Source organism: Caloenas nicobarica, chromosome 21 (assembly GCF_036013445.1).
Source record: "Caloenas nicobarica isolate bCalNic1 chromosome 21, bCalNic1.hap1, whole genome shotgun sequence".
NCBI lineage: Eukaryota > Metazoa > Chordata > Aves > Columbiformes > Columbidae > Caloenas > Caloenas nicobarica.
The window spans coordinates 3771718-3903145 of record NC_088265.1 but is presented as its reverse complement, the minus strand read 5'-3'; the positions used below and the strand labels follow the sequence as shown (position 1 = coordinate 3903145).

The following is a 131428-nucleotide window of genomic DNA, read 5'->3' as shown; positions in this document are numbered from 1 at the left end:
TTACACAGAGGCACCGCGTGAATGGTCATCTGCACAAGCCTGGCCTTGGCACAAGCTGCAAAACCTGGGCAGGTTTCACTGGCTTCCCCAGCTGAGCCTCAATTCCGCTCCTCCTTTGAAAAGACAACTTCTTTCATGAGGCTTTCCTAGACACAGGCAAAGTCTCGTTCTTAGTGAATGGAAAAGCAGTTTCGTTTGTGGCAGTCGGAAATTAGACCGTAACTGGAGCTGAAATTCGGCTGACGTCTCCCTGCAGCTCTTCTCCAGAAGCAGGTGTCTCAGCACACCGAATCTACCCTCAAATAGCATTTCTTTACAGGAGCTGAAATGGTACTTCCCCCTCCCTACATTTCAGGCTCAAATTGGCGGCCCCGTCTGGAAATCCTCCAGCCAGAATAAGACTAAGGGACACCAAAAAGACAGTAACAACATAGAGACTTCCGAGTCGTTTTCTCTCTTTCTTCTTACCCTGATTTTGGTGCAAAAGTTATTGCTCATGTGACCCCCCCATAAAATCATAAATAAAGTGGATTAGGAGATTACACCATCACGGAGAAAATTCCACCCTCATAATCTCCTGCTGGGCCTGTAATCTGCAAGACTTTCCCATTTTACCTCCTTTCTATTTTAACCCTGAAGTCTTAATACCTGGCGGGAGCCAGTCATCCCCCTGAGCCTCATTGGCCGCGGGGGGATTTGCTGGGTACTTAAATGTCACTCTCCTGTCCAAAGAGGGTTTTGTGCTTTTGAATTTTCCTGGGAAGAGGTGCCTTTTGCATCCATCGCCACCAACACCCAATCGGGACAACCCCCACACAGGGCAGTTTGTTTTTTATTTTTCCTGCAGCGCTGGGGACGTTGGGACTTTAAAGGCAAGAAGCGGAATTTCAAAGCAAGCCCTCGAATTTCAGAAAACACCCATTTTCGGCCGCAAAGCGACCAGGACTTTGCTGTGGAGATGGGGAACATGGACGGGAAAACCGTGGAGGAGCTGAGCACCACCGAGTGCCACCAGTGGTATAAGAAGTTCATGACGGAGTGTCCTTCTGGCCAGCTCACCCTGTACGAGTTCAAACAGTTTTTTGGCTTGAAGAACCTGAGTCCGTCAGCGAACAAATACGTTGAGCAAATGTTTGAGACGTTTGACTTTAACAAGGTAAATATTGTCCTTCCCACTCAGCCTGGGCAGGGATGGGCTGTGCTTTGCTCCCATGGTGTGTGGTGTATTTGGGTGTACGCAAAATAGATGCGGGTCCAAGTATGCGCGTGGTCTGATGCTCTGTGGCCTTGTAAATTGTAAAATCAGTTGTGTAAGGCAAAAAAAAAGTCAAGTAGAACTCCTCACCTGCTGCCCGTTCTGTGAGAAAATAGACTTTTTCCAGAAGTGATATTTCCCTTTTGATTTTAAATTATTAAAATAGTGGGGGGTTTCCTGCTAGTCTGTGACCTCTTTAAAATGAAATGCCCTTTAATCCTGAAATATCAAGCGTTGTGACAGTAAGGAACAAGCCAGCGGTGTGAGAACAAGTGCTGCATTCATGCAGAAACAGCGAGTTCCCGAGCCACGCAGCGTGGCATGAGCTGTGCTTTACAGAACGGAGTGGGTTTGCTTTTCCATTGTTTTAAATTATAAATGGATTACAGTTTCATTGATTTTATTACATGTATGATAAGGAGCTCGGGCCTTTTGTTCCCCGGGGAGAAGCTTTGCACCGCGGGCTGTCGCTGTGCTGGACTTGGGAATGGTTTGAAATTGCGCCTCATGTGAGATGAAGAATGTATTTTATGGCAAACTGAAAGGCTTAGTGGGCTTAATCCCACTGAAAAGAATACAATTCAGGTCCTAAATCCTTTAGGTGTTCTGTTTGTGCCTTTACCTTGCTCACTGCCCCGGGTTTGAATGCACGCCTGAAAAGGGAATTGCTGTGCAGGAAATCCTGCTGGGAATGGGGCTCAGTTGCTATTTATACCTAATCTGGCTCTTGCAGCGGTGGGATAAAGCAGATGATCTCTTCTTGAACCGGCCCCGTGCACGGTGGCTTTGTTCATTGACAAACCCCTGGCTTATTCCCTCCCAAAGACTGTCCGTGGTTTATAGTATGTACCATTCTCCCTTTGACGTGCTTCGCATCTCAATGGTATGTGCCATTGAAAAGCTCCGTGTCGGGCACCACGCATTTTAGCAAGTTTCCTAGAAGCCGTGAACGTCCCGGGGCAGTGTCGGGAAGGTGGGGGCACTGGAGCTCAGCCCAGCACAGCTTTGCATTTGCACCACGGCCCTGGAGAAGCCTCTGCGGCTGGACGGCTCTAACGCTGCGGAGGGAGCCGGGCAAACACCCAGGAGGGAAGCCAGAGATAAAACTGTTTGTGCTTTTGATGTGGCCAAACACGAAGCAGACACACAAATGGCACAGGGGCAGAGCAGCGCCTTCCCCTCCCGAGATGCCAGCAACGTGCTGGGTAATTCCTGAGCTCGGTCCTCTCCTGGAGAGCTGCAGGCGAGAGCCCCTTGCAGCAGAAAAGAGCTGTAGGTGCGTGCAGGCAGGATAACGTTCGATAATCCTTCAGGGCTCAACCGCATAAGCCTGCTCCTCTTTGACCTCTGAATTACCGCTGCTTTGCCTAAAGACATTCCTTTAGCACAGGCTAACTTTTGAGTCTTCGTTAGTCCCCAAGCCAGGCACAGACACTGAGTTTACGTGCTTTTAGTCTCACTTGGCTTCTAACCTTCTGCTTTTAGGACGGCTACATAGATTTTATGGAGTATGTGGCAGCTCTGAGCCTGGTCCTGAAAGGGAAGGTGGATCAGAAGCTGCGATGGTATTTCAAGCTCTACGATGTGGACGGGAACGGCTGCATTGACCGGGGAGAACTGCTGAACATCATCAAAGTGAGTGGGCTCCGCTTTTCCTGCTTGTGTCACAGGTGATGGTTATTAAATACAGGCAGACACAAAGGCTGTAACAGGAAAATTCCCACCCAAGAGACAACTCCCTGGCAAACCAGCAGGCACCGGCCAAACTGGTTCTGTGTCCTCTGCCCGTCCTCCCACCGGGCTGGACCTGTCTGACCCCCGACACGCTGCAACCCCTCGTCTCCTCATCGCCGGTTGTTTAACCACGGCCGCTGAAACCCGGGCTGAGATAAGCACTTGAATTTAATCTAAGGATTTCAGAGGTGAAGGGCTCCTGGCTTATCCCAGCATGCCCACTTAATCTTTTAATGCATTGATTGCCTTTTTAAGTGATTTTAATCTCCGGGACTTTTATTCCTTTCAGAACTGCCTGCAAAAAAGTTTGGCCTGCCGTGTCTGGTCACTGAGCCGCTGGTACTGATGGTTACACAAATATGTATAACGCTCAGTAATTGTCCTTCTTTCTCTCCAGGCTATTCGAGCTATCAACCGGTGCAACGAAACGATGACGGCTGAGGAATTCACAAACATGGTGTTTGACAAAATTGATATAAATGGAGATGGTAAGGAGCTTTCTTATGCAATGCCAAATACGGCTCCCACTTCCCCTTTACCTGCGATTCCAGATGTTGGATGTCCCAAAACACCAGGACACGGGGGAGCTGGCAGAGCAGCTCTCTGTGAAGGTTTCGCTCCCTGTCCCCTCCATGGGCTGCAGCTGGGGACACTGGGGATCTGCACAGGGTTTCGCTGTGATGGGGTTTGGGGCGTACGATACACAGACTCGGGCCCTCGGGAAGGGCTGGTACCCACAGCTCCCAGGGGGCTGCTCCGAGGATGCTGCGGAGGGAGGAGAAAGGCTGCAGGACCTAACCGATCTTTTCTGAACGCGCTCTCGCAGGCGAGCTCTCCCTGGAAGAGTTCATGGAGGGCGTACAAAAGGATGAAGTGCTGCTCGATATCCTCACCCGCAGCCTGGACCTGACACACATCGTCCAGCTGATCCAGAACGACGGGAAGAACCCGCACGAGCCGGAGCAGGAAGCGGAGGCTGCCGAGTAGGCTCCGGGGAGATTTTCCCTTCATCTCTACTTTTTCCCCCCTCGCATTTCTAAAACAAATCGGGTTGTGGTTGTGGGAGCTGGTGAGCTGTCCCAGCGCCAGTGTGACAAGCGATAGACTATCCCACTAGCGCAGGGACCAGGATCCGCTCCGAAAGCATCGCTGCCAGGGCAGAGGGTTCGGGGCAGCCCGGGGCTCACCGGGCTCTGCCTGGCACAACCGCACCGGCCAGCAAACAGAAAAGAGGGGGAGCTGCCCCCCTGGAAGCCGCAGCCACCCCGGGACTGGCCACGGGGCCCTTCGCTGCACGGGGGCTTTGGAATCTGCCCTCCCCAGGAAGGGGGAGCAGCACGGGGCGATGCAGGGAGATAACACACCAAGAAAAGCCTCAAAATTCCTCCCCCCCAGGCTGTGGCCAACACCAGCGTCTGCAGCCTCCGCAGGGGACAAACCCCGGGGCTGCTGGCGCTTGGCCCCAGTGGTGATGGGGGCTCCCCAAAGGACACAGGTACAAAACCTAGAAAACAGACACGAACCTTCTCTTGCCATACATGTTTCCAGAGCACACAATCAGCAGTTTTGGTCATTCATTCATTCATTGGTTCTTATTCAGTTAGCAATCCTTAGTGATAACGTAAGACAAAACCACCTCTGAGCTAGAAAAAGGGGAGCGGTGGATGCAGTGGCTTTTCTTTGTTTAAAAGCTTTAAAAACATAGAAAGGTGCCTTTATTAACAACTATCTGAACTTTAAGGGCATGTTTCTCCTTGAAATATCTGGAAGAGCTGCAATGTCAGCCTGAGAGGGAAAGGTTTTGCATGTTTATAGGAATATTCCTGCACGTCATATCACCTATGCAACAAACTTCAAAGACTCTCCTGCAAGTTACAGTCTGCAACACCCTCGAGCATTCTGTAGTTTTAACTACAATGGCAACGAATCGTCTGCCCGTGGTTCGGAGGGGTGTGATGCTGGAGACGGGCTGGACGCAGCAGCCGCACCCTGAGCATCCGCGACGCCTGCAGATTCCTGAGCAGGTGATGGGAACCGTCACCTCCATGGTACCGTGGGCCCAAGCGCCATCCCCCATGGAACAAAACCCAGTCACCCTTTCCTAGAGAATCCCAGGCACAGCAACTTCATCCGCCGACACTAATTACCGGCGCCACGAGCAGGGGCTGCACCTGGGACCCCGCACACGCACAGGGGAGGCTGCGAGGGCAGTTTTGTCCCCAAGTTGGGGCTGCGCCTCGGCTGCTCCTGGAGAGGAGTTTCCTCATCTGATGGGAGCAAGATTCAGACCTGGAGAGGCAATACAGGACACGGGGAAAGATGTCTTGCTCAGCTGAAAGACTTGTTGTTTAGCACTGGATGCTCGCAATTCATAAGCAACTTTCTGGCCATTTTTGTCCTGGGCATCTTTTTCATTTGACAGTGTTTTACCTGGAAGCTTTTGTACTTCCAATCTTATAGTGAACTAATAAAGATATTTTACAAGTTTATTTCAGGTTGTGCTTTTTCTCTCCTTCAATCAATCATTCTCTTTCCAGCAGGACAGATTATCCGTCTCATGCAAGTGTAGAAACCTTTGTTTTAGCTTCACTAAAATAATTCTTTCGCAAGAACAGCACAAGCATGGGGAGAGGTTGGTGTAGAAAAGGGGCTGCTCCCAGGTTCTCACATCCCATGGGTGCTGCTTGCTCTTCTGAACCTCATCTGTTTATTCAGTATGTAACAATCCTCCTTGCGACAGAATTATTCTAAAAGAAGAGTTCTTCTAAAAGAAGTTATTCTAAAAGGGCTGTCTCAGAACTGCCGGCTGGCCAAAGGCACCTTCCAAACCTCCGCGTCTCTCCCCAAAGGATGTTTTTTTCAGCCTCTAAGAAAGCAAATAAAAAATAATCAAAAACTAATGCAGTGACTCGCTTTGCCCTGACTCATGCATCATTCATTTCAAACCGGGGGCAGCTGCTCCGGTGGCAGCCACGGGCGCATTGCTCACTCTTGTGACAATGTCACTGGTGAGTGAGGCAGCACAGCCCCTGGTGAGGGCAGGAGAGGCTTTTTTCAGGAGCTGCCAGAGGGGCAAAGTTGCATCCCTGTGCGTTAGGGTGCGAGGAGTAAAAGGCAAAGATGCTTCAAAAGGTCCCTTATCCCCAGGGAACACTGTTGCCCCACAGCACAGCTCCACTGTTCCTGTACCATGATCCCAGAACACCATTAAATTACCTTAAATACAGCATCTTTGAGGGTGATATGTTTGAGATACTTCCTAAAGTTCCGAGGTGCACATTCCATGGAAGAGAAGGAGGAAAGAGGTCTTCTCCTGTACTGCCAGAGCTGGGCATGGGCGCTATGAGAAAAACCAGTGAGTATGGGGAGAGCACAAAAAAAATCAGCCATCAGCATCGGGCTGTGTAGGTCCTGGCACAGCCACTCTGATTTTCAACGTGACATTTTCAAGGGGAGCAGCACATGGATCCTTCAGGAATGACCTGGACACAAACCTTTCCTCTGGGTAGCCACCCATAGGTGAACCTCCTATCACACACCATCAGGTGTACAGACAAATAAAGAGCACGGCTAAGCACAGTTAGATGTAATTATTCCCTTTCCTTCTCAGCTTCATTGTTTCTGCTGCTCAACCCTTTCCCTGGGAATGCACCTTCCAGAGGATTTTAGGATGCTATGCCTCCTCAGCTCCTGTTCCCTGGTGCCTCTCCCCATCAGCGACAGCCTCACCTTCAGGTTTCTAACCCGATTATTGCACCTTCAATTCTGCCCAAACATCAGAGCAGATGGTAAGAGCTCAGGAAAAAAAAAAAAAAGAAAAATCACATGGCATTTGCCTTTTCCGAGCCATCCTGTTTCCCCATTTAGACTTAAAAGAAATCCGATCAGTCAAATCCAATCCTAGCTGGGCTGTAAGTCTGGAAAAATGGATTATGCAAATGGATTACATCAACAGCTTGATGTAAATGTTGAATTGAGTTTGGGAGGAGATCAAAGTGTTTATACCTATGGATTTAAAAATAGGACTGAGACTAAAGCACCCTACGATTTCTTGACAAAAGATTACACAAGTGCTAAGAGGAACAATTTTCCAGTGGGTGATGCCAGCACTAAGACAAGCGTTACCTGCCATGGTCCATGCCCAGGCCAGAGGAGTCATCCCGCTGTCAACCCCAGCACTTCCAGCCCTAAACTCTTCAAGGTTCCCGTTTCAGTCCCGGCAGGATCAGACCTGGGACCCTCACCTTGGCACTGCCAGCTCACTTCATTGTAAGCACCTACTTCAGATTCCATTGAGAATTTTTTTTAATGATACGCTATACTTTTCGCTGTCATTACACAGAATTTAAACAGAGAACTCCTCTCCTACTCTGCATCTGCAATAGCATCCCCATCTCTGCCTCATATTCCTCGTGTCCAGGTTAGCTGTTAACACCTCCCTTTAATTCATTACGCCGGTCTCAGGTGCTCACACAGGTCCTCACCTTCATTTTAAGCAAAAAAGAAATACTACGAAGCAGATATCATTTTAATAGATAATTCTTTATTAAATTCATATGTTACAAAACCTCTGCCGCGAGCCGTGGCGGTGCTCGGTGTTAGGATGCCCTCTACCAGCACGGGACGGCTGGTGTGCGGACACCAAACAGCTCCTTCCCTGCCTGACGTGGGGAACAGAATCACAAAATGTAAAGCATTTAAAGCAAACCTGCAGCGTGCAACTACAGTACCTAAACACCCACTTAAACCGGCGCAAGAAGCAGAGTGTGGAATGTTGGTTGAGATGATTAAATGTAAGGATTTAGAGGTTTGTATCCTCCCATTCAAACTTTTATCCACAAGTTGGAATATCAGTAAAGTGAATCTTCTAGGCCCTCAGGTCAGAAGTCAGATTTTTCTTTCAAATCTTTAGCTGATAAACTATTGACCTGAATAAGCTTTAAACAGCTGCCTTACAGCAGCATGAACTGGAAGTCTACTCAGCTCTGATAAGTAACATGCCACGAGCTCCTATTTACAGAGAACTCTCGGAAAGGCTATTTAAAAGTGGAAATGTATACGGATTTGAACTCTAGCACTGACCGTCTTATCCCAAATACTCCCTCACGTTCCTGAATTTAAACATCGGTTAAACTGACAAGACTGCAAACCAGCAAACTAATCAACTAATGACAGATACTACAGTCATAAAGGCCACAAAAAAAAGGGATTGCAAATCTTTCCAGGGATGTGACTTGGCGCACCGATTCCACGGGAAAATTAAAATAAAACAGACAAAACTTCATGTTATTTTCTTGGGGATATTTTTTTCTTGCAAATAACCCAGTAAATCCAATAAAGGTGAACCAAAATATCGGTTCAACTCAAATTATCTTTCCACATACATGTACCTATGTAGGTATATGGGTCAGCCATAAGAATAGCAGAGCTCAGCCTACCACCTGTGCAAATTTTATCTGTAGTCTGTGGCTAATTAAGTCCAGTGTAAAACCACTGTACTACTTCAGTAACTCAGTTGGATTTTTCTGTCGCTTGCTCCATTCTGTGGTCCTGCCAATAAATCCTCTCATTGCAGAGCCACAGCCAGGCAAAACTCTGCTCTTCCCTTATCTTTCCTTCCACAAAACAGAATCACACTTGTGCAAAAATACCCTCGAAATGCGGCTGTTCAGAGGTACCATTTCTACTACTGCTCGGTGTCTGGAAGTATCATTTTTTCCAGCCCCACAGAAACCCAGGGCCCTGAACAGCTACAAGGAACGGCGCCTGGTCCACAGAAAGGGGACGTAAGGAGTTACTGCTCCACCTGCCAGCCCACACATGATATTTTCCTCAAGTCCACACACTGTCTTGGCTACCCCTTACAATCTAATTCTCATTTTTGATAGCGATATGCTGGTGTTCAATAATTTTACATCAGTAGTATAATGTAAATATGCATGCATATTGCTATGCGTAACAGACGTCCCGAACATATAGAATCTGCCAGAGCACCTGTTCTGTTGTCACTTTTGGTTCGATGTGTTTGGGCCTCTGCAGGCGTGAATGATGCAAACACTGGTCTGCACTGGAGATGGTACCACTGCTTCCCAGTCCCGCCCGTCATCGGAATCAAACTCAGCCCAGGATCCACTGCAGGAAGCCACGAAAAGTTCGTTCCTTGGGGTGTAACCAAAAACCAGAGCTGGCAAACACGGTATTGTGTACACAGAAAGACTTATTTCATGGGCCAAAAATAGTCTCTGGGTACCAGCGGTGTGCAGCACATGGGTTTGAGATCGAGATATGGCTTCTGAAACGGCTGAAGTTTTCATCTGGATGCTGAGATTGTATTAAAAAGGAAAGCCACTATCACCTTGGAGTTAGAGAGCCACAGTTGTAGTCAGCATCCCATTTTCAGCTGGATCAAAACTGAATGTTCTCAAAACAAAGCACTCTTCCTCCTCTGCTCAGTGATCCATCCCCCAGGGTTTACATCCATTTGCAACATCTTCATCACCCACTTGTCTTTTCTGGCCCCATCAATGAACTCGTCAAGTGACAACTGCCCTGTGTATGAGAGGAGGAGGACACAAGATGGGGAGACAAAACATGACAGATAAGACAAGAAGAAGAAGGCAGGAAGTAAAAGCCATCTATGTTTCAGAAAATATAGCAATAAAACAACAGCTATACTTTTCCCCCTTCGTGTAGTTTAGCTGAAAGACAAACCACCACACCATAACCCAACGCATTCACACCTGCCCCATCCCATCAGCTAACAGGAAATGTTCGTTAGCTGGCACTGCTCTGCCAAATCTCATCCTGGAAGCTCCAGTTTGGCTGCAGCCGCTGTCTTTACTCGGGCTATTTGTGCTGGGACTGGGACCTGCACTGTGGCTACCAGCGGCTTTCAGAAGATGAGATTTTGTAGCATCAAAAACTAGACGGAATAGTGACCCCTCTGTTTTGCATTAAAATAACAATGAAGATTACTTCATCCTGCTGCACCAAGTTATTCTCGTTAAGAGAAGCTGCCAAATTCACATAACCAATTGACATGAGATAAATGCTTTCTGACCACCTGCAAAACGAGGGGGTATTTTTCAAGTTTTAGATCCTTCTGCGTGACAAGAGAGAGATAGAAGATTAAGCGATACATTGTTTAGAAGCAGAGTGCTTAGTTTATATTTAACTAATAATTAATAGATGTATTGTAAGTAAGAAACTAAACAATTATACCCAACATCTTCGATTATTTCTTTGTATAGATGCATTGCATGTAAAAATTTTCAAAAATTGTAATGCATATGTAATAATTATGTGAATATAAGCAATGCAAGAGCATCCAGTCCTTGGAGCACTTATGGAGGATGATCCCCAGTGTTCTCCAGCACTGAAAAAAATAGAAGAATGCCGCTTAACAGTATAATTGACTCTGCTGTTAAGTGTATTTCTTCGCTTCACTCGATTCTACCAAACAGACCAGAACCAAACCCAATGTGTCTAATATGAATAACATCATAGTCCTAAGTGATTTCTTAATAGACATAATTACAGCCGGCCTGCCCAGCACAGATAACTTCTCATCGCACACAAATGCAATCTGAGCCATCGATCACTTACCATCCCCATTCTCATCCACTAACTGAAATATCCTGTCCACAACCTCCTCCGGCGTCAGCAGCGGGGTCCTCTCCTCCACCTCCGACCGACACACCTTCTTCAGCTTGTAGATAGACTGAAAAGAAGTTCACACATTAGGAGAAGGGCTGGAAAACAAAAAGCAGTGAACTCTTATCTTCCCAAGAGGGTTAAAGGTCTTTTACAAAGGCTGTGGTTTTAACCTTTCGAGAAAGATCTGCCACTCAGCAGCCTCAGACCTTTAATGGAACCTCTGACCTCGTGCTCACACACACTGTGAATTACTTCATCTGCTTTTTGAAGCTGCTGTCCTCCTGTTTTCCTCACACATTTTGGTCGGACCTCAGGGTTCCTTTGCAAAGAACAAGTTTCACAGACTGGGAAAGTCATCTGACTTTTGAGTGTGGGGTTTTTTTCTAACATCTGAGACCAGGCACATCTGGATTTACCCAGCCCTCTACCCCAGGGAACCTGTGCCCAGCCTACAAGATCAAGCCTGCATTAGCACATATCTTGACCCATAGCTTCTGTTCCACTTTGTCACTGGAAAGGGGCAGATTTTATCAATTCCTCCCATGACAACCACCTGTTCATTATTAACTGGCTGAAAGGTTTTGTCTGAAGTCTTTCTAGAGAGGGGATTAGCAAGGACCTAACACAGCTCCGGCCAGTTCCTGGCTGACCTCAAAACTATAATTGAACCTGGCCCAGACAAGCTCCCCAGATGCTCCCACACCTGCTGCTGGTGCTGCAGGTAACAAGCTGGTCACACTTTCCAGCCAAAAGGACCTGCTTTCCACAGATGCCATTTCTGGTGTTTTCTTGACATTGCATTTCACCTAGGGTGCTGAAATGTTTGATAACCATTGATTAAGCTCCACAATTACTGCTGTGCATGGGGGAGTTACAGCATCTGTGGTGCAGGTGTGACTCCAGCACCATCACCAAGATACTTATCAGAAGGAAGAATCCAGGTACCCTGTGTCTGACTGTCTGTTCAACCCCACACCTCCTCTCCCACCTTCAACTGAACCTAAGTGCAGAGCAGAAACCCGGAAAGGAATCATTACAAGAGGGATTTCTGTACTGGTTTCTGCCTCCCAGTGTATTCTCACCAGCTACTTGCCAGGAAACTTGGCTCCTGGAAGGGGCATGGGGTGAAACGTTCTTCCAGTGCAATGAATCTTGGTGTGAAAAGGTTGAAAGCAAAGGCAGAGCAGAGATACAGACACCCCAAAGGCTCCAATTCTGGAGGGCAGCAGCAGGGCCAGGCTGGGGGGTTAACTGGTCCCTCAGCCACCCCATCCAGCTCCACCAAACCAGCAAGCACCTCACCCTTTCACCAAGATCAGGCATTTTTCACTTCATCACTGCCCACAGCTGCCTTGGAACGCCATTATCACTAAAAACATATACATCATTACATTGCCAAAGAACTGCGATTGCTTAAAGAAGTGATTAGGCAATGCCTACTTACCTCAACGATTTCCAGCAGCTCAGGTTTATCTATGCAGCCATTCCCATCCTTGTCATAGACTTTGAATGTCCACCTCAGCTTGTGTTCCAGTTTTCCTCGTAAAACAAGATTCAAGGCAGCTACGTATTCCAGAAAATCAATGGTGTTATCCTGTAGAAACAGAAAAGCAGCCAAGTGGCACTTAACTGGGTATAACTGAGAGAAAACTGCTTATGAAACCTAGATAAAAAGCTGCCCTAGAGGATATTGCATGGGATATCTATTTATTTTCCAATACTTGTGCCAGTCCAAGACCATCAGTAAGCACAGCCATACTCCAAGGAGGGACAGTGGGGAGCAAAGCAGTTTTCTTACAGTACAATAAGGGGGGACACCTGCCAGGGCTACAGAAATGAGCAGTTTAAATAGCCTGAGATTACATGAAGAATGGGGAGGCAGATAATTTGGTAAATGTGAACAGAAAAAGCTACTGCTGGACTTCGAAGGCCAGTAAAACATAAAAAGACAATTAAGGATTTGGTTTTATTTTCTTACCACGTTACTAATAATTCTTTTGGATTGTTAGGTCCTGCTCAACTGAATACATACCATGGGCATATTTAAGTAAAAACAAGAACCCAGGCCTAATTTAGTGTTCTTAATGTATGCAACTATCAGCATTCCTTAAAAACAGATTTTCAATCAGTCTTATTATGGAAACTCCTAAAAAGTAGGAATGGGTCTTTGCCTTTGATGCATACCATTTGCTCTGCAACCCTCTCCAAGCAGCTTACATAACAAGATTTGGACCTTGTTTTTTCCAGGAACCCAGGTTTTGCCGGCTTAAAATTCTGCAACAAGTCTGATCTGCCCACACCTTCCAGAGTTTTTTATCCTTTCTCACAAACTGACTTTTGTTACCACCTCAAAGTGATTTTGCTACTGGTTTCAAAGGAAGCTTAAGGGAAACTTGTATATCTGAAAGGTGACATGTTGGTCTCCACTTTTCTTGCACTGATACACAGCAACAAACAACCCCATACTTCGAATATGATCAAGAACTTCAGAAAAAAAATTAAAAATAAATCAAACAGTTTGGCAAGAATTACCCATTTCAAGATGGGAAAGGCAACCATATTACATTTCTTTTGAGTATCTAAAGTATCCCAGGCTAGTATTACGCTGTCTTTTGCACCAGTACATGGGTGTGCATGAACTGCCACTAAACCAGAAAGCCCACTTTTCCCAGGTGTCTGATGACAAATACAGCAAAGGGAATCAAAACCAGAATGCCTGAATTGTTCAGCATTCCTTCACTTTTGAGTGGCTAAAATCAATATTTTGTTACACATCACCTGTTCATACTATGTATACACACTTAATCCAATGTATAGTGAGCCTGAGGACAGCTTTCCTGCATTATAATTCCCTCTCTGGCATAACAGATGGGTTTTTTTCCATGCAGTAACCACGGCTATTTGAGGATCTTTCAACAATACTGTCTCCAAACGTGATTGCCTACATTTCAACCTTTTAATCCATCCTTAGTCCCTTAAGGGGACATTCTGTCCTTAATTGCATACAGATTTAAGAGAAGATAAATCCATACCAGCCCATACAAAGTTGTTCAGCATATTCTTTTTATCCTGCCCTAGCAGGTCCATCGCCCCTGCCTTAGTCTCATGAAGCACAGTAACAAGGGTGGGAACTGCACCAAAACACCTCCAAATGACAGAGGGAAGAAGTGCAAATTATCAGACAAATAATTGTAACAACTCCCCACCACTTACCCCATTCTTATCGAAAGCTCTGAACATGTTTTCAATATACTCTGCTGCTTCGTGGTTATCCTGGACCCCAAAGAACCTCTTGAATTCGTGCATGAAGAGGGTCCCGCTCGGACATTCAACCACAAATTTCTTATACCACTCCTGCAATTCGGCAACATCGATCTCCGTTTGCTCCCCTTCGGCATTGGTGAACTGCTGCCCCATTTTGCTCCGTAAAGCAAGATTGAAGAAGCAACGAAAGGAAAACCCTGCCAAAGCCCTCTGCTTGTATTGTCCTTTTATCACCTTGCTTTTCCTTTGGTCTTTTCCTTCTTGCAGTCTTGTGCCTTTATTTGATGCTGAGAGCGTCTTGCAATTTCACCTTTTTTTGTGTGTGTCTCTCTCTTTCTTCTTCCTCTTATTCTCCTACAGTTTTCACCACCACAGTTTTGTGTGCTTGCTTGGTGATGGTAGAGTTGCTTCTCTGCTTCAGGGAAGCACATATAAAAATAACTAAGATCATTAGGAGATTCCCACCTCTGAGTCACAAAGACCTTCAGATGTTCTGAGCTGTGCCCTATTTAGCAGCAGACTCCAGAGGCTCAGGGTCCTTCTGGATATTAATACCTTCATGTCAAAGAATTTGAGAGCTGAGGTTCCCTCTACAATCCCACTCAATTTACTGTATTTTTTCTAGGAGGGGGGAAAAATGTGAGTAAGCTTCCCTACTACGAGTTTTTCAGTACTGGCATGTACTACCTGCTTGTGGGGGATACTCAAGGCTGCAGTGAAATAGGGCACGTTATGAAACAACAACTACAGAGAGCAAATCCCGACAAAACAAGCACATACAACTAACTCATCTCACATGAAAAAGCCTGCTAATATATAAAGTTAACTGAATAAATACTGTAGGCTTTACACTATATGGAGTAATTGAGAGCACTAGGAAAGGCACATAGATGCCAGCATGCATATTTCTCCCATTTCCAGAATTTTTTTTTGAAACTCAATTAAAAATAACAGGAGCATTTCAAGCACCTATTTTTTAAAGCACTAACCTCCACTTGTTTTCCTTATTCCCTTCTCCCTATTTGTACCTTTACCCATTGAAATACTTGTGCTTACTCTTACTATTGAACATTACTTACTACTTTTATTACAAATACAACACACAGCCCTATCTCTGGTCTGCAGGTGCTCACAGCACCTCCTGTTAAAGATCAAACCCTGCTCCCTACAAACACCCTCCTGCTCTTCCCTTTCCTCCCTGGAGCCATCGGCTTTTACCCACATCATACCAGGTGTTCAGAATCCAACCGTTATCTGTCTCAGCTGGAAAGAAATGACCTGTAGCCATAAATGTGTCTGGGCCAGCCTGACACCCAGATAGGATTCTTATTTTAAGAGGATTGGTGCAGTATCAATAGGAAATAGGAGGCTCCTCATTTTAATAAAGGGAAGTTCTAGAAGAGTTTAAGTGTGTTTTTTTTGTTGTTTTTTTTTTTTTTTCAATTGGTTTAGAAAGAAGAGTTTTTCACATGGAAAAACACTAGTTAAGAGTCAGTCCAAAGTTTGATACTGCAGAACAGTACAGCAATTTCTACTCAACTGTAAGAATAGGGATTGCTCTGAATCTGCTCACAGCTGTAAGTAACCTACTAGTAGTATTGTATTTGTGCATATTTATGATATCTAGATAAAACTGCAGGACTAGAGCATCATTCTGTACTTCTCTATGTAAGGATGTATAGGCAATACATAGATTTACTTAAGAGTCTTAAACAAGAAGAACAGTATAGCAGAAATACAGAAAGGACCAGAGGGGTTACCAGGGAGGTTAAGACTGCTCTCTTTCAACAAAAAGGTGTGTTTTTATCTAACAATGTAAAGGAACCCATTTTGTCTATCTTCATGCCTAGAAAATGCAACAGGATTTGTAAATTCAGTCTTTGTGTTTATAAATGCTTCAGATAATCTTAGGCCAAACTTCAGCACCTGACTCTGGCTCATCAAAAAAAGTTGTACTGGATCTATCCCCCAACGTTTGTCTCTTATCTAGACCTGCTAGAAAGAAGCCTCTGGCAGCTGTGGTCATTGTGATATTTATAAAATAGCTGTGTTGCATTCTCTATTTCCCTGTGCCCTGTTACAAATACCATGTGAAGAAATAGCTTTTTCCCCTCAATGATAATTCTTGAATCATCTTGGCTAATACCTGGTGAGGGCAGGGGTTCTCTCTGGGTCACAAAGCACTTCTAAGACCTCGGGGTGCTGCTGCAGGGACAGGCTGGGGAGGGCTCATTGCAGCTTTTCGGGCGCTACAGTTGGGGAGTTTTGCATGTGATGATGCAAAGCCTTTCACCATTTCGTGCTGCTCTCCTGCACTGAAGCTCCGTGCTGGAATGTGAGCGCTGAGAGCGCGCAACAAGACTCCACATGCCCAGGACACTCTCTTGCCTCGTTGCATAATTTTGTTTTGCCTTATGGGAACTTGGTGATCCGTTCCCAGGAGAGAAAATGGTTCCCCTTTGTTTTGATGACTCCAACCTTTTCCAGCCGGTAACAAAGGACTGCAAGAGACCTGCGTTACAAAGCCGAGCTGGTGCTATTACAGGTATCATGATGTGCAATCGTGATGATAAAAGTACTGATGTTAATTTGGCACTGAAATAAATTAAACCCCATAGCTCCTGGTATGAAAATTCCTCTGCTTATACTCTCATTGTCCAAAGCGTCTTCTCTGCAGCCTGTACCGAATGAGCTGCTGTCTCTCGGCCAGTAGAATGTCGCTTCATGGAGTACAGTTTATCAGCCAAAGGATTTCTTCCTTTGGTTTGGAAAAAAGATGCGGGTAGAGGTAAATATAAGCAGTGAGAACTAAAAAGAGAAGGATTACAGTATTTTCTAGAAACCATTCAAGAGGTTGGTGCTATTTGGCATCCTGAAGGGTTAGGATCAATGCTTTATATTTCGTGTCAGAGTGAACATTTTGGATGATTAGCTGCAAAAAAACCCCATCTGACTATGTGTCCTGCCTGAAGAGCTATCCCTAGATTATCACCTATACAGCTCAAAAGCTGCAGTTTCCCAGCCAAGAGCATGGAAAAAGACGGCTTATTTCCCGTCCGTTCACTAACACAACATGTTTCCACTTGCTTCAGCAGAGGCTGGTAGAAACTCAAGGAGGGAAAAAAAAAAAAAAATCCTGCAGAGGGCTGGGAAGACTCATGTGTTTGGCATCCACGTTACCGCTCGGTGAAGGCAGCAGAGGCTGTAACAAAGGCAGAGGGTGCGGGAGAGGACCAGCTTCAATGAAACTGGAAGAAAGGCTAAATCCTTCACCCACGCTGGAGTAGCCCTTGCCTGGTCGTTTTGCTGCGTTGCTCCATTATTTTAACTACCTCGGACCCCTAACATGGGTTGGGCAAGCTCAAGTGTCCTTGTAGTGGGGCCTCGAAAGAGCAAAGCTCAGTCCAGGGCTGCTCCCAGGGCAAGGAAGGAAAGCAAACCTGAAGAATCCTTAAACGCACCCATCGCCAGGCAGGACGGACACACGGACAGGAGGAATGCAGGGAGGATGAACGGCAGTTTTTGCGCTGGCTCGTTTGAGAAGAGATCAAAGATCCCTCATGCTTGGGCTGGGAGTTCAGCCCAGTGTCTCTGTGCATCCCTTCCCAGTTGCTCACCAAATTGGCCAGACAGTTGCACATTTTTATACGGCAGGAATGACAACATGGTCGACGGTATTATTACAGGAACAACTGTCCCTTGTTTTGCATGTCAAAAAAGGTCAGGTACAACAAACCAAACACATGTAAAATCTACCACTGCAGTGCTATTCCACCAAAAAAAGCCCACTAACCTTTCAGTGTCATCTATCATCTTTTTTTTTAATTGCCAGAAAGTTTTTACTCTGTGCTCACAAACTCCTACTAAATGTTACCTTTGAGTGGCTACGTTTCGGTGATGAATGAAGCCTAAAGTATTTATCATATAAGGCAAACTTTCCAAGAAAAAGATGCGGAATTACCTTTTGTCTGTGTGTAAAGATTTTAAAATTTTGCATAGTTCCAGAGTTTTGGCACAGGACTGAGCTTTGGATATGAGCAAGCCTTTCCAAAATCAGGATTCAGCAGTATCCATCGCGTTAATGATGGGAAGGAGAAGGGAAATTCCCACTATTTTCTTTCTCTGGTTCACTGAAACTGAATAGTAAAGTATTGTGTGATCTCTTGAAACCAAGATTCACCACTGAGTCACGATTCTCCACCTACGAGGAAAAGCAATGAAACGCGAGGCTGGTGGAGATTGGGGTGGAAAACTGCGGCTGGGCCGGAGGGGGATGCGCCAGAGCCAGAGGTAGGTGTGTGAGTGGGGATGGAAGTGGGGAAAAGGATCATTTTTAAGCTTCTTCAGAAAAAAACCCCAAAAACCAAGAAAATTGCCTGCCCGTGGCTTTCCGCTCATCATAGCTGACTTTAAGTTTGGTCTTTATTCCGCACTGAGGATCGCCTGGGCCAAATATGCTTCGAACTGCGAAAACAATCAACCCCCCCAGACCTTTCTATTTTGTTTTCTTTCCTAAATATTCCACGGAAAAAAAACCAAACCAAACCAAAACAAAAAAAATGTGGTCAAACGACGAGGCCGCGGATGCTCCGCTCGCCCCTGAGCCCGGAGCGGGAGGCGGGGGCCGGACACGCGGAGCTCCCGCGGGCGCGGAGCGGCGCCCACCCCCGCGGCCGGGGGCGGAGCGGGCGGCGCGGCTGCGCCCGGCGCACCTGGGCAGGTGAGGGCGGAGCGGCCGCCGAGTCCCCGGCGCGGCCGCGCTCCCCTCGCCCGTTCCCGGCCCGCCCCGCCGCTGCGCCCACGCGTGGGGGGGCCCCGCGGGGCGGCCCAGAGCCCCCCGCGGGAGCGGAGCCGCTTCCCCGCTCGCCGGAACGGGGTGAGTTGTTGCGCGGAGCAAGGCGAGCGGTGGGTGGGGGTGGGGGTGTGTGTGGGGGGAGCCGCGATGCGAACCGCGCCCTGCGTGGAGCCTCGTTCCGTGCGGGGCTCCCGTGGCGTGACCGGGGGGTTCGGTTGGAACTGGAGAACGCGGCGGGGGCAGCGGGGCCGTGGGACCGGCAGGAGCGGCTCGACCAGGGCTGGAAGGGAGGCGGCGGGGCGGGGCGGGGGGTCGCCCGGCTCCGAAGGCGGGCGGGAGGGTAAATCCCCCTGAAAATGTCTATTTATTGCTCCCTTCCCCTCCTGCTCCCGCTGCTTGTGCTGCATTAGCCCTAGGCTACGTCTTTCAAGTTGGCGTAAAGCGAGGCCCAGAGTTAGGGCAAGGGTAATATTTGCCCCGCCGCTCTGTTCACCAACAGCTGTTTTCGGACCACAGCTGTTACCACCCTGAGAACCCAAGTTATCTGTAACAACCCAGCTTAATGGGCTGTCCGGGCACGGATGGGGTTACCAGATTGGGGCGCAAGGAGTGTGAATTGTAAGAGTTAATTGTGCTCAAGGTGCGTCGCTTGCCCTGCGGGTGGCTGCGAGGAAAGTGATGTGTGGAGAGAAAAGTGACGTATAGATCTCTGAAACATGGGAGCTATAGGTTCCTGGTGTAGGGAGGTGATAAAGTGTCGGACACTCAGATGAAAATTCAGCCTTTGTGGGAATGCTAATGTTAAGGTCTGAGCTGCTCGTCTTTGAAAAACACGAATACAAATCCATGAAGTACAGGATAATGTAATTTAAAAAAGTTAACGAGCAAGGAATGAGGTCCGTGGTCCAGCAGCAATGAACCTGGAGGAGATCCCTTCTTTCTTTAGAGGCTTCGTGAACAGGGTGGAGCGGGAGCACGGAATAAATACACTTGGGTGTGCAGGCGGAGAGGGAAAGCATCTGTGCAGCAAGGCCGGGATGGGCTTCAGGTGGTGGTTTCCTGGTGCGCTGTGTGTAGTCACGCCGGCTGGCACCGCGCCGGAGCCCCGAGAGTCACCGCAGTGAACCGGGGCTGTCCCTGACCTTGGTCACTCATCTGCGGCCGTGGGAGAAGTCACTGCAGGGTGTCTACTCGTTCCTGAATTTGCTTGAGTTGTTGGAGTGAATGTCTCCCCTCCAAGGAAAAGTGTGTGACAAAATGATAGTACAGGGAATAATTATATCGCTAACCCGAGATGCATCAGCAGGACAGGGATGCGCTAATTACCCCTCTGCACCAGCCGGTTTGAGTGTGAATAAAGCAAAGTGGGGGATTCCCGAGTACGTGCGCCAAGGAGTCTTGCGTGAGGGCTGAGCCTTGGAAATTCAATTAATAGCGTGAAGACGTTCCCTGACCCCACCTGGCAGCTCTCGGAGCGACGTTACTGGACCCCACTGAAGGCTGCAAGAGGCTGACGCACCGTCTGAGCCGAGCAATGGGATTCAAGTTGGTTTGCTCTTGGTTATTGTGTCAACAAGTCATTGGCGATAAAAGGTCGTAAAGCATTGTAATGTCGCGTATTGACAGACGCTGTCTGGGATCCGAGGGACTATTCAAACCTCGTACAGCGGTGCCAGCTCACCCTCCGTGTGACCAAATAGATTCGGTTTGGGAGAGGCAGGAATTTTCCTCCCTGGTTTGAATTGATTCCTGGTCTCGCAAATGTGCGTGTGCACAGCATATGTTATTAGAAGCAGAGGAGGCTGCTTGTAAAGTATTAGAGGTTGTAGAGACAAGCTTTAGTTAGGATTTTTTTTGTTGGAATGATTTTCTTTTTCTTTGCAAGGGAAATCAATACCAGCTTTTGGCCTCATTTCTAAGTTCAGGATTAACCTGGACTTTGTGTCTTTGCAAACACACTACTGGAGGTTTAATTCTGATAGCATTTTCGTCATGGATAACTAATACAGCAGAGTTTCAGAAGCACAGAAATGACTCTGATGATTGCTATCGGATCCTGTGCAGCTCCTGGGAAGCAGTCTGCTGATGTACCCACGTCCTTGATGAAGTACATTTTCAAACTATCATTTAAAGATGATTTGCAATTGAATCTGAACATTTCCTTTGCTTAACAGATAAAGTTGTGTTCAGATTAATTTTGTGTGAACATTTGCATCTGAAAGGGTATTTGAACAAATAAAACCTGTTCCTAGACTAGTTCTTAGATAGGATTTTATAATCTTCTCCATCTCTGCTACTAGACACATTTTGTAATTCCTGCAGCAGGATTTAGGGCTTATGGCAAAGGTTTTACTTATCCTGTAACTGCTTTATTCATGGGAATATTTGTAATTTCCCACATCTGTTTCAAGATTTACAAATGAATATGGGAAATACACCTTCTAAGCACACATGTAGTTTCGAAGTCCCCTCCCAAAATCTAAAGATACCAAATGTTGCCTCTTCTTGCAGAGGGACAGTCACTAATTTTGTTTGACTTCTGCACAAGAAAAATACTGTTGCTTGGCTGCAAATGTAGTAGCAACACAGGGCCACTTAACCAAACCCAGCTTTGATCACTTAACTACAGCATTGTTTTTTTAAAAAAAAGCCCTAAACGTTAAGTCAACATCACTTGATTTTTAGCACGAGTGCAGGCAGACTTGCAGTTCATGTCCTTCTGGATAAACATCCTGGTTATTACAGGTCAGTGATGTTTGCGAATGATTATACACATTCAGGAAAAAGTCATGAAATGACTTTCAAGAGGAACGTCTGTCTCTAGTAAAATGTTTCCCTCCACTTCAGCCTGATGTTTCCACCTTTACCTCAACTGGGGCAAAAGCCTCTGATCTGGCACACGTTGGTTTTTCTCCTCCTGGATGCAAATCTGACATGACTGAGGAAGAACTAGATGAGATCGGCCCCTTCACTGAGGTGTCCGCAGAGGCTTTTGAAATTCTGCTGCCTCTTCTTGCTGTGGCTTGTTTGTGGCTTTTTCTCCTGCGCAGCATTTACAGCTCAGGTGTGATTGGGGCTCGCCCTCGGTTAACACAAATAACGCGCCGTCTCTGCTTACTGGAATATTTAATAGTGGGTTGTTCTTGTAAAAATCGTGGTACCTGCTTCGTGATGAGTTTGTAACTCCTCCTGGCAGAGGAGTCATTGAGCTGAATCTGAATTAGTGGTTTCAGTGCGCAGTAACGTAGCAGATAATAACAGTAACACGGCATAGGGTCCTTTTGCATTAAATTAATTTTTTTTTAAGCATATGAGTCTGAACTAACCTTTAGCAGCCGGTCCTCTATTACCCCTGTCTTTTGCAGACAATGGCGTTACACCCGCGAAGAGTTCGCTTGAAGCCATGGCTGGTGGCGCAGGTGGACAGCGGGATGTACCCCGGGCTCATCTGGCTCAACCGCGAGGCCAAGCGGTTTCAGATCCCCTGGAAACACGCGACTCGGCACAGCCCGCAGCACGAGGAGGAGAACACCATCTTCAAGGTGAGGGAGGAGGGAGCTCCGCTATAGCACGGCTCTTAAACAGAGACAAAGGGCTGAATTGTTGGCCCAAGAGCTGGATAGGCATCTCGGGAGCTGTTTCCAGGCACATTTTGTCCTGTTTCTTTGACCTCAGAAAAGCTACTTTGTGCACCTGGATGCCAGGCTTGGCACTGCCTGAAATGGTGTTGAGTTCTTTAACCCCTTCCGACCACCAAAGACCTGATAATGTCTGATTGCATGGAAGATTGCTGCTATTTGCTTCATCTGCTCAGTTTAGGATGTGGTAGCTGGCTTATTCTTAGCAGCAAACCATTAAATACTGTTACCTAAATCTTAAGAGGTCCACCACAAACTTCCAATACTTGTTGCTGCCGTCCCTAATATTCTTATCCCACGGGATTAATTATAAGTCCTACGCTCCTTTGAGGAATTTCTGGCTGCTGCCTTAGAGGGATCTTGGACTGATAGTCTGATTTTGGGGTGAGAGAGGGAGAGGAGCAGCTGCGTGTCTGTGGCTGCTCTTCCACTCCATCATAACTGAGTCCGTTCCTCCCACGCAGGGTACGGCTCGCTGGCAAAAATTGCTTTTGATGTTGTACCTGAGACACCCGGAAAAACTCAGTGCACAGTCCTGTACAATTTTTACTTCCGTAACTTGTCTGAAGATGCATGTTCAGAATTACTAATGGATTTTGGAAATCTGGATTTACATCTTTTTTTTTCCTTCCCCTTCTCTTAATGGGAAAAGCTATTAAACCAGGAATTTCCGTTACTGTTATCAGAAGAGCTGTAGTTAACACTTCTGCAAGAGAAGGATTTTACAGCGAATTTGGAAGTTTGATTTCTGATAAAAGCTGCTCAGTTGAAAGGGCTGGACTGATCACAGTGTACTTTGTCCCCAGGCTTGGGCTGTGGAAACAGGAAAGTACCAGGAAGGAGTCGATGAGCCAGACCCTGCAAAGTGGAAAGCCCAGCTCCGATGTGCTCTTAACAAAAGCCGGGAATTTAATTTGATGTACGATGGCACCAAGGAGGTGCCTATGAATCCTATTAAAATTTATGAAGTGTGCGATATCCCGCAGTCCCAGGGATCAATCATTAATCCAGGTGAGGGCTTTGCTGACACAGGGCTGGTTACCGAGCAGGCATTTGTCCAGAGCAAGTTCCTTTCCCTCCGCGGCATTAACTCTCGAGCTGCCTTTGTGCGCAGCAGAAAGCAGCTGCTATGTGTAAGCCCGGTTGTACTTAAACTAAGAGGACTTTGAACCCTAGTGTACCTGTACTAAAATTAGTAAAGCTGTACACAGTTGCATGTTTGCTAAAGAGTCCAATGTTGGCAATAGTTTCTCTGTATCCTTAGCTTTCTAGATGTATACATTAAACTGAAATAGTATGTTGTACAGTTCAGAATTTTCCTTTTTTTTAACTTATATTCAGAAAATACACAAATTTCCAACATTGTGCAAAGCCAACATGAAGATTACATTGTTTTTTCAAGAAATGCATTGCAGTTTCACACTGCTCAGCTGCCCACAAGGATGTGCTTGTTTGCAGGTTCCACTGGCTCGGCTCCCTGGGATGAAAAGGATAATGATCTTGATGATGAAGAGGAGGAAGAATTGAATCAGTCTCAGCATGTCCCTATTCAAGAGACATTTCCATTTCTTAATATCAATGGTTGGTGGCATAGACTAATGTATTAGTGAAGGTATTTGCTTGTAAATTGGTACATGCTTGAAATAAAATCTTGGTTTATCGAAGAATTGTTTCCTCTCTTTAGATTCTCCAATGGCTCCAGCCAGTGCAGAAAACTGCAGCTCTGAAGCTGTGTGGCCAAAGAATGAACCTCTGGATATGGAAATGCCACCAACTGCACTGCAGCATGACTTCTTCAGCAGCCCAGAGCTCTGGATCAGCTCTCTGCCAAGTATGTATATGGATTTGTAGTGCTTCTGTCATTGTACTCTTAAAAGAAAAAAAAAAAAAAAGTGCTTTGACTATTTTTCTGTGGCTGTTTGCTTGTTAGCGTGGAGAAATGTGTAGAGATTAAACATCCCTGTGACTGTAGCGTGGATTGCGTGGTGTGTCTCTGCTGCCAATGCAAAGGTCCAGGAAAAGCCATATTGACAGTTTCTCTCTCAGTGACAGACCTAGAAATCAAGTTTGAATATCGAGGAAAGGAGACTGGACCAACGACGACTGTTAGCAACCCGCAGGGATGCAGACTTTTCTACGGAGAGCTGGGTCCCATGCCAGACCAGGAAGAGCTCTTTGGGCCTATCAGTTTGGAGCAAGTAAAGTTTCCAGGAACGGAGCAAATCACCAACGAAAGGCAGAAGATCTTCACCAGTCGGCTGCTAGATGTTATGGACAGGGGACTGATCCTGGAGGTCAGTGGCCATGCCATCTACGCCGTCCGGCTTTGCCAGTGCAAGGTGTACTGGTCTGGTCCCTGTGCACCTTCCTCCACCACACCAAATTTGATCGAGAGGCAAAAGAAAGTTAAACTCTTCTGCTTGGAGACATTCCTAAGCGGTAGGTAGCTTCTGCTTCTGGAAAATAGCTTTGGATACTGGTCTGGGCACTTCTAGAAAGGGTGGTCTGCACTGAGGATCGGCCTAAATGCATCAGTTAATTTGCTCCTGTGTGGAGCCTGGGTAAGGGCCACCACCTCCCTGACTTCAGTGGATCACGGAGCAGGTTTACATCACAAGAAAGTGAACATGCGCTCATTTAGTGCTCCAAAAGCACTGGTGTGCCTTGCTTTTAAAGAAAGCTCTTCTGGGTGCAAGAAATAAGCTGTAACTGTAAATGTAAGGGACAGCTCTGGCAAAGGACTGTGAAGGTGAAACCTGGGATGATTAATGGGGTGGGATGTGGTGTTTCTAAACAAAAGACAGATAACACCAGAGCATTCTGCTTTCCTTCCTAGAGCTGATTGCCCATCAGAAAGGACAAATTGAGAAACAGCCACCATATGAGATCTACTTCTGTTTTGGAGAAGAATGGCCTGACGGAAAGCCCAGGGAGAGGAAGCTGATCGTGGTTCAGGTAGGAGCTGAGGCTCTGAAGTGCCACACGCTGGCCTTGCTGGGGCCGGTGTGTTGGCTCTGGGTTGATGCCCACGGGTACCAGAGACTTGTTCTTCTCTGTCGTGGTTACTGACACCAGGAAACACCAACAGGGCTGGTGGGTTTTGTCACAGCAAACACAAATGCTACGTGTGCTGAGCTGAATTGGTCTGTGAGTGTGCTTTGGGTTACAGTGGAAACCACCCCCTGCATCCAGGGCAGGGGATTCCTGCAAAACAACAGGAGCGTGCTGTGTGACCGTTAGGCTAAAACCACCGACTTCTTTCTCGAACAGGTCATTCCCGTCGTGGCCCGGATGATCTACGAAATGTTTTCCGGCGACTTCACGCGCTCCTTTGACAGCGGCAGCGTGCGGCTCCAGATCTCGACGCCCGACATCAAGGACAACATCGTGGCTCACCTGAAGCAGCTGTACCGGCTGCTGCAGAACCACCAGGAGGGGTGGCCCATGCCGGCCCCCGCCATGCACATGGCGCAGCCGCTGCCGGCACAGTGACGCTCGCTCCGCCGTGCCCCGTGGCTGACGTTGTACATAGAGAGAAGTCTTTCTTAACGCGTGTGCCTTGCCTAAATCCGAATAAAGTCTGTAAATCTGGTCATCTTTATTCAATTTCAGCAGTCTTTCGTTTTGGAAGTGGTGCAAAGCGGAGGGGATTACAGGAATACCTCTAGCTCCTTCACTGTTTCCTGCTGTTTGCTTAAGCGACTGATATGTATAGCTCAGATTTTCAATTCTGTAATATTTTTTTTAATCTGCTATTGATACATTGTATATAAATACCTCATCATTAGAGGTAAGAAAAAAAAAAATATCTGTGCTTTATTAAAACCGTCTGGAGAATATCACCTTGTCTATGTCTCTCTTTTAACTGGTCTGTAGCTGCAAGCTGGGAGGCTGACACTTCTTCCAGCCTGCTTTTTTGTGTATGCGTACACACACAAAACATACACACGTATTTAAAATAAAGAACTCTTGCACACCCTCAGAAGCTGAAAGCACGCTCTGCGAGCTGGCTTTGTGCTTCTGGCTGAGGGTGACAGCAGCTGCCGCTCCGCCTGGGCCCGGGCCCGCCTGGGAAGGCCGCTCCATCCGGGCCTGGGCCTCGGCCGGGGCGGAGCGGCCTTCCCGGGCGGGGCCGCAGCGCTCCGCCCCGGGCTCCCACCCACGCCAGCGCCGAGGCCGATCCGGAAGCGCTGGGCCCGGCGGTGGTTTCGCTGAGCGCAGCGCGGCCATGGGCCCAGCGGCCGGGCCGGGGGTGGAGGGCCCGGCGGGCAGCGCCGTGTCGGCGCCGGCGCTGGTGGCGGCGGCGCGGGAGGAGCTGGGGGCCGGGCGGCGGTGGCGGTTCCCGGCGGGCCGTGCCCTGCAGCTGGCTGGGGAGGTGCTGGCGGTGGCGGCGGGGCTGAAGCCGGCCCTGCTGTATGACTGCGGCGCGGCGCGCCCCGCCGAGCTGCGGCGGTACCTGGCCCGGCTCAGGGAGGCCGGGCTGGCCCCGGGCCGCCTGCACTTGCTGGGCATGGAGGGCTCGGCCCTGCTGCTGCAGCCGGGGCTGGCCCAGCGGAGGCTGGCGGCCGTGCTGCGCGCCCACCCCGCGCCTTTCGTTGATGTCTCGGCGGGGCGGCAGCGCCCGGCTCTCTGCGGGCCGGCGGAGGCCGAGGCCATCAGGGGCCACCTCGCCGCCCTCCTTGCCCACTTAGGAGCCGCTGAGGCCACCGGCCCCGTGTCCTCCAGCGAGGTTGTCCCCGCAGGCTGGAACCTCTGCACCATTGTCGGGGTGCTGCTGGGCTACCCGGCGTCGTACACCTTCTCCATGGAGGAGGGTGCCGAGAACTGCCTGGCGCTGACACCGCTGAGGGTGTTCACGGTCCAGGCCTCCTGCCCCAGGATAAAGGACGGGCTCAGGGTCCAGATCTACTCCTTCAGCATCCCGGAGAGCCTGTGCGTGGAGCTGAGAGAGGTGCTGGACGCCTGGTGCGATGAGCTGAAGGAGGCCTTTGGTGCACAGAGTGACTTTGTAGATCTCTGCATTTCGAGCGAGGTGGCGTCTCTTCCAGCGGTTGCCTTGTAAAATGAACAAACTCAGACCTTTTCGCCTATTTCTCACTTGCATCAGGGACCAAAGCCAGAGATGTGGTTCCCATGCGTGCAGCCCACTGAGGCTCTCAAGAGGCCCTGGGCACTAAAGGCTGAATTATGACAATCTCAGGCCCCCAACCTTGTAGGCAAGTTGCAAATCAAACGTGTACTTCCCAGAAGACCAGTGTGTGGATGTGCCGACTCACAGCTGCTCTGCAGCCTCCATCCTGACTGCGAAGTATGCCCTGGAATGGTAGGGTATATTTATTTGCTGCGGACAGTTGAGGATTAATAAAAAAATCAAACACCACAGTATCTTGAATTTGTGAAGTTTATCGTAGGCTCCATATCATATTTACTACTCATGATAGGTGGTGTCTTGCACTGCCTTGGAGCTGAGCCTGTGCTTGAACGAGGAACAAGTGCTACCACAAAACCTGCACAGTACAGCTCCAAAAGGGGCTTAAATCCCCTGTCTCTGTTGAATTAATGTTGTGCTGGCAGTGAGAGGGAAGCAGATGTGACTCAGGAGCTAGGAAAATGCTCAGGACAGGCAGTGCACGAGGGGACGGTGCTAAAATGCCTCCCTGAACTGGGCTTCTTTGTCAGGTACCAGTAGAGATGGTCCAGGGTCAAACACCTCCCATTTAGGGAGGCAATAAAGAAAGAAAGAGAATTGTGTAGTCCTCTCAGCCACCGGACAGAGCAACCGTAAACTGGGGCAGAGTAACCAAAGCAGCCAAGAGAAGGGGTGGTGGATCTCCTGGCGTTTATTTGAGCCGTGGGAGTTTGTCTGGTGTGAGACCAGCTCAGTACATGAACCAAACAGATAAGTACGAAACAGCAGAAGGTGTGCTGCGGCGAGGGTACGTCACTGTTGGTGAAGCAGAAGTCAGTTCCTGTGGTGAAGCCAGTCATTGAGAAGGTCCTTCATGGTCTGTAACTCGCGAGGAAGGTGGCTATGGCCATTGCTATCACCACCACCAAGAGAGGGATCCAGTGACCGTGCCGTCTCTGCAAAGAGAAGCAAGTGTTACTAAGAAGACAATGGGGAGAAGAAACTTCTCATCTCATTCCTAGCAAACACGTCATTCATCTTTCTGCGCTGCGCAAATAAATGGGAGAATTTTTCCCAGGCTGGTCCGCAAGCCCTGGGAATCGGGGCAAGGAAACACCTCCCACCTTTGCCTGCTTGCTCTGGAAGTGGTTGAGCTCATCCCGGCACTGGCGCAGCCTGGTCAGGCAGGAGCGATATTCCTCGCTCAGCGCCTCCAGCTCCGAGCGCAGCTCCGTGCACTGCAAGCAGAGCGAGGGGCCGTTAGCAGGAGGGATCCCCTCGCTCCCGTACGCACCCCGGGCGGCCGAGCTCCCGCAGTGGCTGCAGCACTTGGCCCCTGCACGGGCACCGCAGCGACGGGGGATCGTCACTTCTGCTACCTTTACCTCCGTATGTACCTATAGGGGACAGAGCAGATCGCAGCGTTACTGGGAACGTGGCAGCAGAGGCAACATTACCAACCCGTGACCCTCTTGGCTTTGCTGCTCTCTTTCACGTGGCAGAAAGAAGCAATTCTTATTTTTATGGCCGTAGAAGTGTACATGTCAGGAAGAAGACACGGAGTGCAAACTCGTGGCAAGGTTTGCCTCTCGTTCTGGAATTCAATCTGCATTTCACTGACTATGGGAGCAATTGCAGAAGTCCTTTAAACCCCCCAAGGCATGGCACACATGGGGCAGGCACCTTGGTTGTCCCAAAACCCAAGAAGCACCTTTTTTCCTGAGCGGCCACACAGCGTGAGACCCGGGTGCCATCCTGGTGAGCAGAACGTTGGCAGCTGTGGAAGAGGCTGGAAAAGCCATCACTAGGGAGCAGCTGAGCTCTTCTCCTGCGTGGCTCTAAGCTCTGTTACAGTAAGTTATAATTTATTTTTTTATAAATCCTTGCTGTCTGAGTGCTGCTGCAAGCACTGGGGGGCTGTTTGTTGGCAGAGGGCACGGATCGATGGGAAAGAGCCTGTAAGAGGCTGGAAAGCCTTGAGTTTTTTTGCAGCCTGGTTGTAAGGGCATTGCTTTTGTTAGCAGCCCATTCTTGTTATTTGCAAGCTTTTTGTTTTCCTCCTCTCCTTGCTTTGTGCTCAAGGTTTCAGCTCTTAAAGCATGGCTTTGGCTTTTGGGACTGTCTGTGGAACAGAAACAGGCTTGTATGGAACGTACATGTTGCATTGGGGGTTTAGGTGAGGCTGGTGTTGGTAAAAAACTTCAGCAGAGATAATGGTAACAGGAGATACTGAGCTGGGGTTACTGCCAGCAGCTTCGGTGCATTGTGTTGTGCTGGAGCACCAACACCAGCAGCTCAGTCCTCAGCAGAGAACTGGGTCCCAGCTGCAATTCGGTGATTTCCTCACCTCCTTCTCCTTTGCTGTGAGCTGGGATGTCCTTTTCTGCATCTCATCCTTCAGCCTTTCTTCTCCCTCCTCCTCCTCGGGGTGCTCTAACAGAGCGTTTTGTTTTTCCTCGGCAGGAGTGAGAGGTGGGGTCTGCGTGGTGAGAACCTGGTCTAGAAAACAGTCAGGCTTCTGATGAGAAACAGGTCGGGGCTTTCGGTTTGCTTTACATCTTGTTTACTCAGCACAGTTTAAAGATAATATTTGCTACGTGCACAGCAGAGGACACAGGAGCCGAGTTGGTTATCACAGGCCTTTCTCTGCTGTAGCTGCACGTTAATCATCTTTAGAGGAATATTTCTAAGTAGTTCCCCGAAATGGAGGGGAGGGAGAATTAAAAGCTGTAATTGCAATTATAAACTGGAATGTATTTTGTTTGGAAAAAAAAAAAAAATGGCATAGCCACTGAAGTAGCATTTGCAATGAAATCCATTTATTTTTTAAAGTGTTTGCCATCATAAATACACTTATGTTTTAATGTTAATTAGCAATATTTAATAACTTGCTTTGTGCAGCTTTAAAATAATCCTTTATTCTAAATGAAAGTAGACTTCTAGAGCCAGGTCTAAGGTTCCTGTGTCCAGTGAGAGAAGCGCAAGGTGGGAGTTACAGAGTTTGCTGACCTTGCCTTTGCACGGTCACCGCCTGGGTCTTCCCTTCGTCGGTCTGGCTCTGTATCAACTCTGTGAATGCAAAAAGCCGCTGTTATGGTCCACAGTGCGAATGCAGGTCTCTTACTTTGCATGATTTTGTGGTACTTACTGTGCAAATGGCTGATTGTTGCTTCCAGCATTACCTTCTGGTTTTGTTCTTTCTGCAATTTATCTGAAATAACAGTGGAAGAAAATCAAGATTGATGTAAATCTTTGTGTATCGTTATGCAAGGATGGCAACTTTCCCTTTCTCCATGTGTGTGGAGTGGATATTGTTGGCTACACTGAACTTTCTTCTCCAGAGGGATGTGATTTTTGGCTGTTAATTTCCCTTTCAGTTTTGGCAGCTTTTTCTAGTGTGTCTTACATTCTATTAAGTTACGGTTTATTTTAAAGCTGTTCATGTGAGACCTGTTGGGAAAACAGAATTGCTGCCTGTTTACTCTTCCTTAATTGTGTTTTAAAATAACCACGTGAAGTATGTGTGAGTTTTTTTGCCTCTGTCTGAACTGGTACTTCGAGACGCTATTAGCACGTATTTATATGCCGGTGATATCGAACAGTAACAGGCGCTGCTCTGGGTTGCTGTGCTCAGGTCTGACAAGGCTGTAAAAGTCCTCATCAAAGCTGAGGACTAATTGTTTTTTTGGGTTTTTTTTGGTCTCCCATTCCACACTTTCTTCTAGAAAAGTCACTTCTCTGAAGTCCTTTAATCTAGTTGGAAATGAATTCAGGAGCCCTTTGGAAACCAGAAGTTTCCTGGGCGAGCTGTGGTGTGCAGCGCACTCCGAGAGAGCGAGCCCTTTGTGTGCGCCTGGACTTGGCTTTAAGGACCAGTGTTTTAAGAGTGTTCGCCTTATATCCTCCATTCACTTGGAGGACAGACCCTGCCTGCGATACCTTTGATGGTGCTGATGTGCTCAGCCTTCAGGTGGTTGTCGTCCCGCAGGGCGCTGGCTCGCTGCCGCAGCACCGCGTGCTCGCTCTGCAGAACGCCCAGGGCTCGCTCGAGCTGCTCCTTCTGCGCCAACGTTTGCTGAGGGTGAGAAAAAGCCCCGGCATCAGCTCAGCCCTGGCCCCACACCACGAGCACGCGGCATCGCCGACTTTCGGGCGACGAAAGGCATCCCTGAGCTGAGGGCTGGGTGGCACGTGTGGCTGATGTGCTTCACCAAAGGTTTGGCTTTTTTTTATATTGTGATCTCAACCTGGGGGCTGCCCTGCTTGCAAATCAGAAAATGCAAACTCCCGGGGATGCTGGTTCCTGCAGGGAACTAACGTACCTGCAGTTCGCTTTGCAAGACGTGGAAGCTGTTTTGGAGCTCGTTGTGTGCCGTGGTCACCTCGGTCAATTCGGCTTTGAGTGTGGTGTAGTGCTCTTTCCAGAAGGTGAGGTCCTCTCTGGTTGCTGCCAGGCTTCTCTAGGGAAGGGAGGAAAGATCCATGGCTGGGCTGTGACCCACGGCCGACAGTGCCAGGGTGTCCTGAACAACATCCACGGTCATTGGCATCAGCAGGGGCAGCGCTGGCTCCTCCTGCCCCTGGGTTATAGTCACCCGCGTGGGTCTGATGCCATCTGATGGACAGAGGGTTTGCTGGGGAAACCGAGAGCCTCTGCTGCCGGGAGGATTTAGGAAGCTGGTAATCTTTGGGATGCAATTTGTCAATTGTTCTGAAAACACCACATAGCAATTTGGCTTGACCCACAGGATATCTCTTGGGGAAAATCTGTTTTCACATAAGAGCAACTCCAGAAAAAAGTGTCTGCGGAGACCTTGTGCCCTGAATGTGTGTGTGTGCAGAGAAGCGACAGTGGAGGAGAAGGGATTATGCTTAAAACTACTAAACAACAGTATATTTCTGCAGCTGTGTGCAGTTTTTAATAACCTGATGAGCACAGGTTGCCACCAAGCTGCATTGGACTTGGCTCAGTAGCTAAAAAAATGGTAATTTTTGCATATTTCTTACTAATGGTAATCCAGTCATCACCTTTCCTTGAAATGTGGGGGCTCTTTGTTGCAGTAGGACTAGATTAAAGCAAAGCCAGGTGTAAACCTTGTTGCTTACCTGAGAGTTTTGCAGCTGCTGCTCTGTTTGGAGTTTATCTTCCAGCATCTTCTGAAGAGCCTCTTTTGCCTTCTGCTCGTAGGTCTGCTTCTGGTCCTCCATCTCCACCAGGATCTTCTTCACACACTCCTTTGAGTAACTCTTTAAAGGAAGAATGAAAGTGCTTGAAGGGTCTTGGCTGACATATTCCTAATCTTGCTAAACCTGAATATTAGCAAATCCGGAGTGTGTAAATGCTACTGCTAGTTTGCTGTGAAGCATTGCTTCAGCAAAGAGGAAAAATCATTCTTAGATCCATATCTAATCAGATTGCTCTAGAAACTGAGACCCAGCCTTATTACATGGTTGAGTATCTTGTTTTCATGCCTTTCTTCACTTGTGTTTGTTTCTCAGTGAATCAGATGTTACCTGGGTGCAAGCCTGCAGTTGATTTTCAAGTGCCCTTAATTTACACTTCAGTTTATCTTCATTCAGCTGACCCTGGTGGAGAAAAAATAAAACACAATTGAAGTGATGCGTGGAATCATGAACTATACACTATGCCCCCAATGTTTTCTTAGCTTGTGTTTTAATTTACTTTTTCCCTTCATCTTTAATGTTCTGGGTAAATTGGGTCTAAGTGTCTTCAATGCTTAGAGTTCAAATAGGCCTTGGTGATTTCAGAATAAATGGGATATGGAGGAAGTAAAACTTGTATGCATTGAAAAACCCTCCTGGGGCTGTTCTGTGAGATGAGAAGTGAAGAGCAAGCGGGTTTGGAGTGAGTCTGGATGGGTCTGGCAGGAGCAGAGCCCTGATCCTCGCCTAAAGCTCAGGCTGGCGCTAAGGTCTGGTCTTGCTGACTCCCTTAGGAAACAGGTTGGGTCTTGAGTTGCAACATCTGGCAGTTGGGCAGGGGGATAGAGGGCAACGGGGATGATTCATTTTCCTTATTATAATGTCCTCTCAGTGTTAGTCAGGCTGCTTAAGGTTTGCGAAACCAGACTGCATGCAAATTCAGATAAAATTCTAGCAAAGAGTTCACGTAGGCTGTTTTTCCACCACCAACACTGAGAATGCCGGTGTCCCCCATGTTACTGCTGTTTGAAGTCAAGCCTCTGAAAAAGTAACTCCTTGATGTTACAGGAATAACTGTTAGACCCCAGCAAAACCGATTCTCCTGTGTCTTAGCACTGGTTACATTTGCCCAGAAGTTTACAGTTCCAAAGACTAAAATCTTCCCAGTTCAGTTGTTGGTACAAAGAACTAAAGGCTCTATCCTCTTAGAAAGTAGGTGGAGTTCTAAAAAGCATTTTTACATGTGAAATATTCTGCCTCGTTTTCCTCTGCAGTTTGTTTTATTCTGTTATCTGCAAAGGCTCAGGTTGGAGGGCAGTGCTGTTACGGACGTTGTGCTCAGCTGTAAATGACTGTGCAAAGTACAAGGCAATGGAGCACCCGGCCATTCCTACGCTTCAGAGCAGGCAAACTCCTTTCATGGAGATGCAGCTTCAAAATTGGCAAAATAACAAAGAGTAGAGAGATTTCCCTAAATGGAAGGATCTTCTCTGTTGGGGCTGTTAGCAGGACAGAATGGCAGCGATGGGCGAGGATGTGCAGAGGGAGGACCAGAAAAGTTATGTGAACAAATCTCGGTCAAGCCCTCGTCTTCAAGATTATCTATGTGAAAAGGACTACTTAAAAAAAAAAAAAAAAAGCTGATATCCACCACCACCATCATCGTCATCCCCAGGCAGGGAAGGGATTAGGGCGAACATGCTCAAAAAATGCCCACTCTTGCAAATACTCAAATACCAGATTTTAATCCCCTTTAGCCCTCTTCTTCAGAGATCTGAGGTTACCTGAATGGGCAGCTCCAAAACCTCTCTCAAACTCTTCTGCATTTCTCTACCACTGTCATTTAAGTGCTGGATAAGTGTTTTAAACTGGTTTTGGCTGACAGCCGTAGCATTTTGATTGTTCTGTGATTGATGAAGTCTCTACTCCTTCTCTTATTTGTTCTAAATGGCTGGTTTAAAGCAATAATAATCAATGCTGCTTCTGGAAGGCTTTTACTTTGCCCAAATGTGATGTTTGCACTAGAAAAATAAGTCTGTATAGTAGCAGTAATGCACTGGAAATGACAGGAGCTTAATCTCTGCAGAGCTGCAAGGTGTTTCCAAAAGTTAGGCTCAACTTCAGAGGTCAGGAAGGGGAAAAAAATTATTAAAGGATCGATTTTCTTCTTTAAGAGAACAGCTTACAATTAATTAATCTTAATAATTAAATAACTGAGACTTGCTTAGCTTCCTTCATCTGGCAGCGGTTTTGGATCGAGTTTTACAACAGTTGGGGATTTAAGGTGCAGACCTGTGGTAGGAAGGTCTCTCTAACCTGGGAGTAAAATCATGGGGAGGGAAGGAACCAAATGCTTTATCCCTTCGGTTTAATGACACCCCCATCCTCCTGCAGAGTGCCACTTGCTCCATCAAGCCAGAAGCACCCACAGATATGAGCAGCACCTCAAAAAATGACTCTGGCCATTTCAGCGGTTACTGCCCTGTCATCTATGTGTATGCAATAGCATTTCTTTGAAACCCAAAATATTAGAAAGGATTAAAAAGCTGCTGCAACAAGCATTTGGCATCTCACCTGGGCATGGAAACGGGCGACCCAGCCATCAGTTTCCATGACACAGAATTATGGTATAGGACTGTATTTTTTAGAGATATATATATATATATATATATAAAATGTCCATCCTCCCGGAGCAGCCCTTTGCCCTAGCCCACCTCCCCCAAGCACCTGCCTTGTTTGCCCCGTTGGCTCCAGTGCCAGTGGTGAGTTAATTAATAATTAATCTGGATACAAGAGGCAGCAGCAAAGTCTCTCTTCCTCGGCAGAGACAGCGAGAAGCAAAGTGCACCCACCTGTTTCTAATCTGAGGTTTCATGGCTACTTCCTGCAGAGTGGGTCAGGCTGTTTTTTCCTGCTCATATTATATTTGAAAAAGCGAGCGAAGGCGGAAGTTTCTAACCACAGAACATCAAACACAAGTTTTTTTACACCCTCTCGCCCAATCGCTCACTTTTCTGCCCCAAGTAGAAGTTTGAAACCACTTTTTTTTTTTTTAATGGTACGATGAACTGGAAATGAATATTTGATTTAATAATCCTATATAAAACACTTTATATGTCACATAAAATGCATCGCCTTAATTTTACATCCTGCTGCCAATAAAATGGGCTCTGGTTCAGTGCTGCCCGGGGGGTTTTGTTGGAGCTGTGGGGAGATGGCTCGATGCAGGGTCACGATTCGCAGAGCACCCAAGGCTGGGTGGATGTGCTGGAGAATCGTGCATTGGGTCCTCTGAGCTGTTTTTGGGCCCAGAACACGTCCCCAGAGGGAACTGGGGTCCCGGCAGGAGCTCAGACAGAAGCTCTTTGTGCCAGGTGGGGTTTTTTTTAGCCGTTATGTTCCCAGATTAAGCAACAGTCCATCTTTCCCCATCTAACACAGTGTTTGCCAGCACTTGGGTGCAGCAGTTTGGTGCATTTCAAATTTTTATTTTTTGTGGGGAAAAGAAAAAAATCTGTTCAAAATATTTTGAACTTGTTTTGATTAGGAAACAAAACTTGGTGGAAGATGGTTGGTTGGGTTTATTCTATGTATGTTTCCCCACTAACACGCTTCTGCTTGCTTTTTATTTAGGAAAAAGTGGGAAAGGGAAGCATAAAAAAATACCCCAAAACCTTACGGAAGAAAAGGGTTTTATACTTCATGTTGACCTGAAAGCGAAGTACATTTTATAACAATCTTTTGGGGCACAAAAGGGGAAAAACTTAAAGCGAAGCAGCCCCCGAACTTTGTGTTCAACCCTCCCTAAAAAGAAAGGTGACAGCAAGGACAGAGGCAAGTGGCAGATGAACGGGTCTGCGCGGTGTCTTGTCTGCTGGTTGACAGCGTTAAATTTTAAAGCTGTAACATCTCCTGGTTTGTAAAGCATCAAATCCAGAGTTTAGCGCTGAGAAAGAGAGAGACCTGTGGGATGCTCTTGCTTTTTGCATGCAAACCCCGTCCCACGGAGACACAAACCCCTCCCAGCCCCAGCAGGAATCGCCTCGTGCAGCAAGTTGGTACCTGCCAGGATTTTTCTGACGCTTGCAGCAACGTGGAGAAAAGCTCTTGCAAAATCACCATCTTCTGCTTGAGCAGCAGCTCGCGGTGCAGGGCCTCCTGTGGGGAGAAGGGGGACGGGTTGGTGGGGACCACCTAGAAGTGGTGGGGACCCCCTGGAACTGGTGGGGCCCCCCTGGAGCCCTTGGGGACAGCCCATGTGCTATATAGGGTCGTGGCTCCTGGGTTTCAGACAGGTCTTTGGGTTCTGTGCCTTGGCTGTAGGCTTTCTTGGCCACATTAAAATGGAGTATATAACACCTCTTTATGTAATAATAATTATAATTTTTCAAGTGTTGTCATACTGACTGAAGACCTGCTTCCCAGGTGGGTACATAGAATATTTGGTACCTACCTTCAGGTAGTTAGACAGCTGCAGCATTTCCTGAAAGGGAAAGGGCAAATGTTTAAAATGGATGGGGCTGTTTTGGTTTTATAAACATTTTATGAACTGGCTACAAAATCCAAATATTTTGCAATAAAACTGAAGTTAACAGCCTATGCCTGGGTAGTGAGGAGAGCCTGCTGGGGTTCCTTTGTTTTTTTGCCAGGGAAGTGAAAATATTTTCTTACAGCATTGGAGTTCTGGCATCTTTGCCATGTAGTGTATCAAATCAGGGCAGTTACTGAATGAGAACAGTAGATATCCATGGGACAGAAGTGCCTTTCTCTCCTATAGAAACAGCATTATCACATCAAAACTATAAAAACTTAGCACCGGTCAGCGTCCCTCTTAGAAATTGTAGAGACTCTTGACATTCGCAGGACTTCAAGGCTAGTTTTTAATGTTTCTCTTACCTTATTTAAAACTGCTATTCCACAACTGAAATAAAAAGGAAAGCGCATTACTGCGGGTGTCTGCAGCAGCCCCAGCAGAGCTTGGGGATTTTTACGGCAAGAGCTTGTGCCGAGGCGAAACGCGTTTGGATTTGAGCATCGGAAGCCGCTGCCCCGTGGGTATCGGGATTCCCAGCCCGGGGAGGGAGGACGGGACCATCTTACTCTGTCTGCTGGCTTGAATCTTTCACTCCTGCGCTGGCGTTTGTAAGGGTCTGGGTTCCTGTGAAAGCAAAGGGAATGGATGTGAACGATGCCAGAGTCCCAGGGGCTGGGAGGTTCTGTCTGCATGTCCCTCTTGGCTGTCTTGGAGGTGGCATCACTTCTGGGTTCTTCTCTAGGGCAGAGCATCTGCTCAGCAGACCTGGGGCTTGAGCAAGGGGCTGGTTTATCGCTCCACAGGAAAATATTCTTAACAGTTTGCAGCAGAAGCTCAGGCTTGGTGTGGGAGCTTGGCTTAGAGGGGAGCTGCTGGTTCACACCCCAAATCACTTGATGGGGACTTGGAGGTGGGAAGGAAATGCCGCAGATGCTGTTGTGCTGGGAAACCCCAGCATCTCTCACCTACCTTGGGTGTTCACGGAGGCTCCTCGCCTGGGGACGGCTTCTGCCGAAATGCCGAGGGGAACGCTGAGGCTGAGCGGGGAGCGTGCCGGGGGGAACGTGGCGCAGCTCCGGGGGTGCTGGAATGAGAGAGCAGCTCAGGTCAGCATCTTTCCAAACTGGGCTGGGAGGAACGGAGGGGAAGGGGCTGTGGCCAAGTCAGGCTTTGTCCCCACAGTGACTGGGTGAAGAGCATCAAAGAGATGCCAAGAAACCATGGGGAATCCATGAGAATCTGCTGCTTTGGTTGCAGCAGCTCCAGAGCTCTGTGGGGAAGTGGGGGAAACCTGCTGGCTTGGGGACACCTTGTTACCCCTGCAAAAGCAGGCGGGGGAAGGCACCGTGCATGGGCTGGGTACATATAAATGCTTGTTCCAGATTCCTGCTGTCTAGCAGGTGATTAAAGCCAGCGAAACAATGGCAGCGGGAGGCAGGTAGTTGTTCTGCAAAGGGATCTTGTAGGCGTGCATGTCTGTAAATCATCTCGTGTTTGACTGTATCTGCTCACGTAGGTTTGCGAAGCCCCTAGGATGAACTCGCAACGTACGTGGGGAATTGTTATTTTTGCATGAGAGATAAGTTTAGAAGGAAACCTGTTTGGCTCTGGGATTGGAGTGTTTTCATTGCATCTTTCTATAGATGATAGTCAAGGCAGTGACTCCTCTGGATTGCTGTAAGTAACAAGTACCAGGGAGTTTCCTAATTCCTGCACCCTTCCTGCTAACAGTGAAGGTGACGGAGGGAAGCCAGGCGTTTAGAGCTCAGTTTTCAAGGGTAAAAATAATTTGTGTAAGTGCAAAGCTGTAATCTGGCAGCTGGGATGTGGGGTTGTACTTAGAAGAATGGTGGAAAAATCTCTCTCTGGTTCAGGGTTTGGGAGAGGAGCACTCCAGGAGGGAGGCGACAGCATTGGCCCGTGCGGTTCATAAGGAAATGCACTCTTTTTTTTGTTGGTGCGTTCTTGTTTTTTGACCGATGCTGTTGTGGACGGGCTGTGGATGCTTCCGTGGGTCAGAGCAGCGAGCTGCGCTTTGGGGGCTGTGTTACCTGCGGCAGGACGGGCCCTCCGGGCTCCACCTGCAAGGAGGGACCCGTGGGGACGTGTCCTCCAGGCTCCTGTCCCAGCGATGTCCTCCCAGCATCGCTCGCCAGGTTCCTCCTCCTCAGGAACTCCCTGTGCCGGGGGCTCTGCGGGGACCCGTCTGCCCCCCTCCCGCGGTGCCGGCAGGTCGTCACGTTGTTCCGCCGTCGCAGGTTCTCCCGCATCTCGTGCCGCCGTTCGCACTTCTCATCGTAGCTCTCGTGCTGCGGCCGACCCTTCTGGGGCTGGTTGATCATGGTGGGTGCAGCTTTGGGGTCCTCTGTCCTGGTGAAACCACGGGAAAAGACACGATTTGAGCAAAAACTAATTGTTTCTAAGATTAAATAAATGTGAGGTATCGGACACTGATTCTGGAGTCCTCATGTGATGGAAGAGCGAAAACTTTGTCCCTGTCTCCTGTCCCCTTGCCCCATCAGCAGTGAAGGGGTTGGTCATCCCATGCGTGTCCCATGAAGGATGCTCAGAGGGTTCCTGTCCCCCTGGGGTGGATCAGCTTGAGAGTTGCTGTGGCCCTGTCTGGTGTCGGCTTTTCTCATGGTGAATCACGTTAAGGTAGGAAGGAGGGGAAAAAATAAGACTCTTAGTGTCTGAAAATTCAAGTTAAATGTTCTTCGGTGTAAAACAAAACCACCAAAACTTCATTGGTCTCATTCTATCTCAAGCAAGTAGGAAGCTGTTGAGTCTAACGGAAAAAAAAAAAAATGGGAACAAGTAAACCCTATTTACATATATAATACTTCAGTGCTTTTTAGTCTGCATTAAAATCTTGTTTGTAATTCTTTTTATTGTCTTTGTGCTAGCCGTGGTGTACTCAAAGCTCATTCCTAGTGCTGTCTTTTTGCTGTGGGGCCTTATTTGGGGCGTAGAGGGATGCTTTTGGGGTGATCAGCTCTTGCTCTGGGCAGGAAAGGTGCCTCCAAACCTGCAGCCAGGACCCTGCTCCCACCACCAACCCCACGGCGGGGGCTTCGAGACCCCTGAGCTGCGGCAGAAAGATTAGGCAGCGCTCACCTATGTGCTCTTATTAATTTTTATTTGAATATTCTCTTTTTTGAATAGTTTCTGAAGTGTCTCTAAATGCCTCTTTTTCAGCTAGTTTTTTCTTAATTTTAGAAATGGCCCAATTGCACGGTGAATCCGGCCGTCAGATGTGCTGCTCGGTCCCTGCTCATCCAGCAATTCCCGTCAGGACCAGCTCAGCCCTTCTCCCACCTGCGCTGTCACCAGGGACCCAACAGCAGCTCTTGAACAGCCTCAGTTAACAAAAAATGCGCTTTAAAGCAAAGTAAAACTTAAAGAAATACACAGTCCAATAAGAAAATACTCACCCCACGCTGAGCAAACTGTTGAGGCCTTCTTGACAAGCTAATACTCTGTTTCCTCCTGTTACCCCAAATTACCCTCTCTAATTAACAAACATGTCCTTTATCTTTGCTTTCCAAGCTGTTACACTTCTCGCTTCAAGGGAAACGAGAAAAAAAAAAAAAATGCGTCTTGTTGGTTCATGTTACAGCCTCCCAGTGTCAATCACGTAGGCTGAAAGTGGCGTGAAAAACGAGGAAAAAAGGTGCATACCGCTGCTTTTAGTGCAGCAGCCTCCGCTCCCCTCCATCCCTTGCCGGCCCCAGTGCTGTGGGCACTTACCTGCCCCCAGGGGTCCCGTCCTACCCCTTGTTGGCTCTGGGTGAGCGGGGGGTTATCGGGCACGGACACGCTCCAACTGCCATCGTCTTGCCAACCACCTCATTTTGCTGCTCTCGCTCTTTTTCTCGAATGTAAAACAGGAAACGTTGCGGCCGCAGCCGAGCCCCGGTTCCTGTCTCTGCTCACGGCGGGGTGGGGGCTATCTCGGGACCCCAAAGTCTACAGCTTCTCTCTTAGCAGAGCCAGCAATTATCTTTCGGGCCATCTCCCTTTATCGGTCTCCGACACGCGGAGGTCGGGTGCGGGTTCATGGAGCCGCTTGTGACATTTTGTGACCGAGTATCCCTGAGCTGCTGTGGGGTAGAGAAATCCAGACTTGGGGAAGTTCAGTAATGTTATTATTTTAAGGCTTCTTGCAGATTGGAAAGGAAAAAAAGTGTGTATCGGCAGCTGAGGAGAGGTCACCAATGGCAGAAATTTGTTAAGGTCTTTGCAGAAGTGAAAGCTGTGTTAATGCAAATTGTGCAGGGAGGTGAGTTTAACTGATCAGAGCTCTGCCCATGCATGTGGAAAAGGAACACAAGTGGAGATCTTGTAAAGTAATATAGGATTTATTTTTACAAAGACCAGCCTAGAAGGGATACATGGCAAAAAATTTCCCAGTTCAAAGACCCTCTTGCAGGTGGTTTGTGCTGCTTGGCCCAAATCGCCATTCTGGGCTGTGGCTCAGCTCCCTTCCCACCACGCTCGGTGCTGCTGCCTTTGTGGCTCTCGGTGGGGGAACAGTTTCTGGAGGTTGAGCAGGAGCTTCTCTGAAGTGCCTCTTGGTCGCGAAAAAGCCAGTTGCAAGAGTTCGTTACAAAAATAGGACGTTTTCATGTTGTGTGTTATAGGCTTCGTGCATCCTGTCTTGGGCTGCCAGGGTGCATCAGCACAGGGCTCCTCCGGTGGCAAGGAAAAGGGCACCCAAGTAGCCAGATTAACACCCAAATCCCTCGTGCCTGGCCCAAGGTGTCCCGGCACGCTCGCTGCCCCGTGGGCTACGTTCTTCTGATGTTTTCCAATTTATAGTTACTCCTGATGAGGGAGTCGAGGAATTCGGGGGCGAAGTCCCGCAGGAGGAGCATGCTTTCCACCTCCCGGGCCGGGTAATGCAGCTCTCGCCGGCGCAGCGCCCCGCTCTTGATGATCTCCAGGGCACATTCCTCCTTGGGCGCCGGCGTGCCATGAATGGCGTGGGAGACGGCGCGCACCGCGCTCTCTGGAAGGAAAAGGAGCAGCGGTGGATGGAGGGGCTGCCACAGGCACCACCAGCTCAGTCAGCGTATCTGTAGCTTCCTCTAATAAACTGACAAACTCTGGGGATCGGGCCTACTTAGCTTAGAATATTTAAAATAATTTTTTTAAAACAGTTATAGCAACGTTCTTCCCAATCTTTTCCATCCCTTGCATGACCGTAGGATGGAATCCCCACCTCCCCTGGGTTTGCTGCAAGAAGAGCAGAGTCAAAGATCTGGGACCAAACTTTCTGAAGTTTTTAAAAGTTCCTTAAAAAAAGAATTGGGGTCCTGTTTCCACAATTGCACAGGCTGAGCGTCCCGCAGCCTGAGGTGAGTGGTGGGCTTGGCTTGGCTCTGGGAATGCGAGTCGCGGGGCCCCGGCGATGCTGAGCTTACCTGTGTTGATGTAGCCCAGGATGCAGAGTGTGATGGAGACGTTGACCTTGTCTATGATGAATTCATGTCGCAAGGAACTGAAAAACCCATCTAAGGCAAACTTAGTTGCAGCGTAGGGAGCAATAAATGGAGAGCCAACTTTACCTGGAGCAGAGACACAATGTCAGGATTCGTGTGCTGGGCAGACACCAGGTTGCATCCATCCCCTTGCAATTTAGGGTGATGGATTAAGCTGTCATTAATGCTTGAGAGAAATAAACAAATGCAGGCATGTTTAAAATGTAACATATGGCATACAATGGCATGAAGTACCTTCAGTTGTGGGTGATACTGTTCTTGTATTCCTGCATATACATCCATGAATAGCAAATGCATGTGTAATATGTGGCCATGCACATAAAATAATCTGCAGGAGTGTACAATGGACTGCAACACATGGAGGGTGATTAGTCATTGCAAATAGACTAGCAGGACAGGGCAGAGAATATAAATCCTCCAGAGGGCTTGAACTGTGCATCCAGGATATATATTATGTGCTGATCCCGGCTCTCTGCCCTGTGGTCCTTATTCTGCTTTTTGGAGAAGAGCTGCAGCAGGGATCCTTAGCAGGCAGAGGAAGGGACATGGGCAGGGAGAGCCCGGTCCCTTGCGTGCTCACCTGCCATGGATGAAACCACAACGATGCTGCCCTCGCTCTCCTTCAGCATGGGCAGGGCAGACACCGTCATCGCCACGTAGCTCAGAAAGTTGGTCTCTAGGAGCTTTCGGACATGCCCGACGTCCCCGTTGAAGTAGGTGAAGTAGGAGTGACCGATGTGATTGAGGATGAGCATATCAAGACCCCCTGGAAGCAGAGAATGTTTGCTATCAGCAGCCAGCATCTCAAAACAAAGCAGTGGCTGGGAGGGCTCCAAAATGTAGTGGCGTATGTTGGGGAGAGAGGAGGGGCCGCTCCCCACCGCCTACCCCAGGTGTTCTCAGCCTCCTTCACCAGCACCTCGGGGAACGTGGTGTCCTCCATGGAGCCGCTCACGTAGCGGGCGGACGCGGCGCCCAGCTCAAGGCACCGCTCCACGACCTGCGGCGACAGCGAGAAGGGTGTTGGCAACGGACCCCCCTCCGTGGACCCCCCTGTGCATCCCATGAAGGCTGTTGCTGTTTTGGGGCCGATGGGCAGTGCGTCTCCCTGTCCTGCTGGAAACCCTTCTCCCTTCACGGGAGGACACACTTTGCTCTGGCTGCAGAGTTAAACAATGGCACATCTGAGCCAGGTATTTAGTATTTATAAATAGGGGTGTGATTGCTTAGTTTTGATTTTGTTGTATAAGGGATCCAAAAAACAATTCAGACTTTGAGAAAGGGTGAGGGTTGATCAGACCCGGTGTTGCCCTTGGCGGTGGAGATCAGAATTCACAGCTGAAGACTGCAGAGAAAGAAACACTGTGCTCTCAGCACTGAAAACACAATTTGTAGCAGTGGGGGATGCGTGTGCTAAAACGGGGTCATGCTGGGATGGATCCATAGGGTATCTGGCATCCCCACATGCGCGGGCTGAGGTGAATATCTCCATTCTGCCCATATGTGGGGTTCTGGATTGCAAACGTGTTTTGCCAGCCCAGCATCCTCTGCTTGCCCTTTACTTTCTGCAGCTTGGCTTCTGTCCGTGCGGTCAGCAGCAGGTGGGCCTCCATGCGCGCCAGGTGATACGCCATCTGCTCCCCGATGCCGCTGCTGGCGCCTGTCACGATCACCCGTTTCCCCCGGAGCATCTCTGGAGAGGAGGGGACAGAGCTCAGAGCTGGCACAGCCCGCACAGTCCCCTTGTGCACGGGCACGGTGGCTCCCGTCTGCTCCGGTGCAGCATGCACCGTTCATGCAAACCCCGACTAGAGTCTGGTCGTTAATCCCAGTTCAGTGAGGAGCACATGTGAGGCTTGAGCCTGGTCTAGCAGCAGCTTTTGGAAACAGCGAGGGTTGACTAATAAAAGGATTAAATGTTTAAAGCAGAAAACTGCCTGTTTCCTAAATAATTTACCGAGATTGGATGCTTGCTGTGCGTCCCAGCAGACTCAGTGTAATCCCATGAGGTTCCCTTTGTGGCACAGGGTGCTCTGGCCCCTTGCACTGGGGGCTGCCTGTGCTCCCCCCAAGCCCTCAGCCCCCGCATATTTTGAGACCTCAGCCCTCCCATATTTTGCCTTTCAGCTGCTCTTTGAAAGGCCCTTCAAACGGCCCATGCTCTTCCCCGTGGGCACACGCTGCCGCTCCAGCAGCAGCCGCTTCGTTGTGGTTTTAAAGCGTGTTTTTTCCAATGACTTACCTTCATCGAAATTCTCGGGTGCTGAATAAAAATAAAATGCCAGCGCCAGTCCCAGCAAGGGGATGAAAATCTTCAAGAACAGACCCATCCCTCTGCAAAAGTACAGGCAGGAGCGAGACAAATTCCGTGGCTCTGATGTCGGGAGGTGGATGAGTCAGTAGCAAACGGGGCAGGGAGTTATACCAGTTTTGAACTGGTTCTTATCTTGCATAAGTTTGCTGGTATCTATTCGACCTTTTCTTTGTATTTCCTGTGACATAGCAAACATTAACTGAACAGACGGTGTCACTTTGGACTTTAGGCTGTCCCTTTGCACCCTTGTCCTGCCAGGAGTTTCAGGTGTGTTTTTTGAGAGTGTTGAAGGGAAGGAACTGAAAAGCTTCCAGGTCCATAGGGTGGTGAGCGTGTTGTTTGGTGGCTGCCTTTGGGAACAGGACACCTGCGTCCCCTTGGTACAGACCTCCATGGGACAGACAGACATCCTCCTCTCTCCTCCACTCCACATCTAAAACAGCGACAATGCTTCCCTTCCTTGCTGGTGGATTTGTTGGTCAGCAATATTGCTGTGGTGCAGGTTCATATGAATATCTAGAGAGAGCAGTGCCAGCAAAATTCATGTTTTTAAACCATTGTCGGTGCTTCTGGCTTATCCTGCATGATATCACCATTGGTGTAATACTGACAATTTGAGTGGCTCTTATACCTAAAAAATTGCGCTGTTCTCTTGAGGAATCCACTGAAGGCAAAAGGCAGTAAAAGAGCAAAGTGGGTGAATAAAGATCTTCAGCTGTCGCAAGCGTTGCGTGTCGCACTGCTCAGCATCTGCCTGGGCATATGGCGAACGGGTTTGCGAATAGTTTTCTGAAAGAGCAAGTTTAAAAGGGCAAAGCCCACTGCATGTGCACCGGTTTGTGTAGGCAATCTCAGGATGAGAACAGAAATGCCAGTTGGTGATTTCCTTTAGAAAGTGGAGAGCAAACGGATCCTGAGTGCTTCAGTGGGAAGGGTTTGGGGAGGTTTTGTGTTTCTTCGTCTCAGAACAGGTAATAGTTGGTGCTGGAATGGCCAGAACCATATTAGATGTAAATACATCAACCTGGGCACCGCTGCAGGCTCGTGCTTTGGTTTTGCCTTTGGTGTGTGTCACTGCTGGGGTCTGAGCTCTCGGCTTAGGGTGGCGATTCAGCAGCTCCGTGTGTCTAGAAAGCATCTTCCAGTTATAATGTTTGTGTAAGAAACTGTCTGCCAAGTTTGGGAAGTTTTGCTTGGGGTGAAAATGTGCGCTTCATTTGGCTACTAAGTGAAAAAAAACCTATGCTAAAAAGTTGTTCTAGTAATGAAATAATGAAGGGGACCGGGGAGGTTTAGATTGGATATTGGGGGAAAAATTCTTCATTGAAAGAGCTGTCGGGCATTGGAACAGGCTGCCCAGGGCAGTGGTGGAGACACCATGCCTGGAAAGGTTTAAAAGACATGTAGATATGGTGCTTAGGGACATGTTTTAGTGGCGGATTTGGCAGTGCCAGGTTAATGGTTGGACTTGATGGTCTTAAAGGTCTTTTCCAACCTGAACGATTCCATCATTCTAAAGATTACTGCAGGGATTCAACCTTCCTCTGGAAGGCAAGTCAGTGGAGTTGTGCCTGTTTACAGCAGCATTTAGTAATGGAGAAAGAACGGATGAGAATCCCCACAAAACACACAGAACTGTTAGGTTAGTAAATTTTATTTAATAATTAGTTGAATTACTGTTCCCTCCTCTGCGGATGGGAAGGGGTCCAACCAGGCAGGGACACCGCGGGTTCCCCGCAGCACCGCGCTGTGTGCCCGTCCCGTCAGAGCCGATAACCATCTACTGAAAAACAATTAACTTGTCGAAGCACAAGCGGAGATTTATTTCGACCGGGAGGAGCGGCGGGGCTGCAACGCCGCGCCTCCGCCGGCAGGGGACGCTATTGCACCGGCGAAACCCTCCCGAGCCGCCACCCGCCGTTCGTTCCAAACCCTTTAGGCGCTCGGGGGTTGCTGAGGGGTGGGAGGGGACGTCCCCTTCATGGCGTCCAGGCGGTAGCGGCTCCGCACCAGGTAGTCCAGCAGCTCGGCCGCCCAGTCGCGCAGCAGCAGCGGCAGCCGCGTCCCGCCGTACCGGTAGTAGAGCTCGCGCCGTCTCAGCGCCGCCCCCTGCAGGATCTCCAGCGCGCACTCCTCCCGCGGCGCCGGCGCCACCAGCAGCACGTCTGCGGCTGCGCGGACCGCGCTGTCTGCGCGGGGGGAGCGGTCAGGGGGCGAGCGGCCACCGGGGAGCGAAGGGAGAGGGTCAGGAGGAAAGGGAGAGGGTCGGGAGCAAAGGGAGAGGGTCGGGAGCAAAGGGAGAGGGTCGGGAGGAAAGGGAGAGGGTCGGGAGGAAAGGGAGAGGGTCGGGAGCAAAGGGAGAGGGTCGGGAGGAAAGGGAGAGGGTTGAGGAGCAAGGGGAGAGGATTTACGAGCAGAGGGAGAGGATTGGGAGGAAAGGGGAGAGGGTTGGGAGCAAAGGGAGAGGGTTTAGGAGGAAAGGGAGAGGGTTGGGAGGAAAGGGAGGGGATCGGGAGCAAAAGGAGAGGGTTGAGGAGCAAGGGGAGAGGGTTGGGAGCAAAGGGAGAGGGTCAGGAGGAAAGGGAGAGGGTCGAGAGGAAAGGGAGAGGGTTGGGAGCAAAGGGAGAGGGTTGAGGAGCAAGGGGAGAGGGTTGGGAGGAAAGGGAGAGGGTCAGGAGGAAAGGGAGAGGGTCGGGAGCAAAGGGAGAGGGTCAGGAGGAAGGGGAGAGGGTTGAGGAGCAAGGGGAGAGGATTTAGGAGCAGAGGGAGAGGATTGGGAGGAAAGGGGAGAGGGTTGGGAGGAAAGGGAGAGGGTTGGGAGCAAAGGGAGAGGGTCGGGAGCAAAGGGAGAGGGTCAGGAGGAAAGGGAGAGGGTCGGGAGGAAAGGGAGAGGGTTGGGAGCAAAGGGAGAGGGTCGGGAGGAAAGGGAGGGGATCGGGAGCAAAAGGAGAGGGTTGAGGAGCAAGGGGAGAGGATGGGGAGGAAAGGGAGAGGGTCAGGAGGAAAGGGAGAGGGCTGAAGAGCAGAGGTAGAGGGTTGGGTGCAGAGAGAGAGGATCGGGGGCAAAGGGAGAGGGTTGAGGAGCAAAGGGAGAGGATCAGTAGCGCCGTCCCGATAGGTGATGGGGAAGCAGGGAGAGCGGGGCTTGTAAAACATTTGTTGAAATCAGGCACACGCGGAATTCCTCGTTGCCCAACGCATGCAGACCTCCGCGAGCCACCCTGATAGTGCACTTGCGTCCGTGTAGCTTGGTAGAAGTCAAGCTTAGTAGAAATGATTCTATAGGACGCAAGGAAATGGCCTCAAGTTGCGCCAGGGGAGGTTGAGGTTGGATCTGGGGAACAATTTCTTCCCCAAAGAAAGGGGCATTGGAACAGGCTGCCCAGGGCAGTGCTGGAGTCACCATCCCTGGAGGGGTTGGACAGACGGAGATGAGGTTCTCAGGACATGGGGCAGTGCCAGGGGTGGGGAACAGTTGGACTTGATCTTGAGGGTCTTTTCCAAAAAAAATGACTTTATGATCTTGTTGCACCAACAGATGGGATTAATGGGAGACAAGTGGCTGGCACATCCATTTGTACTAACTGAACATTAGTTAGGCTGTGCCAGCCTATGTGCAGTAGCTAGTTCTGTGTAGCCAGGGGAAAGAAGTTAGTTTTGAAATTATTTTTTTGGTTGCAGAGAGGCAGGATCCCCCGGAGTGTGTTTTGCATGCACTGGTGCTACAGCGGAGCTGCAGGAAAAGCAGCAGCAGAGGTAAAAGGGGAGAGTCGGTGGCAGAGGGACTTGCAGGGCAGGATAAGAAGCTGAGAAGGTGCCGCTTGGGTTCTGATCAGCCAGATTAAACAGCACTGGTCTTACCAGTATCGATGAAGCCGAGGATGCAGAGTGTGATGGAAACGTTAACGTTCTGAATGGTGAATTCCTGCCTCAGAGAGCTGAAAAATCCATCCAAGGCAAACTTAGTTGCGGAGTAGGGAACCGTAAAGGGAAACCCGACTTTACCTGGACACAGAGGGAAGTTCTGTTATAGCACGGAAAGCTGCTCTGCCCAAACCTCTGGTTTGCTCTTCATCAGATAAAGTATTTTACCCAAAGGGAGTTTAGCGAAATGTCATCCTGGCACCTGAACAGCAGCATTACAAATATTCCCATCAGCTTCCAGCTCCTTTAACATCTCAAGGCCAACACCATGGCTCATGTCTCTGCAACCCACAGGAACTACAGAACCCTCAGGGGAGAGATGGAGCAAAGTTTAGACTCTTGTTTCTGGATACTGAGCTAATCTGATCACCAGAAGTCTAACCGACATACCAGTTGTCACTGGGGACATCTGTTAGTAATTCAGTTTCCTGACTTAACAAAAGTTTTTTAGAACAGAGTCATGTTTTTGTGAATAGAGTCAGTCAACAACTCTGCAAATATTAGCAGGAACTTGACCTACCAAACCAAGATGAATGGTCAGAGAAGTTATTGCATTTCCATTTTTCTCCATAAAACCGGAGGTGTATGAGCTCTGCTGCTCTAATGAGCCTGACACCAGGGCGCGGGATTTAATTACAGGGCTGGTCAAAAAGCAAGCTGGGGCAATTGCATTGCATCAGAGAACAAATTCTATTGAGAAAATGCAAAAGCTGGATTTGGGCTGGGGTTTTTTGAGTGCATTAAGCAGTTATGGTTCCTTTTGGATGTCTCTACATGCTGCTTGCTTCTGAAAATCAGCCCATGGTGCCTTCTGGCTGAATCCCACATCCCCTGCTTTGCTTCCCACTCACCCGCCATAGATGAAACCACAACGATGCTCCCTCCGCTTTCCTTGAGCATGGGCAGGGCGGACGTGGCCATGGCCACGTAGCTGAGGAAGTTGATCTCCAGGAGCTTTCGGACGTGCCCAACGTCCCCGTTGAAATAACCAAAGTACGATGTGCCGACGTGGTTAAGAATCAGCATGTCCAGGCCTCCTGCAAGCGGAGGAGCAAGGCGTTAGTGCTGGGTGGGAGAGGGCTGCAAACAGCAGAGCAAAACCTTTCCTGGAAGCAGAATAGATGTAATCAAAAGAAATCAGGGTTTTGGATCAGAGCTGTGGCCTGTCATCTCTGGAGTGAGCATATAGTCCGGATGGTGACTGCCAGTAAAATTTTTGTGATTTTAAAAAATTATTATTATTTTTAAAATTTCATTTTATTCTGGTTCGAAACACAAATACTGTGGCACAAGGGAGTTGTCTGTGGGTCCGGGGCGGTCTGCGCCGAGCCGAAAATTCCGCATTTCTGCAGCTGTGACCCGTGACCGCAATAGCGAGGCTGCTGGGGGCCTGTGGATGGTTTCAGACCACAGTAGCCGAGGGTGATGAAATCCAGGATTATGACACTGGGACAGGATGTCATGAGGGCACAGAGCTGAAACCGAGAGCGCAGATCAGGCTGAGCTGGAACGATGAAGAAGGACGGAGGAGCGGGACTGCAAAGGGCAGAACTAGGGAGGAGAAAACTCTCCCGTCTTGCCCTATCTGCATCCCTCCTGCTTTTTATTTTTTTTAGTGAGCATGTAGCAAAAAGCAGCATGGCCAGGGAGGGATCACAGAATCATTTTGGTTGGAAGAGACCCTGGAGATCAGAGTCCAACCATTAACCCAACGCCGGCACTAACCCGTGTCCCGAGATGCAACGTCCCGCTGCGGTTTTTGGCGAGCGGGCTGTGAACGTACCCAGCGCGGTCCCTGCCTCCTGCACCACGCGCTCGGCGAAGGCCGTGTCCTCCATGGTGCCGCTGATGTAGCGGGCAGAGGCTGCCCCCAGCTCCAGGCACCGCTCCACCACCTGCCGCACCAACACCCGGCGTCAGAAACCCCGTCCCTGCCCCGGCGATCCCGGCGTGCGAGCAAAAGAGAAGGTGTCTGTGTTCCCCGGGATGCGTCCCCACCTTAAAACTGTGCTTTAGGAGTTTCAGGGGTATGTTTAGAGCCTTTTAAGCTTCAAAGGGAGCCTGAAAAATTATTCCTTTGAAAGCGTTACCCAAGGCAGTCTGGCTCTTTATCGGTGTGGAATTGCATGTGTATAGGGTGAGCAGGAGCTGTATATCACTGCCCTGGAATCAGGGTGTGTGTGCTGAGGGAGCCTGTGTGTTTGGGGATATGTGTACATAACTAAGCAAGTTCAAATATCATAATATGTGCTATGCAGAGTGCATGTATCTGAAGGAGAGGGATTTCTGTGCATGCATGAGCCCCGGACGGCACAATTATGCATCCCCATAAATGTAACTGTGCCCATGGAGTATTTGTGCCATGGCAACTACACGTGCACACATGCATGTACCTGCAATGTGAGATTGGCCTTCATGCGTTTGTGTGTGTAGCACTGTGGACGTGCGTGTGTGAGTGCTCAGCTTGCCATTTACTTTCTGGAGCTTGGCCTCTGTCCGTGCTGTGATGAAGACGTGGGATCCCATCCGCGCCAGGTGATACGCCATCTGCTCTCCAATTCCAGTGCTCGCTCCGGTGACAATCACCCGCTTTCCTTTCAGCATCTCTGGGCAGCGGGGAAAAAGGCACAGGGATTTAATTTATCCAAACCCTCTTTAAAAATAAAATAAAATCCCTGAGAGTAAGTAGTTAACTGGAAGCCAAGTGAGCCTGCAAGCGCAGAGCGTCCGGCACCAGGATGTCTCTTGGTCTGTTGGGAAAAGCTGCGCGGAGGAGCAGCTGCAGCTCCTCACCGACCGCAGTGACACGGGGACAACGCTCGACTCTTTCAGCAGTTGTTTTTTTTTTCCAGAAGTCAGGATGCAGCTTATAAACACCCCCACTATTTTGTAATTAAAATCATCCACTAAGTGCATGCTTCAAAACTTAAAATCCAACATTTAAAAGCCGTGCTTATAAATTCTTTTGCTACACACAGGGAAAACGGAGCATTCAGAGCCCTCTCAGTCTTGGACCCTCTGCCTCACCTGTTCCCTCAAAGTATTTCTACATGTTACTTGCTCGTTTGATTTCAAATCTTTGTTAAAACAACTTTCCAGTATCAGCCATCACACAAAGGCTCAGACATGGTTTGGTCCAAGCTCTGTACAGTTTCTATGCAAAACGCTCAAATGTGGCTTTTAATATTTTTTCCTTAAAGACATATTCACTTTTAATACTTACCCGGTTTGAAATTCTCCCTCGCAGAATAAAACCAGAAGGCCAAAACCAATCCCAAAAAGGGAATGAGAATCTTTTGCAACCGACCCATCCCACTGTGGAGTCAGGAAATAAAGCATGAAAGAGAAGGGAGGAAAAAAAAAACCCTCTGCAGAGCTTCTCCAGAGAGAAGCAGCAATGCAAATCCTTTAAAACCTGTTAGCGAAGGAACTGCAACTTCCAAAGCACTGGAAAAATCGCGGGTGGATGGATAAGTGAAGCAAACCCTTTGATTTGCTCCCCGCCGAAGCTGGTGAACCTCGGCCTAACCGAGGGTGCTCTTTGGGTTCTGCCCGGCTCTTTTCATATTTCCTGTCCTACGTTAAAATGCAGAATTTTGCACAACACCCTGGAAGAGGTGTGTCTTTTGCCGAGCAGCATCAAGTTTCACTTGGAGAACATCAGAGGCAGCCTCGGTGCAGGTGGTTAAATATCGGCTGCGGTTCCCGCTGGCACCGCACGCGGAGATGCAAAACACGAGTCTGGTCGCTGCCGAAAACCCCGCAGTGGGTCAGGGGCTGGGCGAGCGACCGGGGGCTGCTGTGCTGTGGGGGGGACACGCAGAGGGACACGTAGCAAAGGTCCTGTGCCCCCCACGGCATCCCTGCTCTGTGCCCCAAGGCAGCTGCTTGCCACCGGGATGCTGGGCAGCGGGGGCCCAGCGCCATGTACTACCCCCAAACAGCTTCAAAAATGCTTTGCTGAGGCAGGGTTTATTTGTTTTTCACCTCTACCTACTCCTGAGAGCAGATGAGGGAGCAGGGGCTGAGCTGAACCCATCACCAGGGGTGCAACCGCCTCCACTCCAAGGGGCTGTTCAGGCACAGGGAGGTTTGCAATGAAGTACCAAATGTTGTTTTCTGCAAAGAAATAAGGGTCCTTGTTGCCATGGTTCCTGCTTTGAGTTGTGCAAAAGCTTTGTTCTTACTTTTCAGCGAACGCAGTCTGAGGAAAAACCCCGTAACACGTAACGTCCGCTTGCAAACTCAGTGCTATCGATCTTGGGCGATAGGTATGAATGATGCTCCAGCCTCGGTCTGATGCCGGGATCTTCATTGCAGAGCACCGGTACCCGCTGCGCTACGTGGGATGGGGACACCCTGCGGGGACTTCGTGTGTTCCTGGAGCTGCCTCGCTCCAGCCTCTGCTTTCCCAGTGGGAAAAGCCGTTTTTGCTGGGACAAGAGCCTCATCTGCAGTGCACGGGCTGCACCGTGGGCTGGTTTCCGTGGGCGCAATGCTGTAGTTGTCCCTCTCAGTCCATAACCAGCCAGAAAGAATTATTTTTTTTTTTCTCCCTTATTGCAGCTTAAAAACAAAGATAATGTAGCAACATACCTGGTTGGGCAATGGTGCTTTGGCATTGATTCTGCTTTATAATGTTTTTTTTTTTTTCTTTTCTGCTTTTCTGCTTCAGTCTCAACTTTCCCTCTGATAAGAAGCACTCAACCCACACTTGCTCAGATAACACCAGTACAGTCACTTCGCCTTTTCCAGCCTCCCTTTGCTTTGAACTTGGGGTCATGATCGTGGGGCAATCATTTCATTCCTCAGCTTGAAAAAAAATGAACTAATTAACCTCACCTCAACCGCGATCTTCTTGTGTTGCCAGCAGGGAGAGAGCCTCTTTGCAGATATTGTTTTTCCTAGCGTTGGGGTGCTGCAGTAAAGCAATTAACTGTCGACCTTTGTGTACCATCTGCAAGCGCGTCGGGAAGGTGTCGCGTTCTTTGCTCCGCATCGGTGTGGGGACACGCAGGGCCAGTGGCGGCCCCACGGGTACAGAGCCAAATGCTGTTCTTGCTGCGCTGGTGTGTTGTTCAATGAGAATTGTGGGTCGGGTTGGGGTTTTTGTGTGAAACTAGCTTATAATAAAGGACTGAAATACTGAATATCTTGGATATAACTTAAAATTTTCTTTTAGGAAATGTTTATGTTCCATCTGGGGTGTCCAGTGTGGAAATGGAGCAGGGGGGTTGCTGATGCGGCTCCGGGAGGGCTGGGGGCTGCACCAGGAGCAGCTTTGCTGTGATGTGGGTTTGCTCTCGCCCACCCTCCCAGGGCACTGCTGCTCTTCACTCCCACTCGTGCCTTTTTCTGGGTTTGTTTTGCTCTCTGCAACTTAAGAACTTGTTTTTAACCTTCTCCTGGGGGCGAGGAGTGAGGGAATAGAGAGGAGGGCAGGAAGAGGTGACTGCGGAGAAGCGTTTTCTGATCTCGGCTGCTCCTGGCCCCGCTCTGCCGACCCTTTCTGCCTTGGCAGAGAGGACCCGGTGCTGTGCCCAGTCCTGGCCCGGTGGGATGGAGCCCCAGGAAAGTGGGGGAGCAGCCTCTTGTTTCTGCAACAGCTTCACCCGAATTATCCTGGATGTTTTCCCCCCATGGCACGTTGTTTCTGTATCACTCGTCTGTTTGAAGCCGTGTTTTCCAAGGGGCGATGCTCGGCGTTGTGCTCACCGCTCTGTGCCGGGGACGTTCTTCACTTAGTGCTGCCTGGAGCTCACTGGAAGGAAATAAAGACATGAAGGAAACTTGTTGTGACAGCAGCCAGGCAGAGCTGCTGGGGGGAGCGTGTTCCTGGGGCAGGTTGGTACGTGCAGCTCAGGGACTCAAAAGCGCTTGGCAGGAATGGGGATACCACTTCCCCCCCACCTCCTCTTTCGAGTGATATTTGGCTTTTTTCCAACCCATTTTCAAATTTTTGTTAAATGCGGAGGATTTTCTTCCCCCCGCCACCTTGTCACGTAGGCATTAAAGCATTTTTCATACCCAGCTCTCCCAGGATACTTGACTGCGAGCACAGACTGAATTAATTCCTTTACAGACATCACCATTACAAAGGGCTGCCCTCAGATATATTTGTGTTGGGCTGATGTGCGTGTCAACTTGATGCTACTGGGCGGTGACAGATGTGTGCGTGTGACAGATGTGGCTTCTGGTGCCAACGTCCTGCAAATGCCATCGCTGTCGCGGCTGCACCACTCCCCAAAAACGCACTCTCGGAACCCATGGGAGACTTGAGGTGATTGTAGGACTGGGTTTGGTTTGACATGATATTCCTACTCACTGCTGGTTTAGAGAAAATACTGTGATCTTTAAGCAGTTTCTAAGCGCTTAATTTATTTTTTTTCCTGTGTGACCAAATCAGGAATTGCTGCCTGGGTGTTTGATTGGTACTGTGGGTGCTTTGAGTCTTGGCCAAGCCATCCGTGTTCCCAGTGCCCCTGGTGTTGGGTGGCAGGGGCTGATAGACTTATCTGGGCCCCTAATTTTAGCCTGGCAGCTCTTGGAACACCCAGAGTCCCAACTGCAAATAGCGAGCGAGGACTCTCTGAAGACATTTGGCTCATGCCCTTGAAGTGATGGGCCCATGAGGGAGGGCTGCTGGGTTTTTGGCCTTCAGCTCCATCTCATGGAGGCCTGGACAAGAGCTCCAAGCTGAAATAAGATCTTTGAAGAAGTGCTGCAGGATGGGTTCAAATACTCACCAGGTCTCATGCACCAGGAAAATACCACGTTTATAGGTTAAACCAGATTCAGACAAGTCTTAAAGAGAATAACAGGAATGAACCTCATGCAACTCAGCAATGAAACCCATACCTTGGGCAATGTGTGGGTCTCCTCAAGAGCTTATCCCTCCAGACTTTGGTTTAACTGAGCCTTAAATGCTCCATATGCTTCTGCACTTTGGCTTGCCTGAGGTGTCCTTACTAGTACTGCCTGTACATCTTATTCCATTTGTTTGTTCTCTGGTATGTCCTGGTACTTGTAATTACAATTTCTCTTTGCAATTCACACACGGGCTTTTGGAGCGACCCCGCTGTGCTCCGTTGCTGGTGTGTGTGGATGCGGTTTGCTGGTTGCACGGGTTGTATTTGTGGCAGTCGTGTTGCCCAGGGCTTTCTGTAGTTTGTCTGGTGTCAAAATACAGGCGTGATGGGGATGGGGAAGAGGCTGGTTTGGAGAGTTGTGCCACAGTTTAATAACAGGGAAGTTTGCTGAAGCTTTGTCATCTACTGCATCTGGCAAGTCTGTTATTCGTCATAGTTAAAGTGACGTTAAATGGGTTACTAAGCTTCCACACACACTGGATTTATCATTGTGTGGTTGAAATAAGACTTGATATAGTCGTTGCGGTAAAATCAGCCATTAATACGCGTTGAGTGCACCATTCTGCAGAGAGCCGGTCCTGTTTAACATCAATGCAGTCTGCTGTGGAAATGGTAAGGCGTAGGCTGACCTCTCAGCCTGGCCTTTCGGGGTCAGACGCGGGAGGTAAGGACCTCGGAGCCTGCATTGCGTCAGGAGGCAGGAGATTGTCCTTGGCAGGACACGATTTTACCGAATTGGCTCCAGAAGCGCCGGCGCAGCGCGTGGTTTAGCTGGCTAATCCCGTTAGCTGTCTTAGGAGGAACTATTTTGATTGTTCCACAAACCTCTTTGCTTTAAGCTCCTAAACCCCCGTGACTGGGTGGCTGTGGAGAGGAGGTGTGGGCAGCAGGGATGCGGCCACGAGTGTGAAGACAAAGCTGAGGTCCAGCCCCAGCAGGGGTGAGGATCACCTGGATGGGCTCACCTGCTCACCCCTGGGACCAGCTCTGTCTCCTCATTTTTTCAAGTCCCTTTCCCACAGGGCAGGGCGAGAACTTGGAGAGAAAGGTTCATCTTGGGAACGATGCGCGATTGAGAAAGTTTGCAGCTGCCTTGCGCAAAGACCTGATCCTTAGATGAGTTTAATCCGTTTATCTGGGGTTCAGCTCTGCCACGGCAGCGATGCTTCTGAATTACAGTGACGTGCAGGAGCTCAGACCTGGCAATATTTTCATGCCTGACACAGCCACAGACATCCAGGTCGCTGGTTTATCCGTGCACCAGGCATGGACACAGGGAATTCCAGGTCAGCACACCCCAGACACTCATCAGCTCATGGTTTTCTTCAGGCCTGAATTCTCCTTTAATGCTTGCCTATGAAATTTCCATTGGTGTCAATGAGGTGTTGGATTGTTCAACCTTGCCAGAGACCAAACGGCTTGGTTATGGACTAAATGAAGTATTTCTCAAAGGCTATTTTCAATTTAATTGGACTCTGCTCTTTTTCCCGTGAGGAAAAGGTACTTTATACCTAATTCAAAGCTTGAAGAGAGTTTTTGTGCAGACTTGGATTTCGTGCAGACTGTAGGATTCCTCCTACACGACGTGCTGCTGGTTCCTTTTGGCAGAAATAATTGTCAACAAAATGCATTGCATTGTTATGTATTATGAAAACGTGAGAGTGAACTTCAACTGCGTTCTTATATTTTTGGATTCTGATCTCAACTCGTGCCACACTGGGAGGAGCTCAGCGTTTGGCACTGGTGTCAGGCAGCACTTTTTAGTTTTCCATCGTCTCCTGCTGTTTGTATCAATTGCTTTGCTTTTAGCTAGATAGCAGCACATCGCTGGCATGTCCCCGGTTTGTGTGCAAGGTGTGTAGCCTGCTCCTGCCTCTGCCCCGCTGGCCTTCCCTTTGCCATCAAGCAGATGAAGAGGGATTTTCTGCCCCGGCACAACTGGCAGGGATTATTTCACTTCGCCCCTGTCCCTAGCGTGGTCACGATCTTTCAGCTGCAGCTGTCTGGAGGGGTTATTTGACTAATACACACTAAGAACCTGTTGCGTTCAGGACTAAGTCCAGGAAGGATTCTCCAACAGGTGAGAGTCCTGTGATGAACCTGGCAGTGCCCTGGTGCAGCCAGTTTCCACACGCTCCAGGCTGAATGTGCCACCGTGTCTGTCTGTGCTTCAGGTTTTCCATCAGTGACACCGCTGTAATACTGGAAGCTAATATTATTCTGCACGATTGGGTATCTGTGGTGGGTTTGTGAAGAATCCCAGGGAAGGCAGGGGTTTAATTCCTTTTTAAAGCTTTTTCTAGCTGTGCAGGGGGCATAGCCTGTGAGGAGCATTGCTGGGGGACAGACAAGGTGTTTGGAAATGGTTCTGGGCACATATGGCCATGGCAGAGATGTAATCTGCGCCTTTGAACCCAGATAACCCCAGGAAGGTACAACCCCAGCTCAGGACACTGTCTGTCACCTGTGTGAGATCAATTCTCCCTCCTCTCCTCACCCATGTTGGCCCATTTTGGCAGGGAGCAGCTGCCGGAGGTACAGAAATGGACCCACCTCGCTCCAGAGCAGCCTCACCGAGGGGGTTTTATTTGCAGGGTGCAGCCACCACCCTCAACCGTCCCCTGAGCCACCTCCCAAAAGAAACCAGAGGCACAAGTCTCTAATTGAAAGACTTGAAATGAATGCAGCTAGACAGCACTGGTACCATATAAAATATTTATTGATTTTTGCAAAACGCATCTGTAATAAAAATAAGAAACCACGCCGTGCACCTTGCACGTTTGCATACCAACAAAAGGTATTTTTTCCCCCCACTGCTGCACGGCAGCAAATAAAACCGTTCGCTTCTTTTCAAGTCTTGCGGTTGCAGTCTCCTCCTTCAGCCAACCTTTCTCTCCTCTTGCTGGAACCACCACCAGGTAGGACGGGACAGCAGCATCTCTCGGGTCCCTCTCTGGGCGCAGGGCTCTTAGGACGCGTGCTGCCGGGTCACCAGGGCCCTCTGCGTCCCCGCCGCCTTCTTGCTCTTTTCCAAGATCAAATCCTCCTGTTTCTGAGCAAGCGTTTGCTCTCGCGTCGGGGCAGGTTTCTTCTCCTCGTCTAGCATCCCTTGGGAGGTGAAAGGACTGCACACTGTCTCCACCAGACCGATAACCACCCCAAAGAAAGCCAGCACGCTGCCCAGCATGTACAGCTTGACCATTTTCCTGTTGGGCTTCTGGCTGAGCATTTCTTTGGCAAAGGGGATCAGCTCATGCATGGTTTCCATTGTTTTGGCAGCAGATCCTCAAGATGTCAGTTCTGTAAGAGGACAGAGAGGTAAAGGGACATTAGTTAAATCCAGCTGCTTTTTCCTGTAGTGCTCAGAGCCCTCCCGGTGATCACAGAACCACAGAATGTCAGGGATTGGAAGGGACCTTGCAATATCGTCCAGTCCAATCCCCCCACTGGAGCAGAAACACCCAGATGAGGTTACACAGGAACGTGTCCAGCTCTCCAAGCCCTCCACGCACCCCCGGCCCCACTTTAAGTGGAGATTTTTGATTTTTTTTTGCTAGAGGAAAACGCACCCACCCCATCGCCCTGTGTCCAGGAGCTGTCAGAGGGAGCTGCCCGGCAGAGCAACAAGGGGGAAAACCAGCCGGGTCCCCCCCGCATCCCCCCCACCTTGCACCCCCTTACCCAGGCGGCTGCTGCGGGGCAGGGGAGGGGGCGGTGAGCGCTGCGGGCTGCGCTGGGCTGAGCTCGGCTGGGCTGAGCTCGGCTGGGCTGAGCTCTGCAGCTGCTGCCCGCAACCCGCGGCTACCGCCTTATATCGGCGTTGGGGCGGGCGGGGCCGGGGGGGCCGGGCCGGGATGTCCCGGACACGCCGCCAGCACGGGCGGCCCCCCCGCCCTGGCAGCTCCTGCCCTTAATCCAGCCAGGCTAAAAAAAAAAAAACACCTTTTTTTTTTTTTTTTTTTTAAATATACCAAACTTTTTCGTGTTCTCCCCCCGCGCCCCCCCCCCAAGAAAAAAAAAAATTATCCCGAAGTCTGATTTCACAATGAGAGATCTTATGTACAACTGGCAGCGCGGCTCCGTGGCGGCTTCTGTAAGAAATATTTAATACATTAGTAGGAGTTCTACTGAACTAGGGAGCGTGAGGCGGTGGGTCTGTGGCCATAGCTCGTAAAATATTATGGTGTTTGCATTTTTCCAAGTTCAATTCGGCAAAACAGATTTTTTTTTTGCTTTCCTGCCCTTTCTTGCCGTGAAGTGGGTAAAACAAAAATGCCTTAGCGAAGCGTAACAAAGGCATTACCCAGGATAAGGTGTGGAAATGTTTGTTAAAGATTTCTATAGGTTCATGGCAAAGGGAATCATTACAAAGCAGATCAGTGCAGCATGTGACAGCACCTTGATTTCTTGGAAATAAGAATAACTGGGCATTTCTCAGCTAATGAAAGTTACAGGAAACCTGTTAAGACTTGATGCTGAAACTCTGTAACACCCCGTTGTGTCACTCCTTGTGATTCACTTAAAAGTGTGTTTCCATTTGGGGGAAAAACAGAAGGCAGTGCTGTCACGCTGATTCCCTGGCTTGCTGCTGAACAGTATTGCATCAATAACATACAGCACGTTATGTCATCTGCTTCCATGCACATATAGTGCCCTGCCTGGAAGCACCATATATTATTAATACGGTTATTAATACATTTCTGCAGCTGCTGACCTTAAAGAAGTTGCTAAAAGCCACAAGGAGTTGTTGGAATTTACAATTTCTGATTTTCCAGAGCGGACGGTGGCATCTGGACAGATTTCTCATCTGATCTGTATGGCTGAGATGATGGGAGTTGCTCTGCCAGGGCGGTATGTAGCAATTACAATACAGCGTGAGCTGATGCTATAGCAGCGCCTTTAAGGAGCGGTTGGTGTATGTGGGAAGAGGCAAAGCTCAGAGGGAGCCGTTGAGAAAGATGCTGGAAAGGAGCCTGGGCTGGATCTCCTGGAGGGGCACCCGGGGGCGTTTGTAGCATTTAAACACCTTCCCTTCTGAAAAACTGCCCTGCGAGGTGCTACTGCCCAAATTCCGCCCCTAACATCTCCGCACTGGCTCGTAAGGCTTGGGCGAGATGACCTTAAGGTCCTTTCCAACCCAAACCATTCTCTGTAATTAAAACCAGCCTAAACTCCGGCTTGTGCTGGGGTCACAATTCCAAACTCTCGCTTGCGATCCTCCGGGCAAGGACCGTGCTGGCTCCGTCCCTTCTCCTCCTGCCCTCCCCGTGCTGCCGGTGTTAATACCCACATGCTACTCGGCTCTGCAGCCACAGGACTGTGGGGTTTTTTGTGGTCTGTGTTTTATTTTTTCTCTCTTGCGGAGCTGAGTCACCCGTCGCTCCTCACATCCCGCACGTCCGAGGGAGGTTGGAGCTTTTCCCCCCCCGCAGCCACCGCACCAGGCGGGAGGGCGTTCACTCCAAGGAAACTGCCAGTGAAAACTTGGGGGGGGGTTTGTTGTTTTTATTTTATTTTAATTTTTTTTCCCCAAGTTTTGAATGTGCTTAGGAAATTGTATTGCAAGACTGGCTGTAAAAGTTGCTAAAGACTTGTCCATCCCTCCTCAGTGTCTGGGGTTTTTTTTCTTTAAATAAAAGGTCCTTATCTTCTCTGCCAACTTGGCAGCAAAGGTTGCGGCTGATTCCTGCATTCGAGCTGTGTTTTTCTCTTCTGCAGTGTTTTCAAAAATGACCATTGCAGAAAAGATAGCTGGAGGAGACAGCAATTAGGGAAAGTTCAAGGTCACTATCCATCCATCCCGGGCTGGCTGCACGGCGAGGCCGCCGTGTAAAATGTGCTCCCTCCTTCACAATCCCAGAAACAAAGGTCAGGGTGAAGCGTTGGAATCATGACATTTTGCCTAAAAAAAAGGGGTTTTTTTTGAAGCAGCATTTTCTTTTGCCCTCCTGAACCTTATGTTTGAAAGCCTCTTTTTCCAACCTGAGGGCTAGAAATGGTACTCTTAAAATTCATTAAATATAGATGGAGATGTCTATGCAATCCCCAAAGTACTAAGAGCTGGAGCAGTAGGGAGAGCACAGAGCCCAGGATAATTTTGAGAGTTAACCAAGCAGCTGATAATCATCTGTGGCAAATGCCTCTTATAGCAGCACTCGGATTGTGTTGATTTAATTAAATAAAATTTAATTCAATTTTGTTTTAAATTTGAGTCTGTGCAAGCTAGTTGTGTGGACATTTAAATTGGATTAAGAGTGGATAAAAGGATTAATGATTAACACTAAATTAGACTAATTTTAGCTGTTGCTAACCATATTTAGGGGAGTCTGAACAAGGCGGTTGTCAGGTTTAATTGCAACTTTGATTAACCCAGGCTTTATAGCTAGGAGAGCTGCATGAGTTTAACGTCATCTGGAAGAAGAGCTCTGCAAAGTGCCATAAGCACCTGAGGCTTAACCTAAATATTGCCGGCGACTGCTCAGAGCAGCTCAGGGAGACGATGCTCCGCTCGCCCACTTTGGATGGCGCCGGAGCCGCCAGCTTGGGTAAAGCTGCTTGGAAACTGCTTTTTGGAGGGTGCAGATGAATCCACGCTGCAACCGCCGCTGCTCCGGGGCAGCTCAGCCTGCAGCAGCCCCAAATTCCCTCTCCTGCTGGTGCGGCTCGTTTGGCACGGGGACAACCTTGGCGATGCTCCTGGGAACGGGGACGCGGGCAGCCGGAGCTCTGCCCTTGCTGGGGATGTCCGTGCATGCGGAGAGGAGCGTGAGCGGCTCCAGGGCTTGGCGCCGGGGCTCGCAGGTGGCTCGGCTCCGGTTTCAGCCACATCTCTTGGCCGGTCACGGCTCCGGCAGGCGCTGGGCACGCCGCGGGTGCGTGCTGGCAGCTCGGCGGGGGAGAGATGCCGTGAAAGGAGCTGGCAGGGAAATTACTGCCCCTGCTTGCCAGAGCATCCCCAAACGAAGCACCACGGTTGGTCTGCTGAGGCATGAGTGTGCTGTAGGTGTTATCGCCCCAAAAAACCTGAGTAAAACAGCAATGTGAAAGAAAAGGAAAGCCTGAAGCCCAGCGAGCCATATTAAGCATCCGTCCCTGTTAAAAAATTAATAAAATTATAAAACTTTTGGGTCCATCACGCCAGGCGTTTCTGCTGTACCAAAGCACCGTGCGGCTGCAGAAAACCCTTCCCACAGGCTGTGCGGGGGCTTTGCCTAGCACCTAATATTGCCCCCGTTTTCCAAATATTTTATTTTCATTTCATATTATTTACCTCGGAGGACATTCACATGTGGTGCTTTTGAGCAAGAATTGAGGCTGGGTGCCCATCCTGACACCAAGTGGCACCTCGGTGGCTGCCGGAGGTCCCTTCCCACCGACCCCCTCTGGCTCTGGGTTTTACAGACTCACGAAGGGGGAACTTGAGCCAAAACGCTGAGGTGACCTCTGTCTGTTAGCGACGTTTCCCAAAACGTGGCGTAGCATCGTCTCGGCAGGAGCGCCGGGTTGCCTCATCTTCCACACGTCGGCGCGTGGCCAAGGGTCGGGTCCTGCCGGACTTTGGCCGTGACGAGCGTGGGCTCCTCGGTGGCCGTGGGGGCAGAAGCTGCACGGTGGACGAAGCAGCAGGAGCCAAGGAGCGGGTCTGCGACACGGGGCTGCGCTCACCCATTCCAGCCCACTGCGATGTCAGGGAGAAGGAGCAAAAATGGGGCGAAACGTTTGTATTTGGCCCCGGCAGGATCGAACCCCCCAGCATAGCGAGTCCATTGTTTCAGTTCCAGCAGGTGTGAGGAGGAACAAGCTGGTAATCAGGGCAGAAAATAGTGTGACCTCCATGTCAATCACGGCTTGCAGTGTCAAGGATCTATGGCTTAAGGGGGGCTCCTAAATACCCCATTAGTTTGGACTTTTGGCCATTGATGGAGACAGGATCGCTGCGCTCCTCCCATCACCACAGCCTAAATCCTCTGGACGGCAGCCGGACGCTTTCCCTAAGGAATATTTTCTCCTTTAGCAAATGGGGACATGACAAAAATAAAGATATAAGGATAATTTTATCAAACCTCCCGCTGGGGAGGGCTGTGCTGCGGGATCGGGGCGGCCACGGACCCCCCGGCTCCACCACGGCTGGGATCGTGGAAAGGAGCTGGACGTGGAAAAGGGGCCGCAAAGGGAGGCAGCAGCCTCCCTAAGCCGAGTCTAAGGGGCCACTGCCCTCCAGATCCAGCTCCCGGGGTGACTGGAATTCAAACCTAAACTAGCTCAGCTGGTTTGGGGTTCGAAGTTTTATTCGCTCTCAGGGCAGGTGTAGGGTTGTCAGAACACAAATTTGGAATTTCATTAGAAATTCCTGAAGTGTTTTTAGAAGAAAACAGGACAATTAGCAAAAACGGTGTTTTAACTCATCTGCGCGTGCTGGAAGGAGGAGGTGGTTTGCTGCTCAGGTTTTAATTAAAGTAGGAAATGAAAAGATGAAGTGGAGGACACAGCATTTTAGTACTGAGATCAGCAAAGTTGTCAAAGCGACAACATTGCTACCCCTGACAAAACCTTCCCGAGTTTCCCCCTTCCCGTGTAGCTTCAGTGCTTCCAGCTCCAGGTCTTGTTCCTCCTTCCAGGCTGTGCCATGAATGCTTGTGAGCAGCTGACAAAATGCACGTGGGCTGTACCTGAGCTGATGATGGAGGGTGTTGGGGGTTTCATCCCAGCTCTGGGAAGGCAGGGACTGGAGGGGACTGGGATTCCCACCTGCACCAAGATCCTGCTCAGTGTCACTAAGCAAATCACCCCATGCCTTGTTTTTCCATGTGTAATAGCAGCTGCCCATATAGCAAATGTGCTTTGAGGCGTTTATTAATCCTTCAATGAGAAATGGAACAGCAGCATTAAGTATTGTTTAATTTTGATATGTTTGAGCTATGCAATTATACTCAATTAGCATCCTTTTTCCTTAATGGAGGCTTTGTGTTTCAAGAGATTGTGTTCTTGCACGCAGTGCTCTGCTCCTGGTTTCCAGTTACCTTTGTGTTCCTCTGAACTCCAGAGAGATAAGTTAAAAACTAATCGAACACAATCATTCCAGACTGGTCAGGGCTGACTAACTAGTGTTGCACTTCAACAACTGGATCGAAAGCCTCTGAACTCGGACGGTGTCTTTGGAAAAGCCCTCAAAGGAGTAAAGTACTCGCGTGCCTTTAATCCGAACAGAAAGCAAAGAGCTCGGAGGAAGTAAAACAAAGCTACTCATGCAGCAGTCACATCCTTTTCAGCTTCGGTCACTGCCGGTGTTCCCGAGTTTGCTCTGGGTGCAGCACCGGTGGAGCTGCCTGAGGATGATGATGATGATGAAGCCGCGGTCCCTCCCTCTGCCACAGCTCGTCGTGCTCCGTCACCCATGTCTGAGCCTGGACAGAGCGCAGGGGACCTGTCGGCACGTGGTGGCGGGGATTTGTCTGCCTGTCTGGCTAAGGACCCTGATTAGAAAAGCAAAGGGCTTGGCTGGTATTAGCAGTTGCAGAATGTGAGTGCGTGACACTGAGTGACACACGTGTCCCCAGCTGACCGGGCTGTTCCGAACCCTCCCTCCTTTTTATGGGAAGATCAGCTTTGATACACCTGGCCGTGATGTGTTTATATTCTCAATGCTGGGAGCCCTTCCCACCTGAATCTTAAACCCAAACCTGCAGCGTTTTTCCCGGTTGCTGCCGGTGTGGAAGGAGCAGGGTCCTCTAAAGCCTGTCCCCTTCTGCCCACGCTGGCACTGAGATCCTGGGTACAGGATGGCGCCACTGATACCTAAAATCAGCAATTAGTGGAGCTTTCCTGCCTCTGAGCGCCTCTGGAATAGGGCAGAGGAGCCGCTTATCAGGTCATAAACACGTACCACAGAGCAGGAGCCCCAGGAATGTCACTGAGTGCGAGAACACAACAGTTCTGTGCTGGGGAGGGGGAGTTTTTTTCCTTCTTTCCGTGCTTTTTTTTGTTGTTTTGTAGTAGATAGTCTGTAAACGAGACTATTCCTTGCTTTTGTTCTTGTTCGAACTTGCAGAGCCTGGAATTCCAGGTGATAGTTTTACTTGCTTTGGCAAGTCCCAGGGGCAGGCTGGAGGAGGAAAGGATGGATCAAGGTATTTTGGATCATTCATTTGAACAGTTTGTGGCCAAGAGAACATTTTCCTTGTTTCTGCGGCAGAATTGCAAAGCCCCATGCCTTATAGTAACTCGGGGTGGAGCATCACCATCTCAGAGCGTATCGATGCCCAGTGTTGCAGGATCGATATGTGGTATTTACAGCCTTTCCAAGAGCAGCTCCAGCCTCCCGGTTTGACGCCCGGTGCTTTTGGGTATGGCTTGAAACCAGACAGAGCAGGCACCCAGCAATGGATATTCAGGCAAGGATTGCTAGAGTGCCGTGTCCAGCATGACCAGCAGCCTTGCAGAAACCCAAACTGGTCAGACCCTCCTCCACCAGAGGTGGAAATCAGAGAGTTTGATACGATTTCTTGCAGAGCCTGGGGGGAGATGCCCAGTGCTGCATCGCAGGAGGTTGCGCTGTGGATGGGTTTGACCGCACAGGAACGGTGTCGGCAGCTCGTGGCACGTCTCATCCCTCCCTTTCTCTATAAAACATTCCGGCATTTCTTCCCGCTTCCTTTTTGCTGCCAGCTGAGATGGGGAGGAGAAAGAATGTGGCGTTACCGCATTGCTGGGCGGTTCCGGGTGCACACCCAGTGCTGCGGGTGCACCTCAGCCACCAGTGTTTCACATTCTGTAGCCCCAGGGCCAATATTTATTTTTTTATTTTCCTTCCAGCTCTGTGTGTTCCCTTTCTCTGAGCTCCTGATCCTCAGCTCGCACGTGCCTGTGTTGCTCAGCGTGAGGACGGGGAGGTAGGTACCACCTACAGCAAAGCAAAGATCTGACGTGGGCTGCTGAGCTCCCCATGTCAAGGATGTGATTTCTGGGGTCGTTTCAGTAAAGTAAATGCCTTGATACCGATTTTTCTGAGGATGGAAAAAACTACGATTTAGCTGAAATGCAGCACATGAGCAGGGGTGAGCTGCGCATCTGGGTCTCCCACAGACTCCCAAACTGATATTAGAAACCATCTGGGTGTGATAGAGTTCTTTTGGAAATCTTAGCATTTCTCTAGATACCTAAACAAGAATTATATTTCTTTAAAAATTTGCTTCCTCTTTGGCTTTTTTCACCGCTGATGAGTTCCCAGGATTGTGTTCTGTAGATAACTCTCAAGCTCACCTTGTATAATTTTGCGTGTTGAGGAATTCCAGCTCTGCAGAGAGGGGCAGCTTGACCGGGTCTTGAGGTCGTGTTCAGGCTGAAGTCTGATATGTGAATACACAGTGTGATTATAACTCACATGGACATCCCTAATTAGGCTTTAAAGGATCAAGTTCAGGTGCTGCCTTGTCATGACAACATGCAAAACCTGTCTGAGAGGGCGGGCAAAGACCGGGGTATATTGCCCGATGCCGAGTCGTGCAGTGGCTCCGGATGGAGCTGGTTTCCATCTGACTTGGTGATGTCCCGACAGAGCCCCAGGCGGGGTTTGGTTACCTACAGATGGGCTTTTGCTTGCCGGTTACCTGCAGAGCAGCTGCTTCACGCTGCTGTCATCCTCCCAAGTGACTTATGTCTGTGGCTGTGCGCCCTGTCTGGAGCTGCCATGAGTTATCCGGTAACTGGGTGTGTGTGTCTGAGGATCCCTGAATCACCCCTTTATCGTTGCTGCACCCACGGGCACCTTCTCCGCAGGTGAGGCAGCTGCTGGTTAAAAGCCAGGAGAGCAGATCAGTGGCTGCAGATGGGCTGTTGGGTGGTGCTGGAGGAGAGAAAGCCCTCGCCGTGAGCCCGGGACGTGGGAGACACCACGGGGACCAGGGACGGTGCTCCAGCTCCTGCAGGGAAGAAAGCAGGTGAGGTTTGTTGCTGCTGGGGGTGTGCGGGGGCAGTTCTGCCTCCCTGGGCTTCTCCACAGAGACCCTGCAGCAGACACTTATTCTGCAGCAATTTTCCCTTTTTTTTTTTTTTTTTCCTTTGTAGATCAAGACTTGGGGCCGTCACGTGTCCTGGTGAGTTTTGGAATCAATCCTGGACACGCAGGGCAAAGGGTGGGGCTGGAGAACAGAAAGTGCAGCGTAGCTGGGAGCGTGTGTGTCTGCACGTGTGCACGTTCTTTAAAGCATCACTTACAGCCGTGCGTCTTGATCTGGTATGGGCACCGGGCAATCAGAAATCACAGCTCTGCGGGGAGCGAGGTGCCGTGCTGCTACCTGTGGTTCCCCTCAGCAGTCACAGAAAGATGCAAATGTAGTGTTTGGGGAAGAGAGCAATCCCTGATGTGCTTTAGAAGAATCTTGTGCATGTTTCACGAGTTAAATGAAAAGCTGGGATTCTTCGTACTTTAAAACCAAATACAATCTGAGCATCTGACTTTCTTCTTCATTATTCTTGATTTTTCACCCATGTTTTGCTGTGGTAGATCAATTAAAATATCTCGCTGTAAACTGAGAAGGAATGTGAAAGACTTGGACTGAGCTTTTGACTGGTATTTTCTGCCCATTTTCGCTCATGCCGCAAATTCTTCCCTAGGTGTGTCCTCAGCCGTATGGAGCCTCGCTGCCAGCTTTGGCCATGGGCATTATTTGTCCTCCTGGGTAAGGCCTCACCATACAGTGTTTCTAAAAGGATATGGGGGAAGGTGACTAAATAGAATTGCTGCTAATGTGAGCTTTGTGTTAGTGGCAGCTGGGAGAGCGGGGTTTGATAATGGTGCTGGCGTTTGGCAAGAGGCTGCTCGCTGTCCTGAGAAAAACAGGCATCAACCAGCACATCTGCTCTTTTCTATAACAGACCGAGTACAATCCATGCTTGGGACAAACCTATGAAATGCATTTGCCAAAAGGGACAATGGTGTTTTGCCCCTGAATTACCTTTCGTTTTAATAAGGAAAAAGGCACTTTAAAGTGCTTTGTACTAACAGTTTTTTTCTTTGCCATGAGCCCAGTGTTTGGGTTGCGGGGATGCTCAGTTCCCTGCCCGCCGTACTGCACAGCCCTGTTTGGTGTCTGTGCCACCCTGACACAAGGGTGTTTTCCTGCTGTTTTCCTGCTGTTCCAGCTGCCCCGCGGCTGCTGGCTGCCCAGCCAGGCTGCTCCCACGGCGCCTGCTACCCCCCGGCCGCTGACCTGCTCCTGGGACGAGCCCACGGCCTCCGAGCATCCTCCACGTGTGGCCTCACCAAGCCCGAGACCTACTGCACGCCCCACGGAGAGGTACGTCCCCTCCTCCCCCCGCGCTCCCAGACCTCACGCAGCGATGCCGATGCCCTTAGCCATCCTTCCTACGCTTTTGCAGGGATGCGTTTAACCTATTTCAGGTGCTTATCTCCCTTCCAACCGCGTTGGGTCATGGCACCATCTGTGGTGTCCCCTTGAGCCCTTCTCTACCATCCCCAAGGTTGAGAAGAGGAGCTGAAGCTTTTGCATCCAAAATATCCCAAGCCTTCCTATCCCTGGACTTTTTAGTTATAAACTGAACTCGTATTTCACTTGTCAAAAATGGGAACATTGCAGGTCTTTCACAAAGACTCGGAAAAGCTTTTGAGCCAAGCAACTGTTTTCAATTATGCTGGTCGTGCGGGGGCAGGAGATTGTGCTCGGGAGGATAACGTTTCAGCCAGCTGCAGATTCCCAGGCTCCAAACCTGCCACCAAACCAGAGTCAGAGTTTCAGGATAAGTCTGCCCCAGTACAGAGCTGAAAATGCCACAGGGGCAATGGCCCGATGTGAGCACTTCCTAAAGCCTTTCTCTGTCCGTCTGGCGATGTTAACCCCGTAGCTGCCCTGGCAAGAGCTAAAAAGGGAGCGGGTTCAAGGCAGGACAGGCAAAAAGGGTCTTGGAAGAGATGCTGGAGAGGAAGGGAAATGGCAGAGCTCCAGTGAAGCAGTGTTTTCTGCACCGAAATCCAGCCTAAGTGAGTCAGCCTTCTTCTGCTTTTAATTCCCCTTCAAGTTGAAGGCCAAGGTGTGGCATAAGTGGATTCGTGTTGGAGCTGGTGGTGTTCAGGTTTTTGCTCCTCTGTGTGCTCAGAGATGCCCGGGAGCCGTTTGTTGGTGTGAACTGGGGCAGCTCCCTGGCCCGGATGGGTACGAGCATCGTGTCCTGGATGCTGGGCTGGCTGCAGCATCTGTCCCTTGTCGGGTTGTTTTGCAGGCTGACAGCTGGGATCAGGCATTTCCTCCGCTCAGGCTCCCACTTGCTTTTTTGGGAGCTGTTTTGCTGCTCCCAGGGAGCAGAGCTCTTCCCTGGCCTCCCCAGCAAACCCCTGCGGCTTCTTACTGCTGCCGCGGTCCATGGACAGAAAAAAAACGAGCACTCATTTCTGGTCTAACTTAATTTCTTTTTTTTTCTTCCCAATTTCTGTTGATGCTTCAGGAAAATTGTACATATATGTACCTGTGAAATCTTCACTTAACATTGACTTTTGACAGTGACTTTTACTTGAAGAGGCTTGTGCTATGGGAACCGAGCGTCTGCAAAATCTGGTTGTCCTGATAGCAGCTGGCGTGGGCTGGTTATTCCCTTTTCCTGACCTTGAGGGATCACTCTGAAGAGCCTTCAGTTGTGATCATCTGCAGCTTTTGTAATGTTTGAAGTGGAGACTGAGCGTATCTCTGGCTGTGATAAACCTCGAGCAGAAACCGTCTGCTCGGTGCAGAATTAGTGAGTGGGGCCTGGTGTGAAACCGCAGCAGTTTCTCTTGGTGTTCAAGCCCCTAAACTATTCAGTTTTCATATTCCTTATACCTTGCCTTACAAGTACCAGAGTAAAGAGAGGTATGGAACAATTAAACAGTGGTATGTTAAGTTGCATTCTCCAGTTCTGGATTTGGGAACGGGGTTTTTGCTTCCTTACATATATGTGATCCTTTACTGAAATGAGATGCATCGTTACGGGTGGCAAAGTCCTCAAAGACCCTTATTTCTGTTCTGCAGCTCTAATGGCAGTTCTGAGTATACCAGCTCCTGTCTTTGCAGGAGAAACCCCCACGCTTTGAGCACTTCCTAGTCTTTCCTCCCTTTTCCTACTTCCCTAATTTAAGCAAAAAATAATCCCCTGAACTCAATTTTCCTATTCCCATCACACAAAAAGCACGTTATGTATTGACTCATGACTCTTTTTTTTTTTTTCTTTCGGTGACAAGCCTTGCTCTCGTTTTGTTGCCAAATAGGTACAAATTTGGAGCGGGTTTTGCAATCTCAGCATAGGGCACAGGATGAGGGGTTGCTCTCGCAGGCTGCCAGCCCAGGGTCCTACTTTTGCAATTCTACTGGGTCACTGGCTGCGGGCACCGATTTCAGCCGCTGCTCTGGCTCCCAATCCCTCTAACCTTTATACTTTGCACTGCCGATTGCTCCATTCCTTGGCTCTAGGCTCAGTCTGGTGAAACCCAGGAGGGACACTCAGCATTGCCATTTATAGACTGCAGCAATGATTAGGAAAGCGATGGGGGGTGGAAACCAGGCAGCCTGGCTTGGAAATCACTTGGCGCTTGGGAAATGGCTGTTGGAGTCAGCAGGGAAAGTAAAAGCGAGAGGGAAACAGAAAATAAAATGGAAAAATAAGCCAGCCTGGATTTGGAGTCGTAAAGGGTGTGGGAAGACTCTCATTGACTGAGGTGTGACTCAAAGCCCAGTTAACTCATCTCTTTATTTAAATGCTAAATACAGCGCTGTGATAGGAATATGGGGTCGCTTGTGCTGCCTGGCTCCAGCCGAGGGAAGGCACCGTGGGGTGGTTTTCATGTGGATTAGCGGGTTCTTGGTCCCCTGGGCTGACCCTGAGCGTGTCCTCGGCTCTTTGCTGCCGCTGGATGTGGCTTGTGTCACTGCTCTGTTTCCCGCATCCTACAGCGGAGCAGTTGGTGTGTGTAGTGACCGCGTGGATCCTCACGCCCCAACCTGGCGAGACTTCGGGTGTTAAAATGTTGTTTGCATAAGGTCGAGGAGCAAGATTTTCTTCTTGCTCTCACCCGCTTTTCCTGGGCGCTTGGTGGATATGAGGAAGGAAGGGTGAGGAGTTGCCTTCATCACCTCTTGTGTCGTGGTGACACGGGGTCATCCAGGCAGGAATCGAGATGAGAGGTACCAGAGAAGCCAAATCTCTGAGTTTAGTGATGGGAACGTGATTCCGTGGGGCAGGAGAGGATTCCTGCTCCTGCTGACAGACAGTCACAGGTGCATCTGTAGCATCTCTCCCTGTGGTGTCTCAGTGCTGAGTCTTCTCTGGCTGCTTCCAAAAATACGGGCCAATGTCTGCAAAAGGGAATATGTGCAAGACTAGTGCTTCTGTCTGCTTTATTGCTATGATCTCCTTGTCGACCGAGGAGCTCGGTACGGATCCCAACCACACCGGGTGCTCCAGCGGGCCCCAGGCGTGTAGGAACAGGGGAGAACCCGCCGAAAAGCCACCGTGCCCCCCAGCTCATTGGCTTTCCAGACCCGCGTCATCAGTCAGACTCAAGTCTTTTACACGGAAAAATGCATCTGTAAAATCGTGAAATAATCGTGGCCAGATGGGACCGCAGGGGGTCCAACTCTCCCTGCTCAAAGCAGGGCTCGTAGTTTTCGGATATGGCTTCATGGGGTTTGCACTGAATAATTTGTATTCCTGACCTGTTGAAGGTAACACAGCAACATGAGTTGCTGCTCTGTGCTTATCTCATTTTATCCTGGCATTCAGACACACCCTGCTCTTTGCAGGGATATGCCCGTACCTGCAGTGAATGTGCAGGAATAAAAAGCCTATTTTCCATTATTTTTTTTCTCCTCCTCCTCCTTTCTCTGTATTTTCCTTTGCCACACGGCTGCAAATTGACACATATGCTGGGAGACATCACGTCATTCCCTCGCAGACAAGTTGCAGAGGCAACAGGACCCTGCGATGCGTGCGGGGGGTGCAGATAAACTGGGGCAGGATGGGTTTGCAGACTGTCATCCTGGCAGATTTTAAATGAAGTTTCGCTAGGAGAGATGATGTGAGAACAGACGGGCTGAGGAAAACAGGCACCCACATGCTTGTTTTTAAGCAAGAGAAATGAACTTAATTTCCTTAAACCCCATACTTAGGATGTTTGTCCAAATTGTGTCTTCACCTCAATCTCTGCTCTCGCCTCTGAGCCTGGGGGTCACCAGTAAAACCAAATTGGGGGGCAGAGCCCTCTATTAATTTTTTGAGCATAATCTCAGAGCTCATTTTCCGGTGTCACTTCTGACTGGCCAAGAGGGGATGTGACATTAGTTGTTATGGCGAAGAGATATCTCTGCCTCAAAATCGAAGCATGGTCCAGTTTAGCAAATACCAATTGCTCACTGAGAAGTTTAACCTCGATGACATAACCATGGGGAACTTCTACCGCGTTTTCCCATAGAAAATGTATTGAGTCCTTCGCTGTTGTGCGAGCCTGGCTTAGTGATGTCCTGCCGCCAGTGTTGACAGGGAATGCAAATGGTTGGAACAGAGAACTGCATAACTTGGCTTTAACAGGTGCCCTTGCTCCCAAGGTAACTTATTCCAGCTGCCTCCCCCTATTTTTTAATAACCCTCAATTCCTCTTTATACAAATACCTTCCCACTGCTTTCCAGATTGTCCCCAAATAAACTCGGAACAGTAATTACTGTTCCTATACAATATTGTGCAAGATGACGCGAGGCTCCCATATGGGAGGCTGTGTGCCAGGAGCCCGACTGACACAGTGGCTCTTGCTGACACCGAGCTGGGTTAAACTCGGGACCAGCAAGGTCTCCACGGCTGAGAAAGGTCTTCGTTTCGTGACTGGAGAGAAGCAGCTTCCTATTTTTGCTGATGAATAACTCCAGTTTATTTTGGGTTGCGCACCTATGCCAAGAGGTTCTATTTCAAAGGCTCCCTGCTCATATTAAAATGGCAGCTAGAGCTACTTAAAATACTCTGGTCCGAGTCCATCGGCTTAAAATTGTTTGAGGTTTTTCTGCCCCTGCATGAGTGGGGAAGCATGGGAGGCTGGGCAGCTACTGGTTCACAAGGTCAGAGCAGGAGGACAGCAGCAAAAACCCGCTGCAGAGCTGTGGGGAGCCCCCAAAACCCACTGCAGAGCTTTAGAGAGCCCCCAAAACCCACTGCAGAGGGCACAGGGAGCGCTGGGGCTGCACCCACATCCCTGCATGCACCCAGGTGCCTGATGGAGTATATATAGACAATTTTTACAACTGTTGTTTTTTAATTTCTACATGGATTTTTTTTTTTTTTTGTTTTGCCTCCCTCCACCATTTCTTTCTAAAGCATGAATCTGTTTATTCTCACGAATCTGTTTATTCTCTAAAATGACTGCCTCCTGAATTACCTTTTAAAAACCTGGGAGGAATTTCCTTTAATCTCTGAACCTCCCCACCCAGCTGGGTGACTCAGGAGTAGCCTGGAGGCACAGAGGGTGATTAGTGGCTTCCCTACAGACCTAAAACTTTTGCCTTTTCAGCCCCACATCCCCTCCCGACCCCAACACAGGATTCTTTTTTGGGGCAGTAGCTCATGGGGTGGGACTTTGTCACGTATTCCCACAACCCTGCTCTGTTCCAAGTCTGTTGCTGTGATTGGGGAAAAAAGAAAAAAAAAGAGGAAAGGTGTGCACTTGGTGAATCTCTGGATTGTCATTTGTGGTAATTCCCTCTGTTCCGAGGAACTTTGAGACACATCCTGGCAGTGATAGCAAGTCCTCCTGTTGGGCAATAGGAAGGTTTCACAATTTGCACCAAGGGCATGAAATGGATTTTGCTTCTTCCAGCGTTAATTTTAGCCTTAATTAAACAGTCAGAGGGGGGGAAAAAAAAAAAAAAGAGGTTAAAAAAAAAGAGACAGATTTTCTCACCGAGCACAGCCTGGGGAAGGTTTGTCTCACACTTTAAGCTCCATCTTTTCCTTTAAATCTGGTTGCAGCTTCACTGTCACCATTGCATTGTAGCTCCTAGAAAGTACTTGTGACTGTGGCTTTGTGAATGAGCTGATAAGTATGCGTGAATCACTCCTAATGAATAATTTAGCTGAGATTAACCTTTCCCCTAGCAGAAAGCTTTCCTGCTCCCTTTGCTAATCACAGTCAGAACTGTTGTGAAGTTTAATCATGATTGGGAATCGTTTGCTGGATTATTTCTGTGGATAATTCTGGTAGTTTCCTGACAACTTGCTGCTAGTAGTCATTATCTGAAATGGGTTCTTCTGCCTGGACCCGATTATATTTTTTCTGATTCTAACTGGCAGAGCCAGGAGGAGTTGGTAGAGCCAGGGAAACTGCATGATTATATATTTTGATTTCTCTGTTTGCTTATTCTGCAATATTGTTATAAATATTGCAGTTAGCCAACTCCTGTTCTGGGATATTTATAGACAGAACATAAAGACTGTGTAAAATATTATGGAAACAGATCAGTTTTGAGTGAGGATCTCTTCTCAATATGTGCCCAACTGCTGAAAAATTCCCAGGCCTGGGGGCAGAGCAGAGTCAGGTCTGGGCTTTGTTAGGAGCTAAAACCGAGCCCATTTGTGAGCTCACATCTGTCTGCTGCTAAAACTGACTCTAGGTGTGAGCTCACATCTGTCCGCTGCTAAAAACGAGCCCAGCTGTGAGCTCACATCTGTCTGCTGCTAAAACCGAGCCCGGGTGTGAGCTCACATCTGTCCGCTGCTAAAACCGAGCCCAGCTGTGAGCTCACATCTGTCCGCTGCTAAAACCGAGCCCAGCTGTGAGCTCACATCTGTCTGCTGCTAAAACCGAGCCCGGGTGTGAGCTCACATCTGTCCGTTGCTAAAACCGAGCCCAGCTGTGAGCTCACATCTGTCCGCTGCTGCTGGGCTCTGCACTGGAGAACAGCTGGGCATCTGCTGGGGCACCAGTTGATTCTTTCTGGTCAAATCCAGCCCGCACCTTGTGTGGTTTTGTGTGAGAGCAAGCAAAAAGGTAACTCTGGACAAAGTTTCCACTAATTTTTCCTTTTTTTTTTTTTTTTAAAAAGCAGTTCTTATGAAGCTGCGTCCTTTTTTGTAGGAGACTTGGCTGGCTTAGGTGAGCCTGTTTCAGGAGTAAGGAAATATATGTAAAGGAAATATATAAACCACGAATTAATCTTTCAAAGGGGACACCAGAAATCTCGGTGCTGCTGTGTCCCTTGGCCACCACCTCCCAGGAACAGATCTGCCAACCCCAGTTTGTGTGGCCTGTTTGGTTTTGAGTTGGCTCGTTTGTTTAAGTATCAGATACTGAGATTTTAGCACAGGGTCACTTGTCACCCAATGTCTCTGCTCTGCCACTGAAAGCTGATCTCATCACTGGGGTCCCAAACATGCCCATGCCTCTGCTGTCACCTAATGCCACCCCAGCCCTTGTTGCAGGTATCTCGTTGCCTTCTTGGTGTCAGCTGTCACACCTTGTGCCAAGCACGTTCCCCTCCTCTCCCCCAAACCCACTTTCCTCCCATGATGACCTTTCTGAGCTGTCCTGCTCCACATCTGCCATCGCTGCCAAACACTGTTCTCCATCTCCCCCAATTTCTGGGGCTTTGGGACGGGTCGGTGCGAAGCGTGTGTCCCACTGCTCCGTTTGGGAGGCTGCTCTGCTGCCCAGGCCACTGACAACTTCAGTTTCTAGTTGAAGAGTTTCACACCACATTTCCTTTTGGGACAGCGTTATCCTGTAGGTCGTACAGCTCTGCCAACCTCGGGAACCTTTTTGGAGAGCGGGGTCTGCTCCTCCTCTCCATCCCACTGGGCTGGAGATGCCAAGCGCTTCATTTTGTGACCTTCCCCTCTCCCCATCTCTTGCTCAATCTCCTTCTTGCTCCTTTCTACACATTTCTGGAGGCTGCTCATGTACCGCACGTACCCAGCGGCCCCGTGTTAGCGCTTGCACGGAGCGTTGCTTGGTTAGTCAAAATTTGGGTATTTGTTTGCTCCTCAGGGACCCTGTTTTCTCCTGTCCCCGCGTTCCGTGTGCCACATCTCTGTTTGCTCCCTGAATTACATAAGTGAAGGGCTGAACTTTGAGCCGCTTGACTTCTCACCCGCCGAGCTGTTTGCTGCCGCTCTGCTCCCCGGGGAGAGCGCGGGGGGCTGAGCATCGCTGGGGGATTTGGGATGCGAGAGAAAGGCCTTTCTGTTCACCCAAACAAACAGCCCCTTGGCTGAGTGGAAAAGGCAAGCTGATCCTGAAAAGCTGCAAAGAGCTTTCTATTAAGTGCTGTCATTGTGGAAAACAGGGGCTTTGCTTAAAAAAAATGCATTTTTGACGATTTGCCAAAAATGTGGTTTAGTCGAAAGCATTTTGGTTTTAGTTCTTAGTTCGTAAAAGCACGAGTTGTGGGTTTTTTTTAATGGGGTGCAAAGAGGCCCTACATATTGTTAGTTTTATTGGTCACGGTTCTTCAGATCTCTGATCAACCAGCTTCACTGATGCCGTTTGTTCATCGGTGAGTCCACGCTGCACTTGGGCCCCTCTCCCCCGGGTCTGCAGCGGGGTCGCTCCCTCTGGCCGAGCTGGGATGGTTGCTTTCATGCGCCCCTTCTGTTCCAGTGGAGCATGAGGTGTTGCCGGTGCGACTCGCGGCTGCCGCACGCCCACAACGGGCACCGCGTGGAGAACGTCCTGTCCTCGGCCGGGCACGCGCGATGGTGGCAGTCCCAGAACGGTGAGTACCATGGAGGGGTCACCGCAGCTCCCTGCCAATAAATGGCATTGCAGGGAAGACAGTAGGTGTGGAATTCAATAGAATCATAGAATGGTTTGGGTTGAAGGGACCCTCAAAGCTCATCCAGTGCCCCCCCTGCCATGAGCAGGGACATCTGCACCAGCTCAGGTTGCTCAGAGCCCCGTCCAGCCTGGCCTGGGATGTCTCCAGGGATGGTTCAGCCACCACCTCTCTGGCCAGCCTGGGCCAGGCTCTCAGCACCCTCAGGGCCAACAATTCCTTCCCCGTGTCCAGCCTGAATCTCCCCCCTTTCGTTTAAAACCATCACCCCTTATTACAGGTTGGAAGGAAAAAAGGAAATCAATAACTTAGCTCAGGCAACTAAGTGGTTTGTTTTCCTGAAGCTGCCTCTCTGTGCCCGCAGGCATCGAGCGCGTCTCTTTGCAGCTGGACCTGGACCAGACGTTCCAGCTCAGCAGCATCCTGCTTCACTTCAGGGTTCGTGTGCAGCATCTCGCAAGGGGGTGACAGATGAGGGTGGATGGGCCCCGCTGGCTCCCCACGAGCTGTGGGGATCTCCGTGTGCCGCTCCCTTCGGGCTCCTGATAAGAAGGACGCCAGAGTCCCCATCCCTCCTTTTCCCTGGGTTTTCATGGCCATTTCCCCAGGTGTTTGGGAGGAGCAGAGCAGTCTGCTGGGGTCCAACCCCATGAGTGCCTGCTGAAAAACCTCTTTAGCGCAGATGTATACTTTGTGGCTGCAGCAGGGTTGGCCAAAGTGGGGAGACAGAAGTGGTTGGTAACCTGCAGGGGACAGGATTGCTCCAGCATCCTGCGGAGACCTGAGCCTGGAGGAGAAGGAGGAGGAGGAAGAGAACAGGCATCCCTGGGTGGGGGGGTGGCTGGGATGCGCTGTCTTACAGATGTGCCTCTTTCCCGCTCTGCAGTCACCGCTGCCCGCGGCGATGCTGATCGAACGCTCCACCGACTTCGGCAAGACCTGGCAGGTGTACCAGTACCTGGCTTCTGACTGCGCCGCCGCCTTCCCCAGCGTCCCCAGGGGCTCCCCCGAGAGCTGGCAGGATGCTCGGTGCCAGGCGCTGCAGGGCTACACTTTGCATGGGGGCAAGGTAGGATTTGGGGGGGGGTTGTGGCAGGGACCCCCTCACATGTGCCTGTTCCCTGGGTTTGGCGTGGGTAGGCTATGCAATACTGCAGAAACTTGTGGTGGCCTGGAAATCTGTTACACATATGACACCTGGTGAGGGATGGAGTCTGTGGACATCCAGCACTGCTGAGGGGAGTCCTCGGGAGGGTTCCTGCTCCTCTCGGAGGAAAGCCCTCCCTGCTTTGTGGCAAGCAAGGTGTTATGTTGGTTTTCCTGCAAAATCCTCTGCAGCCTTTTCCCTGTGTTAAGTGACGTTCTGCAGAGGCAGGTCCAGAGCACGTACTGCCCAGAGCGTGAGAAGAAAGCACCTTGTGTTTCCTGCTTTTTAACTTTTTTTTTTTTTTTTCTTCTAAGGTGAAATTTAGTGTCCAAGACCTGGCATCTACCATCACTACTTCTTACAGCCAGACTGTCAATAGTAAGTGAACAGCCTCTAGTATATCTGAGAAGGGAGAGAGGGGAACGATGCACCTCGTGGTTCTTCTTACGTGTGGTGGAGAGCACTGAGCTGGGGTAACCCCATGGGGAGCAGGTTCTCAGCAAACAAAGCCTTGAGCTGCTTGTTTGACAACTGCTCTGACACCTCCCAGGTGCCAAGGAGCAACATTTGATCTTTGATGACTCAGCTGCTGCTCCTCGGCTGATGCCTCTGTCTATTGCTCCGAGCCCTCCATGTAAATCACCTGCTGTCCCCTCACCCCTCTCTTCGCTCCCCAACAGACCTGGGACAGTTCACCAACCTGCGGATCAACTTCACTGAGCTCCCTCACATTGCACGCCAGGGATACCACTCACCCAGCACCTTCTACGCCGTGACCGAGATGCGGGTGGTGGGCAGCTGCTTCTGCCACGGGCACGCCGACCACTGTGCCCCTTCGGGAGACCTGCACACCGTGGTGAGCTTTGTCTCTTGACTGGGTGGAGGGCACACAGGAGTTTTCAGCAGGCTCCTTCGTGCCCAGGAGGATTTGTCAGTGCAAGTTATCAGCCGTTGTGGGATTCTCGTCTTATGCTTGTCTGCTTTGCCTTGAGCGAGGTTGTCCCTTGGGTGGGTGGTGGGAATCGCCCTGTTGCTGTGGGTGAGGAGCAGCCTGTCCCCAGTGCTGGAGCTTCATCCCTGTGCAGGGAACGGGGCTGCGCGGGGGCAGGAGCAGGACGGGGCTGTGCTGGAAAAGGGGTCAGGGGGATGAAGCCCTGAACCCATCCAAGAGGGTACAACGTTGTCTGTGCAGCAGGTCCACGGGCACTGCATGTGTCAGCACAACACGGCTGGACCCAACTGCGATCGCTGTGCCGCCCTCTACAACGACCAGCCCTGGGCACCTGCAGAGGACGACAATCCCCACGAGTGCCAGAGTACGGCGAGTGCCTTCCCCTCTCCTCTTCCTCAGACCTTTCCTCAATCCCGCGAGCAGCAGCAGTGAGCTCCGAGACCTTTTACTGGGATGCTTTGTGGGGTTGGATTGTAACGTGGATATCTCTGCAAAAGGCACCCCGACATGTTTGCACCTGGGCTTTGCTCCGCAGGGCTGCACCAGTGCTCGGCCATGCTGTCCGGCCCATGCCAGCTTGGTCTTGGGGGGGTTTGCGGCTGTCACTGTGTCACACAGGGCACTTGGGCACCCTCTAGTGCTGGAGCTGCTGCTGCTGGAGGGGTTTGCACGGTTGCAGCACTAACTGAGTTGTTTTGATGGGGTTTTTTTAGGGTGCAACTGCAATGGTCACTCGGCATCGTGTCACTTCGACCCGGAGCTGTACCATGCCAGCGGAGGGGCGAGCGGGGGTGTCTGTGACAACTGCCAGCACAACACCGAAGGCAATAACTGTGAGCGCTGCAAAACTAACTATTTTCGCAACCCACGGCAGGATCTCGCCCATCCTGAAGCCTGTTTGCGTGAGTGCCCGCTTACCCCACTGTAGCACCTTCCCCAGACCCCAAAGCCACCCCTCATGCCCCTCACCAGAGCTTCTTTTTGCCTGTTTCCAGCCTGTGAGTGCGACCCGGACGGCACCGTGCCAGGCTCCATCTGCGACCCGCTGACGGGGCGCTGCGTCTGCAAGGAGAACGTGCAGGGCGACCGCTGCCACCTCTGCAAGCCGGGGTTTGCCCAGCTGGCCAACGCCAACCCCATGGGGTGCCGCAGTGAGTACACCCTAAAACATCCCCTGCTTCCCGGGGTGCTCCTATTCCCCCTGCGCTCATTGTCCTCGGTGGCTCTGAAAGGGACGTGGTTCCCAGCCGGCTTTGATTTGGGGTTTCTAAGCCAAAGCCCTGTTTTGCAAAGGCTTATGAAAACCCCCTTGCTCAGGCTGTGGCCTGTCTCAGGTATAAGTTTGGCAAAAAGCACAGGAAAAGTGGAGATTGGGGTGTCCGTAGCGCTGTATCCCCTTCCCGAGTGCCTTTCTGGGCGCACAGGTCTCGGGAAGCCGCAGGGGATGCTGGAGGCAATGCCGAGGGGGCTGCGCACAGCAAAGGGCAGCATCACCTCACGGCAGCGCTGCAGGGATGCTGCCCGGTCCTGCAGCGCTTGGGTGGGCACCACAGTGTTAGAGCAGGGACGCGGGTCCTTCGTGCCAGGCTCAGGCACGCAGAGAGAGAAAGAAGAATGTGTCTTTGGGTGGCTACAAGGCGCTTCGTTGGACGTGGCTTTGTGGGAAGCCAGGCTGGTGCTCGGCACCCGTTTTGAATATGACAAAACCCTCCCTGTTTCAGGATGCGCCTGCAACGTGCTGGGAACGCAGCAGAATGTGCCCTGTGACGATGAGACGGGGAGATGCGTCTGCCTGCCCAACGTGGTGGGGAACGACTGCGACCAGTGCGCGGCTGAGCACTGGGACATGGGCAGCGGCCGCGGCTGCCGGCCCTGCGGCTGCCACCCCCACGGCTCCCGCAGCCCCCGCTGCAACCAGGTACCACCCCCTGCATCCTCAGGGGAGACTCAGCATATTTTCAGCAATGGTGCTTTTTCATTTCCCTGCCTTCTTTCATGCATGCACCTGTAAGCTTTCTGTCTTAGCACCGTGCCAGGGTCTCTCAGAGCATCAAAAACACCTCTTGGGTGGCTCTGTTGTCCCATCTGTAGGAGCCTCCACAAAAGGGCTGTGCATTCTCTAGCGCATCCTGCTCTTATTTTCCTTTTCTTGTTTCCTAGAAAACACTATGACAGGCTATTCAGGAAAATGAAAGAAGGTGGTAATTACCAAGACAAAATTAAGCCATTTTAAAAGGTTTGATATTTAGTAAGGAAGTCCTAATAAGAGATCTTTACGCAGGCAATGCAAGTTAATTATCCTCATTTGTCAATGAAAAGCATGTGTGTCACTTCAGGCTTAAGAGACAACAGGGAAAATTAGCATTAAATGTAAAATAAAAAAAAATTACAAACTCTGAGAGCCAAAGGTAGGTCCCAGATGAGCTAATTGCATGCAGGAGACCTGACGTGGCAAACCAGCTGCTTGTGGGCGATTCCTTTGTCTTTGAAACAAAGCCTAGAACTCTGCTTTGCCATGCTTGGGCTGTTTGGAGGCTCTTTGCTTCGCTGTGGCTGAGCCTGCGTCCTGGGACGTGAGCCAAAGAGAGAAGACTGTCCATGTGGTGGCTTTCCCAGGAAAGTGGCTGGAACCATCTCCCCAATGCGTTTCTCTTTCCACAGTTCACGGGGCAGTGTCTGTGCAGAGAAGGTTTCACGGGACGGACGTGCTCGGCCGTGCAGGAGCAGGTCTGCCCAGATAGGCACTATGGAGACGTCCGCGTAGGGTGCACAGGTAGGAGCATCTGTTTTGTTTCGGCTCAATGTCACTTAGCACTGTGAAATCCCAGGTTACCTGGGAAAAAGCATCTGGCCTGTGCCCTGACATCAGCGATTCCCACGCTAGTGTGCAAGAGAAATTCGTAGAGTCATAGAATACCAGGTTGGAAGGGACCACAAGCTTCGTATGGTCCAACCTTTCTTTGCAAAAATTTCCTCTCTGGAACAGCCACCCCGTCAATCCCTGTTGCATCTCCAGGTGTCCACCAGTCCCCTCCCAGCAGCCTTGGGTGAGACCCTTGGCCGTGCTGGTCTGGCCATGCAGAATCAGGGGCCGGGTGAGCAACCAGGCTCGGGAACTCTTCCCATTCCTCTGCCCGCGTAATCTTCTGACATGCTGCAGGGGCTGATAGGTGGGGCTAGACTTCAAGGTTTTACCAAAAATGTTTGGACCAGATGATCCTCGTGGTCCTTTCCAAGCTGGTATTCTATGATTGTGCTGGCATCCCGTTAACAGGGTCTGATTTTACATATGCATATCAAATTTTTTTTTTTGTCCCCCTTTTTGGTGGGGGACATCTCTCCACCTGTAAAGAGATTTTAGACATGTACAGTGTTGCCATGAACCGTATGTTGACCTAAAGAAAATGGGAAGAGCAACAGTAACTCCAAAGTGTCAGAAAATATTTAACATTCAAACTTGTTTTCACATGGACCAAAAGACGTGCCATATTCAGATACAAAGCCTCTTGTCATCAGCAACTGTGACCACTTTAGAATGAACCAGTTCATTGCATGCTGAAGCAACATTGTTGGTCAAGAAACCAGTTTCTGGCATAGCACTATTTGTAGTTACTTTTGCTTTGTCTGAGAGACTGCAAATAATAAGATGTAGACATTAACACCTCGTGAATACATTTAACTTTCCATTTAGCTGTAGATTTATTCAGCATGATTGTAGATAAGGGTAGCAGCAAACAATCATTGGAGCTTAAAGAACATTTTTAAAATAAGTACCAAGGCCTCATATTTGTTCTGAAACTGTTTGTTTTATTTTCAGGGAATATTGTTTAACTTAATTGTCTTGATTGTCCACCTTTCCATCCCCCAGAGTGTGACTGTGACTTCCAGGGCACAGAGGACGCGGGGTGCAACAAGACCACGGGCCAGTGCCTCTGCCGCCCGGGTGTCACTGGTCCCCGCTGCGACCGGTGCCAGCGCGGCCACTGCAGCACCTACCCCGGCTGTGAGCTGTGTCACCCCTGCTTCCGCGCCTACGACGGGGACATCCAGCGCCTGCGCCTGCACCAGCTCGGCCTCAGCAACTCCACGTCCCGGCTGCCCGCGGGGAGCGGGGGGTCTCGCTTCGGCCCCCGCCTCGCGCAGGCGGAGGGCAACGTGCAGCAGGCGCAGAGCATCCTCGGCCAGTCGCTGGTGACGGAGCAGAGCCTGGCCCAGGTGGGCAACGCGCTGGCTGCCATCAGGTGAGGGACGGATGCTGCTAACAGGGCGCATCTCTTAGCCGGGAGGAGACGCTGACTTTTTTCTATGTGCACACTCCACTGGTTACACTGAGCTGCTTGCATGTGTTCTGCTTTGTTTTTTGTATCTGAGAACCTTGCTATGCTGAAAGGTGAGCAGGGATGTGAGATAGCAGTGCTTCCATGCATGCCTGTCCTGTGCAAAATATTCCAAAGTCAGCATCTTGCCCAGTCCCTTCGTGACTCTCTGCTGCCTCCGCAAGCCTGCAAGGCCATGGCATGTCCTCGGTCATCGGCTCTCCAGGCTCTGAAGTGTTCAGCGGGTGTTGGCAGCATCCTGGCACAAGAACACCCTTCTCTCTGCCTGCAGGTGCTTTGCTCTCTACTTGAAGTCACATTTTCTGCTTTTTCTCTCTCAGAGAGCAGGTCCAAGGCATAAATCCTGACCTTCATTTTCTGGATGAGACTGCCTCTCTATCGAGGGAGCTGGAAGCCCTCAACAGCAGCTTGCTTATCACTAACGCCCAGTATCAGAGCAAGAAGAACCAGTTTGAAAGCAGCATCAGCACAGATCTGTCAGGTACAGTGCTGAAGCTCTGATATCTCTTAATTTGCAGCCGTTAATTTACCTCAACGTGACTGTGCCTCGTGGTTTCCCACCAGCTGGGTGGATGAGATGGAATTTTTAACCTGCTGTCAGCTTAGAAACAGCAAACACATCTTCCCTCCCCAGCAAGAGGGATGCTTTCTACCCAGCCTCTGGTCCACGACCCAGGATTTCATGTTATCGGGTTATTTGCCCTGGCGTTTTGGGCCTGGGTGGCTCGTTCCATGGGCACCATGTTCTCATCCCCTGGCCAGCATAAATTGCGATGCCGGGGTGCAGTGGGAAGCGGGGAGCCCTGCTGGGAACATGTCACCGAACCTGGGAGGCAGCTGAGATAATGAAGGTTGCGCGCAGATGGATGGGATGGAGGGGTGGGGAAGAGAGCCAGGCGGCTGTCAGGCGCTTAAGAGAAGAGCTAATTAAGCCCTGCGGTGATGCTGGTGGTAGGCTGCCATCATATCCCCGCTGCAGCTGATTCCCTCCACGTGTCTCATTGCTGCCTCCCCCTCATCGCTGCAGCGCAGGGCTCAGCCCTGGGACGTGGGCAGGTTTGCTCAGCACCTCTTCAGCCAAGCGGGGCTTGGAAGTCCCTGTCCTTCCAGGCTGGGGTGGTTGGGGGGAGCCGGGGAAGGGCTCTGAGCCCTGTCCTGCCAAAGCCCTTTGGGGCTGCATGGAGCAAAGCCCAGGATCATCGTGTGCACATCATGTTGCTTTAGTTTCATTTCAATCTTTAGCCTCAACCCAGAGCTCACTCCTTCATGAAATCTCTGTAGCTCACTGAAGGAACGGCTGAAAGGCGTTTGGAAATAAAAGGAGCTTTTTCATTGTGCTGTAGTGACTAATCACTCTGTGTCCCCCTCCTCTCGCTGCACACATCCACTCACGGGCTATAGTCAGCGCCTTCATTTCGGTAGCTGTGCTGCATTTATGAGTCACGGAGTCATTTGTGTCATTTATCGGTTTTATTCCCGCAGGAGCCTTCAAGACAATCAGCTCTGCTTACCAGACGTCCACCAATGCCAGCAGCATCGTCACCGGTACCTCGGGGCTGCTGGCCGAGTCCCGGGGGAGCCGCAGGAACGCGGCGGCGCTGGAGGGGCGGCTGGCCGAGTCCACCTCCAAACTGCTGACCCTGAAGGGCGAGATGGCCTCATCGCCCAACCTGACCCCTGTCATAAATAAGGTGAAGAAGCAAAGTGGTTTTCTGGCTTGCCCACTGCACGTTGCTGGTTTTCAAGAGGGCTCTGTAGTGCTCGGGAAGTCTCATCTTGCGGTCATGTGCTCAAACAGTCCAGGACAAAGTTTCTGTCCAGAGAGACTCGTAACTGGCATCCAAACAACCTGATGCTTTAGGACATCAGTGGAGAATTGTCTGAGCATCCCTTGCCTGGGGATCACAGATACTGAAGTGCTGCCCACCACCCCCTCCCAGGCACACACTTTTTCCTCCAAGGACTTTCTCATGTGTCAGTTCTTGTATCTCAAAGACCCACTTAATTTCTGCATGATGTTTCTTTTATTTCTCCTTCGCTGCTTTGTTATTGCCATGGAGATCCATTTCGGTGTCTCCTAATGCACGGTTGCTGTGGAGACCACCAGCCTCCCCGCTTTGCTTTTCAGGGCACCAACACATTCCCAAGCGACCAGCCAGTGCTGGTGCTTGCACGGGCTCTGGGTTTGCATGTGCCCCTGCTGCAGTGGCTTTTGGTGGGAGGTAACTCTAGGAGATGCCATGTAATTGAAACCACTGATGTCCAGGCAGGAGGGCAGGGTCTTCTCATCCCATTCTCCCTCCCAAAGCAAACTGCACAGCTTGAACAGGGTTCCCCTGCCACGAGGGAAAGAGTTGCTGTCCTGAGAGTAAACGAGACGTTTGCTCCATGCAGACGTGCTCTGTGTCATTCTTTGTCAGCCGCTGGGGTTCAGGTCCTGTTCTGCTCCTATTTGTGCTCCACCTTGGGGTGGTGAGGAGATGCTGACCTTGAGCTGCTGTCTCAGGTGTGGGCGTTCAGCGCTGCCGTACGCGTCCGTAGCTCTGGCTGCCCTTCTCAGATGCAGTCATGCTCTCCGGTCATTTGGGCTGTATTGCCGTCAGCCCCATTAAGAGGGCTGGTTCCATCCCTGTTCCTGTGCAGCTGTTCCAGCTCCCTTGGCCAAGGGTCTGTTGGTTCTCCTGGAGAACAGGAGCTGAGGGGAGACCTTCTGATCTCTGAACTGCCTGAAAGGAGCTTGGAGCCAGGGGGGGTCGGGCTCTGCTCCCCAGGAACAAGCGCCAGGACCAGAGGAAACGGCCTCAAGTTGCGCCAGGGGAGGTTGAGGTTGGATCTTGGGAACAATTTCTTCCCCAAAGGGCTGTGGGGCATTGGAACAGGCTGCCCAGGGCAGTGCTGGAGTCACCATCCCTGGAGGGGTTGGACAGACGGAGATGAGGTTCTCAGGACATGGGGCAGTGCCAGGGCTGGGGGAACAGTTGGACTTGATGATCTTGAGGGTCTCTTCCAGCAGAAATGATTCTGTGATTCTATTGAAACTGTGGCCCCTGCGATGTGCCGGTTTGTCTCCCTGAGGTCACTGAGGTCTCTCTCCCTCTCCAGATCTGCGGTGGCTTCCGAGCCGAGACCTGCGCCCCTGCCCGCTGCGAGGAGCTGCTCTGCCCACGGGACAACGGCTCTGCCTGCGGGGGTGGCCGGCCCTGCCGCGGCATCTTCCCGCTCTCGGGGGGGGCCCTGGCCGCGGCCGGGGCGGCTGCCAGGGAATTCCGCAGCCTGAGCGCCCGGCTCCGGGACACGGCACAGCTGGTGAGTTTGGGCAGCGCTCGGTCCGTTGGTGTCCAGCCTGGTGGGGGGACAGCTGTGGAAAGAAGCATCTGCAATAAAATACCCAGTCTCAAAGTGGATTCGAGGCTTGATCTTCTGGATCAGCTTCAGAAATTCAGGAATTTTTGAGTGGGAGACTCCCTGCTATGTGCGTGGGTCTCGCCTGCCTCCGGCACAGGAGCCACGGAGCTGGAGGAACACGAGCAGCTCTGGAAATGTCACCAGAAGCCTGTCCTCCTCCTGGTTTGGGGATAAGTGTGGCAGAATTAGTGATGTGGAGACTTCTCTGAATCCGCAGGTGTATCTGCTCTAACATTTGATGCAATCTAGAGTACGTGTGCTAGTGCTGTTGCACGATTTTTCTACAGCCTCTCAGGTGCTTGCAAAGATAAAGCGAGTTTTCAAAGTAATTCAAAATCCATTTCAAAAGTGTTTTAAAAAGCTAAACAGTACTGCCCCACTTTGAGAGCTTCCTTTGCAAATCCAACCCTCAATCTCTTAACACATAATCCTTTAAAGTGGTGGCATATTAAGAATGGGAAATAATATAGTATCAAAGTGCCTTGCCCAGTTTACTCAGTTGAGGTAGGGCTGTTGGGATTCCAGATCAAGAAGAAATGGCTCCATCAGGATGTTGTCATTTGCAGATTAAAACGACAGAGACATCTGCAAATCAGATTCAAAGCAATGCTCGGCGGCTTGCGGACCAGATGAGTGTAACGAGGACCCAGATAGAAGGAGATGTGCGGCGCATCCAGCAGTTCATCCAGCAAGTTCGAAACTTCTTGTCAGGTAGTGCTCTGCAGGTTGTAAAGTGAGCGTGTGCAGGTTGTTTTGCGTGTGGAAAAACTTCTTTTTTACAGTGATGTTATGTGTGAGAGTACAATACAAAAGAGGCAGCTGAATAGCTCACCCCAGTTAAGCTCTCAGATATGCAGTTTATCTGCGCATGGGTGTTTATGTAGCAAAGGTAATGCACATCCTCTGAGACAGCAAGGCAGGCTTGGATAGTGTTTTCTGAAAAGCAGAAGAAATTTCAGCAGTACGGAGCTCTGCAATTTTGTCAGGAGTTGTAGTCTGGCCAGCTGACTTGCTCAGGCTTGACTCTGCTGTCCAGATTGACCCCAAATTGATCCGGGATGTTTTATCTGTGTCAGCTTCCCTGGGATGTCACCAGGGCAGACCCTCCCTGCTTCCCTACAGAGACCTTTGGGGGCCATCTGGGAGGTCCATGGGGCAGGAGGTACCGCACAACCTTGACCTTCTGTGCGCGGGGCTTCACAGAGGGGTCTCCAGCGTCCCTCCGGGAACTGCTCTCAAATATTACCTCTTAGACAATGAACTGAATTAACGCAAGTGAAAAGCTGTGGAGGAGCCAGTCTCTCGTCTGTAGCACGGACAACATCTTGCTTTGGGCCCCGCTCTCTGCCGCAGAGCCTTGTATCTTCTCGGGGACTCGAGGACGAACCCGTCCCATGGCCGGTGCCCTCTGAGGATTTGCAGTCGCCGTTGACCTGGTGCAGAGAAGTTTACACCCGCTGACCAGAGATAAACAGACAAATCTTCTCTGGAGCAGACTATTAATCAGATGAGAATTCCTTGTTGTCCTATAAACCAATGGGATGACTTATTGTTTGCAGACAGATTGTAATAACATAATGATCCTCATGAGCATTAGCTGAATAAGAAAATCGGGTCATTCGGTGCTGCGTGGTGTTAATGATGAGTGAAGATATTTCTGAGCTAATTGCTGGACTAATGTCCCTTGGGCTCTGCCTGCTTCTGATTCCTCAGTTTTATTAGCTTTTATTTGTGAAATAAAAAAAGCTTGTCTTGAAACACAACCTTGTCTGCTCAGTGAGGTTCACCTGACTCTGCTCTGACTTAGCCACGGTGTTCTTATTGCCTAATTGAAGGTATCATTTTAGTCCTTTCCTGAGAGTTTTCCTGATGTGAATGACAAGTACGTTAAATTCAGGAGGATTAAATTCCGGGTGGACCCTGGCAGCTGTCTGAAATGAAGAGACTGTGTGATGGGACGCACGGCTGGACGCCTGCCCTCATCCTCCCTTGCGTTCGTGCTCCTGCCTTTCCCCTCGCCCGTTTCCGACCCCGTCTCCCTGTTTGCTCTGCAGACAAGGACACGGACCCTGCCATTATTCAGGAAATCAGTGAGACTGTTCTCTCCCTACGCCTCCCCACGGATGCTGCTGCAGTCCTGAGAAAAATGGCTGAGATCCAAAACCTGGCGACGAAGCTGCAGTGCCCGGAGAGCGTCCTTGCCCAGACGGCCGGGGACATTGCCAAGGCCAAGCGGCTTCAGCAGGAAGCAGAACAAGCCAGGTTGGCTGGGGTTCAAGGGCTTTCGGCAGCTGATGATCACGCAGCCGGAGTGAACGTGGTGGTCCTCAGCTGGGTTGAAATCTCACTCTACTGAGCTGTGCTGACTTGCACGATCTCAGGTTTTAGCTCAGGATCTTCTGTGTCCATACGGTGCCTAAAAGAACGAGTCTACAGCCTCTACAGGCGCCTCCTTGTTGCCCCAACGCACATAAGAAATCCGCCAAGAACAGGTTGTGTTGTAGATACTACAACAGGAAGGTCTTTACCAAAAGTAATGGAGGCTTTTCTCTACCTCTTGAGTCCCTGTGATGGGAAATAACAGGGTTGCCCTGGTATTATTTGATATTGGTGACCTACATCCTAATTGCACAAGAGAGCATGAGGAGATTAAATGGGCTATTTGTTTTCTGGGTGAAAGTTGGGAGGATTATCCCGTGGTCCCTTAAAGAGTAATTACAGAGCGTCCTTGCAAATTTGGAGCATCTACTTTGTCACATGTTGACTTGCAGCAATATCCCAGCGCGAAGGTTAAGGGGATAAGTATGTAAACTCCTTGGTAGCGTCTGACACCTGCTTAACCTGCTGGAAGTGATGAGACAAGGGAGTCTGGCTTTCTACAAGGAGCTCTGACCCAGCCTGAACAGTCCCACTGCAGGCAGGAAAGCGTTCTTTGAAACTGCTTCAGTGGTTATTGCTTTCCCTTAAATACTTTTTCTTGCACCACTTACAAAATGAATGCTTCTTTGCTTGTTTAAAGGAAGGCTTTTCTCTCTCCTCCTGTTTGTCTCCTCTGCTTTTGGGGTGTGAAATGGAAGTAATGCTTTTCTCGAAAGAAACCTGCTGTCCTGGCTGGGATGCGGTGTGCCCAGATGTGTGGCTTTTTGGGGGAAGAGGGGGAGAAGTGAGACTGCAGCCCCCTCAGCCTTGCTTATTTTGCCTCTTCAACCCTGACTTCCAGCCCATGCAATTATTTACACTCACTCCTGGCCGTTCCCCACGTTTCCCCAGGAACCGGGCGAATGCCGTGGAGGGCAACGTGGAAGAGGTGGTTGGGAACCTGCGACGAGCAAACACGGTGCTGCTGGAGGCCCGGGGTGCGATCAGGGGCTCCGGGTCTTCCCTTCGGTTCATCCAGGAGCGCGTTGATGAGGTGAGGGATGTGCGGTGACTCCCCAAATAACGATACTGTGCCCTGCTCCTTGGAAACTTCCCCGCTTGGTAGAGTCCTGCGCCAGCGCAGTTGAGAAATGGGATCTGGTGAAGCTTTTGCTTTAAAAAAATTCTTTTTATTTTCTGCTGTGCCTCGCTCGTGTGCTTCCCTAAACTCCCATCGCGGTCCCTGCCAGAGTCCCCCGAGACAAGCCCCACTTGTGCCATGTCTGAGCAGCGCAGCTGGGGTTTGGATGCGATTTCCTTCTTAACGTGGAGAGCTTTGCCTTTAGATCGAGGCTGTTCTTGGTCCAGCCGAGAAGAATGTCAAGTCCATCGCGGGCCAGCTGGACGGGCTGATGGAGCGGCTCTCGCAGCTGCAGCGCGGGGCGGACCAGAACCGCCTGCGGGCCACGGACGCGGGACAGACGGCCGGGCGGGCGGGCGAGCAGGCCAGGAGTGCACAGCAGGTACCGGCATGGGACACGTCGCCGGCCGCGGAGGTCACAGCTGTGCTGCACTGTCACTAGACGGCAAAGCCAGCTGTGTCCTGGCATGTTTTGGGATGAGCCAAGCAGCCTTTCCCATTCGGGCCGTGCCTTATTGTGTCACTTATTAATCTGATGCGGTATCCCACTACTGAATTTTTCTAGGAGCTTTCTCAGTCATAATGATTTTTGCTGGGAACTTACCTCTGCTTTATCTCCCACCTGAGGCAGAGTAGCCCATACAGCCGTCAGCATCTTTTGGAGTGCATAGAATCATAGAACAGTTTGGGTTGGAGGGACCTCCCCAGCTCCCCCAGTGCCCCCCCTGCCATGAGCAGGGACATCTGCACCAGCTCAGGTTGCTCAGAGCCCCGTCCAGCCTGGCCTGGGATGTCTCCAGGGATGGGGCATCTACCACTTCCCTGGGAAATCTATTCCTGTATTTTAACCACCCTCATTGTCAAACAAAGTAAATGTAGAAAAGCACACATCGCACAGTTACGCATTTTCATGTAACATCATGGCAAAGTTCTAGTGCAGCACCCATTTAATATTTATAATAAAATGGATTCGACATTAGAAAATCCTCTTTCCTCCACTCTATTTGCTTGATCCTACCTGCACCGCTTATTTGCTTTTTCACAGGCTTTTGAACAAGTGAAACAAATGTACGCTGAGCTGAAGAGAAGGACGGAGCAGAGCCCGGCTTTGGGAGAGCAGGGCAGCAGGGTGCAAAGCATCAACCTGGAGGCACAGGCTTTGTTTGAGGAAACTTTGGCCATGATGCTCAGGATGGAAAGTAAGATTCTTTGTGAACCCAGTGTAATAATCTCACACACTAGGGAAGGGATTTTGACTCCTGGTGGGGTGAGGGAAATAAATTATGATGAAGACAAATGTACTTTTGGCAGTGAGATGGGGCAGATTTGGGCTGCGTCTGCTGGTGCTGTGCCAGTAAATTTGGAGTTTGCAGGGGTGCGTGGGTGGCTGTGGATGGGATCCCCTGCCTGCAGTGCTGATGCACACATTTTCCTCCGCGTGCTTATGTTTTTAAACATTCGAAAGTAATGGTTTTGTCTGGAGCGGTTGTATTTTAGTTTTTCTTGCCCCACCAGAGCTGTGCAGGAGGGAGGTGCAGGCTCAGCCCAACCTACTGGGGAAGGTCATGGCCAACACACCTTCCTCCTGTCTGATCATCACATAACCCTTTTTGCCTTCTCTCCTCAGCTTTAGAGACGGAAATTCAGGAAAGCAACAAGGCTTTGATGTCCAAATCGGCCAGGCTGTCGGGGCTGGAGGAACGGGTGGGAACGATCCGGGACACCATCAACAAGCGAGTCGCCTACTACGAGAGCTGCTCCTGAGCGAGCTGCCCGCGTTGCCTTCACCCTCTGCAGACACTGACTTGTGTATTTATTCCCATTTTCTGGCTGGAGTTCTCATGTGCCCGACGTCTCTATTTTTAGCAAATCGAGTTTCCGTACCTCTGGAAAATAACTGCGCTGAGCCAAAGGAGCAACCCCCTGGAGAGGCTTAATGTTGCCTGGACTGGCTGCAGGTGCCTGGTGGTTGGAGAAAAAGGGGGAGAGACATCAGTCTTCCATGGCAAATAAAAACATCCCCGAAGTTATTTCCAGAGGGGTTTATAAACCAAGAAATAATTTCTTTTTCTTGTTTTCAGCAATTCAGGCTCTTTTAGCTGAATTTCACTGTTCAAATTAAAACCCCCATGGGGAGCCTTTTAAAACTTTTTATCTATGCTGCAGTTAATCCTTGCCATGACTTCAGTACTTCCTTCCTACATCTTTCTTCAAAGAGCTAGATCACAGAAATGGAGAATCTTATCTCTGTTGTATCTACACAATATCCCTGTGTTTGTCTCAATAAGAGAAATGTTATTTCGTACTCAAAGGTGAAGTCAAATGTCTTGTTTGACTTTCTGCCACAATCTGCTTATTTGCCACGTAACGCTTCACCAGAAAAATGCCAGGGGGAGCAGGTCTGCAGACGCACGAGGAATCCTTTAGAAAGGACTTAACAGACCATTTCTACATCAAATCTTTATGAATAACCGACACGCACTTTACAAAACAAAACTTGGCTTTATTAAGCAAGTATTTATTGCACAATTACAGGCTCGGAAGCAGGGAATTCAGACCTTGCTGTGATTATTATCAGACATATGGAGGTTGCTAGCAGGTTGTCTTTCCTTTTGTAGCTGAAGTGAGAACTGGGCAGCTGGTTGATGCTGAACTTCAGAGTGCCAAAGCCTGGGACTAACCAAAATCTCAGGACTGGATAGGATGCAGATTGTAAAAATAACTGAGCTGCCACTGAGTAAAACTCTGCATGGCTTTGGTTTAATGGGATTTACGTTGTGCAGTGTACTTATTATGCATCAGACAACTAAACAGTATACAGAAAACAAAAGCTTGTAGCACTGAGCGATGTCGTGTGGATAATATACACTGAATGTGCTAGCAGTAGCCTCAGACTTTCCCTTGCCTTCTCCCAGCTTTAACAACCTAGAAACAGCCCGAGGTCGCTGCGTGGATGGGTTCCTGGGACGAACGTCCTCGGTCGGTCGCTGCTCTCTGGGACGCTGCTGCCCGCCCGCTCCCAGCGGGACACAACCTCCTTTCTTGCTTCCGCTGATGTCTGGCTTTGAAGTGCAGAAAAGAGTAAAACAGCCCTTCTGTTTCTGCAAGAGAGAGAATTTCAATTGGGGATTGAACTTTGTTGCATGAGACTGCTACCTTCAAAACACGCTCTGTTAATAAGCAGTAGCGTGGGGGTTAGGAACAGCTCAGATGCCTTTGTGTGCCTTAGTTATAAAGGGTTATTACATGACTGATCATTGGAATGGACCTTTTTGGAGCTTATAGTAGATCTTACTTGCATTTCTCTTCTATTAATGCTTTGTATATTACAGTTCTGTTCATGTAATCTCATCAGTAGAGAGTGTCATAAAGGATGAAAGGAGGTAGCTCACTTTATATAGCTCTTGTGGAGAACTATGCGTATGCTCTCCTTAGGGAACATTCTTTATTGCAGGATTTAATAGCAATACTTCCAACCGCTCATATATAACACCGTGCAAATGATAAGAATTTAGTCCAGAATTAATCCAAGCTATGGTCAAGCAGGATGAAATTTTGACAATTGTACTCTGCTCACCTACAAAACCATCATCTCCTTGCTCTGGTAACAAAGCAGCCAGCGTGGGAACGGTTCAAAGCCTGCACCAAGGAAGGTTTAGGCTGGACTAACTTAAACTGACCTGTCTGGACCAAATCTGGGCAAGGGAATGGCCCTTCAGGCTGCAGCGATACCCAGCTCAGCCATGGACCAGCAGCTCGTTGTCAACCCTTCGCTTGTGCTCACAGCTGAGACCCGGCTGAACCCCCTAACCCCAGATGACGAGGCTGTTTGGTTCTCATGTGATTCTGAGTATCTTTGAATAACTGTAGAGTTTGATACAACACGTCCATGCTTGGCTTCCTTTCACACACTCCTTGGGCAGCCCTGTTTTAATTGCAAAAACTGGATTCATAGTCTGGCCTTAATGGAAGCTGAAAGATGATTTCTTCATTGAAAGATGGTGTAGTGAAGGCTTTTTTGGTTGCAAAAAACCTGTGAGTCAATTTGTTCCATGTATAATCATTTTACTATTTGTGCCTTTCCCTTTTTCATGCCATAATGGGATTAATTAAAAGCAGCTGGTGATTGGATTGCGGAGCACTTACCGCTGGCGATGTGGGGAGCCCCGTGGTGCCTCCTTATCACATAATCAAACAAACTCCAGTTTGCCCAGTGCCACAGTGAGAAGAGTGTTTACTGGTTTTCATTGGAACAAGAACTTCTGATTTAAAATGACTGGTTGGAAATGGAAGATTTAGAAAAGAGAGAAGAAAAAAGAGAAATAGCAAAATTTATGATCACTCTGCAGGCGAATTGAAGTCGTGGTTTTTAATATAAAGAAGAGCAGCTGCTGAAAGCAAAGCAGAGCAGAATTGGCATGGGCAGCTTTAACCACAGGCAATTTCAGATTTGGAGAGCGGATGTGCTCCCGTCAGCGGAGCGCGGCAGCTGCGCTCACCGCGAGCTTTGCCACGCAGCCTGGGCAACGCGCCTCGCCCGACGCTCCTACAAGCAAACAATTTGGGTACCTACTGGGACTTTGCAGACTTTTTAAGCAGCACCGTCTCGGAGCAGAAGGACGTCTTGGTTTTCTCGTGCCCCACGCAGGCTGGGCCGCAGCCACAGGACGTTCTGGCAGGTGGGCTGTGGTCGTCGGGCAGGACCAGGCTGCTGCCCGCGGGCAACGCTCTGTTCTCCGAGCGGCTTTGCGGCTTTTCCTCTCTCGTTCCCGTGTCCTGCTCCAGGGGAGGGTTTGGGCAGCCCTGCGTGGGGACCGGAGGGACAGACGTGTCCTTGTCCTCGTTTGGCGTTGCTGGCAGGGTGGCCACCATGGGTGTGTTGGGTCTGGACGCCTCCGTGACTTGTGTGACGGGGAGGGCGCTTTCGGCTGCTGCGTGACCGTTCATGTGGAGCTTCTTCATGTGGTGCACGACGGCTGCGGCGTTGAAGGCTTGCTGGGGAAGGAAAGAAAAAACCCCACGGTCAGCAGCTGGGGATACCAGGCTGGGTGGGACAAAGGGACTGTCCCCTTTAGGCTGGTGAGCACCGACAGTTTGCACAATACGCGGGAGGTGAGACGTGCTTGTTCGTGGTATAAGCACCATAGTTTCCATTGAGTGCAAACTGTGGATGCTTTTGGAGACTACAACCCCTTCTACGTGAGGAAATCGGGGGGAACAGCTGAAAATTACCCTGCAGTGCGAAATGGAGACTAGAGCTGAGTTTTGAATGTAAGTATTTAAAATGCTATTGCACATGTGGTTCCTGTGGCTTTCCTCTGTCCGCCTAAATTCTTACAAAAACTCTTGCTATAAATCAAGTACCAACTTATCTTTAAGGCTGAAAGGAGGAAGAGCTGGATTAAGCTCCCCAAAAGATCTGGTGAGGGAGCAGCAGTTTCATTCCCTCAGTATAAAGACAAGAATCGTTTCCGCCTCCCCTTGACTTTCTTAGCAAGGGTGCTGTTTGTGCTAAATCTACCAGTGTGCGTTGCAGCAGGGAATATTGGTCCAAACATGCTATAAACAGTAACTGCACACAATTTTCAGGCAGCCTTTGGAGGATCTTCAGCTTTTGGGTGCTTACCCACACAGCTGAAGCTTATTGCTAGATGGCGTTTGTCGGTGAAATGGCTCTGGGCTCCCACCAGCAAACAACTTACCCTCCATTTGCTCTTTGCAAAGTTTTTCTGAATCTGAGCGCTGACAGATGGGTATATGTCACGGTGAAGGGCTGTATTTCCATTAATCCTGCAGATGGGGAGAGAAGAAAATGGGCTCGTAGGCAGATGGCATTTGTAAGGCATTCCACATTCTGGAGGCAACTAGCTGCTTTGTACGTTCAATCAGCAATAATTAAACCCAAAGGAAAAACAGCAACAAAATGTAACGCAAACATGCGCTTCAAAGCTTGGAAAAGCTCAGGATGGGATTTCTTCTTTGCCTCTGTTTATGGAGGCAAATATGCACAAATTGCATCTTTAATTATTATTTTTTATTGATTTTTTTTTTCCTTCACACCCAGGGCCCCGTGGATGTTGGTAACGGGGGAGACCCCCCTGTTCTCAGCCACCACGGGGCACGTGGAGCGAGACGCGGACGCTGGTCCGTCCCCGTGGCCACCGGCTCCTCTCACCATGGGTGCCGCAGGGCTTCTTCACACGTAAACCTCGTGCTCGGGTTCTTCTCCAGTAAATGGCTGATGAAATCCTTGGCTGTTGGGCAGGGGAGGAGAAGCAGAGAGAAAAGGTTATTTTCTCCTTGTTCCAAGATATGATCCTAATAGGACATGGCAAGCGCTAGTGGATAAAGATTGCGAAGGTGAGCCCTGAGAAGGTGTTTGTAGCGCTTCATTACTCCATCAAAGGGAGATGTTTTTAGTGAAGGGCTCCAGATGAAAAAATGTTAACTGGGGATGTACCAAACTTCACACTTAGATTATGTGCATTTGAGTTCAATTATTCAGCTAAAAAACAACTCTCAAAAGCATAAGAAAAGGCAAACTGAGCAAATTTAGAAGTTACCCTAAAGAGCAGTTACATCCTGCCCTTTATTTATTTATTTATTTATTTATTTTTCTTTTTTAAAATTTTTTTTCAGGAAGGACTGTAGTGTTTGTTATTAAGCCCTAACAAGCCTCCTGCTAGTTTTGTTTGTATGTATAAAAGATTGATGTTCAAAATATGCTGCCAAGATGCAGGTGAGCTCTGCGAGCAGGTTAGTCTGGTGCCAGGGGGCGATGGTGGCTGACACGGGAAATGTGACCTGATGGGGAGAAAAGGAAAAGGGAAAAGCAAAAAACAAAGTGGGAAAAAAAAAAAATGGAGTTCTGCTGCTTCCAAAGTAAAACTAAGCTCACTCTGAGCTGAGTTTGTGAAAGTCAGGGTTGTGTTAAAAGATGTTGCAGCCGAGGATGCTGCGTTACAGGCAGGATGCAAAGTTCCCCAAGCTCTGCAGCCACGTCTGGGGGTTTGCTGCTGTGTGTGTGACTCAGTTCAATGTTTCATCCTTTCCCTTCTCTGCCGAGGCAGGCGAAGGGTGTTTGGGGGGTACGTGGGGGCTCAGAGCTGGTGCCCGAGGGTCGCAGGGCTTTGGGATGCAGCTGTGGGAGGGGTCATGGTGCTTCTCAGTGCTGAAGCTTTACCTGACGCAGAAATGTCATCCCAAAACGGAGACTCAAACTCAAAGTAGCCTTCCTTAATCTTCTCAAACAGTTTGGATTCGGTCTCTTCATAGAAAGGAGGATACCCGCAGAGCCTGCAAGGGAGCAGAAAGCCAGCGGTGCTTCCACAGCCCGTGTGGGCAACAAGGGTGAGGAACAGAGGAGGCTGCCCCATCCATCCATCCATCCATCCATCCATCCATCCATCCATCCATCCATCACATCTAAGTGTATCAGCAAAGCTGCAGAAAAGAGTTAAAAACTGAACTGCAGCAGCGAAAGGACAAAGCCACAGCTGGTACGTAGCTGCATGGTGTGGGAGGAAATGAAACAAAACGTACCAAGGAAGATTGTATGATATTTGTAGGCAACTAAAAAAAAAAAAAAAACAAAGCATAGGATGAGGCACATAATAGAGAAAATGGGATTTCTTTCATCTCCGCTCCAGTACTTGATTGTCCACGTCCCTTTCATTTCTATGGTCTAGTGAATCCGTGCAAAGGAAGAATACACCGCTGCTGTGTTCCCACCGCAAAATGGGAGCTCTGGGATCGCCTCCGCTTGCTCTGCCACTCTGCGGAGGTGTTTGAAGTGATGGAGGAGTCGGGAAATTCATGGAAAAAATAAGTGGGATGCTGTTTGCTCTTACTCACAGGATATAGGTGATGACTCCAATGGACCAGCAGTCTACGGCTTTGCTGTATGGTTTCTGGGCAAGGACTTCAGGGGCTGCAGAACAGCAAAACCAAATGGAAATTCTAAGCAATAATAAATTATCCCATAGTGGGAGAAGCAGTAGTTGCCTGTACAGTTGGCCTCTGAGCTGCCAATGCAGATAATCAGCCGGCAACAGCCCCATTTACCAGTTTTGATCTGTGATATTTGTATCTATTTTATGCTATTGAATAGAAAGAACCACTGGCAATTTCTGCCTGCATTCTGAGGATTTAACCAGCAAGCTGTGGATCAAGCCAATGCACTCTAGTGCACATGAAACAAAATCCCATTGTGTTAAAATTATTTTTGTAATTTTTCAATAGATACATGACTAATGCTGAAATATATTGCTCTTAAAATTATCCTTTTCTTTGCGCTTTTAAACATTCTGGGATTTTGCAGTCTCTACGCTCATTTGTAACCCAGTCCATGCAGTGCATCTGTGAGTAGTGTGTTGTTGTTAACATTATTATGTATTTTTTTCCTTTCTGCTCGGCGACATACTGTACATACACGTGCTTTTTTCCAGGTATTCCACCAGCACAAGCCCGTTCCTGGTCCTTGGCTTACCGACATATCCAGGAGTCCCACAGGCGGTGGACATGATGCCGTTCTGCTCCATTTTAGACAAGCCGAAGTCCGTGATCATGATTTTGGAGTTCTCCTCAGGAGTAAGGTAAAGAAGGTTTTCAGGCTGTGAACACGGAGCGGGCAGAGGTTGTAATTTGGGGTAGAAAAATTGAAAGAAACAACAGCAAGTCGTGGGGCAGAGCCGGTAAAGCCGCAGTCCCGCTGGCTCCCCTGCTCTTGCTCAGGGACGGGTCTCACCTTCAGGTCGCGGTGAACGATTCCGTTTTCGTGGAGGTACTTGACCGCGGTCAGGACCTGGTGGATCACCACGCTGGCGTCTTTCTCGGTGTAAACTCCCCGTTCCAAAATCCGGTCAAACAGCTCTCCCCCGGACACCCTGTTGGAAACGGCAGTTCAGAAAGAAAAAGGCTGAAATGAAAACGAAACAAATCTAATAATGCTTTTATGTACAAGGCAAGATAACTTTCTGGTCTTTTTACAACTCCACCTGCGGCAGAACTGTACCTTGGGCAGCGGTATTTGTGAGGCTGAGGGGCTGTTGGATGCAATTTCGGGGTACCCACAAGTATTACTGGTGAAACAGGAGAATTTGGGAAAGGTTACAAAGCAACTCCTGGCAGGTCTGAGCCACAGGCATCCGGCTTTGCAGACAGAGCTGCCTCCAGGCTCTGCTACACAAGCGGATATATGTTTTTGTGCGATTGCTTCCTTTAGCTAAATTTGCAAGTTAGCAGGAGCAGCCGGGTGCTCGCAGCTGATGCCCACAGCGAGCTGCTTTCTCTGCAGCCGACATGTCGCCCGTTTTCATTTCTAGAAAACCCTGCGTGGCACAGCTTTAATTAGAAATGCTTCTATCTCTGCCCTGCTCAACTGCAACGAATTAATTTGCATAAAGAGATCCTAATCTTGGTTTAGAAACTTGCTGCTGGAATGAGCACGGGCCACGGCAGTGTGATAAGTGTCCGGGTTAGTTCAAGCCATGCAGCTCTCGCCCTGTTAGTGAAGGGTGTTCGAACGGCTCTTGTGTGAGCAAATTTTACGTGTGGGAGACTCCGGTGTGTAGGTGCTGAGATACGGTGCATCACCCCGGTCCTGCCACTCTTCTTCCTCTGTGGTCCGCAAAGAAACGGCTCTGCTGATACTTACAGCTGCATGACCAGGTAGAAGTGGGTTGTGCTCTCATAAATATCTTCTAAAGTCACAATGTTTTCATGCTTTATCCTGCAAAAGTAAAATGTGGGTCAGACGAACAAACCTGGCAAGGACAAAGTGGCTTCTCAAGTGGAAAACCCCACAGTCGTCTTGCTTTAATCGCTGGGCTGTTTTGTGGCTGATTTCCCTCGCACTGCACGACAGAGGATCCTTGACTGCAGGACCAGACCCTTCGTTTTTAAGCATCTGCCCTGGCTGCATCAGATGTATTATTGAGACTGCAAAGGCTTTAACTCTGCTGCTCCTTTCCCTGCAAATTGCTTCATCTATTTCCTTCCAGGGGTCTGGGGCAGTTTGGCTGTGTTGGGGTTACAAGCCCAACCAGGAAGCGAGAGAAGCAACTTTACCAATCTACTAATTTATAGTAACATCTATATATTCTTTAAAAATAAATAATTCTTTATATTATTCTTATTGTAGGGCCACACCTCTTGGGAAAGGACGTTTGTTCTACTTTACATTACAATGTAGGTACAACACTCACTTTTTCAACACTGCTATTTCATTCTCCAAGCTGCTGTCCCTTGTGAGCGGAGACTTCTTGATGCATTTCAGAGCAAAAAGTTTGCCAGTGCTTCTTTGCTTCACCAGGAAAACTTCTGAAAAGGCACCTCTGCAGAGAGGAGAAGTTGTATTTCAGTAGATGCTGCAGCTGTGAACTGGAAGGATACTTACAGAGAGAGGAAAAAGCAAGAAAAAGCAATATGGTAGTAATTTAAGTGGCTGCTGATTGTAAAGCTGGAGCTGCATCTCTAGCAGCCTCAAACTTAGGATATTCAGTGCAAAACTGTGCAATATGTAGGAAAAACCCCCACCATTTTCTGGGTGCAGGAGGAGGCACTGGCTGTGGTCGCGCAGTTCGGGTGAATCACCCAATGTTCCTTATGTCTGAAGTGCAAAATAACTGGGATAACCTCCAGTTAATATTTTAATTCAGCGTTTACTGTGTTTTCCTTTCTGCAGAGACTGCTAATACCTGGCGTACCCTTAGTCACAAAGTGACAATGAGTGTCTCTTACGTTCCCAGTATGGGTTTAGCCCAGTGCAACCATGAGCGGGTATTTATAACATGCCTAAAGCTCGCAATCCTGTTAAAGGTTTATCTTAGGCAGCCAAACATGTGTCTCTGGGATAGTGACAGTGCATGCTTTGCCAGGTCTGTCCTCAATCATCCTCATCAAGTGAGCAACAGATTAATTGCTGGCAGTTAAATGGAACTTGCTCCTGAGTCTGTAAAGCCCTGCGGGCAGCTGGAGGGCAGAGCCACGATGGTGACCACAGTGGAAACACCTTCTTGGTCAGGACACTATTGCAGCCAACCCAATAAACAAGGGCAGAAAACTTCCTGTAACCCCCTAAACAAAACCCCAGCGTACTGGGCCGATAGGTTGGCTGAGCACGGAGCTGAACCCATCTGTGCCTTTATTACCATAAATTATATGCAGTGGTCTTTTCTAGCCCAAAAAGCAGTTGGTGTAGGGACCTTATCCTTGTTCCACACGTTTTTCTCCTTTTATCCATTTGAGCTCTCAAGGCTGTTTTGTGGAAATGCCTTTCGAGTTCTTGAGGGCTCTCAGGGAACAGGCAGGGACGTCCTTGCCAAGGTCCCTCATCCGATGCTTGTGGATGCTGGGGGAAGGTCACAGTAAGTTTCCAGGTCATTTTAGGTCCCAGATCTTCGTTTATATTCTTCAGCTAGCTGAAGCGTTGCACATCGGAAAAAATCCCAATTTCTAACGCTAAATTTTCCTATTAATCTAATAGTAGGAAATGAACAACCTACAAGTCAGATGCTGGGACATCTGTTCTATATCTCTGTCCCAAACAGTTTATAATAATTATGCCCCTTATTAAAAAATGGTGAATCAACAAGTTGGCTAGGAGAGAACAAAGCTTTTTCTTACCTCATTCCTTTAGAGAAAGCTGCTGGATAATTTAATTTCTGAGGCTAACCAGGAATGCAATAATTCAAAACACCGCTGAGCTCTGGAGTTGCTGTTTTTAAGGAGCTTTGCTGTGGGTTCTAGAGTCACAGAAAATGTAGCCATGACAGAACTCGCTGGTGGAGGTAATTCAATTCCTCCTCCACCACCTTGGAAATGTTTTCTTGTCTCGTTCACATGAATAGGCAAATTAAGCTGTTAACTCACACAGAAGCATTGTACAACTTGAACATCCTTGTTCTGTTTCATCCCTCGACTGAGTCAGGGTTTATGAGCTAAATCTACGACTTATTATTCTCTTATTATACCTCTCCAGAGCCATCCCTTGACCTTGTTTGGCCTCGCAGCAGCAGCCAGACCAGTGCGTTCAGCAGGAAAAGAGCAAAAACTTAACTAAGCTGCCGCGCAGGCTTAGAGGGAAAGGAGGGGAGCGCAGGGCTGACCTGGGGCGGGTGGGAAGGAGCTGCCTCGAGGCCGTTTGGCAAACGTGAGCCATGAATCAGGGCCCCAGCCCAACCTTGCAGGGATGGAGAACCCACCCCACGCCCCCAGAGCATGGTCTGGCTCCGAGGAGACGTTTTCTTGTGGTGTTGGCCGAGGCAAGGAAGGGAAGCCAGTATCTCGAGGTGGCTCCGGTGGTACTTACGATCCCAGGGCCTCCATGAAAATGAAGGTTTTCCGGATGTTGCTCGTCTGTTTTTTCCAGGATCCGCTGTCCTCCTCTTCCTTGCGACCCATCTCCTCCAGAGTGGACACAGGGAGCACTGCGAGGAAGAGGAGGAGGAGAGAGGTGACTGGTGTGGCACGAAGAACGGGTCTGCTCAGGAAGTACCCGGATTCTGGGTGCCGTGAATGGTGTTTGCTTGCTCAGAGGAGTCAGACTTTTCAAGTACGTGTGATTTTGTGCTGCTTTTGCTTTTGTGCTGCCCATGTCCCCGCCGTCACATCCCGCTCCAGCCGTCAGTGCAGCGTCACACCAGATCAGCTGGGTTGGAGCTGGTCACCGTCTGGTAACACTGTCAGGATACTCATTTAGTGCCTGTTGGCAATTACAGATGTTCATACTGTGCTTGGTATTTAGCGGTTAAAAAACCCTACTGAATGGTTGTTAATTTTAACTATAGCATCCACGACACAGTGGATTAAAAGTTAGGTACAACTAGTGATGGAGACGGATTATAGTTGAGCTGCTTTATCGCTTAAATAATAAACAGTTTAAAGAGCTCGTGACTGCAAGGAGGGGAATTGATATAAAACATTTTGTTGATCTGTCTTGCGCAGTTTGTGCCGCCGTCATCTTTAATTTTTGTGAATTGATGGATCGTTTTTGCTCTGAGTCACAACCTTCCCATTGCCTTTTTGGTCTGTTGGTAAACGCAGCCGTGGGGCTCCCGGTATCTGAAAGATGTTGTGCTGCTCACGGGCGGCTTGACCTTGGTCCTGTCCCAGTCCCCCCCTAAACCCCCCAGTAAGCTCTTTAGGGGCTGGGCAGCACGGCTGTAATTCAGCAAATACGCCCTCGGGGAGCTCCCCGAGAGAATTAGTGAGAGCCCGGGCAAGGTCTGGGAGGCGTGAAACGTTATACAAATATCTAAGCGCTCTTAATGAGATCGGCTCTGACATTACAGGACTCGAAGTACACCAGAAGGTGAGAAAGAAGCCCTGAGACTTGAAAAGGGAAAAATAAAATAAAATAAAAAGTGGGTTGTCCACATTCTCGGGTTACAAAAGAAATGCACCAAAAATATCCCCGGGCAGCGGGGACTTGGGTGCCACCCGTGGCACGAGCAGCATCGCATTGAGATACAGATGAGGCTTCCAGAGGCAAAGCACAATCTTTTGTGTAAAAACAAGCGTTAGGAAAAGGCAGAAGTATTAAAAGCAGGGAAAAAGCTGCAAGATCGTGTTTCATGACGGACAGCTTAGATATTGAACTCCTCCTGAACCTCGTTTATCTCCTTAATTAGTGCTGTTTGAAGGTTTTGAGCTCCTTGACATAATTTTTTTTAAAGGTTAATTTAACATTATTGAAAACAAAATTGACTCAATTGTAAACAGCTGAAGGCTTCAGTCTATAAAATCACCATGGGCCAGTGTGCACTTGACCTTTATTTACCTTTTGGATTCTGATGCACGTGTAACTCCTAGAAATACAACTCCTTATAAAATCCAGCCATGTCTTGCTGTTTAGAATCAGTGAAGATCCAAAGTTCCTCACAAAAGTGTTAATCAATTAGGAGAAACCTTTCTGTCAATATTTTGATCCCCAAAAATGAAGTTTTTATTTGCAGTTATCCATCCATCCCACCCATTCAAACCTACAGAGCTGGAACATCAAAAAGAGGATTTTCAGCAGAGACGTTTGGCTGCTGGGTGAACGTGAGTTTTATCCACTTGAAATAAATATCACATGCGTGATGCTAGTGTGGTGGTGAATGACGGGTAAAATTCAAATGACCTCTCTGTTTCTTTCCCAACCTGCTGTCAAAGAAAGAATATAAGAATATGAAGTAAAAAAAGAAAAAAAAAAGAAGAAAAAAGAAAGAAAAGTAGGTCAACCTGGCCTCAGGGACAAACAGTATTTTAGTCTCTGTCCCTGTGCTGATGTGCAGCCTGGTTGGCACAAACTCTTTGGGGGTTGGACTGTCCCCCTCAAGCAGGAGGTGACAGTGGAACCCATTCGAATTTGGCCCATTCGAGCACAAACATCAAATTTGCCCAGCGTTTGCTCATTTAAGCTCGATGCGCTTAGTATTCTCATGTTGAATTCCTTATGAATTCAACAGGTTTCTTTTTTTTTTTTTTTTTAAATGGATTTTCCTTCTAGGGGAAGGTAGTGTCGTGTTTTCTTTAGTCTCCTGTGAATCATCTGTTCATCTTACAGTTCCTCCTCCTGTCGTTCTCTGCGTACGGCGTTCGGCTGCGCTGGGTGAGCAGCTCTGGCTCCCTCCACGTGTGTTTGATTTCCTGCTTTCTCAGTTTTTTCGGTGCCATCATCAGCAAGTCATTTCCTGCCTCCCCTCGCCTTTCCACTGCTATTTTGAGAGCAAAATGATGAAATGTTTGAATTGCCTGGAATGTAAAGCTGCGTATGTGCTCAGGTGATGAATACTTGCCCACCTTCCTCCTTCTTCATCTTGGATCATGTTATTTTCCATACTTTTCCCCCTCTCTTTTGATACTTCCCTGATGCAGGCTCTGGGCACTCATCTTTATGTTGTCTCTCTATCTGGTTAAGCCACTAATTGCACTTTGCAGCAGTTTATGAGGATGCAATGATCGATATATATTTTTTTTAATCATTTTTTTTACTATTATTTATTCAGGCTCTGGCCCAACAATGTCTAGACTTTCTCAGTGCAAGCACACAGCTTACGGGTAAACCGGGTTTAATGTCGCTTAGCCGAAGAAGCTTTACTTTCCCCAAGAACAGAAAACATCCCAACGCAAGTTGGGCAAACAGGCTTTGTGCCTGGACTGGCAGTTTTTCGTGCCATATCGTGTGTCTGTCTGCACATGGGCCGATTTCCATCACACTCCTGCCGTCCTCGTTTGTCGGGTCCGTCCTGACGTCCCATTCCCATGGGCACCGTCCCCTCTCTGCCAGGCACAGCGGTGGGATGCACGGAGCGAGAACACCCAATACGCACTTGGAAAACGCATTATTTGAAACACCCGATCTAGACAAGAGTTTGGGTCTGCGCATTTCCCCATTCACCTTTTGACAGTGCAAGAAGAGCGGTGTGTTGGTTGCTTAATAAAACGGAAATGCTCATTGATTAATGTACCTGAAGACATTTGGAGATAAAAATGAAGTACACAACATTGCCTTAATTTGTTTGGCCTCCCTTTTCCCCATCATAACAAATGAAGCAATATGCAGGGCCTCAATCTGACGCATACATGCAGAAAGTAATAAGTAGTTTCAATATTAATGTCTAACCTTTGGGCTCTTCTACAGACTAAGTCAATAAACGTGACGGCCGCTGTGCTCTGTCTGATCCAGCAAATGACACATCGCTGCTTAGAATGTAATGAGTGTTATTATGACCTTGCTTAAACATTTCCTGAAGAAATTTGTTCCACTTTCATCTCTCGCAGTAACAAATCCATCTGCAGACAGACATTCTGCTTCTGAATGGATATACTGCATTAACAGCATTATTGTAAGGCATGATTAATAGTCTTGTGACAAAGTTACATGTGGAGGGGGAAGATACATGCAGCTTTCATGATTTTCCCTTTGGAATTAGAAAGAAGTTTACAGAAAAAAAAAAAAGAATACAAAGTCAAAGGGCTTTGCTTTTAAAAACACACCAAAACAAGCAATCTCCATGTGAATGAATTAACTGCCAGGCCAGCCTCTGTGTTCAGGGACAAAAGAACAAGAAATTGAAAACACGAGCTCGCCATTAAAAAGAAATCCACGTTAAACGTCTTGTATTCATCCCACCGCCCCATCGATTCAAAAGCAGTGTGTTAACTTAGTATCCTTGGCGAACACTTGCAGAATCACCGTTTGCATTATAAATATTTCAGATTCCTTAAAATACTTTTTGAAGTAAAATGTCAGAAGGCAGCTTTCTATGAAATTGCTAAATATAACGCATGTGCTGTAAGATACCACACTAACAGTCTGTGCGGAGAAGTCCTCCAGTATTTTCCTGTTAATAGACACAATTAATTAAAACCAAAACAGGTTAGCCAGCATCCCACCTGCTTCACCGCACGGAACAGACAGGAAAAGCAAACGGCTATTAGGGGAAATAACATTTTTGCTTACCCGAGTCAGCGCGAACGAAGCGACTCCTGCTCGCCGCCGCTCCGGCTCCCGCGGTCTGCGGGGATTAGAGCTGGGGAGGAGGAGATGGATCCGCCGTGATGGCAACCGGCACGGTGAGCACGAGCTGCCGGTGGGTGTGCACGTGTGTGTGCGTGTGTGTGTGCACGGCAGGGACGGGTCCTGCTGCCCGGAGCACCCGCTCCTCGCAAGGACCGGGTTTAGTGCTGAAATCATAGAGTGGTTTGGGTCGGGAGGGATGGTAGAGATCACCTAGTTCCGGTCCCCAGTAATAAATTAAAAGAGCTAATTGCATGCAAGCGCTGCAGTCAAGAAATGCGTTTTCTGCCAAATAAGTGGCACAAAGCACAAGCTTTTTCTTTGCAAAGGATTTCTGGGCTCAGCTTAAGGTACCTGAAACAGACCCACAGGGTGGCTCCTACTGCTGGGACTTGCTCAGATTGATTCCTGTCACTTGCTACCTGTGCGAGATGACCTGTTTGACAGCAAGTTGTAAATACTCTGCTGCATCTGAGCGACTGGCCATGTAAGAATTCCTCCTGGCTTTTTTGCAGAAAAAGAAAAATTTGAAAAAGAAGGAAACTTAAACGTAGTTGGTTTCAGTCAATTATGTTACAGCAAGTCAATCGGATCCAGCATCCACATCTGTGTGAAATAACCCTCAGGTAGATAATAATGTCTAAGGCAAGTATCACTGAAAGAGATTAGGAAAAAATAAGCTGCTGTTCCCTTTCATTTAGCTCGTTTTGCCTTGGACAATTTGCCTTGATTAAACAAATGACTTCTTGGTATTAAAAATGCCCTATTTATTATTATTATTATTATTATTATTATTACTACTACTATCACTATTACTATTATTATTATGATGATGTGAGTTTAGGAGGTCTGTGGGGCCGCACAGTGTGGAGCGGGACTGGACCGGGACAGTTTTTCCCACCAGGATGCTCCAGCAGCCCAGATCTTATCTCCAATACTGGAGAGTTGATACTCTCCACCATTTTTAGATGGCACAAAACCGTGGAGAAAAATCATTGCAGCAGGGATTAATCTCCATCACCAGAGTTTTGGACTATTTTAAAGCACACAATGGCTGTATTTTGACTTTCAAAACCTCTGCGTGTGTGCATTCCCAAGAAGCAGAACACATATGAATATAGGAAATATTAATCATTCTTTGAATCTTTTCTATAGTGTGGGATTTTTAGAGATGGTAATAACAACTTTACCGACTGCACTCTCAGTTGATTTACACTGCCATCTAGAATAATGCATGAAAAAGGTACATATCATTGTGAAGTTTAGTTTTATATCAGGAATAAATCAACTCTGAGGCAATACTAGAAAATCACATTATTTTCCTTAATGTTTTTTCGTCAGTAGCTCAGTTCCAAGGCGAAGGCTGTTTGGTACTCTTCATTTCTTTGTTGGCCAGACTCCATTGCTGCGAACTCCACAGCGTCAGGGGTTTTGGTCAGAATTTCTGGGTGCGGATTTCAATGTTAAGATTTTATTTAGTGCTAGATTTCGGTGGGATTTGCATTGATCTGATGCTGAAATCCTTGTAAAGCTTCATCTATTCCTCCCTTTAATGTCTTTTGTGTGGCCTCATCTGTCCCTTCTCTGCAGCGAAGGGGAGCCAGTGAGACACCAAAATCAGAGTAATGTGAGGTCATTTATTAGAGTATCCCTACACCATAGGTAAATATATATGTCCTAGATGTATGTAGGCATAAACAAGGATGGGCAGGTGAATCCCTTTGCTGCAGCACAGATATTTCCACCTGCACCCCTGTGTAAAACCCGTCTGAAACTATTAATTCCAGTTTTAAGACCTAAAACCAATTAAATGCTTTTAGTCTTTGTCATATTCAGTGCTCAGCTTGCTTCTTATTATTTTATAAGATTTTGGGTTTTCTTATTAACTTCCTCTGGAGTTATTTTACTTTTTTAAGAAAGCTATCAGCAATCTAGCTAAAAATTCAAAAGCTACAGTTAAAAGTTGCGGTGTGAGATAACAGAGACGCAAAGGATGGCCCGGGCTGGGGGGGCATTTTAAGGTAGCCGTTTCTTGAAACAGGTTCACTATGATGGTAACTAAATAGAAGTGCCAATAAGGAGAACAAACTGGCGTCCATCGTCCCCGTGATGCTGGTGTCTGACCCCTGGGTTTTATTGGCTTTGTGCTTTTGGCCCCTGCGTGGTCGGACACCGAGTCAGGCCACGGCGGGTTAGTTGTGGGGTGACAAAGGAGAAATTAAATGAAAAATGGCAAGATTTGCGGTAACGCGATTGCTTTGGGTGAAGTTTAAGGTAGAGATAAAAAGAGAGAAAAACACCAACAACCCAACGAGAGGGAAAAGTTCCCCCATGTGCTTTGCTGTGGAAAGAACCAGTGGAGATGGTGGCTCTCGACCTTGCTGGATAGAAATCTGGGACGACAGGCACAATTCAGTTCAGGGACTTTTGCTGAGCTCTCAATGGGCCAGAGTTAAAATAGCAGTTATTAACCAAAGACATTCAGAGCAAGCAACAATCTAGTTTTTAACGGCATGAATCAGAAGTGAGGAGGCGTAATGGAAACCAGCAGGACAATGTGCAAATCGCAGCAGCCCCTTTGCAGGGGCGTTTGGAACGTGCGGTCAGCCCATCACTGCGGGTTCTGCTGAGGAGGGACCTGCACCACTCCTGGGAGTTTTTGCAAAAACACGAGAAAAGAAAGTAATATTAACTGAATATTGTCGGGGAGAGCTCAGCAGGGCCGTTACTCAGGATGTGCATGCACGGGGTTTTTTTTTTCAAGCAGAGAAGTTTTGAGACTTGACGTCCTGAGTGTAAATACAAACTCGGAAAGCAAAGGCAAAGCTCCAGGGTTGGTCATCTCAGGGTTTTCTGACGGGCTGTACGTCCGTGGGCCCGGCAGCACCACAAGTGACACACTCAGGGCTGTGCCAGCCCTGTCGTTGCCTTTGCTGGGCTGGAGCATCCCTCGAAATCCCAGGCTGGTGCCGGCAGAGAGCACTGCAGCACAGCCAGTGACGGCAACAGCCACTCTGGAGCAAAAATAAAATAAAAGGACTTTTATGAGCAATGCAGCTGGGATTTCTGAGTGGTCGGTCGGGGGAAGGTGTTCTTCTAGATGAGCTCCTTGAAATAATGTGCAATTCAACGCTGTATTCCTCTGCAGTTGGCTTTTCTTTGTTGCCTTAAGACACAGACACTATAAAGCAAGTAGGTTCCTTAATTTATATAGTGGTTGGGAATGAGTTGATGTGGAACTAGATGCCGCTTTTTTTTGCCTGTGTTGGAGAGAGCTGCTCTTTTCTACGGGCTGCATTTTTCTAAAGTGGCTAAATTGGTAACCGAGTTATCTGAAGAACTTAGCCGCCGGTTTTGTGCGTTCTTCTTAACCTGGTAGTTATGGTCTGGAGAACTAAGTGGTTACTAAGTGGACCAGGCTACGGATCGAAAGGGACCGTGATCCATGGGGGACATCGAGCAAACACACGGCAGGACACAAGGGCCAATTTTTGCAGGAGCAGGAGTGTTTGTTTTGCTTTTGGAGTGATGACAAGTGAGCAAACAAGATCTGAATTTCACATCTGCTCCAAAGGCTTCTCTTACTCTCTGTAAGTAGCCAAAACATATCAGGAGCTGGTAAGACAACATGTCTGATGGATTTATGCGGTTTTTTTCATCAGTTTGCTGAAAAGTGGAAGCTAGATGACAAAACATTTCATAAGCAGTCACAGAGTCCATCTCTTGGCGTGTGGGAGTACCGATAAAAGCCGGGATTGACTCAAATCGTAAGCTGCACTTGAGTACCCTTGATTGGAGCTCTGTGACATCGTCCTCGTGTTTCTCACAAGACCATCAGCACTTGAAAGCGTTCACTTTATTCACCTACACGTAAGATGACCAGAGACACGGTTTAGTATAAATTCCCAGGGTGCTTCTGCTCATAACCGGCCGTTACACCAGTTTGGTGACGTTTGGAGAATTTTTGATCTGCCTGGATCCTGCTGGATGTAATTATTCAGAAGATCTGTTTTTTGACCGTTTGGAAATAGCTGTGGGATGGCTGCTGGCTGCTCACACGTCTGCTATGACACAGGGAATATATCCAACCCTATTTAAATAATCTTCTTTCTGTTCTGTTTAAAGAGATGGCAGTTATCCTTACGGGTAAACAGACCACCTTCCAGGTACTCTGTCATCTTTAGACATACCATGCACTTCGTTATAGCGGCACTAAATCAAACCCACTTGTTGTCAGAAGGAACCTTTCCACCTCCTTCCTATAAAATTTGACAGTCTACACGGCAGATAATGGTTTTGCTGCTCAAGTGACCTGCCCGTCCGTCTCAGCCACACAATCTAAGTGGGTAATTGAGATGGTGACATAATATCTTTTCTTTTTTTCTTATTTTTCCTAGAAGCAAAAGTTTTCTAAGCACGTTAGAGAATAAGTCTCAGATAGCTGAGTAAGGGATAAATTACTCAGCTATGTGCTGGATGTCCCTGGGATTTTTGCACTCTGGGAAGGAAAAGTGCAGAAGGGAATAGAATCAATGTGCTTGGGGAGCCGCTGCCTGTCAGCAGCCAGATGAGCACACAGCTTTTTTTTTTTAGCTAAATCCCCCCTTTTTGCAGTGGTTTTAGGCAGGGGCTTAGGTATCAATGTGCTGAAAGTGATTATTTATCATTAAGGTGTAAAAGTGAAGACAAGCTACCCAGGTGGCCAAGTGGGAGAAGGTGATTTTTAGGTGCATTTTTCCCACTTCCAAATATCAAAATTTTTTTGGTGAAACTGGAAACAAGAGGATTATCCCCCAGTGAATGACAATGATTTAGGGTACAGTGATGAACATAAACCCCGAAGTTAGATTGGTGCAGGTGTATTCCTTAGCTTAGTCCTTTGCCAAGGATTTTTCATGTAAGACCAGAACTATGGCAACGCTTAAAACCAGCAAGAAAAATTCTATAGCTTCTAACATCTGCGATTTATATTGATGGGGTGTGTATCAGAGCCACCTCCCTCCTCATAAAGCTGCACATCAGCTTTGAGATGCCAGACAAGAGACCACCTGCCTTTCTCCTGATTTATTACAAGAGTCATCTGGTGCTATTTGATTCCTCCCAGTATGAAACCATTCATTATTTATATTGCGAAGAACTAGAAATAGCTGTCAGGTGTCCATTTTCAGGTTGGGATTGGCGGAGAGGAACGCAGGGGATTCTGAGCATCCCAACCAAGGTGCGGGATGGAAAAGAGACGCTGCCCTGAGGCCGCCTTTGAAGGAGGAAAATGAGGAATAAAGGTGTTATTTCTGTGTGAGAAGATGCTTGGGATGCCCACGCGCACACCCAAACACTCACAAACAGCTCTAGACAGCAAGGAAAGGACTTTGTGCTGCTTCTTTTTTCTGATTAAACCAGTCTGTGTGCTTTGAGATACCCCGATCTTGGTCCGTCAAGTTCTCCTGAGTTTAAACAGCTGGCTTTTTTTTTTTTTTCTTGGTAAATAGATTTCTTGGCTGTGATCTTTTTTTGTTTTACATCTTAAAAGTTTCATTTCAAGCTTCTGGTTCATAATAATCCCGCAGCTTGGATTGCAACGAAAGCTGTTAAGCATCTTTCACGTGGATACGGGGGGAAATCACTTAAAAAGAGTTTAAGCACATGATGGTGATAACACAGCAGAGCTACCAATGCACAGGGTGAAGGGGGATTTACTAGGAAAGCTTCATGTTTACGGCGTCAAATTTGGTATTTCTTGTGTGCACATGGGCCATTCGATCAGCGCTGCGTTCTCTGGAGACACGCTGGAAAACCAGATTTGGACCAAAAAAAGGCGAAAGGACAGACATGATGGGAGCTGGAAGGAGGTGTGGGATCCAGAGCCAGGAAAATCAGACCCCTTGGGAAAAGGTGGTTCTTCTGGAAGAGGAATTTCAAATTACTCTCACGTGGTGTTTCACTGAATTAGAATGTTCATATTTTCTGCAGATAATTAATAGAGGAGCAGATGAACAGCGAAGAGCAGTCTACCAGATACATCCTAACAAAGCATTTTCTCCTTATTATTTTCTATTGCCTTCCTGCTCTGGTTAAAAAATATATCTATCTATCTATCTATCTATCTAATCACATATGATATATTAGTGCAGATCGCTGCCAGCATAAGGAGCCAAGCAGTGAGTATCCTGGAGGATGCAGATGCCAGCTCCTCGGGGGACAAGAGCGACGCTTGCCAAAAGGAAGAGACTTTCCAGAACTTACTAATGAATTTGCAGAGATATCCTGAAATTCTATGTCCGAGCATCTCACTCGCATGAAAACTACTTATTTATCTATCGTGGTTTTACTTTGTGCTGTTGTTTGGCACGAAACACTTCGTATTTGATTTATTAAACCCAAATGAATGATGTTACCAGCACTGGGGTGCACGAATCACAGGCGGGATAAGGGATGCGCAGTTTTTATCAGCGTTTCGGTCCTTGGCGCTGCTGTTGGATTGACACAGTTTGCTTTATTTTCTTTTTAATGTATTTTGGATGCACCTTTAGCAGACAGGGATGGTTCCATGCCGTTGTTCTCTGAGTACCTTTTATCCCCAGCACAGTGCAGGGTGCTGCTGCAAATGCGCTTTCACGGGGACCGCACGTTTTGCTGCAGCAATATCATATTCCATGCTGTTGATTTGCAAAATGTTTATTCCTTTAGCAAAGGTTTTGCCACAGAACGGCTTTTCCTGTCGGGAGAGAGCAGAATGTGAGATGGTTTCCCAGGATGCTGAGGAATAAGATTGCAACGCGCTGCTCGTGTGCGGGGAGCAGGTACGGTCCAGCCGGCTGGGCTGGGACCACACACTTGAGATCATGTTTGTTAACGACAGTTCATTTCAACATTATTAATCTTGGAGACCCAACCTTTGTTTGCTTCCCGCCTCGTACTGCAGAAGCCTACGCTCGCTTCTCTCCCTCGGGAAAAATAAATTAAAAAAACTTCTCGTGCAAAAGAAGGAAGAGCAAATCAGACCATTTTCCTGAGGCCACAGAATTTCTCAGATATCCATTTCAAGGTGTTTATTACAGCCTTTCATCCCATCCCCTGAGTGTTGAGACTAAATTCCTTGCCTGGCAACAGATGGGATGCCAATTTATTTTTAGCAGTTTGTTTGCTTTGATTGAACCTTTAAACAGTATCCTGCTTTTAAGTCCTTGAATTACCTCGGGGGTAACAAGCTGGGCTGAACTTCTCTGCGCAAGGAAATCCAGGAGAGAATCTACCTGTGATAAGGAACTATCCCGGCTGCCTAAAACCAATGTTTTACTCTTCAACTAAAGGACGTGCAGTATAACTATTAACCGGCATGCTGAGCAGCGAATTATTCCTTTTATTTTAACAGAAAGGAAAACAGTAGATATTAATGCCACCTCAGTAAGGGCTGGGTGAGCGTGTAAGGTCGTCTTCAGCCTTAGTTCTCCACAAATCTGACAAAAGACATATAAAAAGGGCAAATGGCCTCAAGACGGGCATGTTGCCCCTGTTCGCACGATCCTGCGCAGGCAATTTTTTCTGGGAAAGCAACAGTTACATCCAAACCTTCTCTTTTGTCTGAACCAGGGCAGCTGTAGACGCCAAGGACTTCCTTCCAATTTAGCAGGGAAATAAAATAAGCAAGATGAATTTATCCTTCCCTTGTGCTTTTCAGACTTTTGAACCTTCCGCTGCCGTTATTTGTATGAGACGTTGGGTGTCTTGGCAGCGGACCGGCCTCTTGGCCTTGCTGATCTAATAAACCCTCTGGATTAAAAATGTCCCTGTGGCCGCTGGAGCCGATCTGTGGATCCAGCCCCGAGCAGAGACGCGACGGGTCGGCAAGACGGAGCTGCTGGAGCGTGGGGATGCAGACAGGGGATTTTTGCATCAAAATCAGAATATCCTGCTGTGCTGGAGTGTGTTATTTGGAAGGGGTTATTCCCGCTCAATATATTCACGTATAAATGAAAGAAGATTGCCCTCCGCCTTGTGAATTTGTGCAAAGGGACGAGGGACGTGCTGCGGGGAACCGGGCTCTGCTCAGGTGGAGTGAAATCCGGCACCTTCCCCAGCCCCTGGCACCGGCTCCATCACTCTTGGCTCTGCAGAGGCTAAAAACCACCCCAGGCTGCAAACATCCAGCCTTTTTTTGGCTAAACAAACAAAACCAAATCCCATCCTCACTCATTGCCACAAGCACTCAGCAGCAGGACTTGCTTTCTCCCTCTCCGGGCTGGGACATCCCTGTTTGGATGCACAAATCCATGCAAAAAAAAAAAGTCTTTGGAGGACTTTTTAATGCTTTCTGTAATGAATATAACAGGGATCATTTCTTTTAATCGGCCGGCTCTGCAAGCTGTCGGCCGCCGCTGCATAGAGAACAAAGCATCCCCCTTGTGTTCCACCAAAAAGGTCTTTAATGAAGCTCTGCCCATTTCTGGGAAGCCTTAAAAATCTTTGTGCTCGTTCCAGCTGTACACAAAATATGAGACTTACCAAGTCTCTCTTTTGGGGCCTGGCTAGAAAATGAATTGCTTTTATTAAAAATATTTTATTTCTGGTCTCCTTTCACCCATTTGCTCAGTTCTTTGCTAAAATTATCCTTTGAGTCATAGAGAGCTCTTTTAGAACCCCTCCTTTTGGTTTTTCCCCTCTAAATTGCTTTTAATAATTAAGTGTAGTGGAGAAGCTTTGATTGGATTCCTCACTCAGATGGTTAATTAGGTATATCTAAATAAGTTACAAAACATACTTCTTTGGCCTCAATTCCTTTCTCTTTATCCAAACTAAAACACGCTGTTCTCCAGAGACTTCTTCTTTCAAAATTGACTGAAGGTAATTATTTCAGATAATTAAGATCACTAAGCAAAGTAATTTAATTTTCTTCCCTGCCTCTTCCTCCCTCCAAGAAATGTAAATGTCTGTGTTACACTTGATCAATAAAAAAAACCTTTTCAAAGGTTAAGTTGGCCAAGTGTGCTGTTAAGTCAGAAGAGACGAGCATGAAGGGAAATCCAGCCGAGATGTTTAGAAAAGTAATGATATTTCCAATTGAAATATTTTTTTTTCCCCCCAAGATTTTTGTTTGTTTAGTTTGGATTTTTTTTTTTTTTTTTTTTTGCATCTTTGCCATGGTCAGAGCAGGGACAGCAGGTGCAAAGGTGTGAACCTCTCTGGCCAAATTAATTGTATTAAAATCAGCTGCTGTGGGGCAGGGTGGCCTTGCTGAGGCCCAGCAGGTGAGCGAGATGCAGAATCACAGGAGAAAGGTGAATTGTGGTCAAATAACGAGGCTCCAGCAGTGACGTGTGCAGCAAACCCTTTTTGGTAAGGGCTGTAGTGAGGTAGGAAAAGAGAAATGGAAGTTAAGGATCTGCAAAAGCTGGGTGAGAAAAGGTATTTGGGGTTTTTACTTTCTTTTTCCTTTTGCATTGTTTCTGAGTGTCTTGTTGCAACACAACTTGGATATCATGTTTGGTTAGGGCAGTCGGGATGAAATTTGCTCTGACCTTTTTGTAGGAGTAAGTGGCAGAAGAAAGGATTGGTTTTGTTTGAGTCACAGCCTTTTTCATGTTTGCTAACTTTTCTGCTCAAAGCCGGAGAAGGGATGAAATTGGGAGCTGCTTCCTTTTGTGCTTGGTCTTGGGGCTGTGGGACGGGAGCCTGTTTACCAAACTGGCTTTATGTAACCAAAGAAACTGTGAAGCAAGGAGCTTTATCTTTGTTCAGCGAGATCCTGAGTCATTCCGGTGCCTGTCAGTTTAACCCACTTTTTTTGTTTCCCCTCTCTCTTTGCAAAGGTTTCTCCTTCTCTTAGCTGTACCCTATCTGTGTCTCATGCTGCTTGTGCAGAGAGTTGGTGATATTTATACAGAAAATAACTTCTACAGCTCCCTTTCCCTCTAACTCTGTGGTATCTCGAACTGCAAGTTCAGAAAGTGCTCAAGTCTCTCACCAGTGCAGTGGGTCTGGGTGCAGACAAGCAAAAAATAGTAATACTAAGACTTAAGCAGCTTTCAGGATTTAAACTTGACTCAGTCCTGCATGCTGGGCTGTGCCTTAAGCTCGAGCCTCATCTACAGCTGGGTCAAACCTTCCCAACTTGCTTAGTGTTGCCTGAATCCAAAAGCCTTGGCTTGTGTTGGGGGAGTTCAGCTCCTGTTCCAGGTGTGTGGGCAGGGGGGTCTTGTTGGGATTGGAATAATCTCTCACTGCCGCAAACGTCTGGGCTGGACTTGCTAAGAGCTGAGTTAGATGCTAAAACACCGGGGATGTGTCTGTATATCTGAAGTACTTCTAAAAATGACTTTAACTCAGAGAACGCAGCCTGGCTGCTCACACGTTCACCTTAAACTGCTCTGGCTTCTCTTTTCAGACTCTACCAAAAGTCATTGCTGCTCTTAAGGTCGTTTGTAACGTGATGCATGCTCTGCAGAAGCAAAAGGTCTGGGGCCATTTACGTGTGTCTTTGTAGAAAGGACAGATCCTGGACGGAGTGTCCAGGTCTATAACCGATGACAGCAAAGTGTTTGGGGACACCTTGTCACCGCTCTTTCCACAGCAGCAAGTTTCCCACCTGTTAATTTCCAAAGCTTAGCCCAGTTTTTTAGTTCTAGCCATTTTATAATGACTGCATGCTTTTATTAAAGCTTCCTGTGGTGTGTTCATTATAATTTCTGTTTTACAAGGGCCACAAACACTTCAGCAACCTGTCAGTGCTCCCCTTTGAAGCTGGCGTAGAGGCGAATACCAAAGATCTGCTATCTTAATTAGTACAAGAGGTTACGGGGATGTTAATACCTGATCTTGCAGGCCTGACAGAAAGGATTAAAGGTTGTGGAATCGGATGCCTGTAAAACAGAGGATTCCGGGCATGACTGTTTTTTTTCTCTGAGCTCAAATTGGCAGATTGCGGCTTTGCTTGCTTGGCTGAACGTGCTTGTTGGTGCGAGTCTGAGTTGGAGCATACGGAGACTCGTCGCTCGTACTTGGGCCAAGGGTGGGAGCTGCCAGAAAGGTCTTAACTCCTTCAAGCTTTGACGGTATCAAATTCGATCAGAAATGCTCGAAATAACGCCTATGCCTTGTGGCTGCGCAATATGGTCTTTCAATTCGCGTGTCTTCTAAACAGCCTTGCTGCTGTGCTTGGGAAGCTTTGTGGGGAGCAGGACGTGGGTCTTATCAGCACCTATTCCTGCAAACTCCTGTCACTTGAGGCCAGTGTAGCCCTGGTGACATGATTCACTAGACAGCAGCCAGAGATGCGTTTTTTCCACCACTGTGGCAAACTGGAACGCTTGGTTCCATAGCGTTAGGATGCTGAGCAGCTCGTGTGTGAGGGTCAGCAGAAAGGAAGAGGCACCTTGGGAACCCCAGCTTGCTCCGGGTTACACCACAGAAAGGGACACTCCAGCGTCTATTTGTGGCAACTAATGGTGATCAGATACCGGACAAGACGTACTTCTTGCAGACCTGTTCTCCTTGGCCTTGCTCAGTCTCTTCTTGTGGTTCACGCGATGAAATTCCTGAGATGCACAGTCCTCTGCAACAGCTTGAAGTCCTAAAGCAGTCACTGTGTGGGTATGGAATAACAGTGATGCTTCAGTCTTATTTTTAGCCCTCAGGATTGTGTGTTGGAGCCCTTTGCCCACACTGCTTCCATAGTTCTTACCCTGAAATGTTTATAGTTTCAGGCCCCGATTTTTGCAGTGTGGTGGTTTTGGCCGAATCTTTCAGGATGTCTATGTGTGACAAGTAATAACCTGTCGAAAGGTGGTAAAAATCTTGCTGTAATTAATTAACTTATTGTATTTTATGATGTTTGGTGTGCTTCCTCGGCACCCAGAGGATCTCGGATCTTTGATCCAGAGAGTGTGATTTATCGGGCAATTATCCATCTACACACCATCGCTCATGCTGGAAAGAGGCGCTGTGATCTCATCAGTCTGGGAGAACGCGACACGGAAGGACTTTTATCAAATGAAAGGGGGGCTGATGGATGGAGAAGTCGGGGAAAGTATTGATTCAAGCCAATATATTATCCTCTACATTAATATTGTGCGGACAGTAGCAAATAGAGACCCTGCACTAGTGTTAGTGTTTTTTCCATGCCGAAGGATTTCCCTTCTGTAGAGTTTCATTTCAATGGAGAATGATGTTTTAGGACACTAAATGATTTCTTATGGAAATGTCAGTTTTTCCATTTTGCAAATAAACAGGCAAAATGCACAATTATTTTTCTTGTGCCATCAGGAGGAAATGGTGCGAGGTGAATCCTTTTGGGAATATGGTCTGGGGGAAGAGTTGTCTGTATCTGATGCTCTATGTTTCGGGAGATGATTTGGAAAATAGCACACGGCAGGTCCTGCGGGAATTTTCTATAGGTGCATTAAAAAGAATGGTGGCCCAGGCCAACCGCTTGTAGATAAACTTCACTGCAGGCCTAAGGCCCCGACGGTGGCTATGGAAAGGTGAGATAAGGAGAAAACTTTAAATATATTTAGTCCTGTTGACTTTCCAAATAGCAAATGGCTCCTGAATCAGGTCCAGAACATGTATTACATCACACAGGTTGTCCTTTTCCATTACTGTTTCTTTTTTAATTTGAAGGACACTCCTCTGAGTTTAGCAGAGGCTTTTCTGTCAATGACTGAGGCATTCCTCCTGCTATCCATTCTACCTTGTAATACTGAACTTATTAATGTATCGACAGAGTTCTTCCCGTATTCATCAGGGCCAGGTGGTGATAAGAAGGACTTTTGCTTTAAAAAAATACCTTCCTGCTATACTTTCTTGGCTGCTACCAACAAAAGAAAGGGAGAGGATTAATCTTAGACCAAAAGTGTTGGTTTGTTAACATCTTGTGTTTTCTGTGTCCCATGAGGACCAGAACCCAGGTTTAGAGAGCAGCAATGGCTCCACGTGATTTTATTTAATTTTTTCCCCCATGTCAGAACACTGAAGAGTTGTCTACATGTTAGAGATATGAAGGTTGATTTGGGTTTATTTAAAAAAAAAAAAAATCTCTGCCTGCTTGTTTAGCAGGCAATAAAACTGGGCAGCAGGGGCATCTCAGCCCAACTGTTGTTGCTCCAGGTTTTGCAAACAGAGTTCTGCCACACCAAGCAGAGGATGGGTGTATTTTCCCCTGCTCCCCACTGGAGGTCACTGGAACATTGTTTACCATTGTCCGTTAGAACAAAGGAATTGCAAACCTGACGTTTCACGAAATGAATGTTTTAAATTTTCAGAGGTTTTATCAATTTTACATATGAAAATGAATCTCCCAATTGCTCATAATCTCGTGTGTAATAGATATTTTATAAACATTTTTCATGCCCTGAGGAGACATCAGCAGAGCCTTTATTTTACAAAAGTATGAATCAACTGATAAGAATTTTGAGAAAGGCTCCTGCTATGGGTTCTCTGTGCCCCAGCTTTCTTTGTCATACCCTGATGGATGTGTCTTAAGTGCAAAAACATACCTTGAGCCATTCCGTGTTCATCAGCAGGAAATCTAAATGTTGCCATTGCCATTCATTTTATGGCATGTGTTGTTATATATGCTGGAAAGAAAATGAGCAGTTTGGTGTTGTGCAAAGGTCATCTTAAGAAATTCGGTTCAGACGAGGGAGGCAAAGAGTGTTGTGGGTTTTTGTTGTGTGTGTTGGTGTTTATTTTTGTGTGTGGTGTTCTGCCCTTGTGCAGGCAGCGGTTCCTTCTTGCTCAAATTTTTGGGAAGTCTCCTCAGATTCCCCTCCTTTCCTAGATACAGACCCCCCCATGCATGGGGAGTCCTCTGCACTTGGGGCTGGAGCAGAAGCAGGTGCTAGATGAACATGATCTAATTATCAGCAATAAAAAAAGTTTGCCAACTAGTCACAGAATCAGCAAGAAAATGAAACAAAGCTTCTTCACAACCCATCTATCAAAGTGCGCGCAGTTGCTCTTAATGATAGACCGAATAATAATTAGTATTAACTAAAAGGACCCCTTTGTATTTCCCAGTGATATTTAAAGCAAAGAAACAGACTCCTGACTTCTGGGTGATATCCAGTTTCAATATAGCACTGGGATTTATATTTTAGTCTTTATATGTAAAGTGCATTTGTGAAATGTATCAGCTTATGGCCAATTAGGTGCCATTCTGTGTAAGTTTTTGACTGCAAGCCTGCATGCAGTTTACCAGCTAGAGCAGTGCTTGGTCTCCTTTGAAAACGTGTGGGAGGAGTTGGGGATTTCCATTTCAGATGTAGGTACTTCCTTTAAATATGTTCCCACAGACAGCTGATAAATCTGAAGCCCCTGCTGGAGTATTTAATAAGGAGAAATACCTACATGAAAAAAATGTGATGCACGTCTTGGCCTCTGACAATCATCAGAAGCCTCACGGGGAAGTATTTTTAACAGCGTGGGGTTTTTTTGTTCTCTCAGATCACCCCCTCCAAGCTCCCCATTAGGACAAAGATGGGTGAGGAAAAGCCCAGTTTTAGTTGAGCTGAGGTGGCATCGCAGTTGCCCCGTGGGAACACAGCGTTTGGGGGGTTTTGAAGGGGCTTCTGGCAGACAGAAAATGCTGAAATGGCTCTAGTGGCCTGGCGGGAGTGTCTGCTTCAGGTGTGTGCTCCAGGGGAAGAGTTGAACTGAGGTTTTGCTGGTGGCTCTTTCTCTGCGGCCTGCCCTGGGCTGCAGCTCCGGCACCCGCAGAGGGACGGGCCCAAGGGGATCTGTCGGCTCTTAGCATCGAAAACACCTCAGAAAAGTAACGCTTGATTTTTGTTTAGGGAGTAATTTTTGGCACCTATGTAATAGGTTCATCTTGACTTGATGATAAATGTGGGGACTTCAGTCCTGAACCAGAGATTTGATTAACACATTAAAATGATGAGGGACTTGGTTGGAATAAGAATGTATTTGCCTATAGGCTCTCTGATAGGCTTGAGAGATCAGCACTGGATTTTTTGTGAACACAGTGGGTTTTTTCTAGATGCAGACGGAGCAGGCGACCTCCTGAAACATTACTGCTGGGTGTTAAATTCTAGAGAAGGAGGTCTCTGAAATGAGAGATGGACGTGCCCTGTGCTGGCCTTGGGTGAAGCTTTTGGCAAAGGCAGGGGACAAGAAAAATAGCTTGACAGAACCTGCCAATAATGTGTTAGCCAAGAATGTGCCCAAGAAGCAAATTTGTGAGCCTCAGAGGTTCAAAATGTCCTTGTTGGGTGTGTGGACATCTAATAAACCTGGAGGAGGGACGGCTCTGTGTGCACCCAACCCAGGCCTGGACTGGGCCAGCACTTTTGTTTTGCTTAATTTAAAAAGCTTATCCTTAAATGTCTGCGCTAACACTCTGGAGCCCTAAGAAAGAAGATGCAAATAACTTGACTCTCTTTCCCATGGAAGCAATTAAGAAACTGTGTTAATAAGAAATCAAGTTGTTTGTAAATTTTAATGGTTTGAAAGTTGCTCTGGGGAAATCACAAACAAATAGGACACTGTTTGATGGAGACCCTTGCTTGCCAAGCAGCTCCACCTATGTTGTAGATGTGATCAATTAAAGATTGTTAGGAGAAAATGATGCATTCTTTTAAGTTAATGTGTCTAGCCAGGAGGATTTTCAAATACAGTGATGAGGGACTCAAAGGAGAGAGTTTTTTTATTTCTTAAGAAAACGGCAAACCACACTGCATCTTACAACAGGCTGGTTGGGAATGCTGGGAGCAAATCAGTGGGAAGTGGCATTAATACCTTACGCAATGAACAAAAAATGGATTTAACCGTGTGCTGGCAGCCGAACAGCAGAAATGGAGCGTTCGCACTGTGCTGCACGTCTGTTCGGTGTTTGGTTCGCCCCTGAGAGTTCATGTTTTGGTGAGCTCTTTCACATGCAGCCTGTTTGCTGCCACCCATCAGTGGCCTCAAATTGCACCAGGGAAAGTTCACGTTGGATATTGGGGAACATTCTTCCATGGAGAGTGATGTCGGGCATTGGAACAGGCTGCCCAGGGCAGGGCTGGAGTCACCGTCCCTGGAGGGGTTGAACAGATGTGGAGATGATTTTTTTTTTTTTTTTTTTTTTTTAGGGACATGGGTTAGTGCCAAATTTAGGTTATGATTGAACTCGATCTTGAGGGTTTCTTCCAACCAAAATGATTCTATGATTCTTTCTCGCTGGTATGCAGAGGACTGAGAAAATGTGAGTACAGGCAGCAGCTTAAAAACAAACAAAAAACACTGCTAAAATGTCCAATTTATTGATTCTTTTAATTCCATGATTGGAAAGCCCATTTTGTGATTTTTTTTTTATTTTTTTTGATTTTTTTTTTTTTTTTTTGAGGCCCAGCCTGCTCTTTATGGAGCGCGAGGGTTGGCAGCGTTGCTTCTGCTGTGGCTTGGAAACGGTCCTGCAAAGGAGTCCTCTTGGTTTCTAAATGTGCTAATATCTGACATATGCAAAGAGTGTAACCAGAGGCTTCCGTACTGCCTCGGTAGCCAAGGAAAATATTAATGTGACAGGAATGGAAGATGGAGCTTCGGGCATGACACTTGCGTTTGAGGCAGGTGAGAAACGCAGCAGTGACCAAGTGACAACTGTGTTTATTGCTGCTAGGGTGTGTGATGTGTATGTGGTCTCCATAAGGCTAAATTATTGTGGTTTGCAAGGAATTCACGGAACTACACTTAGTTTTGTGTAATATGTCTACATATACACACAAATCAACAAAAGACTTCACCATTGCCGTGACACGTTCCTTCCAACTTGTTCACTCCTGTGATTACTGCAATTTGTTTCTCCTGAGTTTTCTGTAAAGCATGACAAGACACCAAAGTTTTATGGCGAGTTACACAAAGGACTCCTTTGCATATTAAAGACTTTGTATTGTCACTTGACTAAATTTGGGAAAACATCTACCACTGTGAGTGTCATTAGAGAGATGAATTCCAGTGCTCATTACTGGGGTGCTGTGACAAATAGGTGGCAGAAGGACTATAGAGTGTCTGTGTGCTTTTTTTTTTCCCCCAAGTCTTATCAAGGCTCATTTTACTTTTCTCCATCTCTACCACTCTCAGTCCCTTGATAATAAATGCAGCTCGCGCATGAACAACCCCCCCGGACTAATTTCTTTCCCCTGGAACAAGTGATTTAAAAGACGACAAAAAAAAGACATTGAATGTGTTCATTATCGATAATCTTAAAGATTTACTGTGGGCTTTCAGAAAAGCTGCCGCCTTAAAGCAAACTGCTTTTATCTCCTTTTTGTTTGCTTAGTTGGCTTTTGTGGGTTTTGTGTGTGTGTGTTTTGTGTTTTTTTTTTTTTTTTCTTTTCCTGTTCAGTAGCTCGTGTAGGTAGAAGCTTGAAAATATACATATATAATTTTTTTTCTGAGGGGAAATTTTTCCAGTTGCTACTCATGGTGGGAGCTGCCCGAGGATGTGGTTTGTGGTGTGTGGGGTACGTTAGACCCGGCTTGAGGTGCCTGTGGCCTCTCGAGGAGCATTGCGGTGTTACCAGCCCCACAACAACAAAAAAACCTTGGCAAAATAGTGCAGAAATCTGCTCAGTGGCTGAAATGGTTTCCGGTCTGGTCCTTCCGATCTCTATCCTCGCTCGCGTTCCCATGCGCCGTTTCAGGGCGCTTGTCTTGGGCTGCGGGTTAAAACGTTCTTCACGTGGCACCTAATTGTATTAGAGTGCAGGAAGCCAAGAGGAAATGGAAGAGGAAGGGGGAGTTTAATTTGGATGAATCCCCAACTGCTCCTTCATGCGAGCTCAAGGAAAGATGTCGACACGGTAATTATCACAGCGGTTTGTGTTTTATTGCTTCCAGCTTTCTCCTCGGGGGAGCAGCAGCAGTTGGTGTGGTGGAAGAGATGAGGTGGCAGATGGGAGTCAGGTGCGCACTGACCCAAAACACAGGGAGCCAGAATGAGAATCTGTGCCAAAAAGCCCAAGAACAGTGAATTTCTCCATCAGGTTCTGACCTTTGTCAGTGCCACCTCAAAGGGCAGAGGCAGCCACCCTGTGCTCAGAGTCGTTAGATATCAGGAATGTTTAAAAGTACAAGATACCGAGCCAGGAGGTGCAGACCAGATGTGCTCATTCACCTCTTTGCCCTTCAGTCTCCAGAAATTCAGCATCTCTCATTAAAGCCAAAAATAAGTTCAGGGAGCAGCAGATGGCATTAGGAATCGGGAGGTGTGAATGAGCTGGCTTCAGCCACGTAACCTCTCAATAGACCCTGCAAGACCAGGTCACTTAAACACCAAAGAGGTGGTAAAGATATTATAATGGAGAAAATGAGTGGGTCTCAAGCTTCAGCTGGGTTCTGTACAAAGCGTGCTGCTTATTTCAGAGTAATTAGGTCTCCTGTATAGATGACTGTTGGGAAGTGGAGAGCACTGACCCAAAGGGCCATGAAATTGAGAGAAGCTGCAGGTGCTCAGTCCCTTGGTAAATCGGGACTCCCAGCGAAAGCTTGTTCAGCTTTCTTTCCCCTCTGGCTGGAGCTGAGCACTCCAGAACTTCAGAGTATTTGTAAATCAACACAAACCCTCTGGAATGTAAACCCCAGAACAAAAGGGGAAGGTCGGAACTGTTGTGTGCAGTGAGGAAGGAGCCAAAACAACCTGGTAGCATCTTAGCTGAGTGGTACAGGTGGATGCTGTAATAGCAGAGCAGGGAAAAATCTTACCCTGATGTTAAAGGAAGGAAATAACTTCACTATCTGCTTGTTTGGGGACTCTGGGCATGTCATCTCTTCCCTGTTGATGTTCTCCTTTTGCAGAGTGTGCTTTCCTTGGTGATTTGATGCAGGATCTTGGGAGGAAAGGGCCATGTAATTGCTTTTCCACACAGGGGGCACAACGGGCTGGTTGAACTCATGGGCACTTAGAGGCCTGATGGCTAAAAAGGGTTTGCAGTGTTAAAAGGAGAAAAGGTGGATAATGCTTACCACAATACTTAATAGGAAATACAGAGAACTTGGTCTGTTCCTTGTCAGATTCAATACGGTCCGTCCTAGTGACTAAGTCCCTCTGGTCTAGGGTTTTCCTGCACATGCAAGTGAAAATTTCTTAATTTATACACTCGGTGGCATGTTAGAGCAAAAGCAGAATGGAACGAACTTTGTTTTTTCCTCAGTAGCTGGAATGAACCAGGTAACTTGTGCAGAAATTCATCAATTGTCGTTTCCTCGAGTGTCTCTGCCTTCCAGATCGTGGTATTTGCTTCTGAAGCAAGAGAGATTTCCCAAAGGTCCCTGAGCACGTGGAGCCGTATTTCATCCCCATAGTTAATTCAACAAAGGATACTGGAACACAGAATATCAGAAAACATTTTGTCTGTGTTCAGAAAGCAAAACCATATGCTCGAACCCTGTCATCAGTTCAGAGGCGTTTAATAACCTCATACTTCACCAATCAGAATAATTAAACAGGCTCATTATTTTAAATATTCATTGCATCCAGATTCCATGTTTGGCTTTCTTGGTCAATTTGGTTTGCGCTAATCTGGGGGAAGGAAAGAATGTTCTCTAGTGCTCAATTTGCATTAAAAACACTATAATTTGTAAGTAAATTAGAAAGCTTTTAAGTGAAGAGGGAACATCAGTGACTTGACAGTCAAAGCTCTCCTTTGTTTTTCAAGCATGATGTTCCAGAAAGATGCTCTTCCTTTCTTGGAATTACATGGTGGTAAGAATGAAGCCTTGTAATTGTTCATTAATCCATGGTTATTAGGAGACTGGTGGAAGAAAGCACCAGAAAAGAAAAACAAACCCAAAGCAGGTGGGATCTCGCCTGTGATACCTTTGCTAGAAATTGGCCAAAAGGAGTAAAAAAGATACAAAGTCACGTCACTATGGCCAAAATAGTGGGGGGGGAAGTTTCTCCTGTTTTCTTACTTGACCAACCTGGCACAAAGAAAATGTCATAATTAGTTTGAGTTTTAAAAATGCTCAAAACTGATAGGCTCTACTTTTTTTTTCTGGGGTTTGGTGGTTTTTTTGGTGTGGGTGGGGTTTTTTTTGTTGTGTGTGTGGTGGTTTTTTTTTTTTTGGTATATCTGATTGCATGGATATTTATTGGGGAAAAAAACCCCTCTTTTTCTGTTGTATCAAAGATGTCACTTCCTTTATTGCTTCCACCTCTCTGTTTTGGAGGAGGAGAGGAGTGAGAAATGCAGCAGAGAAGCTGATTTCGATGCAAATCTATTGTTGATAATTGCAGTTTTAAAATCTTCTCAACCTTCACGTGAACAATGATAAAAGAATAATGGCTGTGAATTATTAGCTGTTCCACTTACCTTCGAAATAGTTCTTGCATTGTTGTGATACTTGAATGTATGTATTTTTATACTTTTTTTAAGGTGCATGTGGTTCCCGTGGTCCTTGTTTTCTTTAGGACCTCTGATAATTGTGCATCCATGTTTTTGTTATGGATCTGTAGGGCTAAAATCAATTAAAAATATCTACTTTTATGCTTCCAAAGTAATCAGATAATTTTTTCTCTTCTTCTAGGCCAGGGTAATGCCACAAATATTGTAATGTGTATGAAGTAAAAATGAAGCCATCTAGGGAAGTTCAATGGGCTGGTTTTGTGTTGCTTTTCTGTAGGAATTTGTGGAGGTGGCCTCAATTCTGAGCGGTTGCCATCATCAAACTCCAAATTTCTGCCGGCTGTGGCACATGCAAAGGGATTACAGAGAGCACCTGGAGTGGGGTGCAGCGTTTTACACACATCATGTGTTTCTTCTGCCTAGAAATGACCCCCAAGTTACGGGGTGTAGAGAATCCAGCCACGGGGTTCTTACCTTATATATGCAAATATCTGTCAGTCTGGATCAGCTCACAGAATGGAGGGTGTTTCTTAATTTTTATTTTTTTAATTTGTATTCCTTGATTTTTTTTTTTTTTTAAATGTTTAGAAATTTAATGGCAGCCATGAAAATTTCTCGAAAGGAGATGGCGAGAAGATTCGAATAGTGGTAAATAATAACAGAAAGAGGTGAGGGTTCTAAACGTATATGATTAAAACCACCAAGCTACAGGCTTTGCTTTTTTCCAGGCTTGGTGTTAAACACCTTTCCCTCCAAATCACGAAGCCTCTTGCAGCAAGCAGGTGCTATAACGGATGGTTGTATTTATCTGCCGTGGCAAATCGAGATGGATATGTTTCCACCTGTCTGAGCTGGCAATTTGTCACCCTAATTCCTAATGGATCAAGCATTTGCTAAAAGAGGGTAATTGTTTGGATGTGAAACTTGGCTTTCTGTTGCGAGGGATTTATGATGTGTCAAGTTGTGGACATAAAGTATAACATCATATTATGCTAATTCTTGTCATGCTTATGCATGTCATGACAGTGTAAGACAATGTGACTACCTGAAGTGCAAAAGTAGCAATTCTCTCTGAAATGGGGAATGCCCACTGCTAATTCAGAGGGTGGATCGTACAGAGACTCAGAACAGCTGTATTAGGAGAACTATTAATAATAATTAACAGAGGTGGAGTCCTGGGTTCTTCTGCCTCCATGCCCACGTGTCTTGGTGTGACAGACTCTAGGCCATGGAGATCTTGGTTTATATGTGGAAATGATCTCTTTTTCACACAAAAAAAGGCACTGTGGATTTTTTTTCTGGAAGTATATGAGAAGAAGGTGGCGTTTTCCTTAGTGGGAAACGTTTGTGAGAAGAACACCAAAGTTTTCTGTGACTTGATGGGAATGGCATTAAGGACGGAACTAATAACAAGCAGATGGAGGGAGCTCGGCCTTGCTAAAATGGCTGTCACCGCTTGCTAAGGCAGCAGAGAGAGGTCTGTTCTCTATCAAGAAGGTAGGACCAGGCTGCTAATGTATGAGTAGGAAGATAAATCATCAATGTAAGGAGCAGGATCATCTTCTGAAACCTTGCAGCTCAGCAGGTTCTCCTTGCTAAACCTTTGGGTCTGGATGGGCCAGGCTGGGCCTGGAGGGTAAGAAAAGCCTGGCTTATCATGGAGGGTATTGCACCCATAAAATTCACACACCTTTGATTGGAATCTGCTGCTGGCACGTGTTACCCATCGCTGTTGAACACGTTTGATTCAGGGGACAAACACAGAGTTGTCGAGGATTTGATTGTTTTTCTCAGCTGCCTGAGGAGTTAGACCCTATTGTTTTTGACAATGCACCTTAATTAGGCCTTAAAAATAAAATTGGTAGAACATGCTCTGTGAAATTGGAGGGGCTGCGGTGGATTCCTCGGAGAACGGAGCCGCTTGATTTAGGCTTAAGGATGATGTTTCTCCACAAGGGAATCACCAGTCACAATAATTACATTGCTGTCTTCTTGTAATATGATTTATTTAGATGTTGCCGTATGAATTAATTCTCTCTAATTGCTGCTCTTCTCACTGTAAATCAAGGTTTCTTGCTTTCTGGAGAGTAGTGAACATGATCCTACACTGAAGTAATTAGTCCAATTAGAAAGGAAAGCAGATGTGGAAAACCAATTACTTTCAGGAATATGTCTGCTTCTATATAGTCCAAATGCTGTTCAATCAAAATGTAATAGTAGTTTAATAAAACATTGTTTTATTCATAAACTCTATACAACATTAAGACTGCACTGGCTCTTTTGGAGAAGGCAGTTTGGGCTTGTTTTGTGGTTAATGAGCTTTCTTCTGACTTGCTCATGGTTTGCAAAACTCCAGTGAGGGAAAGCACATGGAGACGACTCCTTCCCAGAGACATTGCCCTGCGGTGAGAACAAAATGAGCTGCTGTCCCGGCATTAGTACACTTGTCAAGAAAATATCCAGCAGGGAAAATAACCAGCAGAGGTGGAAATGGGTCGTTGTGGTTGCATCCTCCCGTTTTTGGATGGCGAGTGGCTTTGCTTGCAGCTAAAAATGCATCAAAGGGATGTAACGGGAGTGAGGAACAAACTGGTGAGCAGGTCCCTGTCGGCATCCAGATCGTGTCCTGAGCCAGGTAATTTAAGAGCTGCTGCTAGAAAGGGAACACGGATGAACAACAGTTGCTATGCTGGTGATGCAAGAGGACGCGATGGCTGCAGGATCTGGCTGGGAAGCTTTAGTGACACCTTTGTGGTGCATTACAGGCGTGTTACACCTGCTTGACCGTATCAATGGGGTTACGCTGATTGATGTCGGTGGAGAACTTGAACTTCTGAAGCTCAAGATACTCCACAAAACTAAATAAATCTAGAGGAGGAGAAACGCGGGTACCAAGCTGAGAGGAAATGTGAGGTCGAGCAGAGGTTTGAAAGGAAATCGAGGGTTGACATCAACGTTGCAGGAGGTTGAGGATGATCCTGCTGCTCAGCTGACAGTCCATGGGGAGAGAATTGAATTGGAAAAGGTGCGAGGAGTGGGAGGAAAAGCACAGAAAATCCTACCACATGTTGCAGAAGTGAAAATGCGAGCAAAACCTGGTCTTCCTTACGCAGTGCGCTTGTTTGCTCTGGCTGTTGGAGCAGGATGGGCCCAGTAATGAACTTAACACTTACCAGTAGCATGTGTGGGACTGGACTGTCCAGCTTCCTCTCACGCTCTCCTTTTGCATCCGAGTTCTGCAGTATTTATTAACAGCGATTTATCTTTTTCTTTTCCAAACTGACAAGCAGTGGCAAGGTTCCCTCGGTCTCTTCCTCTCAAAGCCATTGTCAAATCCAGCGTTTGTGCCCAGCATGAAGCAGCGTATGAAGTTAACCCACTGATTTCTGAGAGACCGGACTGCAGCATCAAAGCAATTCTGGAAAGTTTTAGTCTAACAAAGATTTCCATTAGGTGGGAGCTCGTGTAGTTGGAAGAGGAGGTTTTGTATTCCTGCGCCCATCCTGCCTCTCCCGGTTTGGAAACAGGATTTATTTTACAAAGGATGCACTTTGTTTAGCATACAGGAGTAATTGACAGAACATCAAGTGCGAGGAATGAAGGGAGGTGAATACTTGGCACTTTTCTCTGTAATTAATTTCTCGGAGCGGTCGCTGTCACTGGGGGGACACG

At 48.4% G+C, this 131428-nt stretch overlaps 10 protein-coding genes across 12 annotated transcripts; 4 read left to right on the top strand and 6 right to left on the bottom strand.

The window, feature by feature from the left end:
- Window positions 1-958: 958 nt before the first annotated feature.
- On the top strand, window positions 959-3976 carry GUCA1A (guanylate cyclase activator 1A). The gene is made up of 4 exons (XM_065649662.1): window positions 959-1156; window positions 2741-2890; window positions 3387-3477; window positions 3816-3976. Exons 1-4 carry the CDS (start codon window positions 959-961, stop codon window positions 3974-3976), a joined length of 600 nt encoding a protein of 199 aa, XP_065505734.1.
- Window positions 3977-9410: 5434 nt separating this feature from the next.
- Window positions 9411-14062, bottom strand: GUCA1B (guanylate cyclase activator 1B). Its single transcript, XM_065649619.1, has 4 exons — window positions 13859-14062; window positions 12090-12239; window positions 10595-10709; window positions 9411-9538 (listed from the first exon to the last, which is right to left on the bottom strand). Exons 1-4 carry the CDS (start codon window positions 14060-14062, stop codon window positions 9411-9413), a joined length of 597 nt encoding a protein of 198 aa, XP_065505691.1.
- A 4650-nt stretch (window positions 14063-18712) lies between these two features.
- IRF6 (interferon regulatory factor 6) lies at window positions 18713-26166 on the top strand. Its single transcript, XM_065649494.1, has 8 exons — window positions 18713-18785; window positions 22070-22246; window positions 23149-23353; window positions 23801-23923; window positions 24027-24173; window positions 24389-24781; window positions 25179-25297; window positions 25613-26166. Exons 2-8 carry the CDS (start codon window positions 22073-22075, stop codon window positions 25832-25834), a joined length of 1383 nt encoding a protein of 460 aa, XP_065505566.1. The 5' UTR covers window positions 18713-18785; window positions 22070-22072; the 3' UTR covers window positions 25835-26166.
- A 368-nt stretch (window positions 26167-26534) lies between these two features.
- Window positions 26535-27688, top strand: C21H1orf74 (chromosome 21 C1orf74 homolog). Its single transcript, XM_065649661.1, has one exon. It carries the CDS (start codon window positions 26571-26573, stop codon window positions 27402-27404), a length of 834 nt encoding a protein of 277 aa, XP_065505733.1. The 5' UTR covers window positions 26535-26570; the 3' UTR covers window positions 27405-27688.
- Window positions 27689-28044: 356 nt separating this feature from the next.
- TRAF3IP3 (TRAF3 interacting protein 3) lies at window positions 28045-41081 on the bottom strand. Of its 2 annotated transcripts, none has more exons than XM_065649620.1 (16): window positions 40918-41081; window positions 39219-39537; window positions 38137-38251; window positions 37734-37791; window positions 37530-37554; window positions 37087-37116; window positions 36696-36791; window positions 32985-33056; window positions 32577-32717; window positions 31793-31930; window positions 31410-31545; window positions 30619-30681; window positions 30480-30539; window positions 29818-29969; window positions 28595-28708; window positions 28045-28426 (listed from the first exon to the last, which is right to left on the bottom strand). In XM_065649620.1, the coding sequence occupies exons 2-16, from the start codon at window positions 39507-39509 to the stop codon at window positions 28343-28345; spliced, it is 1575 nt and encodes a 524-aa protein (XP_065505692.1). In that variant the 5' UTR covers window positions 39510-39537; window positions 40918-41081; the 3' UTR covers window positions 28045-28342. The 2 variants fall into 2 exon arrangements, with proteins under 2 accessions (XP_065505692.1, XP_065505693.1); XM_065649621.1 differs by lacking the exon at window positions 40918-41081 and adding an exon at window positions 40602-40652.
- Window positions 41082-41570: 489 nt separating this feature from the next.
- On the bottom strand, window positions 41571-45030 carry LOC135997134 (11-beta-hydroxysteroid dehydrogenase 1-like). The gene is made up of 6 exons (XM_065649597.1): window positions 44914-45030; window positions 44234-44364; window positions 43560-43671; window positions 43252-43437; window positions 42594-42737; window positions 41571-42178 (listed from the first exon to the last, which is right to left on the bottom strand). The coding sequence occupies exons 1-6, from the start codon at window positions 44999-45001 to the stop codon at window positions 41958-41960; spliced, it is 882 nt and encodes a 293-aa protein (XP_065505669.1). The 5' UTR covers window positions 45002-45030; the 3' UTR covers window positions 41571-41957.
- Window positions 45031-46671: 1641 nt separating this feature from the next.
- On the bottom strand, window positions 46672-52220 carry LOC135997108 (11-beta-hydroxysteroid dehydrogenase 1-like). Its single transcript, XM_065649546.1, has 6 exons — window positions 52133-52220; window positions 51385-51515; window positions 50693-50804; window positions 49761-49946; window positions 48847-48990; window positions 46672-47174 (listed from the first exon to the last, which is right to left on the bottom strand). The coding sequence occupies exons 1-6, from the start codon at window positions 52218-52220 to the stop codon at window positions 46921-46923; spliced, it is 915 nt and encodes a 304-aa protein (XP_065505618.1). The 3' UTR covers window positions 46672-46920.
- Window positions 52221-58486: 6266 nt separating this feature from the next.
- Window positions 58487-59551, bottom strand: G0S2 (G0/G1 switch 2). Its single transcript, XM_065649591.1, has 2 exons — window positions 59460-59551; window positions 58487-59078 (listed from the first exon to the last, which is right to left on the bottom strand). Exon 2 carries the CDS (start codon window positions 59044-59046, stop codon window positions 58747-58749), a length of 300 nt encoding a protein of 99 aa, XP_065505663.1. The 5' UTR covers window positions 59047-59078; window positions 59460-59551; the 3' UTR covers window positions 58487-58746.
- Window positions 59552-67683: 8132 nt separating this feature from the next.
- Window positions 67684-93454, top strand: LAMB3 (laminin subunit beta 3). Of its 2 annotated transcripts, none has more exons than XM_065649202.1 (24): window positions 67684-67714; window positions 67842-67870; window positions 68391-68455; window positions 68919-69073; window positions 77399-77513; window positions 77938-78011; window positions 78460-78642; window positions 79035-79098; window positions 79401-79576; window positions 79916-80036; window positions 80386-80574; window positions 80668-80823; window positions 81394-81590; window positions 82334-82445; window positions 83541-83913; window positions 84330-84490; window positions 85492-85700; window positions 87112-87315; window positions 87981-88125; window positions 89469-89676; window positions 90685-90826; window positions 91119-91295; window positions 91959-92112; window positions 92541-93454. In XM_065649202.1, exons 3-24 carry the CDS (start codon window positions 68407-68409, stop codon window positions 92675-92677), a joined length of 3501 nt encoding a protein of 1166 aa, XP_065505274.1. In that variant the 5' UTR covers window positions 67684-67714; window positions 67842-67870; window positions 68391-68406; the 3' UTR covers window positions 92678-93454. The 2 variants fall into 2 exon arrangements, with proteins under 2 accessions (XP_065505274.1, XP_065505273.1); XM_065649201.1 differs by having other exon boundaries at window positions 79913-80036.
- A 1611-nt stretch (window positions 93455-95065) lies between these two features.
- On the bottom strand, window positions 95066-103315 carry CAMK1G (calcium/calmodulin dependent protein kinase IG). Its single transcript, XM_065649203.1, has 11 exons — window positions 103224-103315; window positions 101119-101247; window positions 100569-100643; window positions 99660-99798; window positions 99402-99525; window positions 98768-98843; window positions 98097-98209; window positions 97089-97167; window positions 96616-96703; window positions 95487-95908; window positions 95066-95189 (listed from the first exon to the last, which is right to left on the bottom strand). The coding sequence occupies exons 1-11, from the start codon at window positions 103313-103315 to the stop codon at window positions 95096-95098; spliced, it is 1431 nt and encodes a 476-aa protein (XP_065505275.1). The 3' UTR covers window positions 95066-95095.
- Window positions 103316-131428: the final 28113 nt, after the last annotated feature.

Bases quoted from the DNA above. Each gene is read 5' to 3' on its own strand.
- G0S2 (XM_065649591.1), bottom strand. From the start codon at position 59,046: ATGGAAACCATGCATGAGCTGATCCCCTTTGCCAAAGAAATGCTCAGC.
- GUCA1B (XM_065649619.1), bottom strand. From the start codon at position 14,062: ATGGGGCAGCAGTTCACCAATGCCGAAGGGGAGCAAACGGAGATCGAT. The intron at 12,240-13,858 runs GTAAGTGGTGGG...CTGTTTCTACAG, and splicing joins GAGCTTTCGATAAGAATGGG to GATAACACCATTGATTTTCT. The intron at 10,710-12,089 runs GTAAGTAGGCAT...ACTTCTTTTCAG, and splicing joins AGCTGCTGGAAATCGTTGAG to TCTATCTACAAGCTGAAGAA.
- CAMK1G (XM_065649203.1), bottom strand. From the start codon at position 103,315: ATGGGTCGCAAGGAAGAGGAGGACAGCGGATCCTGGAAAAAACAGACG. The intron at 100,644-101,118 runs GTGAGTGTTGTA...TTACTTTTGCAG, and splicing joins GAAATAGCAGTGTTGAAAAA to GATAAAGCATGAAAACATTG. The intron at 96,704-97,088 runs GTGAGAGGAGCC...CCCCATCTGCAG, and splicing joins GAAGCCCTGCGGCACCCATG to GATTAATGGAAATACAGCCC.
- LOC135997134 (XM_065649597.1), bottom strand. From the start codon at position 45,001: ATGGGTCTGTTCTTGAAGATTTTCATCCCCTTGCTGGGACTGGCGCTG. The intron at 43,672-44,233 runs GTAAAGGGCAAG...CTGTCGCCGCAG, and splicing joins CAGAAGCCAAGCTGCAGAAA to GTCGTGGAGCGGTGCCTTGA. The intron at 43,438-43,559 runs GTAGGCGGTGGG...CTCTGCTTCCAG, and splicing joins GGAGGCTGAGAACACCTGGG to GGGGTCTTGATATGCTCATC.
- GUCA1A (XM_065649662.1), top strand. From the start codon at position 959: ATGGGGAACATGGACGGGAAAACCGTGGAGGAGCTGAGCACCACCGAG. The intron at 1,157-2,740 runs GTAAATATTGTC...TTCTGCTTTTAG, and splicing joins AGACGTTTGACTTTAACAAG to GACGGCTACATAGATTTTAT. The intron at 3,478-3,815 runs GTAAGGAGCTTT...GCGCTCTCGCAG, and splicing joins AATTGATATAAATGGAGATG to GCGAGCTCTCCCTGGAAGAG.
- TRAF3IP3 (XM_065649620.1), bottom strand. From the start codon at position 39,509: ATGATCAACCAGCCCCAGAAGGGTCGGCCGCAGCACGAGAGCTACGAT. The intron at 38,252-39,218 runs GTAACACAGCCC...CTCTCATTCCAG, and splicing joins GAGGGCCCGTCCTGCCGCAG to CACCCCCGGAGCTGCGCCAC. The intron at 31,546-31,792 runs GTACGTTAGTTC...TCTCACCCTCAG, and splicing joins TCTTGCAAAGCGAACTGCAG to CAAACGTTGGCGCAGAAGGA.
- C21H1orf74 (XM_065649661.1), top strand. From the start codon at position 26,571: ATGGGCCCAGCGGCCGGGCCGGGGGTGGAGGGCCCGGCGGGCAGCGCC.
- IRF6 (XM_065649494.1), top strand. From the start codon at position 22,073: ATGGCGTTACACCCGCGAAGAGTTCGCTTGAAGCCATGGCTGGTGGCG. The intron at 22,247-23,148 runs GTGAGGGAGGAG...CTTTGTCCCCAG, and splicing joins AGGAGAACACCATCTTCAAG to GCTTGGGCTGTGGAAACAGG. The intron at 24,174-24,388 runs GTATGTATATGG...TTTCTCTCTCAG, and splicing joins CTGGATCAGCTCTCTGCCAA to TGACAGACCTAGAAATCAAG.
- LAMB3 (XM_065649201.1), top strand. From the start codon at position 68,407: ATGGAGCCTCGCTGCCAGCTTTGGCCATGGGCATTATTTGTCCTCCTG. The intron at 81,591-82,333 runs GTACCACCCCCT...CTCTTTCCACAG, and splicing joins GCAGCCCCCGCTGCAACCAG to TTCACGGGGCAGTGTCTGTG. The intron at 88,126-89,468 runs GTAGTGCTCTGC...TTTGCTCTGCAG, and splicing joins AGTTCGAAACTTCTTGTCAG to ACAAGGACACGGACCCTGCC.
- LOC135997108 (XM_065649546.1), bottom strand. From the start codon at position 52,220: ATGGGTCGGTTGCAAAAGATTCTCATTCCCTTTTTGGGATTGGTTTTG. The intron at 51,516-52,132 runs GTAAGTATTAAA...CCCGCTGCCCAG, and splicing joins GAGGGAGAATTTCAAACCGG to AGATGCTGAAAGGAAAGCGG. The intron at 48,991-49,760 runs GTGAGTGGGAAG...CTCTGTGTCCAG, and splicing joins TGTGGTTTCATCTATGGCGG to GTAAAGTCGGGTTTCCCTTT.